Source organism: Capricornis sumatraensis, chromosome 13 (genome assembly GCF_032405125.1).
Source record: "Capricornis sumatraensis isolate serow.1 chromosome 13, serow.2, whole genome shotgun sequence".
Taxonomy (NCBI): domain Eukaryota; kingdom Metazoa; phylum Chordata; class Mammalia; order Artiodactyla; family Bovidae; genus Capricornis; species Capricornis sumatraensis.
This window is the reverse complement of record NC_091081.1, coordinates 73998679-74142857: the sequence shown is the minus strand read 5'-3', so window position 1 is coordinate 74142857 and position 144179 is coordinate 73998679. Positions and strand designations below refer to the sequence as shown.

General features: G+C 39.1%; 4 protein-coding genes across 7 annotated transcripts in view; 3 read left to right on the top strand and 1 right to left on the bottom strand.

Moving 5' to 3' along the window:
• The window catches only part of LATS1 (large tumor suppressor kinase 1), a 20565-nt gene extending 2866 nt beyond the window's left edge, over positions 1-17699 (top strand). The window contains exons 2-7 of one of the 2 annotated variants that reach the window (XM_068985314.1): positions 1707-1854; positions 7676-9174; positions 11604-12186; positions 14938-15120; positions 15315-15421; positions 16987-17699. In XM_068985314.1, coding sequence (XP_068841415.1) covers positions 1707-1854; positions 7676-9174; positions 11604-12186; positions 14938-15120; positions 15315-15421; positions 16987-17496 — 3030 coding nt within the window. In that variant the 3' untranslated portion in view covers positions 17497-17699. Of the gene's footprint in view, positions 1-1706; positions 1855-7675; positions 9176-9641; positions 9704-11603; positions 12187-14937; positions 15121-15314; positions 15422-16986 lie in introns of those variants that run through there. The other variant, XM_068985315.1, reaches the window with a different exon arrangement.
• Positions 17700-27878: 10179 nt separating this feature from the next.
• On the top strand, positions 27879-60368 carry KATNA1 (katanin catalytic subunit A1). Of its 2 annotated transcripts, XM_068985157.1 has the most exons (12): positions 27879-28070; positions 35613-35712; positions 35962-36136; positions 38369-38526; positions 44773-44953; positions 47951-48072; positions 49370-49475; positions 50698-50856; positions 56843-56969; positions 57480-57614; positions 58158-58284; positions 60040-60368. In XM_068985157.1, exons 3-12 carry the CDS (start codon positions 35975-35977, stop codon positions 60236-60238), a joined length of 1476 nt encoding a protein of 491 aa, XP_068841258.1. In that variant the 5' UTR covers positions 27879-28070; positions 35613-35712; positions 35962-35974; the 3' UTR covers positions 60239-60368. The 2 variants fall into 2 exon arrangements, with proteins under 2 accessions (XP_068841258.1, XP_068841257.1); XM_068985156.1 differs by lacking the exon at positions 35613-35712.
• A 1419-nt stretch (positions 60369-61787) lies between these two features.
• Positions 61788-85366, bottom strand: GINM1 (glycosylated integral membrane protein 1). 2 transcript variants are annotated; one of them, XM_068985270.1, is made up of 8 exons: positions 85208-85366; positions 80512-80568; positions 80251-80347; positions 70683-70834; positions 68926-69082; positions 68289-68419; positions 63749-63912; positions 61788-62739 (listed from the first exon to the last, which is right to left on the bottom strand). In XM_068985270.1, the coding sequence occupies exons 1-8, from the start codon at positions 85325-85327 to the stop codon at positions 62628-62630; spliced, it is 990 nt and encodes a 329-aa protein (XP_068841371.1). In that variant the 5' UTR covers positions 85328-85366; the 3' UTR covers positions 61788-62627. The 2 variants fall into 2 exon arrangements, with proteins under 2 accessions (XP_068841371.1, XP_068841372.1); XM_068985271.1 differs by having other exon boundaries at positions 68289-68416.
• An 18890-nt stretch (positions 85367-104256) lies between these two features.
• PPIL4 (peptidylprolyl isomerase like 4) lies at positions 104257-139036 on the top strand. Its single transcript, XM_068985299.1, has 13 exons — positions 104257-104326; positions 109648-109715; positions 109801-109865; positions 110152-110269; positions 110925-111067; positions 111580-111676; positions 112436-112552; positions 117837-117961; positions 119424-119490; positions 120964-121075; positions 127213-127309; positions 132851-132998; positions 138401-139036. Exons 1-13 carry the CDS (start codon positions 104257-104259, stop codon positions 138650-138652), a joined length of 1479 nt encoding a protein of 492 aa, XP_068841400.1. The 3' UTR covers positions 138653-139036.
• The last annotated feature ends 5143 nt before the right edge of the window (positions 139037-144179 follow it).

The window sequence follows — 144179 nt, the reverse complement described above, 5'->3', positions numbered from 1 at the left end:
CATATAGAGATAAAATTCAAAAATAAAAGCATAATAATTAATCATCAAAATCACAAGCTGAAATTCTAATGTGCTTAAGGATATGGTTTTCACAGTGTTGAACAAGAATGGTGGATATCAGTTTTCTTACCAACTGAGATGGCACTGCCATGTGATAATAGCATAAATACTGTTTGCAGTTCACTTGGTTTAACAGTTTTAAAGTTAAGCACTCCCTGATGAATTTTAATTTGGGTGATTTGTATTATTTTAAATTTGCACATAAAGTGAGACTTACTAATCCTTTGTGTCTCACTACAAATTTGCAAAGTCTGATCACATAAAATGTGACCACAGTGTACCTTTTTATCTGTTGTCTAAGAAACAGGACACAAGAAGGACCAATACCTAAATCAGTGATAGCAGCGTTCCTCCAGAAATCCTTGTGTTTTTGTCTCATTGGTCAGAATTGTCATGTGGCCACTGTAGGTATAAGGAAAACTTCAATCAAAATCCTAGTAACTTTTTAAAGAAAGAATAGATCTTGAGTAAGCAGCAAGTCTCTGCCACAGCCTTTTTTCACTAGGCCTCACAGTCACCTCCAGTCATTTTGTGTAAGACCATTGTCTAACAGTGTCTGTTCCGCCCATTAGTCTTCCTAAGCCGTTTTTCATTTAAAAGTAGTTTTTGAAATAGTAAATCCTATAGGACAAGTAAGTAGCTGCCTCCCTCTTGAAAAATGCGTATCAGTATACTTTCTGCATGTTGGTGTATAATCTATGTTTACATAACATAAAGGATAAGGAACAGAGCAGGAGAACAAGCCATATCTGAGGTCCAGGCACTGTGCTGCTGTGCTTTCACATATTTTCTTGTGTAATCCTTATGTCAATTCTGAGTGAATTACAGATGAAGAAATTGAGCTCTGAGATGTTAAATTAAGGTGCCAAAGTCCACTCAGTTCTAAAGTGAGGCTGGAGTGTATTTTTGCTTCTAAGCATGAGAAAATAATACAGGGCTGCTGGAACTCAGACTCTTTGGTTCCAGTTGATCTCAAACTCCTTTTTTTTTTTTCTGTCATACCACATAGTCTCCTAAAGTCTTTGTAACATAATCATATAAAGTCTGAGTGTTTTCCCTCTACCATTTGTCCTATGTTTATGTCCTTAAACTCTTAAGAAGGTAGGAACCAGAATAACATAGGTCTTTTACTAATAAACACACAGAGAAGTTTAATAAACTACTTTCCATGATGCAAAAGAGTGGTTTCCAGTATGTTGATTGATACTGTTTTTAACAATCTGATAGTCTCTGTTTATGTAAGAATGAAATTAAGAATGAGAAAATTCAGAAGCATGTTATGACTATATCTGGGAAAAAACCCTAGAAGAAAACAGGAATACTTTACATAAAGGTGAAAATATTAAAGAAACATTTGAAGGATTTGAGGGTTTGTTTTGTTTTCTTTAGTAATTTGAGATTGTATGGATTTTTATACTTTTACTGCGCTATACCTTGTAGCTTATTTATTTTAGCTATAGTAGTTTGTACCTCTTAATACCCTACCCTTATCTTGTCCCTCCCCCTCATAGTAGTTTTACAAACAGGACATTAGATTATGGCTTGAGGCCTTGTTCCTCAAAATTATGAACTTCTCTAGTGGAAGTTACAGTGTTCTTTCCTTCTTATTAATTATATGATTTAAATTTTATTAAACTTCATGTCAGGATATGGTTATACAAGCTCTTCAGAAAACTAATAACAGAAGTATAGAAGCTGCAATTGAATTCATCAGTAAAATGAGTTATCAAGATCCTCGACGGGAACAGATGGCCGCAGCAGCTGCCAGACCTGTTAATGCCAACTTGAAGCCAGGTGATTAATCATGTTTTTTTTTTCTAATCTCTTATTTTATAATATTTAAAAATATTTAAGTATATAAAATGTTTTATCCTAGGAACTGTTAAAAGCATCACAGTGAGAGTCTCAAGCCAGAATAATAACATTATAGTTGTTAAACCAAAATGAATTTGCAGATGGGGACCTAAAGTTCCGTAGTTAATTCTGATAAGCAGCAGTCTAGGTTGAGAACTGCTTGATTGGTTATAATGCAACTGAAATATTTTTCTTTTTAACCATAAATATTATCATTAAAACTATTCATTTTTCATGTATATAATCTTTTCTTATTGTGAAACATGTTCGTCATAGATTTAGAAACTAAACGAAATAAAGCACCACTATAAATACCCACCAGACTTTGGTATGTTTTATTTCTTAGTCTTTTTTTCCTGTGAAAAACAAGTGGATTTATATGTGTGTATTTTGTTTATTGTTTAAGTGAAAGCAGCTGCTGCTGCTGCTAAGTCACTTCAGTTGTGTCTGACTCTGTGCGACCCCATAGATGGCAGCCCACCAGGCTCCCCCGTCCCTGGGATTCTCCAGGCAGGAACACTGGAGTGGGTTGCCATTTCCTTCTCCAGTGCGTGAAAGTGAAAAGTGAAAGGGAGGTTGCTCAGTCATGTCTGACTCTTATCGACCCCATGGTCTGCAGCCTACCAGGCTCCTCCATCCATGGGATTTTCCAGGCAAGAGTACTGGAGTGGGGTGCCATCGCCTTCTCTGAGTGAAAGCAGAGGGCATATTAAAACCTGCTTTATTCACTTACTTCACCGTGTATAACTTTCATTGTTATTAAGTGGCCTACAAAACACTTGGCTACAGTGAGATAGATCTGTCACATATGTTATTTAGCCAGCCTTTCATTTTTTGACATTTGCCTGGCTCCTTTTTTTTTTTTGGCTTTTGGCCATTACAGACATACTGAAGTAAATGCCCTTTTACCTAAATCTTTGTACATTTCTGATGATTAGGTAAAAGTAAATTTTCAAGGATTTACAGAAAGGTTTTCTTATGGGCATACTTCATATTGTTGTGCTTCGCTTCATTGCACTTTGCAGATACTGCAGTTTTTACAAACTGAAGGTTTGTGGCAACCCTGCACCAGGCAAGTCTGTTGGTGCCATTTTGCAAGCAGCGTTTGCTCGGTTCATGTCTCTGTGTCATATTTTGGTAATCCTCGAAATATTTCAAACCTTCCACCAATAAAGAGTATGACTCACTGAAGGCTCAGATGATGGTTAGCCTCTTTTTCTTTAGCAATAAAATATTTTTAATAAGATATGTACATTGTTTTTTAGATGTAATGCTATTACCCACTTACTATGATATGTGCATATATATATATTCATATATTCACGTGTGTGTGTGTATAAGGTAAACATAACCTTTCTATGCACAGAGAAACCAAAGTCTGTATGACTCACTTTATTGCATTATTCACCTTACTGACCTGTCCTAAAACTGAACTCACAACCATCTCCCTCCAAGATATGCCTGTATTGCTGTCCAGAAAGGTGTTACCAACTTAGACTGTCCCAATCAGTTTAATATGAGAAGGCCTGTATTTGTAAATCCTAGGTATTATCCTTTTCATATGTTTAATGGTTATGAAAGTACTATCAGTTTACATCCACATTTCTTTGATCACTGGTGAGCTTGAATATTTGTTTATTGATTGTTTTTAAACTGACATTTTAATTCTTTCTTAATCTTGTGTTTATCTTTTTAAATTGATTTGTAAGAGGCCTAATATTTTCATTCTTTCATTCAGCAAATTTTTATTGGTCAATTCCTTGTTTCAGGCCCTTTGCTTGGCATTGGGTATAAAGTTCTTGCCCTTTTTTGGAGTTGAGATTCTAGTAAGGGAGATCAAATACAGAAATACATGTAGAATTACAAGTGTGAATGAAGAGAGGAGAGTTATGTGATTCTGTGGACTTACATGATAGAGAGGTTTTTGACCTGATCAAGGACATCAGAGAAAACCTTCCTGTTAAACTGGTAATAGAGCTGATATCTGAAGAAAGAAAGTGTTAGTGGGGATGGGTTTAGTGAGGAAGTTTGTTCCTATGCATGGCTTGTCTGGCAACACGGGAGACCTGGCTTCAATCCCTGGGTTGGGAAGATCTCCTGGAGAAGAGAAAGGCTACCCACTCCAGTATTCTGGCCTAGAGAATTCCATGGACTGTATAGTCCATGGGGTCACAAAGAGTCGGACACAACTGAGCGACTTTTGCTTTGACTTTTCTTTCAGTAAGGTATGTACATTCGAAGAAATGAATGTGGCTCAAATGCTGAAAACAAGAGTATAAGATATGAGTGGAGAAGTGCATAGGGGCCTGACTGTGCAGGACTGTCTACTGATTTTATCCTAAGAGCAGTAGGAGGTAACAGAAACATTTCAAGCAGGGTAATGACGTGATTCACTTTGTGTTTCAGAAAGATAGCTGCAATGGATGAGAACGAATTAGAGCAAAGGAGGGTGTAGACTTGATAAGAAATACAGTACACAGGAGATGAAGGTAATTTGGACTAGGGAGATGGTGGTGGAGAAAACTGAATGAATTAAGAAAGAGATAGGAATAAAATTGATAACATAGGTACAGATTGCATGTGGTGGGTGATAACAGAGTGGGGTGACTCTTAGGCTTTTGTGTATAAAAATGGATGGTGAGGCCTCACGTTATAAAAGGGAATGCTCAGAGGACAGAGTTTGGTGGAGAAAGTTCATAAGTCTGGGTTTTGACGTAAGGTTTAGTTAGGTTCGTTGAGTTATCCAAGTGAAAGTGTCCCATTATATTGCAGAATTTGTTGAAGATCCTAGCTTGATACTTCAGAATTCTTATCCAGTTTTCACCTCTTTTGTGTGGGGGTGGGGGAGAAGGGTGCAGTGTCGCACCACTTTCAGGGTCTTAGTTCCTTGACCAGGGATTGAACCTGGAACCAGGGTGATTCATGGCTTGTCCATGTGGATGTTGAAGTTATAGAATGCTGTCAGGGCTTAGCGGAGAGCATCAAAGTTAGAATTTATGGGTGAATGAAGGTGAGCAAGTAGGTGTTCATTAAGTGAACATTAAAAGAATGAATGAGACCTCCCACAGATAGCATGAGCTTCTAAAGAACTGGCTTTTTAAAAGAGAATGCAGAAATAACCATGATCTAGAAACATAATTGGAGAGCAAAGAAGTGGAGCTCTACCTTTTAACCCAGTTTATTTTTTAAAGAAAACCTTAATTGCAAAGGGCTGAAAGGAAAGTAATGTCAGCAGATGATAATCTGCTTTAAGAAGGTAGGGGAAAGCTTGGAGCAGAGGTCAGTAATGGAGGAGCATTTGCTCGTAATAGAATAAAAGTGTGTCTAGAGGGCAGTAGTCGGGGGTTTAGGAAGTAGAAGAACAGAGATCTTCATGGGAGGTTCATAGCAATAAGGGTGGCAGTATACTTGGGGCTTCCCTGTATCTCAGACGGTAAAGAATCCTACTGCAGTGTGGAAGATCTGGGTTCTATGGCTGGATTGGGAAGATCCCCTTGAAGGAGGGCGTGGCAACCCACTCCAGTATTCTTGCCTAGAGAATCCCCATGTACAGAGGAACCTGGCAGGCTGCAGTCCATGGGGTCGTGAGGAGTTGAACACGACTGAGAAGCTGAGCACGACTAAGCACAGTCGCAAGTACTTGAGGGTTGCAGGGATTTCGTCTTAACTGGTAAAAGTGGGAGAGTGATTTGGTGCATTTGGCCTCAGCTGACTCTCCGAGGAAGGTAAGACTGAATTTGTGGTCAGAGGACTTGTGTAACTTACCCAGAGTGATGACTGTCCCGGAAATTATAGCCCCAGGATGCTGACAGACTTATGTAAAATAGAGTGTTAAACTGTCCATTCTGAATATTTACCAGTTTCTTTTTCATGTGTTCTTAAATACATTTTCTCCCAGGGTAATGTGGTGTTAACCTTTCAAATTTATGAGTGTTTCTTGTTTGTTTTGTTTTGAATGGTGCTAAGTGTTTTATGTACTTAAATCTATCAGTCTTTTACTGTATTGTTCTCTATATTTGTCATACTTCGGAAGACCTTCCCAGGAGGTACAAAGAAGTACCCCAGTATTAACAAATGTCCACTGCTTTTTTCCTAGTATACTTGTATGGTATCATCTTTAACATTTAAATGTTTAATCCTTCTGGAATATATTATTTATGTGTATTGTATTTTATACAAATGTATTTTACATATATTTTAAATACATCATATCAGCCCTTTTCTAAGCGACAAAACTATTTTGAACACATTTTTTTTTTCCTTCAGTATTGTATGTTTTCTTGCCTGTTTATTTGGAAATTCCATTAAATAGAGACTGTAAAATCTCTACCTTATTTAGTGTCTAGTTATCCCTTTTTTGTTTTAAAAGTGATACTGAAATATATTTAAAATTAGTGTTCTATTTATCAAAACTACAAATGGACGCATCCTTTGGCTCAATAATGCCATTTCTAATAATTTATCTACCTAACATATCTATGAAATGGTATCTGTACATATCTGCAAAATTCTTCATTGCTTCGGAGGGGAGGGGTAAACCAAAAGATTGGAAACCACTTTAATAGCCATCAGAGAAACTGATTAAATAAATCTGGGTACAACCATGTAGTGAAAAACTGTAATAACTTTTTTTTTTAAGTAAAAAACTGTTTTATATACTAATATAGAATCTTCGGTTTTTATAAATGAAAAGACCCAGGCACAATAGTATATATAGGAGGTATATTGTTTTTTTTAATTAAAGTATAGTTGATTTATATTGTTTCTGATGTACAGCAAAATGGTTCAGTTTTATATATATATATATTCGTTTTCATATTTTTTCCATTATGGTTTATTACCATAATGGACATTAAATATAGTTCCCTTTGCTATACAATAGGACCTTGTTGTTTATTCACTCTAAATATAATAGTTTACATCTGCTAGCCCCAAACTCCCAATCCAACCTCCCCCACCTCTACCCTCACCCCCTTGACAACCAGAAATCTATTCTCTATGTCTGTGAGTCTGTTTCTCAGATAAGTTCATTTGTGTCACATTTTAGATTCCACCTATAAGTGATATATGTTGTTTGTCTTTCTCTTTCTGACTTATTTTGCTTAGTATGATAATCTCTAGTTGCATCCATGTAGCTGCAAATAGGATTATTTCATTATTTTTTTTATGACTAATATTCCTGTGGGGGTATGTGTGTGTGTGTACACTACATCTTTATTCATTCATTTGTTAATGGACACTTAGGTTTCTTTCATGTCTTTGCTATTGTAAATAGTGCTGCTGTGAACACTGGGGTACATGTATCTTTTCAGATTATAGTTTTGTCCAAATACATGCCCAGAAGTGGTATTGCTGGATCATATGGCAACTTTTAGTTTTAGCTTTTTGATGAATCTCCATAGTGGCTGTACCAATTTACATTCCCACCAACAGTGTAGGAGGGTTTCCTTTCCCCTTTCTAGTACTATTTACTTGTGTATTCCTAAAATATCTTACTGATGATGTTGGTTACCTTCAATGACATTGGTTGGCTAAGGGACAGGGATCCGTGTCCTTTTGTACTGCCTGAATTTTAAGCTATGAGAAGGTATTACCTAGTCAAAAATGGATAAAATTCTAAAATATAAAACCACATGCTGAAATTTTATTTTTGTAATTCTTGAAAGAGTATTATCTTTTAGTAGCCTTAGAATTCCAAGCTAAATTTTTCAAAAGTAGGAGGTTAAAAAGCATGTTGTTGTTTTCTGTTTTATTCCCATAGGGAGTGTGCAACAATCAATTAACCGCAAACAAAGCTGGAAGGGTTCTAAAGAATCCTTAGTTCCTCAGAGACATGGTCCACCACTAGGAGAAAGTGTAGCATACCGTTCTGAAAGTCCCAACTCACAGACAGATGTAGGAAGACCTTTGTCAGGATCTGGTATAACAGCGTTTACTCAAGCTCATCCTAGCAATGGACAGAGAGTGAACCCCCCACCACCTCCACAAGTAAGGAGTGTCACTCCTCCGCCACCTCCAAGAGGCCAGACTCCCCCTCCAAGAGGTACAACTCCGCCTCCCCCATCATGGGAACCAAACTCTCAAACAAAGCGCTATTCTGGGAACATGGACTACGTCATCTCCCGAATCTCCCCAGTTCCACCTGGAGCCTGGCAGGAGGGCTATCCTCCACCACCTCTTAACACATCCCCAATGAATCCTCCTAATCAGGGACAGAGAGGCATTAATTCTGTTCCTGTTGGCAGACAGCCAATCATCATGCAGAGTTCTAACAAATTTAATTTTCCACCCGGGAGACCTGGAATTCAGAATGGTAGTGGTCAGACTGAGTTTATGATGCACCAGAATGTTGTCTCTGCTGGCACTGTCAGTCGGCAGCCACCCCCTCCATATCCTCTGACCCCAACTAATGGACAAAGCCCCTCTGCTTTACAAACAGGGGGTTCTGCTGCTCCGTCATCATACACAAATGGGAACATTCCTCAAGCTATGATGGTGCCAAACAGAAATAGTCATAACATGGAACTTTATAACATTAATGTACCTGGACTGCAAACAACTTGGCCTCAGTCATCATCTGCTCCTGCCCAGTCATCCCCAAGCAGCGGACATGAAATCCCTACGTGGCAACCTAACATACCAGTGAGGTCAAATTCTTTTAATAACCCATTAGGAAACAGAACAAGTCATTCTGCTAATTCTCAACCTTCAGCTACAACAGTCACTGCTATTACACCAGCTCCCATTCAACAGCCTGTGAAAAGTATACGTGTATTGAAACCAGAGCTGCAGACTGCTTTAGCACCTACACACCCTTCTTGGATACCGCAGCCCGTTCAGAGTGTTCAGCCTAGTCCTTTTTCTGAGGGTACCGTTATGCCACCTGTTGCTGAAGCTCCAAACTATCAAGGTCCGCCACCACCTTATCCCAAGCATCTGCTACACCAAAACCCATCTGTTCCTCCATATGAATTGGTCAGTAAGTCTAGCAAAGAGGAGCAGCCAAGCTTGCCTAAGGAAGATGAGAGTGAAAAAAGTTATGACAATGTTGATACTGGAGATAAAGAAAAGAAACAGATTACCACTTCACCTATCACTGTTAGGAAAAACAAGAAAGATGAAGAACGAAGGGAATCTCGTATTCAAAGTTACTCTCCTCAGGCATTTAAATTCTTCATGGAGCAACATGTAGAAAATGTGCTCAAATCTCATCAGCAACGTCTACATCGTAAAAAACAATTAGAGAACGAAATGATGCGGGTAAATTTTTTTTATATTATTATTTTTTATTTTTATTGGAATGTAGTTGGTTTGCAATGTTGTGTTTCAGTTGTACAGCAGAGTGAATCAGTTATTCATATACACATACCCACTCTTTTTTATATTATTTTCCCATACAAGCCATTACAGAATATTGAGTAGAGTTCCATGTGCTATACAGTAGGCCTTTTTTAGTTATCTATGTAATATATAGTAGTGTGTATATGTCAGTTCCAATCTCCCAGTTTATTCCTTATTCCGCTGGTAACTGTAAGTTTGTGTTCTACATCTGTAACTCTAGATCTGTTTTGTAAATAAGCCCATTTGTACCTTTTTTTTTTCCGATTCCACATAAAAGCGATATTGTATTTGTCTCTTTTTCTGACTTACTTCACTCTGTATGACAGTCTCTAGGTCCATCCATGTTGCTGCAAATGGCATTATTTCATTCCTTTTATGGCTGAGTATAAAACCTTTAAAATTTTCTATTTTTTTACTTGATCATGCATTTGCTTGGTGTTTATTTTAAAATACTATGGTCTAGTATTTTTATGCTAAATGTATTATCAGTTATTTAAAAGTCAGTAAACATTAAAGTACTTTAGATTATACCATTTTATTTTAGCATTTCAGGATTTACCCAGAATTTTCTGTAATAAAATTGTAATAAATTAAGAAAAGTATAATTTGCAGTATGCAATTTAGGTATACATAATCCCTTTAATGGAAACTGAAGCAAGAGTTATTTTCTAGAGTTTACATATTATCTTACATTTTAAAATAAACTAGAAATATCTTAGTCCTATCTCTTGATAAACTTATGAAACATATTTTTACTTATAGTTGTTTTGGGGCTTAGGGGTTTATTCATCAGGTTGGTCTTATTAGAAGTGTCAGAGACATCTCCTTTCAGTTATTTCCCTTCTAATTTTATTTTTATAATGTACTAGAAAAATGTCCTGAAATTATTAAAATCTACTAAAAAGGAGATCAGAATAATTAAACCCTTTAGATTAATTTCTGTTGTGATTCCATGTAACTCTCTTCTTTAGATACTATGGTGGTACTGTTATTTTTATAACATGTTTATAGTTCAGAGCTTTGACTCCCAGTCTTACATCTACTGCCCCAAATCTTAAGAGGCTTGTTTGTGTTAAAGTTTCTCATGACATTTGAGAGAGCTGTTCTTTTAAAATGATTTTTCTGGATCTGACTTCACAGTATAGTTACTCTTGCTATAAACTGAATTTTATTGTGAGAAATACCATAATAACCTATATGGCTTATCCATATTTAGCTCTTAGGATTTCTTACTAAAGTCTGTCTGTATGTATTTTCTTAGTTTATTTTTCCTTTTTCCTCTTCACTTTCACTAATAGCTGATTTAAACTTTTATGGTGTTGGAAGCTTTGCTGACTTCTGTAGCCTCCATTACTGTGTAGGCAAGTAAGATTTTAAGAGAAACAGTTCTTTACTAAGTCTGGCATGCCACCCTTCTTAAAAGATTTTGCATGCAAATGCCTATTCTAACAGAAGCATGAGGTTGCTGTATTTTAATTAGCCTTGCGTTTCTAGAGTTATCTACTTTTCAAAACAAATTCCTTTTCTATTTAGATTCCTAAATTAATCCTTTATTAACTAGTCATAAATAGACTGTTTTTCCTTCTAAATCCAGGTATTCCATGTCTACTTAGACACTGGTTTTTGGTTTTTGTTTTTATCTGGGTTTTTTTCGTATCTTCACAAGTCACACTGACTCTTCTTTGAAATGTTCCAAAATATCTAAAAGATACCTTATAATCAAACAAGTAGTCCCTTTGAAATAAGGTAGGACATACTCTGTGCATTTTGTGTTAGTGATGGCTGTGAGTCCTACCTTTACTCTAATGCCCTGAAAAAGATAAAAGGAAAGACTGACTGACTAGTGAGTGGGTTGACTAGAGAAGATATTCTTTTGTTTTTAATACATCAGTTTTTTAGAAAAAATGAACCTGGAGTGGAAGAATTTCTTTTCATCAAGACCAAAATGAGAATATTTGAGACATAAGCATTCTACAAGCGGATGCATATAATGAAAGCAGTCTATTATGTAGTTTGGGATGAATGTGCAGGGAGAGATAGATGAGTGTGCATGTTAACATGTTTGGCGATTGCACACTGGGAACTCTTTTTTAGTGCATTAGAGAGGAGTAGAAAGCTGACCATTGATAGCATCTTCTCCTTGCTCTCCACAGCAGACTCTGTATTCACCTTGTGTATCCTGTTAACTATCCCTTATGCTGCACTTTTGATAAGATTTCTAACATGCTTTATTAAAAATTATTATGCATTTAACCTTTAAATATATATGCCTGAACTTTTTCCAAGCGATTTCTTAATATTTAGTATAGAAGATAATTCCTCGTTTAATATTAAGTTTATTTGCCTAGGTTGGATTATCTCAAGATGCCCAAGATCAAATGAGAAAGATGCTTTGCCAAAAAGAGTCTAATTACATCCGTCTTAAGAGGGCTAAAATGGACAAGTCTATGTTTGTGAAGATAAAGACATTAGGAATAGGAGCATTTGGTGAAGTCTGTCTAGCAAGAAAAGTAGATACCAAGGCTTTGTATGCAACAAAAACTCTTCGAAAGAAAGATGTTCTGCTTCGAAATCAAGTTGCTCATGTCAAAGCTGAGAGAGATATCCTGGCCGAAGCTGACAACGAATGGGTAGTTCGTCTTTATTATTCATTCCAAGACAAAGACAATTTATACTTTGTAATGGACTATATTCCTGGGGGTGATATGATGAGCCTATTAATTAGAATGGGCATCTTTCCAGAAAATCTGGCACGATTCTACATAGCAGAACTTACCTGTGCAGTCGAAAGTGTTCATAAAATGGGTTTTATTCATAGAGATATTAAACCTGATAACATTTTGATCGATCGTGATGGTCATATTAAATTGACTGACTTCGGCCTCTGCACTGGCTTCAGATGGACACATGACTCTAAGTACTACCAGAGTGGTGAGTAAAATCATAAAATTTGTATGTATTCATATGATTTATTAGTGTAATAAAATATAAGATGATATTATCCCTGGATGGGAGCCAGAAGTCCTGGGTCAGGTCTTAACTCCATTGGATAAATGTGAGTGATCCTTTAGATACTTAGATTTATAAAATGAAAGTGTGTGTTAGAATTAATTATTTCTAAATGTCATTAACATTTTTGGATTAATCTCTTTACATTTTGTTAATGTGAAATGTGTCAGACAAATAACAATTTGAAAATATTTTTTTTTTTAATTTTTTAATTGAAGGATAATTGCTTTATAGAATTTTGTGGTTTTCTGTCATATGACAGTTTGGAAATAATTTTTAAATGAAGCCCCCTACACACCACTCAACTTAAGAACTAGGTTATTAGTATTTTTGAAGTCCCTAAACAATCACTTCGCTTTCTTTCCTCCATAGAGGTAACCTTTATTTCAAAACTCCATAATCAGTTCTTTACTTTTCTGTATAGTTTTATGCATATCCCTGAACAACATATTACTTCATTTTGCCTACCCTTGAACCTTTATTTAAATGTGATCATTCTACATGTATTCTTCTCTGTTGACTTCCTATATTTGTTTGAGGTTCATCTGTGTTCCTGCATATAAATAAATAACATTTATTTTCACAGCTCTTTAGGATTCCATTGTATGACTGTTACACAGCTTGTTTAAACACTTTATGTACATGATTCTCTTTAATCCTCACAATGTCATTGTGAGGCAGAGTGAAGAACCTGAGGCTAAGTAAGAAATTTGCCCATGGTCGGACAGAAAATAAGTGTAAGGGCTAGGCTTTGAACCCAGGTTTGTCTGCTTACAGGGCCCATGTTATTTCTGCTATACCACACTGCCTCACCAAGATCCCTCCAAGCACTAATGGAAGTGTAAGTCAATCTAACATTTGTTGAATACTTACCATGACTAGGTGCTTTATATATATTCTAATTTAATGTTCACAGCAATCCTCTGAGGTAAGTATTATTGCCTCCAATGCTTCTTGTGAACACAAGCAGATTTACATTAAATAGATAGAACTTAAGATATCTGAACCTACTTTAAAGTTCAGGTTGCTGCTGCTGCTAAGTCACTTCAGTCGTGTCTGACTCCGTGCGACCCCATAGACGGCAGCCCACCAGGCTCCCCTGACCCTGGGATTCTCCAGGCAAGAACACCAGAGTGGGCTGCCGTTTCCTTCTCCAGTGCATAAAAGTGGAAAGTGAAAGTGAAGTTGCTCAGTCGTGTCCGACTCTTAGCGACCCCATGGACTGCAGCCCACCAGGCTCCTCCATGGGATTTTCTAGGCAAGAGTACTGGAGTAGGGTGCCATTGCCTTCTCCATAATTTAATATCTCCCCAGATTTACCTGAATCTTATCTGGGGCTTATCTTAAAAATATGATTCTTAGACTCTCTTCCAGTCTTCTGACTGAAAATCTCCACTGGAGGGTAGAAATTATTTTTTAATCCAACATCCCAGTTGTTTATTACAGATAGGTTAATTTCAGATTTTTTTTTCCCTAGGTGATTTCATCCAGTCATAGCTTTAATAACTACCTCTGCGTCAATGACTTCGAAATCTCTCTTCAGAAATGTCCTCTCCCTTTCCCACAGATTCCTAATAGGCCTTTCAAACTTAAGACTGCTAATCAATGATTCTTAACTTCTCCCCCTCCCTATTTGTTCCCCCTCCCTTTTGGTAAATTGTACTACCACCACCCATCCTTGATTCTAAATGTGTTCACTTTTCTCCATCTGTACTGCTATCATCATAGTCCAAACTTCACTGTAATAGCCTCTTACCTGGTCTCTTTTTCACCCTTGTGCTCCCTATACTCTATTCTCTATGCAGCAGTTAAAAGTTTTCTGTTTTAAACATATATCAGACCTTTTCATCACTTCAAGAGAATGAAAAGGTCTGATACGTGTTTTAAAAGAAATGCCTTCATTTAATACTTCGGTATATATGTAAGTATATTCATATGTATAAATACACACACACACACATATATATATATTCCAGTATCTTCACTGTACTTGAAGTAAAAGGCAAACCGTTTCTTTTGCTTGTAAAACCCATGTGTGCTGTCTCCTGCTCCATTTCGTTCCATTCTCCCCTTTACTAACCACACTGGTCCTCTCGAGTACTATTGTGGGTAGAATGCCTTGTCTGGTTTTCATACTGTTGAGTTGCCCTTTTTTTTTTCGTTAAACAAATGTCACCTCAGCACATTTGCCCTATCACCGCATGTTGATTCTCTGTGCGGGATGCATCACTGGCTCTTACTTATGTATTTGTTATATTTTTCCCCTACAGATTACCTGCCTGAGAGAAGAATATTGTCTTTAATTGTTAATGTTGTCATTTGCTGAATAAATGAAACACAAATCTAATTTGTTTGAAACTTTGTCCAGAATAATTGGAGAGCAGCCTGAATAACAAATTATCGGTCCTACCTACTCAAGAACTTTTATTGTCATCATTTGTTGTTGAGTAAATTACTGCATCTTAGGCTAATTTTTCTTAGTGTAAGATTTATCCTTTGGTATTTCAAGAGTACAGTCTCTAGTTATTAACAAGCACAGCATCAGTGATTTGGCATACATTGTGTCTTAGCTTGTCAACATGGGGAAGTGTTAACTTTAGGATGTCTAAAGATTAAACAGATAGGTCTACTCTTGTTGTTTTTATTTATGTATTTATTTATTTTACTATACAGGTGACCATCCACGGCAAGATAGCATGGATTTCAGTAATGAATGGGGTGACCCCTCTAACTGTCGATGTGGTGATAGACTGAAACCACTGGAGCGGAGAGCTGCACGCCAGCACCAGCGGTGTCTCGCACATTCTTTGGTTGGGACCCCTAATTATATTGCGCCTGAAGTCTTGTTACGAACAGGTAGACGTTTGTCCTATAAAGAATCTAAGTATGCCTGTAGACCAGGAGAATATGGCTAATGGTTCAGGTTTACAATAAAAGTATTAATTCTATAGTATAAATTGGCAATTTAATATTAATTTTGATTGTATTCATTCTGAGCAGTTTTTTCAAAAGTGCTTATGAATAACCATAAATTTGGTGTCTAATTTTAGGCTATACACAGTTGTGTGATTGGTGGAGTGTTGGTGTCATTCTTTTTGAAATGTTGGTGGGACAGCCGCCTTTCTTGGCACAGACACCATTTGAAACACAAGTGAAGGTAAGGTGTAGGATCTGTACCAAAATAATTCTTATGAAGCCCCAATACCATACACCTTTATCAGTCCTTTATTTAGAGCGTCTTAATTTACAATTAAAGAATGAGCTTGTAAGGATATAGGAACCCACTGAAATTCCATGTGTGCTCTCCCCCGTGGGACTTTACCACCCCCATATCCTTCCTCATGCATATACTACATTCATGGTTCTTCCTCTTACAAGTTTTTAGTACCTTTTGAAGATGTATTCCAATTTATTCTTTCCACTGACTGCTGGCTTTGTTTCCTTTCACATACATTCTGGCCCCAAACTACTAACAAATGTCTGTATCTCCCTAGCACTTAAATGAAAAGCTGCTCACAATGTTGATCATAAATTATCCCATTTAAGAAACCTTTTAGTGGCTTTGTCTATAAAGTCCCAGTCTTTCCTCTGTTCCTTTGTTCATACCATTCCCTCTGTACGGAATACCCTTCTTTCTCTCCCATGTTTCACAACTTTCCCTCCTTTCTGTTTCACTCCTGGGCATTTTTAATCATTCTTTGAGTGTGTCTTGACATACTGTCTTTTCTGTGACACTCTACCCAAGTTATGTTCTGTCTGTCACTTCATTTAATACACTATATTTAAAACTTCTTCAGAATTTCTTTTGTTACAGGTTTACTGGTAATACATTCTCTCAGGTTTGTGTCAGATTTGTCTGAAAGTATCTTTATTTTGCCTTCATTTTAATGCATATGTATATATGAAATAAATGCATAGGTAGAAATACAAATATGTTTGTGTAGGTGCTGTGTGTGAAAAATTGGATGCTTTCTCCCTAAAGATGAAGAACAAGGCAAGGATGTCTGGTCTGAGTCTTATTCAGCATAGTTCTGGATGTCTTAGCCAGTGTAATACAGCAATGAAAGAAAAAACATAAAGGTTAGAAAAAAAAAAAACACTTGCTTTATTCACAGGTGGCATAGTTTTCTATATTGAAAATCTCAGGCAATCTGTGAAAACCTCCATAGAACTGATAAGTGAGTTTAATACAGTTGTACGGTATGAGAGTAATATGTAATAATCAATCGAATAGGTGAGCCAGTTCTAAAATTCATTTGGGTGGACAAAGAAACTGATAACAAAAACAAGTTTTTAAAAGGATAGAGTTTGAGGAATCAGCTACTTGATTTTAAGACTTAAGAGGAAGTTACACTAATCCAGATAGTATGATATCGGCAAGAGGAAAGAATCAGTAAACTTAAAGAAAAATCTATAGAAATTATGCAGTCTCAACAGCAGAGCGAAAAATGAGTTTGAAAGTATAGTAACTTCAGGGACTTCCCAGCAGTCCAGTGGTTAAGACTCTGCACTCTCAATGCAGGAGGCGTGGTTTGATCCCTGGTCAGGGACCTAAGATCCCACAAGCTGTGTGGCGTGGCCAAAAAAACAAACCAAAAAAATAAAGTGAAGGAATGTGAAATACCATGCAATTTATTTAAAAACACACAAATAGTCCAGTAAGACTTCTTCATATAAAACTTGTACTTCTTTCCTTCTAATTTTTAAAAATCTTCTTTAAAGGTTATCAACTGGCAAACATCTCTTCACATCCCACCGCAAGCTAAACTGAGTCCTGAAGCCTCTGATCTTATTATTAAACTCTGCCGAGGACCAGAAGATCGCTTAGGCAAGAATGGTGCTGATGAAATAAAAGCTCATCCATTTTTTAAAACAATTGATTTTTCCAGTGACCTGAGACAGCAGTCTGCTTCATACATTCCTAAAATCACACACCCAACAGATACATCAAATTTTGATCCTGTTGATCCTGACAAGTTACGGAGTGATGATAATGAGGAAGAAAATGTAAACGACACTCTCAACGGATGGTATAAAAATGGAAAGCACCCTGAACATGCTTTCTATGAATTTACCTTTCGGAGGTTTTTTGATGACAATGGCTACCCTTACAATTATCCAAAACCTATTGAATATGAATATATTAATTCACAAGGCTCAGAGCAGCAGTCAGATGAAGATGATCAGCACACAGGCTCAGAGATGAAAAATCGTGATCTAGTGTATGTTTGACACACTAGGAAATAATTATAATGAGGATTGGCAAAAAGGCCTGAAACGCAGGGTTTTTTGAAGCTCTGAGAGTAAAATTATGCAAATATGACAGAGCTATGTATGTGTGCTCTGTGTACAATATTTTATGTTCCTAAATTATGGGAAATCCTTTTAAATATTAATTTATTCCAGCCTTTTGAGTCAGTAATTTAGAAAAAAATTTGTTATAAAGAAAGTAAATTATGAGCTGAATATTATAGTCAGTTCTTGGTACTTAAAGTACTTAAAATAAAAAATAGTGCTTTGTTTAAAAGGAGAAGCCTGTTTTCTATGTGTACATAATGCTAAATAATTTTAAAAAACAAGAATTTTTGAAATTTTTTTGAAAGACAGTTTTAGTTTTATCTTGCTTTAACCAAATATGAAATATACCCCACATTTACAGAGCTGGTTTTTTTTCCTTTCCCCATAACTTTATTCTTAGAAAAAATAAGCTATAGAAATGAAGGCATCATGGTGGTGAGTGTTCCTAGGCTAATGATAATCTGTATAATTCACATTTGATAAATAAGAAATTCAAAGTTGAATATGAATATAAAATATGAAATACAAAAATGAAATATAGTATGCTCATCCAAATGAAAAATAGTGCAGCTTATCTTTTTTCCCCCCGTGTAGAATATTTAATTTTTTAACATATCTCAAAAATTAATGACTTTGAAAGAAGCAAATCACTACATTTTTCTTTCCATACTGGTATTTTTAATGCTGCTTTAAGTTTTTAAAGGGAATAAAGCTGCCATAAATTAAAAGTCTTAGTACTAAAAGCTAAGATCTTTCCTATTTTGACTCTGAAATTTAAAAATAATAATAATTCCACATTTTAAGCAGAGATTATTTTCAACTTCATATAAAACTTTGATTAGAACTTACTTGTGAGTACCTTTTCTATATAGTGATAGTTTGGATTATGTCATCAATAATGTTATAGATTTGTTCCTTTAAAACAGTGCTGCATACATGGACTGTTACTGGCAAAGGAAAGTCTGGCTGTTTGGCAGCATTTTACCTATGTCAGATTAATTGGTGAAAAAAATTATTATTATGTAACTCCTAATTAAGGTGGCCATTAGTAATTAGGAAAAAATACATAGTGGTCTTTTAGAAAATTCAAAACCTCATAACTTATTTAAAGTTAAATAATATGTCTTTCAGCATTACTATTATATATAATACTTAGGTTTTAAGGACAACTTGTTGTTTCATACCAAAATACATTTAGCTTATCTTTTAGGAAGGGGGAAAGGGCTCTATTCTAACATTAGTAAAATTTGTATTTTATTTGCTTAAGCTCCACTGGTAGGGAATTGTTTTATCAAAACTTAGTATCTGTGGATAAGAGGCATAATTTTAGTGATTTTCAAACTTATTCATATAAAAGCTAATGGAATCATATATGTAAGTAAAATTAAAGGCAAAAAAAAAGCCAAAGCCTGTTCCAGTTGAATTGGGGAGGACAAAGGTTAATTAGCTCACACTTACGTTTTCATAGATGGCCTTCTCAGAACACTACATAACCCACTATGTAATGGTGGGTCTTTGGCAGTTATTGGTCATTTTGAGAATCTGATGAAAATTGTGGGCTCTGTTCCCAGAAAAATGCATATCAACAGATAATGTCTAAGATGTTGCATTGCAGTTGGATGTGTTGAAACCTGTCACATACTCTTGGTTATGGACCTCTGTCCTATAAGAACACTAATATATTAAATTAAGAACTTTGCTTTAAATTTACTGATTAGTGCTCAGATTAGCACATCTTGTATAAACACTGATAATTTATGATGAGAAAGGTCTGTACCATGTGATAAGATATCCTTCTTATCTGGCCTCTTTCTGGTACAGCGCTCCACTTTAAACACACCCTTTCAAGGGCACTAACATACATGTTTGACTTGTTTCAGGCTTAATGTAGAAATATTTGAAGGACCTCTACTCAGAATTGTGAGAAAATGCACTGTATAAGACGGCAGTCTTCACTTCATGGAGCATTTGATTAGTCCTGTAAAATTCTATGCAAAACAAATTAGTTCAAGAACTTTTGTTGTTACCCTCCTTGCTCTTCAGGCTTTCTCAGATTTATTGAAATTTCCACTTAGTTTTTATTTCTGGACTATGGTGCAATACAGTACAGAACCAACTTTGTTACAGTTACATTATAGAAAAACTATGGTGCTGTCTTCCCCCTCTCCCCACAAAATCTGTGTTGCCCTTATTCCTCAAATGTAACAGACACTATAAATATTGTATCCTTTTAAATTTCCTCTGACAGTATAAACTTTTTGTATTTAAACGAAGCAGTGTACAAGCCTTTAGTATCTGCATTTTTTAACAGTTTGGATATACTGTCATATTCCCAAACTATTAAACTACATTCAGCTGACTTATTCCCAAACTATATCCAGTCTTCCAGTAGGAATCTGGTATTTCCTGCCAAAAAGATTAGACCAATGTCAAAAATCTATATGCTGTCAGTTGAAATAGAGTGAAAACACTGATCAATCATGTTTTCTTTTTAAAATAATTTTGCCAGTCATTAAAAAAAAACTTGCTGTCTTTCTTATACTTCCCCCTTTTATGCATATCAATGGTATTTATGAAATGTGTTCTGTAATTATGTAATTGTAGATAGTTATATATTGTCCAGTGATGTCCTAAGGCAGGCCCTGTTGCTATATCTTTTCTACCTTATTTGTAATAGAAACTATAGAATGTATGACTAAGAAGTCACTTTGAAATTGACTTTTTAAAAAAGTTATTACCTTCTGCTGTTGCAAAGTGCAAAACTGTGAGTGGAAATGATTTATTCTGACTTAATAATATGTTGAAATTAGAGAATACAGTGGGAGGATTTTTAGATATTGCTGCTGCTGTTACCTAAGGTACTTTAGACATTTTTTCTTTAATAAACAAAAATAAACAAAAATCCCTTTGGTATTTAAAGTAAAACATTTAGCCTGTTTGTTTTAATCTAAAACAAAAAGTAATTTTGGTCAATATAATGGTATATTTGTAAAGCGCCTTAATAGATCCCTTGTGAAGGCATTATATACCACAGTTTACTTTTATATTGTATTATGTATATAAGTATTTTGTATTAAAATTGAATCAGTACAACACTACAGTTTTATAAAGTAATGCTTTGTTAGGAAAAGGAATTACAGCTTTGCAATATAACTGAATTGTTTTGCATACTTATGTAGTAGAAATGAATAATCAGCCTGTGTTTTTAATGAATCTATTTGTATTTTCCCAATCATTTTCTCTAGTGTAACATTTGCTGGGATCATAATAAAAAAAAAAAGCAAAATTCAAATCTTTAAATTATGTGTGGAAAGCTTTTAGGGTAAGTTGATTTTATTAATTCAAAATTTTAATCTTTTTATTCTCAGAAAATTTATGGTAAAAAAATATAATACTTTGGAATTAAAATATATATATATAGCTAATGATCATTCCTACTTAGATTAAGGCAAACTGAATGGAGTTAGTGTAAACCAGTAAAATGTTTTCATTTTGTCCAATAGAAGTACAATAAATAGTTCATGTTAAAGGCTTCCTTTAGGTCAATACAGGTTTAAAAAATTAATAATTTTCAATTATTAAACTCTGCATCTAGTATCATTTGAGTCCAGTTTATGATTTTTAAAATGTGAAGTTATTGGCTAATCCCTTTTCCTTTATTTACAGTCTTTTACTTTATCACATGAACTGCCTACCAAGTATATATGTTACTGTTATACCTTAAATCCGTTTTACATGGATGAACAAATATTTGGGTTTTCCCCCCCCCTTTTTCAAGTATTACCATCTTTCTTAGGTCTCCTTTTATCCTCTTGTCTGCACGTGCTTTATATTTGGTCTATATGAGACTGTTGTGTAACTGATACAAACTGCATTATGCTTATGACTCATTTTACTACTATTTTTTAAAATTTCCTATTAATTATTTGTCCTTTTAGTTACCTAGCATATTTTTGGTGGGTGAGAGGTGATAAGGACTCTATGCAACCAACCCATTTTCCCTTTTAATTGTGTTAATTCTTATATACAGTGTGTTTGCCTTCATATGTCATCACCATCGTCATCCAAGAGCTCTCCGCCAGGCTGGCTGTGGTTTCAGCAGACCTGCATCACAGTTGAATTTCTCTTTGTCCAAGCTTATTTCCCCTGACTCCCACACCATCTTCTTGCTGACAGCTGAATGGGAGACATGACTGCTGCTCTTGGAGCATCTCCCATTGAGGTGGGGGGCAGCTTCAACCACAGACACTGGTGGCAGCCCTTCTTGGAAGCTCTTCTGCCACGTGAACCATGGAGCTGGCCGGTGCCATTGTGGAACCCTCCTGGCTAGTTCATTAGCTTTGTCATTTTAATACATTTTGGATCCGTGTTTGGCGTGCTTAAATTGTGACCATTGTTATGCCAAATGCAAATACACAGACAGTATATCCACTTACGTGTATGAAGGCTAAAGGGAGGATATCAAGTTTATGTTTGAAACACAGGCAGTTATTGTTCTCCCAAGTAGCCAGCCTTCTCCCTTCTGTAAAGTCACCCAGAGATCCTGGAATCTTGGTGGATTCAGAATCTGGGTGGGGCTTTGAGTTGCATTCCCTGGAGAAGGGTTAAATTTATTCTGTTGAGGAGAGGGGGATTCTTGAGGGTACCTAGCTTCCAGAGGGGCTGACACAGGCTGCTCTTGTTCTCCAGCTTCCATTCTGTTTTCCTTTTAGTAACACAGCCCCCGCCCCTCCCCAGCCCCAGCCCCGACCCCTGTTCATGTTTCAACTGTGCCACTAGCGCACGTATTTCTCATGTTCCCTTGTAACTGTGCCACGTGACTAAGGTTTTGACCAATGGGATATATGCAGTTCTACTTCATACCCTTGAAATTAATATTGCTAGCCTGCTGCTCACTCCTTCCTGTTGCTGAACTCATACCCTAACTAAATTTAATGTACACTTAATGTTAGTGTATAATCTGATTTCCAAAATAATTTAAGCAGGCCATTTTATACTTTGACTATTTCCCATGTAATGACTCATGAAATTCAGTTATTTAACTAGTACATTTTCTGATTCATCATCTTCACCCCTTGTTTGGTTAAACTAATTTGGTTGAGACCCGCATCAACTCGCCTGAATTATTGTAAGAACTTTCTAATGAGTCTTTTAACTTCATTCAGGTCCTTTAAGTTTATTATCCAACTGTCAACCAAATGACATACTTGAAAGATAGTTCTAGATTCTAGTAGTATGACCAAGTAAGCTCCTGATGCATTGACTATCACACAACTACAAACTAGGGGGCGAAATAAAAATCTACGTAAGGATACTGAAGTGGAACAAAGAACAGGCAGATTCTGGGTGGAAGGCATCCTATCTAAAAACTAAACTAATTTGAGATGCTGCCCAACAGAATCAAACCAAGTTAACTGCCTGGCTCTTGTTCAGTCGCTAAGTCATGTCCAACTCCTTGCAACCCCAGGCAGCATGCCAGGTTTCCCTGTCTTTCACTTTCTCACGAAGTTTGCTCAGATTCATGTCCATTGAGCTGGTGATGCTATCCAACCATCTCATCCTCTGCTGCCCTCTTTTGCCTTCAGTCTTTCCCAGCATCAAGGTCTTTTCCAGTGAGTCGGCTCTTCACGTCAGGTGGCTTCCCACTATATAAGCTTTTATATTATTTGAATTTGAACTATGTGAATGCATTGCCTATCCAAATATAAATACATAAAATGGAAATTAAAAATATAATCTTGGGGATTTCCTGGTGACTCAGTGGTAAAGAATCTGCTTGCCAGTGCAGGAGACGTGGGTTCAATCCCTGATCCAGGAAGATCCCACATGACAGGGACAGCGCAACTATTGAGCCTGTGCTCTAGAGTCTTCAAGCTGCAACTGCTGAAGGCCACATACCCTAGAGCCCATGCTCTGCTCTAAGAGAAGCCACCACAATGAGAAACCTGCACACTACAACTAGAGAGTAGCCCTCGCTTGCTGCAGCTAGAGAAAAGCCTGCACAGCAACGAAGACCGCACAGTCAAAAATAATTAATATTAAAAAAATAAAATCTTTAAGTCCAAGTGATGGAACTGGGCTTAGACTAAGCAAGATACACTTTTAATGAGACAGGTGAAACGAAAGAGCTGTGAAAGTGAGTAGAGACGTTTGCATGGTCAAAGTATTAGGATTAGGTTATGTGGCATAAGAAACCCAAAACAAAGACTGTTTAGACACATGATATCTGGTTCGATTCCAGGAAGATCCCCTGGAGTAGGAAATGACAACCCACTCCAGTATTCTTGCCTTCTAAATTCCATGGACAGAGGGGCCTGGCAGGCTACAGTCCAGGGGGTCACAAAGACTCAAACACAACTGAGCGTGCACACATGCATAAAATCCAAAAAACAACTGCTTAGACTGACTAGAGTTGGCAGTCAACACCTGGTATAGCAGCTCCACAGCGTCAGTCCATACTTCATCTGTACAATCCTGCTATCTTCACACGGCTCATATCCTAAAGGTCATTTATGGTCAGAGATGATGTTCTAACCTGAAAAGAGGGGATGGTGTGACTGGAAGGGGGATTTTCAGGGCCTCTCCCTGTAAGGTACCTTCCTAAAAGTTCTATATGACACTTCTGGCCAGAAGTTAGATCCATGGCCCACCTAGCTGCATGAGAGTCTTGGAAAATGCAGCCCTTATTCCAAGACGCCCAACTTAATCAAGCAAGACTTTGATATTAGTAAAATGAGGACTTGGTGGGCAGATGGTAGTCTCTGTCTCAGTGAGCAAGTTGAGGGAATTTCAACCCGATAGCTCCTATTTTCTCTAACAAATGCGGACATCACTTTGCCAACAAAAGTCCATATAGTCAAAGCTATGATTTTTTCAGTAGTCATATACAGATGAAGGCTGAGCGCCGAAGAATTGACGTTTTCAAATTGTGTGCTGGAGAAGACTCTTGAGAGTCCCTTGAACTCCTAGGAGACCAAGCCAGTCAATCCTAAGGGAAATCAATCCTGAATATTCATTAGAAGGACTGTTACTGAAGTTGAAGCTCCAATACTTTGGCCATGTGATGCCAAAAGCCAACTCACTAGAAAAGACCCTGATGCTGGTAAAGATTGAGGGCAACAGCAGAAGGGGACAACAGAGGATGAGATGGTAGAATAGCATCACTGACTCAATGGATATGAGTTTGAACAAACTCTGGGAGATAGTGAAGGACGGAGTTGACTGGTGTGCTGCACGCAGTCCATGGGGTCACAAAGAGTCAGACAGGACTTAGCAACTGAACACAAGTTTCTCTGAAGGTGGAGATAAAGTGATTGGCTGAAAGGTCAGAAAGGGGTATGTGGCTAGCTTGAGGACAGTGGTGCAAGTCTGAAATAACTAACGTGAAGAGTAAGAGAACTGAAGTGGGACATGCAGGAAAATATGTGTCAGGTGGGGAGATACGCAATTGTGCATCAGTCTTCAAGGTGGTGTGATTTTTTTTTCCCCCTATGGCATTCAGCAATCTGGGAGCAGCCAGTCTGTGATAGAAGCTATTATTTAGGAAGGAAGAAGCTATTATTTAGGAAGAATACTACTTAGGAAGAATGGAAGCTATTATTTAGGAAGAACATTCTTATCACTATTCTCAGTGAGATAGCACTGAGGATCTATCTCGGTTTGTTCCTGCAAATACTGTGACATAATCTGTTAATAAAAATTCAGCAGGTGTGTGTGTGTCTGCACTGTGTGGCTTGTGGGATCTCAGGTCCCCTACCAGGGACTGAATCCAGAATCCTAACCACTAGGCTACCAAGGAACTCTTTTTTTTTTTTTTCTGAAGATTCTTAATCATCTACTATAAGCCAGACATTGCCCTAGCCAAATGGAGGAAGTATGTAACTTTATATTATTTACCTACTGGGCAAAGTGAAAGTCGCTCAGTAGCGTCCGACTCTTTACGACCCCATGGACTATACAGTTCATGGAATTCCCTAGGCCAGAATGCTGGAGTGAGTGCCCTATCCCTTCTCCAGGGGATCTTCCCAACCCATTAATTGAACCAGGATCTCCTGTATTGCAGGCAGATTCTTAACGGGCTGAGCTATCAGGGAAGCCCAAAAGAGGGCAAAGAGACAGCAAATACATAATGTCGAGAAGTAGTCTTCATGTTGTTCCCTTCTGTGTAATTCTCTCTCCCCTCCAAACCTTTCAACTCACAGTTATCAAATTAATCTTTCCATTTCTTTATATATTATGCATTCATTTGAACTTTGAATGGTTCCTTGACACCTACTGAATAAAATTTGAACTCTACTGTAAGTGCTTACCTTTTTAACCTAATTTTTGTTAACTTTCCTGTATGTATCTTATGATCCTACTGAATCAATGTCACCATACACCAGGAAAAACTCATCTCAAGTTGCTCTGAGTCCCAGTTTGGATACGATCATTTTAGAGGGGTGGAGGTTGTAGAAACCACACTGTAAAAGAAGAAATGACTAGTGTAGTAGTCATGAAGGCGGAACACAAATATGTTTCTCAATGTCCCATCACTTTGAAGTCAGCCTTGGCCACATGACTTGCTCTGGCCAGTGAAATGTGGGCAGAGGTGGCACATCTCATACCCAGGCAGAAGTTAGACAAATTATCTCGTTTTCTGTTTTCAACTGTTCAATGTCCCCAGTGCCTGCCTCCACTCTACATGAACATACAGAGGAAATGAGAAGAAAATATTTCCTGGTGTTTGAAACCTCTTCAATGTAGAGGTTACTACAGAATACTCTTAATGACTAAAACAACAACAGAATACTCTAGTCTCCCCAGATTAGTACAAACAGTAAGAAACAGTAGTGTAAGCCACTAGTTGGATGGGATTTTTAAATTAACTTCATTGAGGTATAAATTATGTACAGTAAAATGTACCCATTTTATGTGTACTGTTCAATGAGTTTTAATGAACATACACACCACCTTAGCCACTGTACTAATTGAGATATAGAACATTTCCATCACCTGAAAAACACTTCCTCATGCCTTCTGGTAGTCTAATCTTTCCCCTCATTTCTCCCAGCCCCCAATCCAGCCTCTTTCTGTTAATATAGGCTAGTTTTGCCTGTTCTTGAATTTTATATAAATGATATCATGTAATATGTATTCATTTCGTGCCCTCTGAGAAGTTTTAAAACTAAACTATAAATTGCCTGTATAATTCAACATACCTTTTCACTCAGAAAAAAATGAAGTTTAATTCAGTCCAAGGCAATTAATCTGTACCTCATTGAATTATTGCTTCATTTCAAAAAGATACACTGTATCTTCTTATACTAATTATACTTTAACATTACAATACAGTTTACATGCATCATAGCAAAACTTTTTTTCTACTTGAGAATTTTACAAGACTAAGCTTCATGAAACATCCTATTTTGTTGACCATGTATAAACTCAATGCCTACAGTGCCGCCTGGCACATAAGTACTCGATTAATAAACATCTGTGGACTGAATGGATGTATTTCCTTTGAATTGCCTTTATATAAGTCTGTGTTAAATTAGGGGATGTAAAATCAGTATGTTAAATATTTTTAAAAGCAGGGATGCTTTAAAATCAGAATTTTAATTACCAAGCTCTTCTAGAGGAAACCGCGTCTTAAGTGCGTCTATTTCACCTTAGGTGAAGGAAAAGCCTGGAGATTAAGGCTGGAGGAAGCCTGTCCACAAGTACTAACTGTCCATTACGTGTATTTCTGTTCATCGTGGAACATCATAACTGTGTTTGTAGTTTGGTTGCATTAAAACATTGACCAAAAAAAGAAAATAAAATTTCACTAGCATTGTGTCCGAATATCTTTGGTCACTCATTCTCTATTTTACAGTATTCATGTCATATCGCTAGAAGCGCCGCAGCCAAATTCTGAGTGTTTGGTTCTAAAACCGGATTTGTCATAAACGAACTGTATGACCCTTGACATTCACCAGTAAAATGGAAACTCTAATCTCCTAACCTCTGAGCAGCGTGATGAAAATCAAGTGGGAGGAAAAGTGAGCAAAGCATTTCAGAAAACATCGGGGAACTGGAAGCGGTAGTACTTATTTGACTTACTACCACCCATCGGCGTGACCTGTCCGCAGGGGACGCGGTGCCCGGGACTGCGCAGGCGCACCCGTCGGCCCCGCCCACACAGTCGGTCCCGCCCACCTCCGTCCGCCCCGCCTAGCCGGCGCCCGGCGCGCGCACGCCGCCTGGCGTCCTCGCTCCCGGGGCGTTGCCCCGCGTGTGCTGGAGTCACCGAGGCCAGCCTTGGCACCGGAAGTGACCCTGGCGGGTCTGCCTTCAAAGTCTGGGCTACTTGAAGCAGCATCTGGGGCTCGTGACGGTTGGACCAGACAGTGCTAGGTCCGTGAGCAGACAGCAGGGTGGCTGGGGCAGAACAGGGCAGGGCCCTCCTTCCTCGCTGCCCGGAACCCCGCTCGGCTCTCCCCCTACGCCCGGCAGTGGGCGGTTTCCCGAGAGCCTCTGCGCCGCAGGTGAGTGTCGCGGGGATCCCAGACCCCCGTGATCAGGGCTCGGAGGGACTCGGGAGCCTGTGATGCGATCCCGCTGCGCATTCTGCTTGTGAGCCTGCCGGTGCCTGTGCCGAGGTTCTAGGTCCTCGCTGTTGTCGCTGACACCTGTGGCTCTGGTGGCGGTCCTCCTACCTGAGGAATCCTGTCTGGCCGGAGACTTTTGGGGGCCCCTGACGATCCCATTCTAGGCCTGTGTTGTTAGAGACGTCTCCGGTCGACGAACCTGTTTTTATTCGTTTTTTTGACACGTTCCCCGCCCGAAACCCTCTCCCTTGGGGGGGGGCGCAGGGAAGCAAAAACCTTGACTTTGGGGATTGCATTTTGTTAGGTAGCTGTGATATTGTTAAGGATGTTATTTCGTACTTATTTTGGAGCTGGGCATCCTACAGGAGGCTAACGACTCTTTTTGTTTGTTTCAAGTTGGTACCTTTTAGAAAAAGTATCGCTCGAAACTTTGTTTCATATTGTGTATTACGTGCTGATAAAGTTAGAGATGGACGTGGATCCTTAATGCCTTGTGGGGGATAGACTCAAGCCCTCATTTACTCAAAAATAATTTTCTCTTTTAAGTGCCAAGTGCCATTTTTATATCAGCTACTAACTTCTGATAACACTGCTGCACCTCTCTCTTTTGAAAGCACTCATGTATGTCTTCCTCTTTGAAATCAGATCCTTAGGTACTGCTGAGTACATTCTTAATATTTTAGAATGTGTGCGATATATCTTTGCCACATAGTCACAATGCTAGAACACCAAGGTATCAAGAAAGATTCTTGTGATGTTCATGCAGGCCAAAATATCTCAGTGTGCAGTCCTGTTTTCTTTTCCAAAGGAGATGGTTTTTGTAATCAGTGAGTTCTCACACAAAGAAACAGTGGCAAAACTCTTTGTCTTGCATTATTAATACAAGTATTAACTTGTGACTTGTTTCATGCCTTAAAAAAAAAAGAGGTAGTGCCAATCAACGTGTTTTTTTTATTCATGTTTTCCTTTACTTTTCTTTCAATGCCAGTCAACTTTCCAACATTCTTAGACTATGAAAAGCTATATAAAGATCCTTTATGGCATTAGTTATTCAAGTAGCTTTTACATTTTAAAGATTCAGTGCTAGGTCCATAGTCTACAATGGATTCTGTGTCTTATTTTGAAACTGGTATCACAGTTCTGACAAATACTAAGGATTAGAGAATCTGCTAGAATTTACTGTGTTAACAACAATGTTGAATTTTGGTTTACAACAATGGTTTGGGCTTCTTTGCTTTTTAGCTCCTTGACTGGTTTAAAAGATAGTGTGTCAAATCAGTATGGTCAATATTGATAACATGCTAAATAGGTTCTGCCTTTGGTGTTAATTGATATGGCTTGAATATGGCTTTTAAGTTACATTTTAATTGTTATATTCACTGATTTGTTTTGTTCGAGGTAAACTGAAAGTTTACCAAATACATATATATGTTTTTGTTTTCTTGACCAGGTCTCTCTTGGTGCTTTTTCTGCAATGATAACTTTTTTGTGCTTCTTGAGTATTTATCATATGATGATTATAAAGGTATGAATGTATGCCATGCTATAATTGGTCATTGGTCACTATTTATTGTGCTTATTTGTAATCATCAGTGACTGATTGTAAATTAGCATTATGGTTGCTTTCATATTCCAGTGATGAACATTCTGAAAATTGCTTCACAGTGTATTGTCACTGCTGAAGTTACACACACTCAGCTTACTGAAATGCGTGCAGGAAAATGCATAATTGAGCCTCATCTGTTTTTAATTTAGGACATTAGTTTTGCAGGTAAATATTTTTTAACATCGATACTGATTTTTTAGCCTGTGCTTAATAATGTTCAGCTCTTGTTTCCTCCTACTTAGCAAAGAAAAAAACACTGAGGCTAAATAAAATGATATCCCACTAAACTTCACGTATTTCAAGGTCTGTCTTATTTTTGTATTCAGTGCAATTCCTTGTACCTCAGTGTCTGTTCTGTAATATTTCTTGAGTGAATGACCTTTGCACATTACAGTAAAAACTGTAGTGAGAGTGGAACCCTGTCTAAGATTCCTTTAAAAATTAAGTGGGCATGGTATCTTGTTTAGGTGTGAAATTGGGAAGGTCCGGTATTTGTTCTGGAAAGAGAACAGAAATCTTAGAGCTCAGATATTTGGATCTGTAACCTTTTTCAGTCTCTTTGAATGCTTCTTTCCCTGTCTCTTTGAATGCTTCTTTCCCTAATCCTGGAGAAGTAAAGATACTTTGTCTTTTTATAGAGATACTATGGAGAAGGAAATGGCAACCCACTCCAGTATTCTTTCCTGGAGAATCCCATGGACAGAGGAGCCTGGTGGGCTGCTGTCCATGGGATCGCACAGAATCTGACATGACTGAAGCAGCTTAGCAGCAGCAGAAATACTACACAGCATCACATCAAGTTTGCTAGAAATTTTGTTGTAATACTGAGTTTTTAGTGTTTAAAATAATTTGACTCTGTTGTTCAGTTGCTAAGTTGTGTCTGACTCTTTGTGACCCCATGTACTACAGCACGTCAGGCTTCCCGTTCCTTAACTATCTCCCGGAGTTTGCTCAGACTCATGTCTGTTAAGTCGATGATGCCGTCCAATCATCTAATCCTCTGTCGACCCTTCTCCTCAGATCAATTCACTTCAGTCACTCAGTCGTATCTGACTCTTTGCAACCTTGTGGACTGCAGCATGCCAGGCCTCCCTGTCCATCACCAACCCCAGGATCCTACCCAAACTCATGTCCATTGCATCAGTGATGCCATCCAGCCATCTCATCCTCTGTCGTCCCCTTCTCCCACCTTCAGTCTTTCCCAGCATCAGGGTCTTTTCCAGGGAGTCGGTTCTTTGCACGAGGTGGCCAAAGTATTGGAGTTTCAGCTTCAGCATCTCTCCTTCCAAGTGATTTCCTTTAGGATTAACTGGTTTGATCTCCGTGCTATCTAGGGACTCTCAAGAGTCTTCTCCAACACCGCAGTTCAAAAGCCTCAATTCTTCAGGACTTAGCCTTCTTTATGATCCACCTCTCACAGCCATACAGGGAAGACTGGAAAAACCATAGCTTTGACTATGCAGACTACGGCAAACTAATGACTTTGCTTTTTAATATGCTGTCTAGGTTTGTCATGGCTTTTCTTTCAAGGAGTTTTTTCTTTCAAGTGTTTTTAATTTTGTGGCTTCAGTCACAGTCTGCAGTGATACTGGAGCCCAAGAAAATAAAATCTGTCACTGTTTCTACTTTTCCCATCTATTTGCCATGAAGTGAATGGGACCAGATGTCATGATCTTAGTTTTTTGAATGTTGAATTAAAGCCAGCTTTTTCACTCTCCTCTTTCACCCTCATCAGGAGGCTCTGTTACTTGAATTAAAATTTCATGTTGCATCTTACTTAGGTTAAATGAATGAATTGCGTCATAAACTAAAATACTCAGGACATTTAAGCAAAAGGGTGGTTCTGACAGAAAGGATCATATAAAGGAAAAACATATTTTTTATCCAGGTAAAGTACGCATAACCTATACTTACGGTTATTTTTCTTTTTAATAATCACTCTTTAAAAACCAGCAGTGTGTTTTTGGACAATCTCATTTTTATGATTTTACAATCTCATTTTCTATTAATTGAATCAATAGGTAGTGTTTTCAGTTCATTGTGGTTAAAATTTGGTCTAAGGGCTTTTTCTTCATATATGTTCATTTCTTCAAGTATTGCCAGATACTGTCAGGTAGACCCAGATTCTGTCCTCCTGAAGTGTAATTTTGGCAGTGATAAGGATATATTGTTGTTTATTGGCTAAGTCATATTCGACTCTTTGTGACCCCGTGGACTATAGCCCGCCAGGCTCCTCTGTCCATGGGATTTTCCAGGCAAGAATGCTGGTGTGGGTTGTCATTTCCTCCTCCAGGGGATCTTTTTGACCCAGGGATGGAACTTGCATCTCCAGCATTGACAGGTGGATAGGATTCTTTACCACTGAGCCACCAGGGCTTCCCAGGTGGCTCAGTGGTAAAGAATTGGCCTGCCACTGTGGGGTCGGACATGACTGAGAATGCAGGCACTAACTAAGGATATATATTTGGAAATTTAAGATTCCTGTAAACTTACAGTGTTGACATTCATTTGAGAAGAGTGTCTGAGACTTAGAGATGCTAAAAGAATTGGAAAATTTATTCTTTGTTTGACATTTAAATTTTCAGTGGTATTTTGATACATTTTCAGTAAGCCCATCGTTTCTTTGATAACCAAGAATTTTTAGGTCATTTTTAATGTGGCCTTGGGTTGACTTGACATTTATTTGTTAGGAAATTCCCATTCATTAACTCCTTAGGAATTTTATCTGAGTAGATAGAAGTATCCATAACACAGAACCTTCAAAGAAGGCCTGGAGTGACTTCTCTGAGTTTTGGGACAGTGAACCCTGGCCCTCAGAAAAACAAAAGGGCAATAATTAAGACTTTTTTTTTTAAGTCGGGGGGTGGAGTGGGATGGGGAGGATGAAAGAGCCAGAGTCAGTTTGCTGTCCATGCCCACAGGATGTTTTCTAACAGCTTCTAACAGGCCCCCCTGCTGTGCTGTGCTGGGTGTCACTCTGGGGCATATGTAGCTTCAGGGCCAAGCAGTCCCACAGTTGTGGTGGGGATGGGTTGGGGATCAGGGAGTGTGAGCGTGCTGAGGCTATGAAACTGGACAAAGGTGAGACATCTTAGTAGTGAGACAGAACCTGGCAGCACTCATTCATTCCAAGACTTCCCAATGTCTGCTGTGTGAGAGGCCGCGTGGTGCTGGGGATATATGCATAAAATAACAGCCATGTCCCTGACCTGGAGCTTTTATTCAGGTGGAATATTATCTGTGGTCATGACTCCAGAAAGTCATGGGATTTTTTTTTCTTCCTTTTCTTTTGTACCGCAGATGATCAGTCTTGAATTACTTATAGAGTCAGTTCATAGCTGTATTGCTTCATAACAAATTACCCCAAAACTAAATGGTTTAAAGCAGCAAGCATTTATCATCTCAGTTTGTTTAGGCTCTGGGTATAACTTAGCTGGGTGCTTCTGATTCAGCGTCTTTCACAGGCTGTAGTCAAGGTACCAGTCAAGGCTGCAGTTATCTCAAGGGTCGGCTGAGGAAAGATCCACTTCCCCGCTCCCTCACGGCGTCGTTGGCAGGATTCAGTGTCTCTGGACCATTGGACTGAGGGCCTCAGTTCCTCTGTTGCCCTTGGGCTTCCGTCAGATCTTTGCCTCATGAGGCTATGTATGGTCAGCTCACAGCATGGTAGCTGGGCTTCCTTTGGAGTGGTCCAGCCAGAGAGCAGAAGACGGTGAGCAAGGCAGAAGTCACAGTGTAATCTCAGAAATGACACTTCGTTATTTTTGTGTATTCTGTTTGTTACAGGCTCACGTTCAGGGGGAGATGATTACACAGGGGTATGGGCACCTGGAGGCAGAGGTCATTGAGAGCCATCTTACAGGCTATCTGTGATTACTGATGGGCACAAGGCACTTCTTTTGTTGTAGTTATTTAACCCTAACTCTACCCTTCACGCTCTTTATCCACTCATATTTCCCTATCTTACCCTCCATAGGCACTGTAATATATTTATTTTCTTGGATGTGTATGTATCCTTTGAAAAAGTGTTTTATATACCACATATAAACATAGCATACTTTTAAGTTTATAAAATGATATTGGGGATTTAGACCTTGTTCTGTGTCTGAGTTGTTGTTTTTTTTTTCTTCACCCAATCCTGTATTTTTTGTTTGTTTTTTGGCCGAGCAGCTTGTGGGATCCTAGTGCCCTGACTAGGGACTGAATCCCTAGGCCCTCGGCAGTAAGTGTCAAGTCCTAACCACTGGACTGCCAGGAAATTCCCTTAACCCTGTATTTTGATGATATATCCATGTTGCTGTTTGTACATTTTCTTCATTGCTTCCCATCTGCTACATAGTATTTGTTAGTGCATGCAACATACTTCCTTATCTTTTCCCTAGCAGGAAATAGATTACCTCCAACTACTGGATATCTCAAAGTTTTGTCATTAACATCCGAAAACAAGTTCGTTGGTGGGTCTGTGTGAAACTTCGCCTGGAGTATTTATAGAAAAGTAGGGTGGCAGCATCATAGGATAGCTGCGTACATAATTTCTCTTAAGTACTACCAGATCGCTCTCCAAAATGACTGTAGGAGTTTTTGCCCACAAATTGTATGTGAGGGGATGTCTTTTTCCCCAAATTCTTGCCAGTACTAATTTTTTTTTAATCTAGTAAATGTAAAAGAGATCTCTCACACTTTATTTGCATTCTTCTATTACTAGTATCTGTACTTGTTAACCATTTGGGTTTCCCCTTCATAAATGGCAGTTTATGTGCTGTTCGTTTTTTGTATGAAATTCTTTTGTCCGTTAGTGTGAGGCGTTATAAGGTGGATTTGCTGATCTTAGATTATCCTCGCATTCCTGGGATAATCCTTCTTGATCGTGGAGTATATGTGTGTGTGTTGTGCACGTGCATGCGTGTCCTTGTTGATACATTGTTAATTAGCTAATGTTTTATTTAAGATTACCACATCATGGTCTTAAGTGAAATAGGCTTTGTATTGTTCTTAATTAGTTTTCAAAATTGAGGTGGTGGCTTCCTGGCGACTTTGCTGGTAAAGAAACCACCTTCAGTGTGGGAGGCGCAGGAGATGTGGGTTCAATCCCTAGATCAAAAATATCCTCTGGAGAAGTGAATGGCAACCCACTCCAGTATTCTTGCCTGGAGAATTCCATGAACGGAGGAGCCTGGCTGGCGTCAGTCCATGGGGTCACAAAGAGAGACTAACACTTTCACTTTCTACCTCATAAAAAGTTGATCAGTTTCCCCTTATTTTCTGGACCAATTTTTATGTCATTGAAATTATCTGCTGTCTGGAGGGTAAGTAAAAACCCACCTATGAAAACCCCGTATCCATATATCCACATGTTACTAAGTACAAAGACTATGCTTGGTTTTTGCATCTGGAAAGTTTCAGGGAAGGTACAGTTAGCATTTATTGAAGACCTACTCTTTGCCAAGTAGTGTGCTGGCTACTTTAAATAGTCATGTATTCCTCATAGTGCAACTCTTGGAAGTATGGTTACTCAGGAAGTCCCTGGTAGTCCAGTGGTTAAGACCACATTTCCACTGCTGAGAGCCTAGGTTCAATCCCTGTTGGATTGAACCGCACGCAAGTTGTGTGGTGTGGTTAAGAACAAAAAAGAAGTAGTAACAATCCCAATTTACAGATTTAAAAACTAAGGCTCAGAAAAGATAAAGGACTTGACAAAGGTGGCAGGATTACAGTTCTACCAAGATTCTCCTAACATCAAAACATGTGTTTTCTCTGTTTCACACTGCCTTCCAAGAAAAGCATCTAACATTCTACATTTGTTCTGCAGATATTCCATAAGACTTGTATTTCATGCACTGAAGTTACCAACTTTGATCTTTTCCTGCTCTCAGAGATTCAAGGTGGACAAGTGCCTTGAGATGAAGGCCCCCAGTCAAGTACCGGGAGACTTTAGAAGAGGGAGGGCTTATTCTGAACTGACAAATTTGGAAGGTAGACATACTGGGAAAATTGCTACTGATCTGAGTGGGACTTTGACACATAGGTAGGGTTTGACTGTGGGAACTAAAAGAAATTTCTCTGAAGGAGTGGAAATTATCATAAGCAAATGTACAGAGATAGAAAATGTAATGTGTGTGAAAGCAAGCTTCTTCAGGGATCCTTGGAAAGTATGTTTTTAAAAAACTCTCTGTAGTACTTATTTTTAAAAGACTTAATATGAAATGTTTCTTTCTTTTTTAGCTTGTAATTGAGCATGAGTCTTCTTATGATTAGTGAGAATGTAAAGTTGGCCCGTGAATATGCATTGCTGGGAAATTACGACTCTGCAATGGTCTATTATCAGGGAGTTCTTGACCAAATGAACAAGTATCTGTACTCAGTCAAAGATACATACCTCCAGCAGAAATGGCAACAGGTAAGATTCATGACTGCTGTTTGTTTCAGTGGTTTAGAATACTCAGATTTAAACAGATAGTGCTTTTGCAGCTATGCATTAAGACTGTATAATTTATTATATGGATTTGTATATAATGTTACTTAAAACAATGTGTCATATTCACCATTATCAGTATGATGAGTTCTACTTAGTTATTCTAATTTTTGGAATCTAATAGGAATGGTTTTGAAATTTTTTTCTAGATCACATTTTGACCTGGTAAAATTAGAATTGACTTTATTAAGCCATTGTTGAAACTGCAAATGACACCTGAATCTCACATGTACCGTATTCCCTATAGAACATCATGAATCAGACCATACTTGAATCCCATGTGAGGAATTTTAGCCGCTGAGGAGCAGTAGAAATTTATGGGCTTGCTAAGTTGCTTCAGTCATGTCTGACTCTTTGCGACCCCATGAACTATAGCTCACCAGGCTTCTCAGTCCATGGAATTCTCCAGGCAGGAATACTGGAGGGGGTTGCCATGCCCTCCTCCAGGGGATCTTCCCGACCTAGGGATGGAACCCAAGTCTCCTGCGGCTCCTGCATTGCAGGTGGATTCTTTATCACTGAACCATGAGGGAAGAAATTTATAGGTAGAAACTATAGAACTTACATGTCCAATTGGATGTGTCATTTATAATAAGATTCAGCAATGTCCCAGGAGAGAAATGTTATAGAAATTAATAGTCTTTTTGAGCTGATCTTCTACATAGAATATTACCCTCAAGTTCTACTAAACTGCCTTTTAAATAATATTCCATATGTGTCCTTAATTTCTTTAACAGAAAAATAGTCTACCTCTTTGAACTTAACCTCTTTCCTTAAATCTGCCTCTTCATATTTTACATAAGAAGGGGAAAATATTTTGTAAATTTGCCACTGAAAGACTTTTAAGACCTTTTGTTCTTAGGCCAGCAACTTTTACTTAAGAAGTCTAAAGTTTTTTATAAGAATATTTAAATTGGAAATTCCCTAGCTATCCAGTAGTTAATATTCCACATTTCCACTGTAGGGGACACAAGTTCAATCCCTGCTGTGGGAACCTGCAAGGTATGTGCTATGGCCAAAAATAAATAGAAATAAAAGATTGAGTGTATTTTTTAAAATCTTCATTGAATTTGTTACAACACTGCTTCTGTTTTATGTTTTGATTTTTTGGCCCCAAAGCATGTAGGATCTTAACTCCCCAGCCAGGGACTGAACCTGCACTCCTGTACCCCCTGCGTTGGAAAGGGAAGTCTTAACCACTGGACCACCAGGGAAATGCCAAGATTAAATGTGTTTAAAAAACAAAGCAGAGAAAAAGAAAGGATATTTAAATCATTTAGTTTTAAAACCAAAGATTGCTAGCTTCATTTCTTTCATATATGTATGTGTGTATATATATATGAAATAGATATCATTTTAAAGTTGTCAAGGCAGCTTTAAAAATATATATATATAGGTTGTATGTAAATTGAGCCATTTATTTTCTGAAGCTTTTTTTTTCAACCTGTGGGATGCATTCCATTAGTGAATTGTGAAATTAGTCAATTCGGATGAGCGTTTTTAAAGTCAGTTAAGTAGCATAAGAACCATCAAAGCACAACTTGCAGAAGTAATATTTTTACCAAACTTTGAAGGTACAGCTAACTTTTAAATTTGTTATGCACTTTGATTTATAATGCACATCGTTATAAGTCAGTAACAATGGCCTAATTAGCCAGAACACTTAATTCATTTTATCGGAATTAATTTTGTAATTAAAAATAAAGAATTTATGAACCATTATTAAAATTTCAACAAAACATTTTGGTATGGTTTCCTGGATATCTGATGTCAAAATGGAGGCTTCTAGCATTCTTAATCGGAGAAAACAATGGCAACCCACTCCAGTACCCACTGGAAAATCCCATGGACAGAGGAGCCTGGTAGGCTTCAGTCCATGGGGTCACTGAGTCGGACACAACTAAGGGACTTCACTTTCACTTTTCACTTTCATGCATTGGAGAAGGAAGTGGCAACCCACTCCAGTGTTCTTGCCTGGAAAATCCCAGGGATGGGGGAGCCTGGTGGGCTGCCGTGTGTGGGGTTGCACAGAGTCGAACACAACTGATGTGACTTAGCAGCAGCAACAGCAGCATTCTTAATAAATGGCCCAACTTAATTTGGCAGTGATTTATTAGTTATAGAAATTTAAAGAACCATATTCTCCTTTGAAATTAGGTTTGGCAGGAAATAAATGTGGAAGCGAAACATGTTAAGGATATCATGAAAACACTAGAGAGCTTTAAACTAGACAGCACTCCATTAAAAGCCGCACAACACGAGCTTCCAGCGTCTGAGGGAGAAGTCTGGTCCTTGCCCATACCTGCCGAACGAAGGTAAGTGGAGGCTCTTTAAGAAGCAAACCGACACAGAGAACTGACTACATTGGTCATGTCTAGGAGGAGAACTGAGGGGCTGAGAGACAGGAATGGGAGAGGGTTTGTTTTTTTAAATACCGTTTATAACTTAAATTGTGTATTTTGTGATTCTGTGACCCATTTCAGTAAATGAAATTTAGGTAGACATATTCTTTTGTGAATGAGCTCAAAGTAGTAGAGATATACCTTTTGGAAGGAACATGGGGATGGAGATTGAAATATCTGGACTGTAACTCTATCTTTGCCACTATCTGTAGCTTTGGGAAAAGCATATAACCATTCTATACCTCAGATTTTGTTACGTAAACTGAGGAAATTAGACTGAAACAGTAGTTCTCAAAAAGCTATCACAGAACACTGCTGTTTATCAGGCTACACTGCTGCTAAAATTGAAAAGTGGGCTTTTTAGTTAACAGGAAAAAAAGATAAAATATTCTCAATTGTAGGTTTTATTCTGACATTTTTATTTCCAGATTCCTATTACCTGGTGCCAGCAAGTGAATGATTAGTGAAAGTTTATATTTACTGAAATGCTCAAAAGAGCAATTATGCTTAGATCCACTGCATATTTTTTTAACTGACAGGAGTGCAAGTGGATGTCATTTATCTGTTTTACTCACACAATAGATTTCCTAGTTTGTATAGTGTGTTTAAATATATTAGTGTATAATAGTGGAGAAGGCAATGGCAACCCTCTCCAGTACTCTTGCCTGGAAAATCCCAGGGATGGAGGAGCCTGGTGGGCTGCAGCCCGTGGGGTCACACAGAGTCGGACACGACTGAAGCGACTTAGCAGCAGCAGCAGCAGTGTATAAATAGCATTCTGCAAAGAACAGTGACTTTCAGTTTCTTTGCCCCTTAACCAGTTTGAGAGCCTTGCATTAAAACATTGCTCAGGTGCTTTTTAGACGTTTAAGATTCTATCATTGCAACTGTTACTCTCATAACTGTTATTTTATGACTGTTTATTTATGACTCATGTGGTTCTGAGCACTAATATAGAATACACGTTATTTTATTTATTTTTCACAATAAGCCTTCCAAATAATTAATTATATTTTCTCTGTGTTTCAGCTAAGATAGTTGAGATACAGTGAAGTTAGGTAACTTTTCCCCATTATCAAAAAACTAGTACCTGGCCGAGTTAAGATTTGAACCCGATGTGTGTGGTTACAAAGCTAGCACTCGCTGCCATATTGGTCATTCTCACACTCTAGCATACATAAAGATCTCTTGGGGAGCTCATTCGGAATGTGGATTCTGGGATTTCACTCCCAGAGAGTCTGGTATAATAGCAGGGGAGCCCAGGAATCTGCAGGCAATTCTAATCCAAGTGGTTGGTGGATCACACTTTAAGAAGTACCGTACCGAAGTGTTTCTCCTCCAGTTTAGTTAGGGTTGACTAATTGGTCATTGATTGTTTTTAGCCACTTTCATTTTCTTCAGCTCCAGATAAAAGTACTAATATTCTGTTATTGACGGTGATACCTTCTGAATATTTACTACATTTTACCCTTACTCTTAAGTACTTTTATATATGTGTGTGTGTATTCTGTTTTATTTTAGAATTCACTAAAAAAAAAAAAAAACCCTCAAAACTACAACAGTAGGCTCATTAAAGAAAAACAGGAAAATTCATAAAAGTAGAGGTGAAATCATACAGTCATCCTAGTGCAACTTCTAGCCCTTTATACACTGTTTATTCTCATAGTTGTAGTTGTGTTATACCCATAATATATAACTTTGTTTCATTTTTTTTTTAATCCTAATAGTAGACGATTGCAGAGAAGGCAATGGCACCCCTCTCCGGTACTCTTGGATGGAGGAGCCTGGTAGGCTGCAGTCCATGGGGTCGCTAAGAGTCAGACACAACTGATGTGACTTAGCAGCAGCAGTAAACAATTGCTGTACATTTACTGTGTTGCTGAGTACCATGGCAGTTGCTTTACATATATTATTTAATCCTCAAAACAGACTTAGAAGCTAGGTACTAAACTGTTAGCCCCAATTTCTGATGAGGAAACTGAAGCTTAGATAGGTAAAGTAACTTGCTCTTTATAGTTACCTAAACATAGGTAATTTATAAGCCATCTTAGACCCTATTCTTTGCTGTTTTTAAAGGGTTGTGTGCTGTACTTTTAAGGGATATAACCTACAATAGTTAACCCCTTTTTTCTTATTATAAATAAATTGAAAATTTTTCCACATCTATGTTTACTTTTTCTTAATTTCCAAAGTAGAACTAATAAAAGATGAGTGAAGTTGTGTTTTTATTTAATCTTGCCTATAAATATGTTTTACTCCTGCTTAACTTTCTTTTTATCCCTCCTTCTGGAGAATCATCATTTGGCCCTTGTATTAGTCACTCTGGCTGCCGTAAAAAAATGCCACAGACTGGGTGACTTAAACAACAGAAACTTATTTCTCAGTTCTAAAGCTATAGAAAGTCCAAGCTTAAGGTGCGAGCCAGTTTGGTTTCTGGTGAAGAGTCTTCCTGAGCAGCTGACCTCCTCTCTGCATTCTCACATGGCAGAGGGAGCAGCAAGCTCTCTGGTGTCTCTTAATAAGGACACTAATTCTTAGATCAGGACCTCACCCTTATGACCTTATTTAACTTGAGTTACTTCCTTACTCTAAATGATCACACTGGGGTTTAGGAATTCAGCATGAGTTTTGGAGGAATACAAAAATTCAGTCTGTAACAGCACCATAACTCCTTTCTCAGTTAAGAACTTTCCAGTGAATAGATGTGCCCAGTGATTATTCAGGTGATTTCAGATTTAGTGAACTGTTTGATTGCCACAGTCTTAACAAGAGGAGGCAGAAGGTTTCTCTCTTTGGGGTAGTAGAAAGTTGTTAAATGAGCTTTTCATCTTGAAAAGTCTATAATGATGAGCTGTAGGGTCCCTTTTTATTGCTTCTGGCTTTCTTCCATATTTTGTTTGGTCTCTGATTTTAAATGCCCTGGATAGCTATTAGCTACAAAGTCCTCCTCTTTGACTTTATTTGCTACATCTGTTTCTTCCTGTAATTTATTTAACTTGACTTCCTCAGCTGAATATCCCTCAAAACTCTCTATTTTTCTGTTAGTCTTAATCTGTACTCATGCTTAAGAGAGCTTATTCTTTCAGCTCTGTTGGGGATTGTAACCGTGACATCACCTAAATTTTAATCCCATTTTAGGAACAGAGTCAGTCGATCCTGCATTCTCTTCTAGTGCTGTGCACAAACATGTTTGTACAAGGAGGTTCATTGAAGGCTTTCAGAGGAACGATTAAAAATAGCGTAAAGCCATTAGGTATAATTCTTTTAAAAGTCAGCTGAAGTCCCTCAAACATCTTCTCATCTCACTGAATAAAACCCAGGGTTTTCAGCATGTCCCTCAGTGCCACCCAGGGAGACCCTGCTCCCACCACCTCTGTGGCCTCAGTGCTTGCAGCTCTGCCTTCTTGAGCAAGTCAGATGCAAGCACTTCAGTTCTCTGCACTCAGCTTTCCTTCAGCTCAGATGTGTGATGGCTTGTTCTCGCATTTCTTTTAAGTCTCAACTTAAATGTTGCCTCAGAAAGGCCTTCTCTGACCAGCCTGCCTGTATCATTCCATATCCTCTACCCTTCTTTATTATATTTTCTTAGATGGCGCTTAGCATCATCTGATGGACTATTTATTTCTTCATTGAAACCCCATCTGCCCCCCCATACACACTGATGTGTAAACTTGTGAGAGTAAAGGCTTTTATTAAAGTTTTTTTTTTTAATTTTTATCTTGAATTCAAAGTAGTGCCTGTCAGTAGTAATAGTTCAGTAAATTATTTCTCAAATGAATGAATCGCAGTAAGAAGTGGATAAAGGGACTTTGCTGGTGTGCCAGTGATTTGGACTCTGCTTCCACTCTAGGTGGCACAGGTTTTATCCCTGGTCAGGGAATTAAGATTCTGCAAGCCACGAGGTTTGGCCCCCCCCCCAAAAATAGATTAAGTGTGGTACATTTTATGTGACTGACTGCCATCTAGCCATTAAAAGTCATGTATGAGGTAATGATACAGGAAAGGATACTAAAAATGCTTCATGATATAATGAGTAGAGAAAAATATGAGCATACGTATGTATGTGTGTGTTAGCCACTTAGTCGTGTCCGACTCTTTGTGGCCCCATGGGCTGTAGCCCTCCAGGCTCCTCTGTCCATGGGATTCTCAGGCAAGAATACTGGAGTGGGTTGCCATTTCCTCCTCCAGGGAATATTTATGTATTACGGTTCCAGTTTTATTTAAATGAAAGGCAACCATAAGAAAATAAACTGTTAAGTGGTTAACTCTGGATAGTGGGGATACAGGTGACTTTTACCATTTGAGCCACTCAAACGGTAAAGAATCTGCCTGCAATGCAGGAGACCAGGGTTCTAACCCTGGGTTGGGAAGTTCCTCTGGAGAAGAGAATGGCTATCCACTCCAGTATTCTCGCCTGGAGAATCCCTGTGGACAGAGGATCCTGGCGGGCTCTAGTCCACGGGATCACAAAGAGCTGGACACAACTAAGTGACTAACACACACACACACACACACAGGTGACTTTTTCAAATTCTTTATTACTGAAATATATTTCAGTGTCTATTTTTTTTAAAGGGGAAAAATATATATTTTAAAACAGTATCCCTACTTGGCTACCCAGGTTTCTGAATTCAAAATTAAATCCCCATCATTCCTTTCACAAAAATCAGTACATTGGTTTGGCTTTATCATCCTCCCAAATTCTCATTTCTCAGTATGAAAGATACCTAGGGGTATCTTTTTTCACAGTGTGTCTTTTATACTTTTATCATCACTTTGAAAGCTAGGCTCTCATCTTATGCCTTGATAACTCCTCCCTGCTTTTTGTGATTCTTTCATCAGTATTATCTTATTCATTATGAGACTGGTCTTTCTAAAACCTTAATCAGTGACAGTCAGCTAACAGCCAAGCCTCTTGAACTGGTGATATTTAGATCTATTTACTGAACCAGCTTATCTGTTCAGTATCATCTTTTTTAGTTAGTTTTTAGTTCATTTTTCACTTTTCAAAAAAGATGCATTTTTTTGGCTGCGCCGAGTCTTCGCTGCTGTGCGCGGGCTTCTCTAGCTGTGGCAGGTGGGGGCTGCTCCTCACTGGGGTGTGCGGGCTTCTCTTTGCAGTGGCTTCTCTTGTCGCAGGGCACAGGCTTAGTTGCTCCGTGTCATGTGGAATCTTCTTGGACCGGGGATGCTCCAGTATCATCCTTTAGTGTTTATCATTGTATCTTTACAGTTTGTGTCTTTATGACCTTTATGTAGATTAAGCTCATCTTGCTTTCTTGCTTTTCCTCATGCATTTTCTTATCTGCAGTTGTACCATCTTATTTATTTAGGTCAACTCCTAAATGGGAAGGATGTTTCCAGATCCCGTTTGCTTTCTGTCTTCAAGAGGCCATTCCCATTGCCACAGCACTAGGTCTCTTTCACATTTTCTGGTATATTTGCTTAGTCTTGTGTATCTTCTTTCTTAACTCTACTCGAGGTATTTGAGCACAGGACTCCCCTACCGTTTTTATTGCTTGTCTTACCCCAGCCAAGTCTAGAAGCATAATAGTAGGAGCCTAATAAATATTTAAGAGATCTCAGTTCTGCCACAAAAATAAAGGTGAAGTGATCTACATAAAGGCAAAGCACCATACATGACTTCTTGTAGCGCTTCATAGCCAGTGCTTGTATCAGTTCTTTTTAATGGAAAAATGATTAAATTTTATTAATTAAAACATGAGAACTATGATATATTCTAAATAAAATGGTACCAAGCTGTGTGTATGTTAGTACATAAATGTGATTTCTACACCTTGCTTTGTTCTTTCTCTTTTGATAAAACTCCCTTCTTTGATTATTTTGCTCTCTTTTCAGTTTTCAAGAATCAGGCTATTTTTTCATTTATCCTTGATATAGAACAGGTGTTTCATTTCAAAAGAGAGGTGATGATCACTTGCCTTCTGTTATTTCTGCTGTATGACCATACTGCACCACAGACAGTTATGTCCGGTTTCAGAGCTAGATCTTAGATTCCAGTGACCTGCAGTTCTGTCCTGTGTTCAGTTATTGCCATTGCTTCAAGTCATAGATTGAGTTACACACTGTGTGTGTTCATCTATATTTGTACCAACTCCAAGAGTTGATTATGACTTTCATGATCTCGGCTTTGATTAGACCATCACCAGGACCTAGAAAACGCCAGTCTTCTCAGTACAGCGACCCTAAACCACAGGGTAACCGTCCAAGTACAGCTGTCAGAGTTCACCGTCCATCCACACACAATCTTCACAATGACAGAGGGAAAGCTGTTCGTAGTCGGGAAAAGAAAGAACAGAATAAAGGAAGAGAAGAAAAGGTAAATGTTACTGATTTTTATAAGTTAAAAAGTTATTTATTTACCTTAAAAATGAAGACTACAAATTTTAATAATTTTTAGGAATTAAATCTGCTACTATAATAAAACCATGGTCACACTGCACCTGGGATAGGATTTTTCCTACTCAGTATTCAACAAATATTTTTGGTTGCTTTTTGTAACTTTCTATCTTGGTGGTAAAGAAACATATTCTTTACCCATTTTTACCAGTTACTAATATTTTACCCTTTTTGCTTTATCATTTACTCTCTGTATACTTGATTTTTCCTGAAGCATTGAGCGTAGGTAAGTTGTAGAAATCATGCCCTTTTACCCTGAAATATTTTAGTGTCAGTTTTTTAAATACTGGGACATTTTTTTCACACAAACACAAAGCAGTGACCAAAAATCATTAATTTTGCATTGATACAGTACTGTTATCTAATCCACAGACTTTTATAAAATTTTGCCAGTTACTCTAATAATGTCATTTATATCTTTTCCCCCCACCTGCCCTGTGCCAGGACCCAGTATGGAAGCATATGTTGCATTTGGTTGTCACGTTTCTCCAGCCTCTTTTAATGTGAACATTTCCTCAGCCTTTATCTTTTTTGGCCTTTTTAAAGAGTTATTTTGTAGAATGTTCCTCGGTTTGGGTTCACCTCATGTTTCCTTGTGATTAGATTAAGGCTGTGCATTCTTGGCAGGGGTGCCACTGAAGTGAAGTTTTGTTCTCCTCAGCGTATCATATAAGGAGGCACACAGGATGTTTATTACTCTGTTACTTGTGATAAAGTGGATCACTTGGTTAGGGTGGCGTCTGCCAAGTCTCTCCACTATAAAGTTACTCTTTTTCCCTTTATAGTCATCTGTGGGGAGATACTTTTGAGATTATATAAATATCCTGTTTCTCATCAAAATTTTATTTGTTTCGGCATCCAGGAGTTCTTGCCTGAATCAGTTATTCCTCTGACAATTGAAAAATCATTTTCTAATGCTATTTTCTCTTCTTCACTTAATTGACTTTGAATTGTAAGAAAAAGCTCTATCTCTTCCCCTTTATTTAATTTTATCTGTATGGACTCATGGATTCTTATTTTATTCAGGGAATTAAAATTTGTTACTATCTTTCTGATGCTTAAATTGTCCAAGATTTGAGGAGCAGGAGACCCTTGAAGCTGGATCTTAAGTCTTTTTAACATGTACTCACCATTCTCTTACAAAATAGAGTGTTCCAGGCTCCTCCTGTATTTACCCTTGTTTCTCCAGGAAACAAGGTTCCTGTTAGTTCCCTGGTTCTTGTCAGTGAGGAATGAGCTTTATAAACCGAGATTTCAGTGCTAGTTAATATTATTTGAGTGCTTACGCGCCCTTGCAGTAAGAAGCAGATAGGACTCTAAGAATTCAGTTTCGGTCCTCTCTCTTCCACCTCCCCACTCCCTTGACCGAGGCACATACCTAGTCTATGAAATGGTAAAGCACCGATCATTTGTTTGGCTCGTTGTACCAAAAGGCCCCTGCACACCACCTGGGCAAAGTAAAAACTGGGTTATAGCAAATGTGCAGTCCCCAGGGCTGTCCTCCTCAGCAGTCCAACAGTCTGTGCTGAGGTAGTCTGCTCTTCTAAACAGTCGCTGTGCAAGCTGACTTAGGAAAAGGAAGTAAGAGCACAGAACCAAGTCTCTTCAGAGAAATGTCTCTTCTATAATGGGCAGGTCTGTTGCCCATTATACAAATGACTTTTTTGGTTACTGTTGAGTTTTAAGAGTTCTTTATATATTCTAGAGATTAGTTCTTTGTCAGATTTGCATTTTGCAGATTTTTTTTTAAGTGTGTAGTTTGTCTTTTCGTTGTTTTAGCAGGATCTTTCACAAGACAAATGATTTTAATTTTGGTAAAGTCCAGTATTTCCTTTTATAGACTGTATTCTTGCTGTCAAGTTCTTAACTCTTTGCCTATCCCTAGATCCCAATTTTTAAAAATTTTTTTCTTAAATTTTTATAATTTTATGTTTTACATGTAATTCCATGATCTGTTTTGAGTTGATTTTTATGTAAAGTGTGAGGCTTAGGTCAAGGTTCATTTTTTGCCCATACATATTCAGTTGCTCCAACACCATTTGTTGAAAAGGATTTATTATAGCTCAGGGAACTATATTCAGTATCCTGTGATAAATTATAATGGAAAAGAATATGAAAAAGAATATACATATATGTATAACTGAGTCACTACTCTGTGCAGCAGAAGTTAATACATTATAAATAATATATATGTCAATAAAATTTTTATACCATTCTCAAAAATTTGGGGGGAATATTTGTGTGGGTCTGTTTATGGGCTCTCTATTAGGTTTCATTGAGCTGGCAGTCCACCCAGTGTTCAAATAGATGTTTTTGTGTTTCTCTCAAAAGTTTGAGATATCCTGCAGTGTCCTGTGAGTTTGCCATTGTGCCTTGGAGTGCTTTAGCATGCAGCCTTGTGGCCCTAATGACTGACATCACAGAGGATGGGAGGAAATCTCTTCTAAGGGCTGAGGTGTCTCTTGGGGGAATATGGGAATAATCAAAAGGTGTTTTTGGAGCATCAGTAGGAACTGAGTAGGTGTTAAAGATTGACCTATTATCTTACCTAAAGAAACCATCTGTCTTTAACCTTATCTCTTCTAAAGCTTTGAGATAAATATACATATCTAATATTCACTAGTGACCACAATTTATCTCAATATTAATTTTTTCTGTTGTCAGTTTATATGCATAATATTTTTGTTTAACACCATTGTCATACTTTTTACAGAAAAATAAAAATTCAGTATGAAACTCTGATGTTGATGTAGAATGATGAGTTAACAGTCTTTGACTCTGTCCTTATTACTTGTACTGTTACATTAAGTTTTATAAAAATGTCACTTGAGTCCAATCTTTGTTTCTGATTCATAGAAATGAAATACAGTGTTTGAGGTCATCATAAGCTCATGTGTTTTTTCCTCTATTTGTGTAGAACAAATCACCTGCTGCAGCTGCAGAACCAGAGACAAATAAATTTGATAGTACTGGGTATGATAAGGACTTAGTAGAAGCTTTGGAAAGGGATATAATTTCTCAGAATCCCAATGTTCGATGGTAAGTTATAGCACAGCAAAACGATTGGATGTTGCTTTTTTGGAACAGAAATGGGCATGCGCTGAAGATTTTGAGGATAGAACCGGAAGACACATAATGAAAGACTTCACTTTGATTCAGGCTGTACCAGTTTTTGTTTAAAAATTTTAAATTTAATGAAATAAATAATAATAAAAATTTTATTAAATTTAAAAATCCTGTGTACAGAATGTGAACAAGATCACAAAATTTTCTTCTTCTTTTTGGGACAGTCTTTAAAGGTAAAATGGCAGTCATTCTTATGTATATGTATTGCTGGTTATCTTTAGGTTTATAAAATACGTATTGCTCCTATATCTTATTACTTAGAGCAGTGGTTCTCAACTTTACTAATATTATAAAATTAGAAGTTTGGGATTAACATATTATGCACTGATATATATAAAATACATAACCAACAAGGACCTACTATATAGCACAGGGAACCATACTTAATATTTTGTACTTATCTATAAGGGGAAAGAATCTTTAAAAAAAAAAAGAAGAAGATACTCTATGTATGTTTAACTGGATCACCCTTCTGCATACCTGAAACTAATATAACATTGTAAATCAGCTATACTTCAATGAATTATTAAAAAATAAATATTATATCTTATCAAAGAACTATAATTTATCACAAGTTCTAAAGTTCCATTTCCCACAAAGTTAGGCACATTCAGTTATATATTTTTTGTTAAAACTTATAGTTTGGGGGATATTTTAAAATATATTATCATGTCATATATCATAATATATTATCATGCCATGTGTACTGGTAGTTGTAGTAGTGGTGGTGATCTCGTTGTTGGTGATGATTTCGTGGCAATCTCTATTAACCTTGCTGTCCACCTCTTGATAGAGTAGGGAGCGAAGCAGCTGAATTACATAGCTTTGTGCTATGTTTACTCTTATGTTTGTTTGTGTTTTTTAGTGGGCTTATTATTTCTAAACTACGGAATTTATGGCATGAGCATTTTAAGAACAGAAATTTAAAATAAGATGGCATAATAATAAAGAGTAGGCCTATAGACCTGTGTTCTCATTCACCAAGCTGAAAATCATTACTGCCAAGACTTGAAGATTCAGATTGTGCCCTTTCTATATACTGGCTGGTGTGGCAGAAACCTTGTCACAATGTGTTAGTTCACACGTGCCTAGGAAGAAACTTCACATTCTGTCAGCAACATAAAATCATGTGCTTTCAGTGACTCTTTAGAATGACTACACTGAATCAAATATGTGAGCTAAGGTTTTAATCAAATATCTTCTCTTTCAGGGATGATATTGCTGATTTAGTAGAAGCTAAAAAGTTGCTTAAGGAAGCTGTGGTGTTACCAATGTGGATGCCAGAATTCTTTAAAGGCATTAGGAGACCATGGAAAGTAAGTTTCTTACTGTAACAGCATTGTCAAAGCAAACGGCAAATGTGTTGTGTAGAGAGCCAGTATTTACCTGTGTTGAGGGAAGGGGGAGTAGAACATAGAGCAGGTACAGAAAAATTTAAGTATGTTGTGTTATTCAGACGAAAAACTGTTGCAAGGTTTCCAGAATAGGAAACAGATGCAGTGTGATCTTGGAAAAGATATACACATAGCAGATTTATAATGAACTTATATTTGCAAATATGAACAAGTTGCCTAAATACAAAAATACTCCATTTTACATGTTGTGTTGCAGAACTTGTATCTGTATTTCTTGGAATTGTTCCTAAGAAATTAATAAGACATATCTGCATCTAATGAGTACTCCTTTTTAAAAACGTTTATTTATATATGGCTTCACTGGGTCTTCATTTCTACACGTGGGCTTTCTCTAGATGAAGCAAGTAGGGGGTTGCTCTCTAGTTGTGGTGCACGGGCTTCTCATTGCAGTGATTTCTCTTGTTATAGAGCACGGGCTCTAGGAAGGTGCTTAGGCTTCAGTAGCTGCAGCCCTCAGGCTCAGTTGTTGGAACTCCCAGGCTCTGGGGCACAGGCTTGGCAGTTGTGGTGCATGGGCTTAGCTGTCCTGCAGCATGTGGGATCTTTCCAGAGCAGGGATTGAACCCGTGGCCCCTGCATTGGGAGGTGGATTCTTTACAACTGAACCACCAGGGAATCCCTAATGAGTGCTTTGTAAAAGTCACGTGCTGATCAGAAAAGTGTCCAAAAAACTCTTGGATTTGGGAAATGTGCTAATGGCTCACTCTGTACTTGTCTTTTGGAATTCTTGAAGTGTTAAGTGATAAGCAAGATACAAAATTCTAGACTTACCTTGAGTACAACCATGTTAAAAAAAAAATCAACTAATTTGTTTGAGCAAAAGGACTAGCAGGAAATATATCTAGATCCTACAGTACCTGTGTTAGGGTATGATATCAGTACTATAATATGGATTATATTTTTTCTCATCTCTTAGTTCCAAATTTTTAATAATGTGTAATTACCTTACTTTTGTAATGCAAAAAGTAAATTTGTGATAAAATATCCTTCTGTTTATCTTTGCCTTTTACTTATCTCAGTATTATGTGTAAGTTAGTTGAAGACTGATTCTTAGTAATGGAATTCTTGTGAATTAGAACAACAGCAGATAAACCCTTTGCTGACACTGTTATATTCCCAACAGGGAGTGTTAATGGTGGGCCCACCTGGCACAGGAAAGACCCTCCTTGCTAAGGCAGTAGCAACGGAATGTAAGACAACATTCTTCAATGTCTCTTCATCAACTCTGACTTCCAAATACAGAGGAGAGTCTGAGAAGCTTGTTCGTCTTCTGTTCGAAATGGTGAATGCTTGAGACAACTCTAATGATTCTTTACTTCTAGAAGGGAAGAAAATGAATTGTAACTAACTCCATGGTGTAGAATCGCCAGGCAGGATACACTTGTGCCCAGGATATGGTTCCTGTGCCCTTGAAAGAAAGTGAAAAAGAAAAAGTGAAGTTGCTCAGTCGTGTCCAACTCTTTGTGACCCCATGGACTGTAGCCTGCCAGGCTCTTCCATCCTTAGAAACTTTTTACTAACATGAATTACTTGTATTTCTCTTTGACTCCTTTTCTCTGGAGGAATGACTGTCTATTAGCTTATGGACATGCTTATGCTATGGGATCCGTGTGACTGATCTGCTGCTATGTGAATTTAGGAATGTGAAATTATTATGTTTTTTAAGCCAGGCTTTGTTATAATATAGTAAATTCAGTATTGGTAAATAATGGGGAAAGGTGAAAATCACAAGTAAATATGGAACTGAGATTACCTCAGATCTATTCACTTATCAAATACCTGGAGTTTAATGACATAATCTTTGAATTCAGTTCTTTGCTTCTTACTTTGAGTTTCTTTTTCTTTCTTCCACTGCCACTCATCTGAGTATCAGTAGACGAAATATAATTCAACAAGTTTTGATTGAGTGGGTTGAATTCAATAACTTTTAGACTTTGGACTTTAAGTTTCACTTAACTGTTTCCGTCTTACCTCATTTAAGAAATTGTTTAGTTATATGCATGAGCACAGAGTTGTATTTATCATATAAATAGTGACAAAGATTTATATTCTTAGTCATGGTGGCCAAAATCTTAGATGATCGTGCTAACATTATACCACATCTACCTTCTTAGTCTCAGAGTAAGACAAAACAAAAACCCTTACAATTTAATGGTATCCATTTTCTGTAAAGGCTTCTTCCTGTTTCAGTTCCCATTTTTCTCTCCTTCAACTGCGATAATTCATAAGGCAGGATGTAAATTCTGACAGGTTCATATGGATTATTAATAGTCCATCCCACAGTAGGTGTCTGATAGAGAACCTCTTAAATCATTTTGAAAAATTCTCTTCAGGGGAAAAAATTACCAGTATTCCAGAATAACTTGGTGTTTTACAAATGTAAGCTCAGTAGAATGAATGGCTAAGTATGGGATCATTAGAGTCAGATGGCCTGGTTTAGATCCCACTTCCGTCACTTTCCCAGCTAGCTACCTGTGGGAGAATTCCTGTCCTGTTGCTCAGTTGCTTTATCTATAAGAAGGGGACAGTAATTTAGGACCTACCTCTAATGTTTATGCTCAAGCTGGAATAAAGATTGCAGGGAGAAATAACAATAACCTCAGATAGGCACATAACACCACCCTTATGGCAGAAAGCAAAGAGGAACTAAAGAGCCTCTTGATGAAAGTGAAAGAGGAGAGTGAAAAAGCTGGCTTAAAGCTCAACATTAAAAAAATAAGGTCATGGCATCTGGTCCCATCATTTTGTGGCAAATAGATGGGGAAACAATGGGAACAGTGACAGACTTGATTTTCTTGGGCTCCAAACTCACTGCAGATGGTGACTGCAGCCATGAAATTAAAAGACGCTTACTCCTTGGAAGAAAAGCTGTGACCAACCTAGACAGCATATTAAAAAGCAGAGACATGACTTGGCCAACAGAGGTCCGTCTTGTCAAAGTTACGGTTTTTCTAGTAGTCATCTATGGATGTGAGAGTTGGACTATAAAGAAAGCTGAGTGCCGAAGAATTGATGCTGTGATGCTGTGATTTTAAACTGTGATGTTGGAGAAGACTCTTGAGAGTCCCTTGGACAGCAAGGAGATCAAACCAATCAGTCCTAAAGGAAATTAACCCTGAATATTCATTGGAAGGACTGATGCTAAAGCTGAAACTCCAATACTTTGGCCACCTGATGTGAAGAAATGACTTACTGGAAAAGTCCCTTATGCTGGGAAAGATTGAAGGCAGGAGGAGAAGGGGACGACAGAGGATGAGATGGTTGGATGGCATCACCGACTCGACAGACATGAGTTTGAGCATGCTCTGGGAGTTCAAGATGGACAGGGAAGCCTGGTGTGCTGCAGTCCATGGAGTCGCAAAGAGTCAGACACAACTGAGCGACTAAACTGAACTGACCTCTAATGTTTTGAGGGTGAAATCAGCCAGTGCACTTCAGCTGCTTAATATAGAGCTTGGCTCATAACTCATAAATATTTACTATTACTGTTTTAAGAATTATTTGATTATTTTTTAAATTTAGGGAGTTTTTTTTTTTACTGTATTTTTTTAATTTATTTTTTTAAATTGGAGGATAATTACTTTATAATACTATGTTGACCTCTGCCATATATCAGCATGAATCAGCCATAGGTATATAAGGTAGGGTTTTGTATTGAGGAAAAAGGACTGTTTTCTTCTATGAGGGAAAGCCTCTTACAAAGTGCTAATTTGTAGTATTTTTTTTTTATAGTGTAGTCAAACAACTTATTTTTTACTGGCTTCCCTGGTATTGTCTAGGAAAATCTTAACCGTCTTTTAAATCTTATCTGGAGAGTGCTACCTTGAGCTGCTCACTTGATCAGAGGTTCAATCACAAACCAGTGCCTGCAGTTTGGAGCTCCTGCCTCTCTGAATTTTGTTTATGGCTCCCTTGAAACCAGCTTGATTTTCTCCTTTTCATCAGGTGGACTCTCTCGAGGAGTAAAATTGTACTGCCTCTTATGTCTTGGTTTTGACTGCTCTGCAGATGACTGCCTCTCTCTTATGTGCCCTGCCCCACCAGAATGTCTCAAAGTGAGCATGGCTTAAGGCCTGTATTTTGAATAAGCCCACTTAAATATTATCATTACTATTTTTAATTATTTTTAACTGAAGGATGATTGCGTTACGGTATTGTGTTGATTTCTGCCATACATGGACAAATACTGTTTTTTAAATTATTTATTTTCAGTTGCACTGGGTCCTTTTTGCTGTTTCAGGCTTTCTCTGGGTGCTATGAGAGGGCTACTCTCTAGTTACGTTGTGCAGGCTTCTGGTTTCAGTGGCTTCGCTGCGGAGCACAGACTCTGAGGCTCAGTAGCTGTGACTCAACGGGCTTAGTTGCTCCATAACCATATGGAATCTTCCCAGACCAGGGATCGAACCACTGTCCCCTATAGATTCTCGCAGGCAGATTCTTATCCACTGTAGCACTAGGGTAGTCCACTTAAATATTATTAAAATCTGTCCAGGGTTTTTCATATGAGTTGGTACAGACATTTAAAAACTTAACTGTATATTTTTTTGTTATATTTTCAAGAACTTTCATTTTCAAGTGTCGGAAATCTAATCCCGGGTGATCCAGTGGTTAAGATTCTGCACTTCCAATGCAGGGGTCGTGGGTTCCATCTCTGGTCGGGGAACTGTGAGCCCACATGCTGCAGGTGCAGCTGATAAAGGGGGAAAAAAGTAATCAAATCAGTTTAAACAATAAGAATAGTATGTTGGGTGACATGACTGGGAATTACCAGGTTACGTTTTAGATTTTTAGGTCTAACAGTGTCTAGCAATTCAGATGTCCTTGGGAATTATTTTTGTCTAAACATTTGGCTCTTTTTACCTCTGGGTTGACTTTGACATTGACAGATCCATATGGTGACTAAGATCGCCATTAGAGGTTTAAATCTTATTTTTGTTTTCCTAATGGTAATCCCTGAGAACTAGTCCTCATTTCTCGGTTGTTCCAGCAAAACTCCGGAGATTAATGTTTGGCCTTGCTTGAGTCATACGCTTGTGCCTAGACTCTCCTAGGACTCCAGCAGAGGTTGGCCTCACTTGAAGTAGTGGAGTAAGAATGAGAAAGAGATGATTTATGTACAAATGAAAAGGAGAGCTTCTCTTATCAGAAGAAGGGGTGCTGTGCAGGCAGAAACAGTTGGTGTCCTCTTCCACATCTCTCTATGATACTTTCCCAGGTCATCCAAACCCAGTTTTAAATGTGCCACGTAGCCTCTGATTTAATTTAGACCTTTCTATGTACCCTTAGTATGGAGAAAAACTCAAAGCTAGTAGGTTTTGCTTGAAATTTGATTTTTGTCCTTGGTTCTGATGGTTGCTAGCTAGAATTTCAATTACAAATTTTCTTGCATGTTTGCTTTGTTCTTTCCCTCCATCCAGCTTATCTTCCCCCTCTGTTTCTTGAAAAGAAAGTACCGAAGTGTTTGTACATAGTGCCTAAAATCCAAGTAAAAAGATACCTTAATTTAAAATGGTATTATCCTTTGGGGGCAAACAGATTACTTAAAATTCAAGTTTTTAACTAGAAAAGAAACTGAGATTTTAATATTAGGATTTTCCAAGTGAACAGACTAAAAGTGAATCTGTACTTTGGAGGCAGAGTCTTTCAGCACAGTACCTTTTAGAGGGTCCTGGATTGTAACCTCATGGTCAGAAGAATTGATGGACCCAGTACAATTGCATGTTCCAGTCTGTTGTGTTCATTTGCCATTGTGGACTTCTGTTTTTAAAATGCTGTTGGTTCACTTAAGCTCTGTTTTGAGAAATCCTTGCCATCATTTAATTTCAAGCTTTCTTGTGTGGTGATTCGGTAAGTGTGGATATTTCATTTTAAAAATGATTAACAGTAAGTATTAATTACTGTAATAATATGCTTATCAACTATACTCCAATAAAAAAATAAAGTCTACTAAAAACCAAAAAAACCCACAAAAATAGATAAAATGCTGCTTCTGTCTCCTTAAGAAAAGGGTGATACTCCTGAATCTTACACAGCTGTTTATTAGGTTAATACCTGACCAGTGGATCAGTCTTCCCTGTCCTTTGATTTGAGGAAGAAGAAATGCATTTAAGGTACAAAAATAAACTTGGGGAATATTATTCAGCCATTAAAGAGAATGAAGTACTGTACATGCTATAATGTAAATAAACGTTGAAAACATGCTGAGTAGAAGAAAGCAGACACAAAGGCCACATATTGTATGATCCCATTAATTTAAAATGTTCAGAACAGGCAGATGCATAGGGACAGAAAATAGATCAGTGATCACCAGGGGCTGGGGGAAGAGAAGTGGGGGTTATTGGGCAGGGGAGGCACTGAAATGTTCTGGAATTTACAGTGATGATGGTTGCATAATAGTATTAATATGCTGATTCCTGAATTGTATACTTTAAAATGGTTTAAATGGTGAATTTTTTGTTATATGAATTTTATCTTAGGAAAAAAAAGGCCATTTTAATTGACTCTTCTAATTGACCGTTGAACAATGTGAAGATTAATCTGCATGTAACTTACAGTTAGCCCTCTGTATCCACAATTCCTCTACACCCTCAGATTCAACCAACCTAGGTAGTAGTATAGTATTTATTACTGAAAAATATCTACATGTAAGTAGACCCATGCAGTTCATACCTGAATTTTTCAGGGGTCAGCTGTACTTGTATTAGTCAAATGAAAAATGGCAATTTAATTAGAATTCCTTAGAGAGAATTTATATTTATAAAAATTTAAATTTAAATATATTTATATATTATATATATAATATTGTATATATTTACATTAAAATAAATTTACATATAAATAAAATATTAAAATTTAAATATATTTTTAAATATTTATAAAAATCTGTGTGATATTATTAATACAGAGGGTAATGGTTCTTTTTAACAAAATTTTTTATGCAATTTTAGAATGCTTATCAGTATCTATAAATGTCTTCCCACTATCGTTATCCATATCATTGTAATGTACAGGATAATCCTGTATTTTATATGACATCTAGCCAATCAGAGTATTGGAACAGTATAGAAATTGCCATATAATATTTAAGTATACAATAAGTCTGTATTAGAAGCTGTATTTTAGCTCTTCCAATTTTCTCCTCTCTCCTCAGTATTAGGACAAGAGGGAGAGCTGCAGTGTGGGAGGCTCTTCCACTCTTCTAATTGCTTAACTGTAGATTACTTTTAAATGGAATTAAAAACCTGGTGTTGCCTGGTTTCTTCCTGCAGGCTCGATTTTACTCTCCAGCTACTATATTTATTGATGAGATAGACTCCATTTGCAGCCGCAGAGGGACTTCTGAAGAGCATGAGGCAAGCAGAAGGGTGAAGGCCGAGCTGCTGGTTCAGATGGATGGTATGCGTGTGTATAAGCATGAGCTAAGCTCCACTCACAGTGCTAACCCCCAGCTCCAGTGCCCAGGGGCTGGCCAGGAGGTCCTGGAGATCGACAGCAGTGAACTGGGGATGCTGACAGTGGGGACACACCAGAAATAACGGCTGTTCCTTCACTGAACACCTTTTGTCATACACACTGATCTCATTCTTAGCCATGAACTGAAACAAATGCAGATAAATTGGCCTTAGAGGGGGATATGTATGGTTTTGAAGAATTTTTTAAATTGTTACATAGTTTTGCTGAACTAGTCTTTTTATTAAATCTGTTTTTGAGTCATATTTTCTGCATATTACAAAAACTCATTTTTCTTGAACTGCAAACTCACACATGTAACCAGTTTGTTTTGTAAGTCTTAAAGAGGATGATTACATTGCTTTTAACGTTGTGCTAAATATTTGAGGATCTTAAATATTTGAGCTTTTCTTCTCTTTTTTTTTTTTTTTTACTATGTTCTTACCCTTCCTCAAGGTGTTGGAGGTGCTTCTGAAAATGATGACCCTTCCAAAATGGTTATGGTTCTGGCAGCTACTAATTTTCCCTGGGATATTGATGAGGCTTTAAGACGACGTCTTGAGAAAAGAATCTATATTCCATTACCATCAGGTATCTTCATTTGAATTGAACTTCTATATATATATATTTTTTTATTTATTTACTTGGCTGAACCAGGTCTTAGTTGCAGCATGTGAACTATTAGTTGTAGTCATGTGGGATCTAGTTTCCTGACCAAGGATTGAACCCAGGCTGCTTGAATTGGGAGCCAGAGTCTTAGCCACTGGACCACCAGGAAAGTCCCTCATGTTGACTCTTCAGTAGTTTTGCTAAATTTTGAAGTTTAGTATTAATTAATTAACTTTACTTTGAAAGACAAACCAGTTCAATTAAAAACTAAAAACTTTTCAATTAAAAAAAATTTTTTCAATTAAAAAGTTAAATTTAAAAATAAACTAAATTCAATGAGGAATAGCTCTTAAATTTTTTAAGCAAGTGAGCTCTAAGAATTGAAAAACAACTTCTTAAAGTAGACTGGAGAAAAATAAAACATTGTTTATGTTGATGTTTATGTTCGTTTATATTTCTATATATGTTTATATATTTTTATATATGCTATGTTTATATATATTTATATTTTGTTTCTCCCAATAGCAAAAGGCAGGGAGGAGCTATTACGAATAAGTCTCCGTGAGCTGGAATTGGCTGATGATGTTGACCTTGCGAGTATAGCAGAAAACATGGAGGGCTATTCAGGTGCAGACATTACCAACGTGTGCAGGTATGAATTACTTTGGAAGTACAGGTTTTTGTTTCTGGTTCTGGTTTTGTTTTTAGGAAGCATAGATTTTTGTCAGTGTAAACTTCTGTTATGAAGTTTTAAGGCTAAATTAAGATAGATGAAGAATAAAGACCCACATTATATAACCTAGTCAGAGACACACGTTTTGGTATTAAGCTAGTGTTAGCTGGTGCTAGTAAGTCATGTGGCTGTCTTGTATGTCACTGAAGACTGGTTCATTTAAAAGCTACACGTTCAAGAAGGTAGTGTTAAAACAACTGATATAAGATAGAAAACCAGTCATTGTCTTGGATTAGAAGAAAAAGTTTTAGGTTTTAAAACTTTTTATTTGCATACTTTAAAAAGTGTGCATTCTAGTAATTAAAACCATTTGAACAAAAGAAAATGTCACTCTGATCACACTGCACTTTAACAGCCCCTGGGACACCTTGGACCCGTTTGCTTTTTACTCTGGATTTCATTGCCACCCCTCCCAGCTTCCTCCTTCAACATGTAAACTGGTTTTCTTCCCCAGCAGCCAGACAGGCAGATGGGAGAGGCAGGAATGGCCTTCAGCCCTCCTGTCAGTAGTTCTCCTTTCTTTGATGTGAAAAGGGTAGCACAGTCATTTAAATTTGATCCACATTCTACATCTTACAAGGTTAAAACAGCTAAAAGAAGTAAAAGAAGGCGGCAGAGCTTGTGGAATGTACGATGCTTATTGGCGGCACACGCCCTATTAAAACTTGCCTGCTTACTTCTGTTCAGTCATTTCTTTCAAAAGCAGTGGATTTTCCTCTTCCATTTGTTTCCGTCTTCAATTTTGACTTAGCAAATTTTATAATCTCCGCCATATCGGTGTGTCAGACATGGTTGCAGAGGAAGCAGAGCGAGGCATGGCTGAGCAGAGTCCAGTCTGCACGATGACTGCTGCCAGGTGCCTGGGTTAGAAAAATTAAAGTTGGCGCATTCATTCAGCATATTGTTCCATAGGAGACGTCATCCAATGTAGATTGATTTGGCACATCAGAGGGGGGTACAGTCCCATTTTCAGTGAAGTGTCATAAATGTGATAGGAATAGCAGTAACAAGAAAAGATGGTCTCTACTTCAAAACGTGATTGAAGTAGCTTTGGTCCTAATCTTGGTATTAGCTTGGACATTTATTAGGAAGGTACTTGACTGCACTGGTTTACTCACCTCCAAAGGAAGCATTCCATGCAGGGCTGATGTGAGGATTAGCAATAATGCGTGTATGAAACCCTTTGTAGCTGTCGCTTTGCACACATGGTGGCTGCTGTTAAGGATCAAACTGGGTGAAAGCAAGGAGGTAGTTGAATCTGAAGTTTCTCCTTAAAAAAAAAATAGCACTAATACAGAGGAGGGGAAAGGAGAGACCACTTGATTGTTTAGCTTTTCGTACACATGCAGTAGAAAACATTTAATTTTCTAGCCAACAACTTCTCTCCTGTCCCTGTGATGCTTATTCTTTATGGTACACTTTTAATAAAATTCAGTTGCCCTCATTTATATCCTTCTACTACTTCTTGGGCTTTTTGCTCAGATTTAACTGCTAACAAAACAGCTCAAAAACAGGCCTTGTTGTCCAATACTAGATTCTGTGCAGTACTACTTATGTATAGACAATAAAGTAATAACAGAATAACACATGCACTGAAAAAAATCTTCTGTTCACAGTTTTTTATTTGACTAACACATCACTTTATGGATTTTGTCTTTTTAATTTAAAACCTAGGGATGCATCCTTGATGGCGATGAGAAGGCGTATTGAAGGTTTGACCCCAGAAGAAATCAGAAATCTTTCAAGAGAAGAAATGCATATGCCTACAACTATGGAGGATTTTGAAATGGCTTTAAAAAAGGTTTCAAAGTCAGTATCTGCTGCAGACATTGAAAGATATGAGAAATGGATATTTGAGTTTGGATCATGCTAAATTCTCACATGTAAACTGTGAGCAACCTTGCATTAAGTGTTTGAATAATTAAATGTAGTATTTCATTGCACCAGGCGATATATTTTTTTAAACTTTCGTTATGGTAAGAGTGAAAAAAAAAAGTATGACTCTGAATAAAGGCAATTTTTTCAAGTTACAAGCAAACTTGTTTTACTTTAGCATTACTCTTTCTCTTTCACTGACAAGTGTAGCACAAGTGCTGTCACTTAGCTTGCAAAACTGTCTTTATGCGCACTTGCGAGTGTCCTCTTCCACTGCCTGTGGTTGCTGTTGCTTCTGAAGAATAAGACCGGCTCTAGCTCTGTAGGTGGCAGACAATAACTGAAAATCCCTGAACATTTTTACACAAGTAGCCAACTGAGTGATGCCCGGACCACACCCAGTGTACTTTCCTTCCTGCCTGGTGTTATGGTCAGTTTCCCTCCTCATTCTGAGAGAGCTTTAAAGGCCCCTTCATTTTGCTGTGCAATTTAAAAGAAAAAAAAAAAAATATATATATATACACACACACACATCTGTATAGTCTTGCCTGCCTGCCTTTTATTCTGCCCACATGTAAAAGGCTGCACTGCTACCTTGATGTTTGTGCTGCTCACTGTACTCTTAAAGTCACTAACCCGTTACTCATGGATGCAAAGTGTAATTAAAATAATAATAAAACAAGTATAAACTAATAAATGAAATAGAGTAATGGTATAAAACTTTAGGTAAGATTTCTATTTATAATTCCTTGTAAAGTAATACTTTCTGTATCACCCCAACCGTAGAAAACAGAGCCTCAGGAAGCCCACGTGGTCCGCCATGGTCTCAGGTGTCACGGGTAAGGAGAGAAGGCAGGCTGGGAACTGCTGACTGCAGCGCCGGCGCCCTCCAGTGAAAGCCGCCTCCGTTCTCACAGGAGGCTACCAGCTTATGCTTAAAGGATGAACTAAGACCTTGTCATTGTTGAAAGTTAGAACTGGTGATTTCTAGCAACTTAGAGAGTGAAGAAGGACATAAAAAAATAAACTGTTAATTGCTGGGTGACTTTAGGATCAAACTGTAAACTATATTATTTGTCCAGAAGATGGACATAGTACATTACACAGGGCTGTTATTCCTTATTAAAAACAGCTAGGCAGAATAAATGACTCCTTTACTACCTATCATCCTTCCACTACACATACCTATTTATAGCCAAAATTGAAGGTGGTTTTAAAATCAAGTCATTTCCTTCTAAAGTGTTTTAAATGATGCCTGCTTCAGTCGTGTCCAACTCTTTGCAACCCTATGGACTGTAGCCTGCCAGGCCCCTCTGTCCATGGAATTCTCCAAGCAGGAATACTGCAGTGGGTTGCCATTCCCTTCTCCATGGGATCTTTCCAACCCAGGGATCGAACCCATGTTTCCTGTGACTCCTGCATTGCAGGTGGATCCTATACCACTGAGCCACCAAAGAAGCCATTTAAATAATGGGTTACAATTTTAAAAAAAACTTTAAAAAAAAGAATTTTAATAGAACAGAAAATATCACATGGAGTAAAGGTAAGAATTATATGTTCTAGATCATATTGTAAAATATACGTCAATATGGGTGATGGTTAAAAAAAAACCAAACATTATTGTAGGGTAAACAGGATTATACTTAGAACCACAAAAGCAAAGGCACATTCTAATTTGACATTGATAGACTTATTCACTGATGTGACCCTTGGTTTCAGCCAGTGTTACGTGAAAGGAGCTATTATAAAGTAACTCACATGGGCAAAGATTTTATTCCAAAAATATTGTACTTTTATCTTCAAAAAAAAATGTTTATTTTTAGAGTGAGAACATGTCACTATTTTAAAATCCTGGTTCATTCAAGCTAAGTAGTCTTGGTACAGGATACAATCAAATCATGATACACACTTCAGTGATTTTTATACTGAGTCACATACTTAATATTAAGGCACATTTACTGAATAAAAAAATAAGTGTTAAGTTCTTGAGCTTTTAAATTAGAATTTCATAAAGTGCTTTTCAAAAGTCTTATATATTATAGTAATTAAGTGTATATAATTTCCTTAACAAAGGCACTTTGAAAAGGATTGGCACATGGCATTTTGTCTTGCCCCTTTTTTTCTTGGTAGTTTCAAACTTTCTTCACACATCTTCTCTTCCATTGCATTTAAATTTTCTTTAATAATTCACCACTGGAACAGGCAGCCCTATTATAGAATAAGATGAACTTTAACTGTCACTTTAAAGATCAAGTTTTAGACAGCTTTAGGAGTTTAGCAATTTCTCTAGTGTACAAACCAATTCTTAATGGCTTAAAGAAAATTATATTTGAGTGGCAAATTTGAATCATTAGGCTAATTCAGAGTCCAAGATTTGAGATGGTGTTCTAAACACACATTTTATCTCCAGGGTTTTCTGCTGTTTTCTCAGGTCCATCTGGATATAAGTTGACGGCTGTCAGAGGTATAACATTCACTTTATCCAACTGAAGAATTCCTCTGAAATATAAAAATTAAAACTAAAGTAAGACAGGGCTACTTTGAGATGATAATTAAATCTATACCTGGGATTAGGTATTTTTGCTTCATTTTATTTATGATGGTAGTTCACTTTAACCAAACTAATTGGTTTGGAGGAGTAAGAGGAAGATCCTTAGCTGGTACTGTAGGAGATGACAAGGTAAATTATAGATCTCCATGGCATACACAGTCCTAGATTTGCACAAAGTGGACAAGAGGACTAGGCCCAAGCAGCTTTCTAATCCGTACTCCACTGGCATGCAACCATAGATCTTTAGACAGCATTTCTCCTGTTACTCATAGCTCAGCTGGTAAAGAATCCACCTAAAAGATTCGCTGGAGAAGGGATATGCTACCCACTCCAGTATTCTTGGGCTTCCCTTGTGGCTCAGCTGGTAAAGAATTCACCTGCAATGCAGGAGACCTGGGTTTGATCCCTGGGTTGGGAAGATCCCCTAGCGAAGGGAAAGGCTACCCACTGCAGTATTCTGGCCTGGAGAATTCTATACAGTCCATGGGATCCCAAAGAATTGGACACGACTGAGTGACCTTCACTTTTACATTCTTTCACTTTCTCCTGTTATTAAAATACCTTGCTAGTCTTCAAAATTTTACTGCATTTTAAATTGATACTTTGTGGTTGAAAATACATAGTGAAGCCCTCTTGTTTCATTTCTTTCTTATACACAATGCATTTTCCGTTATAGACACTTGTTCCCTTTCTCTCCAGTACACTAAGTTCTTAAACAGCAGTCTGTCCTAGCCACATGTGAATTCCCAAGACAGGTGTCTTGACTATATACATATCCAATAAAAGTCTGTTAATTTTGCTAAAGCTGAAAGATGGGCTAGAAAAAAAGAGATATATTATCTTTTTCCCCCACTTGTCTTACTCTTCCTAATTTTTCTATTTTCTACTCTGTAGTAAATACAACTACTTTTTAATCATTAAGAATACTAAAGTTGATCAAAAATGAGAAATACTTACTTGTATTCACAAACTGGGAAAAGCACCTTTAAGATGGTTATTACTATAACTGCTCCTATAATTCCAACCACCATGACATTCAAAAACATAAAGAATATTGGGAAAATACTGCTCCAAAACCTGCACAGATCTTTTCTGAACTTTTCCATCCACTGACACATCACCTAAAAAAAAAAAGTTTTTATTAGATGTGCAAGTTTCATCTGAGCTCTAAGAAACTTTAAAACTTATGTTCTAGTTTTAGGTGATGGTAACATTTATACTAACCCAAGATGGGCGGGTGATGGTGGAGAGTCTGACAGAATGTGGTCCACTGGAGAAGGGAATGGCAAACCACCTCAGTATTCTTGCTTTGAGAATCCCATGAACAGTATAAAGAGGCAAAATGATAGGATACTGAAAGAGGAACTCCCGAAGTCAGTAGGTGCCCGATATGCTACTGGAGATCAGTGGAGAAATAACTCCAGAAAGAATGAAGGGATGGAGCCCAAGCAAAAACAACACCCAGCTGTGGATGTGACTGATGATAGAAACAAGGTCCGATGGTATAAAGAGCAATATTGCATAGGAACCTGGAATATCAGGTCCATGAATCAACGCAAATTGGAAGTGGTCAAACAGAAGATGGCAAGAGTGAACATCAACATTCTAGGAATCAGCAAACTAAAATGGACTTGAATGGGTGAATTTGACTCAGATGACCATTATATCTACTACTGCAGGCAGGAATCCCTTAGAAGAAACGGAGTAGCCATCATGGTCAACAGAGTCCGAAATGCAGTACTTGGATGCAATCTCAAAAACGACAGATGATCTCTGTTCGTCTCCAAGGCAAACCATTCAATATCACAGTAATCCAAGTCTATGCCCCAACCAGTAACACTGAAGAAGCTGAAGCTGAATGGTTCTATGAAGACTTACAAGACCTTTTAGAACTAACACCCCCACCGAAAATGTCCTTTTCATTATAGGGGACTGGAATGCAAAAGTAGGAAGTCAAGAAACACCTGGAGTAACAGGCAAATTTGGCCTTGGAATACAGAATGAAGCAGGGTAAAGATTAAGAGAGTTTTCCCAAGAGAACGCACTGGTCATAGCAAACACCCTCTTCCAACAACACAAGGGAAGACTCTACACATGGACATCACCAGATGGTCAACACTGAAATCAGATTGATTATATTCTTTGCAGCCAAAGATGGAGAAGCTCTATACAATCAAAAAAACAAGACCAGGAGCTGACTGGGGCTCAGATCATGAACTCCTTATTGCCAAATTCAGACTTGAAGAAAGTAGGAAAAACCGCTAGACCATTCACGTATAACCTAAATGAAATCCCTTATGATTATACAGTAGAAGTGAGAAATAGATTTAAGGACCTAGATCTGATAGAGTGCCTGATGAACTATGGAATGAGGTTCGTGACACTGTACAGGAGACAGGGATCAAGACCATCCCCATGGAAAAGAAATGCAAAAAAGCAAAACGGCTGTCTGGGGAGGCCTTACAAATAGCTGTGAAAAGAAAAGTGAAAAGCAAAGGAGAAAAGGAAAGATATAAGCATCTGAATGCAGAGTTCCAAAGAATAGCAAGAAGAGGTAAGAAAGCCACCTTCAGCGATCAATGCAAATAAACAGAGGAAAAGAACAGAATGGGAAAGACTAGAGATCTCTTAAAAGAAAATTAGAGATACCATGAGAACATTTCATGCAAAGATGGGCTCGATAAAGGACAGAAATGGTATGGACCTAACAGAAGCAGAAGATATTAAGAAGAGGTGGCAAGAATACACGGAAGAACTGTACAAAAAAGATCTTCACCACCCAGATAATCACGATGGTGTGATCACTCATCTAGAGCCAGACATCCTGGAATGTGAAGTCAAGTGGGCCTTAGAAAGCATCACTACGAACAAAGCTAGTGGAGGTGATGGAATTCCAGTTGAGCTATTTCAAATCCCGAAAGATGATGCTGTGAAAGTGCTGCACTCAATATGCCAGCAAATTTGAAAAACTCAGCAGTGGCCACAGGACTGCAAAAGGTCAGTTTTCACACCAATCACAAGGAAAGGCAATGCCAAAGAATGCTCAAACTACCACACAATTGTACTCATCTCACATGCTAGTAAAGTAATGCTCAAAATTCTCCAAGCCAGGCTTCAGCAAAACGTGAACCGTGAACTTCCAGATGTTCAAGCTGGTTTTAGAAAAGGCAGAGGAACCAGAGATCAAATTGCCAACATCCGCTGGATCATGGAAAAAGCAAGAGAGTTCCAGAAAAGCATCTATTTCTGCTTTATTGACTATGCCAAAGCCTTTGACTGTGTGGATCCCAATAAACTGTGGAAAATTCTGAAAGAGATGGGAATACCAGACCACCTGACCTGAATCTTGAGAAACATATATGCAGGTCAGGAAGCAACAGTTAGAACTGGACATGGAACAAGAGACTGGTTCCAAATAGGAAAAGGAGTCCGTCAAGGCTGTATCGTGTCACGCTGCTTATTTAACTTCTATGCAGAGTACATCATGAGAAACGCTGGACTGGAAGAAGCACAAGCTGGAATTAAGATTGCTGGGAGAAATATTAATAACCTCAGATATGCAGATGACACCACCCTTATGGCAGAAAGTGAAGAGGAACTAAAAAGCCTCTTGATGAAAGTGAAAGAGGAGAGTGAAAAAGTTGGCTTAATGCTCAACATTCAGAAAACGAAGATCATGGCATCTCGTCCCATCACTCCACGGGAAATAGATGGGGAAACAGTGGAAACAGTGTCAGACTTTATTTTGGGGGGCTCCAAAATCACTGCAGATGGTGACTGCAGCCATGAAATTAAAAGACTCTTACTCCTTGGAAGGAAAATTATGACCAACCTAGATAACATATTAAAAAGCAGAGACATTACTTTGCCAACAAAGGTCCAGCTAGTCAAGGCTATGGTTTTTCCAGTAGTCATGTATGGATGTGAGAGTTGGACTGTGAAGAAAGCTGAGCACCGAAGAATTGATGCGTTTGAACTATGGTGTTGGAGAAGACTCTTGAGAGTCCCATGGACTGCAAGGAGATCCAACCAGTCTATTCTGAAGGAGATCAGCCCTGGGATTTCTTTGGAAGGAATGATGCTAAAGCTGAAACTCCAGTACTTTGGCCACCTCATGCAAAGAGCTGACTCACTGAAAAGACTTTATTGCTGGAAAGGGAGTCTGAGTGAACTCCGGGAGCTGGTGATGGACAGGGAGGCCTGGCGTTCTGCGATTCATGGGGTTGCAAAGAGTCAGACACGACTGAGTGACTAAACTGAAATAAACATTTATACATCTTGACTGTAATGGTGGTAACATGGGTGTCTACACTTGTCAAAACTTAACTGAACTGTACATTTTAAATGGGTCCATCTTATTTTTTTAATGTACCTCAAAGTTATTTACAATTTAAAAAACTATTTTCTAGCAAAAGAGGCATAAATGTTTGTTACATGTTGCTCTCCTTTACAATTATTTACACATGTTGTCTAACTATAAAGGGCTTCCCAGGTGGCACTAGTGGTAAAGGATCCACGTGCCAGTGCAGGAGATTGAAGAGACATGGGTTTGATCCCTAGGTCAGGAAGATCCCCTGTAGAGGAAATGGCAACCCACTCCACTATTCTTGCTGGACTGGCGGGCTACAGTCCCTGGGGTCCCAAAGAGTCAGACATGACTAAGTATCTGAGCATGACAAGAAGGCTAGTCCACTTATATAGAATGGACCTGTCAGCTACGTTGTTTCCAGTGTTTGGAAGACAACAGAAGGAAAGAGTGACAGACATTTGTAGCTTTTGGAACCCTACGGGGAGTTCAGTTCAGTTGCTCAGTCATGTCCGACTCTTTACGACCCCATGGACTGCAGCAAGCCAGGCTTCCCTGTGCATCAGCAACTCGTGGAGCTTGCTCAAACTCATGTCCATCAAGTCGGTGATGCCCATTGGTGATGGGGAGTTCACTGCGTACTTCAACAGTGATAGAGGAAACTTGGGCATGCTTTGATGGCAAGGACTGAAGAGTCTGTTCTTCCTTGCTCTGAGAGAGATGGAGTAGGATTAGTAAGGGCACCAGAGTTCAGGCATTCAAAAAGTGACCCAGGTTTCTCCAGTAACCCAAAGCAAGCAATCCTAACCTAACCTTCAGCGAGAACCTCTTCAAAGAATCATCAACCAAGTGTGCTAACTCACCGTACAAAGTCTTGAGGGGACTGTGCGCGTGTGTACATGTGTGCACACATGAAGTCACAGAATAAACAGACCGATGGGGATATGAGAAAGACCCCCAAACAAACTGAAATCTAATGCCTTAACCATCATCATCTGAATACATTACTAAGAAGGAAAACAGGAATACCTAAAAATGTCCCATTAAAACAGTGATGAGTTCATTATTGACAATGTCCCATGGATCCAATTCTCATGGTTTCTACCTCATTTTAAACGCTAGCACTTATTTGCTTTACCATAACCATAAATGCTTGTAACACATAAAGATAATCCCAAATACCTGATTTACCTTATATGAAGATGGAGGCTCAGCCCTGAGAGGAGTTTCAGGTAATTTGCCAGGTAGAGCTTCATTTACAGTGGTTTCCACATTTCTGATAAGATACTGGCTGGTGGTCTGCAATGAACTAACACCTTCTCCTGAGAAGAAAGAGCCAAGTTACCAAAATGCTGAGAACGTGCTGGTGACTCTCCCACTAGTTCTAGGATTCTACACCAGTAACATTTAAGATGGTGGGAACATTTGCTTTTTTCGTAGGAGAAAAAGAAACATTTGATGGTTTAGATTTAAATGCCAGAAAGGAACCTCAAATTAAGACAGTAAGAAGGGAGCTACAGCAGTTACGATTCTGTCACATAGAAAGTCAAATTTTTTAAGTTCTGTGTGTCAGTGGAAGAAATGATATTTCCTCTTCTAAATGAACTTAAGTGAATGAAATTCTTATTATGTATTTTTAGATGATTTCAGCAAAATGTCCCTCTGTCATCAGCACGGACCACATTTTACAAAATGCATACATAAAGCAATACATGTTATAAAGCATTTTTAAAAGAAGCTTACTTCCAAACATATTAACTATGATGAAAAAGTTACCAATTAAAGAAATCATTTCCTTAATACTTTAAATAATGGTCTTTGAAAGTACCTTTTTTGGAGAGGTTGGGAAGGGTGAATAGAATGTCACTGTCTCGGGAAATCGAGTAGAGCATGCTTTCTTCTAAAGGCAGGGTGTAGTTTGAACGTCTGACTATTCCCTGATTCTTAACTAAAATATCAATTTCAGTAATGTCCTTTTGTTGAGCCTATGAAAAAATAGAAGCAATTACTCTTTATACTGTGTGGATCACAATAAACTGGAAAATTGTGAAAGAAGTGGGAATACCAGACCACCTGACCTGCCTCTTGAGAAACCTATATGCAGGTCAGGAAGCAACAGTTAGAACTGGACATGGAACAACAGACTGGTTCCAAATAGGAAAAGGAGTACATCAAGGCTATATATTGTCACCCTGCTTATTTAACTTCTATGCAGAGTACATCATGAGAAACGCTGGACTGGAAGAAGCACAAGCTGGAATCAAGATTGCCGGGAGAAATATCAATCACCTCAGATATGCAGGTAACACCACCCTTATGGCAGAAAGTGAAGAGGAACTAAAAAGCCTCTTGATGAAAGTGAAAGAGGAGAGTGAAAAAGTTGGCTTAAAGCTCAACATTCAGAAAACGAAGATCATGGCATCTGATCCCATCACTTCATGGGAAATAGATGGGGAGACAGTGGAAACAGTGTCAGACTTTATTTTTTGGGGGCTGCAGAATCACTGCAGATGGTGGCTGCAGCCATGAAATTAAAAGACGCTTACTCCTTGGAAGGAAAGTTATGACCAACCTAGATAGCATATTGAAAAGCAGAGAAGCAGAGACATTACTTTGCCAACAAAGGTCCAGCTAGTCAAGGCTATGGGTTTTCCAGTAGTCATGTATGGATGTGAGAGTTGGACTGTGAAGAAAGCTGAGCGCCGAAGAATTGATGCATTTGAACTGTGGTGTTGGAGAAGACTCTTGAGAGTCCCTTGGACTGCAAGGAGATCCAACCAGTCTATTCTGAAGGAGATCAGCCCTGGGATTTCTTTGGAAGGAATGATGCTAAAGCTGAAACTCCAGTACTTTGGCCACCTCATGTGAAGAGCTGACTCTCTGGAAAAGACTCTGATGCTGGGAGGGATTGGGGATAGGAGGAGAAGGGGACGACAGAGGATGAGATGGCTGGATGGCATCACAGACTCGATGGACGTGAGTCTGAGTGAACTCCGGGAGTTGGTGATGGACAGGGAGGCCTGGCGTGCTGCAATTCATGGGGTCGCAAAGAGTCGGACATGACTGAGCGACTAAACTGAACTATTTATTTTGAATAGTGACACAACCTGGTAAGAGTCTAAAACTGAATTTTCTTCCCTGATTTCTGAAACTAACAAACTTGTCCTATTTACAGCATTCCTCTTTAAGATAGTTAATTTGCATCTCTAATCACACACAGTGCGCTTTAGTACGCACTATTAGAGGTTTGCTCTGTTTCGTTCCATTGCCTTAAGAGAGACCTGGCCAGAAGATGGCAGCAGAGCTACGAACCAAATTCAGTCTCTTCACTTACTTGCTCTACTTAATAATGATCACAATTTTAAGGGATATAAACATGTATGAATATGATCTTTTTCAAATTAAGGCTTCAAATTCTAAGCAGGTAAATGCTAAAACAAGTAAGACAATTCTAAATGATTGGATACAGGCAACATTAGTGTAGCTTCTTTCCTTATCAAGTCAGAAATAAATAACTGAACGTGTGCGTAACACTGAACACAAACCTTTACAATTAACCCCCAGACGGCAAGCGCACTATCTTACCTGTTTTCCATCTATCTCTACTACCTCTTCTTGAATGACAATCAGCTGCAAACTGGAACCAGATGTCATAGGCCACTCATGAACTAAAATCCTTACACTGACAATTCCAAAATATTCTTTTTCCTCCAAGTTTTCCAGATTTTCATTCTTCACTGTTAAAAAAAAAAAAAAAAGTGATAGCTTTGAACAAAAAATGCCACCAAATCAGTTACTGAATTTGATCATTTTGTTGACATTTACATGGAACAAGACAGTTGTACACCATTATCTTTGCCTTTCTTTATTTCTGACCTCATTGATGTTTCAGATCTATGAAACCAAAGACAACTTGACAAACCTCTACAATTCTTGTACTCATTTAAAGGGATAAATGCCTGATGACTTCCAGATTTTGTATGGAACTTCAAACTTGCCACACCTTTCCTATTCTTTTACATAGATTGGCTACGAGGAACCAGGAAGGTGTAACTGTTTACACAACAGGGTAGAAGACACAGACGATCTCAAGTGTTAGAGAGGTGACCACATTCATTCATCCATCTATTCATTCATTCACAAAATCCAGTGATAGAAAGGACTCTAGCAGTAAGGACAATTGAGGGTTTTTGTCAATCCTTTTCCCAGTTAGCAACTTGTTAATCACTGGGGATGTTAATCGCTGGGAAGGGCGGGAATGAGGATGAGGGAGGGAAAGCCCCGTAATTACTCCCCACTAACTGTGGTGTTGGAGAAGACTCTTGAGAGTCCCTTGGACTGCAAGGAGATCCAATCAGTCCATTCATGAAGGAGATCAACCCTGGGATTTCCTTGGAAGGAATGATGCTAAAGCTGAAACTCCAGTACTTTGGCCACCTCATGCAAAGAGTTGACTCATTGGAAAAGACTTTGATGCTGGGAGGGATTGGGGGCAGGAGGAGAAGGGGACGACAGAGGATGAGATGGCTGGATGGCATCACTGACTCGATGGACGTGAGTCTGAGTGAACTCCGGGCGTTGGTGATGGACAGGAGGCCTGACGTGCTGCGATTCATGGGGTCACAAAGAGTCGGACACGACTGAGCCACTGAACTGAACTGAAGTGGACAAACGATGGAGTGGGATCTGCTATTGGCCCTGTTCCTTCTGGCTGAGAAACCCCACCCCCACCCCAGCAGCAATGGAGGGTGGCAGTTGCAACTGGTTTATAAAGCTAAGGAGTGCTATAGAAAAAGATACTAGAAACCAATAAAACTGAGGCAAAAGCAGCATTTTGTTTCTGTTTCTCCAATGTTATTGGCTGAGAATAATCCGCCAAAAAGGAACCCAGATGGATATCGTGCATGCAGGCTCAGCTGTTTAAGCCGATGCTGTGCCTTTACAGAGCTGTTCCCTTGATCCAGCATGCTCTCCGTTACTCACTCTCCTCCCTTAGGTTTTTAAATTTTATTATTTTTTGATATGGACCATTTTCAAAGTCTTTATTGAATTTGTTACACTATTGCCTCTGTTTTGTGTTTTGGTTTTCAGCCGTGAGGCATGGGGTGTCTCAGCCCCCCACTAGACTGAACCTGTACCCCCTCTATTGGAAGGCAAAGTCTTAACAACTGGATCTCCAGAGAAGTCCCCTCCCATACATCTTTAATAAACTCCTACTTAATAGTTCTAGATACCATATCCTTACAATGCTGAGTTCATGCCTTTTTATAAAAAAAATTTAAAGCACTAATAGTGTAGTTCTTAGTTTATAAACCTGTCTCAACTGGGCCGAGTTCCTTGAGAGGACGCATTACATTCTTATTCTATCAGTTCAGTTCAGTTCAGTCGCTTAGTCGTGTCCAATTCTTTGCGACCCCATGAATCGCAGCACGCCAGGCCTCCCTGTCCATCACCATCTCCCGGAGTTCACTCAGACTCATGTCCATCGAGTCCGTGATGCCATCCAGCCATCTCATCCTGGGTCATCCCCTTCTCCTCCTGCCCCCAATCCCTCCCAGCATCAGAGTCTTTTCCAATGAGTCAACTCTTTGCATGAGGTGGCCAAAGTACTGGAGCTTCAGCTTTAGCATCATTCCTTCCAAGGAAATCCCAGGGTTGATCTCCTTCAGAATGGACTGGTTGGATCTCCTTGCAGTCCAAAGGACTCTCAAGAGTCTTCTCCAACACCACAGTTCAAAAGCATCAATTCTTCAGCGCTCAGCCTTCTTCACAGTCCAACTCTCTTATTCTACAGCCTATGAGAAGTAGTGATTCCACTCAGAATTATAAATGCATAATTTAAAACAAATACCTGGTCTAGTGGTTCTGTACCCTAACTATGTATCAGAATCAACTGGGAACAGTATAGATGCGAAAGCCTCACTCTAGTCTTAAAATCTCAGGGGGTACAGACTAGCATTTGTAATTTTTAAACAGGTACATACATTTTTATAAAGAAACAAGTAGCCTAACCCCTGGTCTCAATCTAAGTTCACAAACTTGTTCCTCCTTGACTTCTGTGTTTCTGTTAATAAATCCCTGCCCCTTTGCCAAACTACCAAGGGCGAGAATGACTAGGCTGCCTTTGCCTTCTTCACTCTCATCCTCTAGCCAGTCAGTTGCTCCCTTTGGACCATTCCAGATCCAAAGTACCTCTCCTACGTGTCCTTTCCAGCTCCACTACCTCCCCACCCAACACCTAGTTCATTAGCTACTTACTCTTGATGTGTTTACCTAACTATTCTCCCCTTAAGCAGAGAAGCGCGCTGGCTGCCACGGACCGCGCAGAAGCGTGGTGGAGAGGAGCTACCCCACGCCGAAGGTTAGGGGCGGCAGCTGAGAGGAGCAACCCCACGTCCAAGGAGTAGTGGCTACAGGGGGACGGCCGAGAGGAGCTACTCTACATTCAAGGTCAAGAGGGGCGGCCGTGAGGAGATACCCCTCCTCCAAAGTAAGGAGCAGTGGCTGCGCTTTGCTAGAGCAGCCGTGAAGAGATACCCCATGTCCAAGGTAAGAGAAACCCAAGTAAGACGGTAGGTGTTGCCAGAGGGAATCAGAGGGCATCAGAGGGCAGACACACTGAAACCATAATCACATGGACAGAAAACTAATCACACGGATCCCAGCCTTGTCTAACTCAATGAAACTAAGCCATGCCACGTGGGGCCACCCAAGATGGGCGGGTCATGGTGGAGAGCTCTGACAGAACATGGTCCACTGGAGAAGGGAATGGCAAACCACTTGAGAACCTCATGAACAGTGTGAAAAGGCAAAATGATAGGATACTGAAAGAGGAACTCCCCAGGTCAGTAGGTACCCAATATGCTACTGGAGATCAGTGGAGAAATAACTCCAGAAAGAATGAAGGGATGGAGCCAAAGCAAAAACAACACCCAGTTGTGGATGGGACTGGTGATAGAAGCAAGGTCCGATGCTGTAAAGAGCAATATTGCATAGGAACCTGGAATGTCAGGTCCATGAATCAAGGCAAATTGGAAGTGGTCAAACAAGAGATGGCAAGGGTGAACGTCGACATTCTAGGAATCAGCAAACTAAAATGGACTTGAATGGGTGAATTTAACTCAGATAACCATTATATCTACTACTGTGGGCAGGAATCCCTCAGAAGAAATGGAGTAGCCATCATGGTCAACAAAAGAGTCCAAAATACAGTACTTGGATGCAATCTCAAAAACCACAGAATGATCTCTGTTCATTTCCAAGGCAAACCATTCAATATCACAGTAATCCAAGCCTATGCCCGAACCAGTAATGCTGAAGAAGCTGAAGTTGAACGGTTCTATGAAGACCTACAAGACCTTTTAGAATGAACACCTAAAAAAGATGTCTTTTTCTTTATATGGAACTGGAATGCAAAAGTAGGAAGTCAAGAAACACCTGGAGTAACAGGCAAATTTGGCCTTGGAATGCGGAATGAAGCAAGGCAAAGACTGATAGAGTTTTGCCAAAAGAACGCACTGGTCATAGTAAACACCCTCTTCCAACAACACAAGAAAAGACTCTACACATGGACATCACCAGATGGTCAACACTGAAATCAGATTGATTATATTCTATGCAGCCAAAGATGGAGAAGCTCTATACAGTCAACAAAAACAAGACCAGGAGCTGACTGTGGCTCAGATCATGAACTCCTTATTGCCAAATTCAGACTTAAATTGAAGAAAGTAGGGAAAACCACTAGACCATTCAGGTATCACCTAAATCAAATCCCTTGTGATTATACAGTGGAAGTGAGAAATAAATTTAAGGGCCTAGATCTGATAGATAGAGTGCCTGATGAACTATGGAATGAGGTTCGTGACATTGTACAGGAGACAGGGATCAAGACCATCCCCATGGAAAAGAAATGCAAAAAAGCAAAACGGCTGTCTGGGGAGGCCTTACAAATAGCTGTGAAAAGAAGAAAAGTGAAAAGCAAAGGAGAAAAGGAAAGATATAAGCATCTGAATGCAGAGTTCCAAAGAATAGCAAGGAGAGATAAGAAAGCCTTCCTCAGCGATCAATGCAAAGAAACAGAGGAAAAGAACAGAATGGGAAAGACTAGAGATCTCTTCAAGAAAATGAGAGATACCAAGGGAACATTTCATGCAAAGATGGGCTCGATAAAGGACAGAAATGGTATGGACCTAACAGAAGCAGAAGATATTAAGAAGAGGTGGCAAGAATACACAGAACTGTACAAAAAAGATCTTCATGACCAAGATAATCACAATGGTGTGTGATCACTCACCTAGAGCCAGACATCCTGGAATGTGAAGTCAAGTGGGCCTTAGAAAGTATTCACTACAAACAAAGCTAGTGGAGGTGATGGAATTCCAGTTGAGCTATTTCAAACCCTGAAAGATGATGCTATGAAAGTGCTGTACTCAATATGCCAGCAAATTTGAAAAACTCAGCAGTGGCCACAGGACTGGAAAAGGGCAGTTTTCATGACAATACCAAAGAAAGGCAATGCCAAGGAATGTTCAAACTACCGCACAATGGCACTCATCTCACACCCTAGTAAAGTAATGCTCAAAATTCTCCAGGCCAGGCTTCAGCAAAACGTGAGCCGTGAACTTCCAGATGTTCAAGTTGGTTTTAGAAAAGGCAGAGGAACCAGAGATCAAATTGCCAACATCCGCTGGATCATGGAAAAAGCAAGAGAGTTCCAGAAAAACATCTATTTCTGCTTTATTGACTATGCCAAAGCCTTTGACTGTGTGGATCCCAATAAACTGTGGAAAATTCTGAAAGAGATGGGAATACCAGACCACCTGACCTGCCTCTTGAGAAATCTGTATGCAGGTCAGGAAGCAACAGTTAGAACTGGACATGGAACAACAGACTGGTTCCAAATAGGAAAAAGAGTCCATCAAGGCTATATATTGTCACCCTGCTGATTTAACTTCTGTGCAGAGTACATTATGAGAAACCCTGGGATGGAGGAAGCACAAGCTGGAATTAAGATTGCCAGGAGAAATATCAATAACCTCAGATATGCAGATGATACCACCCTTATGGCAGAAAGTGAAGAGGAACTAAAAAGCCTCTTGATGAAAGTGAAAGTAGAGAGTGAAAAAGTTGGCTTAAAGCTCAACATTCAGAAAACAAAGATCACGGCATCTTATCCCATCACTTCATGGGAAATAGATGGGGAAACAGTGGAAACAGTGTCAGACTTCATTTTTTTAGGCTCCAAAATCACTGCAGATGGTGACTGCATCCATGAAATTAAAAGACTCTTACTCCTTGGAAGGAAAATTATGACCAACCTAGATAACACATTAAAAAGCAGAGACATTACTTTGCCAACAAAGGTCCATCTAGTCAAGGCTATGGTTTTTCCAGTAGTCATGTATGGATGTGAGAGTTGGACTGTGAAGAAAGCTGAGAGCTGAAGAACTGATGCATTTGAACTGTGGTGTTGGAGAAGACTCTTGAGAGTCCCTTGGACTGCAAGGAGATCCAACCAGTCCATTCTGAAGGAGATCAACCCTAGGATTTCTTTGGAGGGAATGATACTAAAGCTGAAACTCCAGTACTTTGGCCAACTCATGCGAAGAGTTGACTCATTGGAAAAGACTCTGATGCTGGGAGGGATTGGGGACAGGAGGAGAAGGGGACGACAGAGGATGAGATGGCTGGATGGTGTCACCAATTCAATGGACATGAGTCTGAGTGAACTCCAGGAGTTGGTGATGAACAGGGAGGCCTGGCGTGCTGCAATTCATGGGGTCGCAAAGAGTCAAACACGACTGAGCGACTGAACTGAACTGAACTGATTCTCCCCTTCTGTAATCCCTCCCTCTTCAACCATTCACAGGATGGTTCCAGATTAATCTCACCATCACATGGTTTTGATTACACAGTGTCATTGCTAGACGCCTTCAGGGGCACCCCATGACCTTGCTGGTGGTTCTCTGCCTGGTCCTTCTTCTTCAGGCTCATTACAGTGCCCTCTCTCTCATCTGCTTAACCTCCCTCGCATCCTCTGAGCTTCCATCTGGAAAGCTTCCCCTCTCTTGTGGTCCATTTCAGTGCTTTCCCTGTTTACCCAGTGGTCTCCCTCATGGAAAGGTAGGCTGCTCATCAGCCTACTCTTATGCCCAACGGCCAGTCACTAGAACAGAGACTCAATAGATGAGAAAAGGCAGTCATGTCAATACATCAGAGAGTACTGATGCATATGACTCTTCCTCCAAATCTGTAATGGCTGCTACAGAATAAAACTAGTAACAACAAGAGCCCTCTATATGCTGACTTTCTCTACTGAGGGAGACCGCTTTCCAAAATGGCTCTCAAGGACTCTTGCCCCTCCAGCCTTTCTGCCCCTTTGTAACTGCCTTCCACGGAGTGCGAGCTGGACCTAGACACTTGTTTCGAACAAAGAGAATACAGCGAACGTGCTGGAATGTCACTTGTGTGATTAGATTACAAAGAACGTGACTGGTGTCTTGCTAGTGTGCTCTCTCCCTGACAGTCTCTCTTGTTCTCTGATAAAGCCAGCTGCCGTGTTGTGAAATGCTCTACAGAGAGGCCCATGTGGCAAGAACATGAAGGATGGACTCCAGCTAACATCCTGTGAGGAACAATTCACAAGGAAATGAATCCTGTCAAGAACCGCAGGTGCTAGGAAGCAGACCTTTCCCAGCTGAGCCAGAGTCAGAGGACCCAGCTAAGCCAAGCTCAAATTTATGACCTACAGGAACTAGGAGAGAGTAGTGTCACAGGCTATGACATTTGGATTAAACTGTTAACCAGCAATATAACTAATACATCTACAAAGAAGAATTTCTTTTTAAGAATTAAGGATAGAAGACTCTTGCTGTAGTTGCATTCAATGTTTTAAAGATTCCTATAAAATGATAAGACAGGCTTTTACTTCAGCTTTCAAGGAAATAAACTCAATGCAACTGGGATGATTAGAAAGATGACTATAAGAAATAAAGCAGGCAGCCTGAGCCCCACATCAAATTCCTAATACATACAACATCAGTGGAATGTTCTTCAAGCCAGTAATGGCACTTCTTTTCCTCGCTATGATGGATTAACTTGCAGTACACCAACTCTCTCACTGAGAACTACAGCAAACATGTAAAAACGTGAACGCACACATTGACACTGAAATCTGCACTGAAAAAATACTAAGCAGAATTCTTCAGGTAGAGGGAAAAGAACTCCAGAGCGGAACACAGATATTCAGGAAAGAATGAAAAGCAATAGAAACAGTAACTGTGAGGGTTAGCACAAAAGAACACTGGCCTCCAGGAGAACACTAGGCACAACTTACGGTGCTCAGGGTTTAGGAACCCAAAGAGCTAAAATTCATGAAAATAGCAACACAAAAGCAGCAGGGGGAGGAATTCCCTGGTGGTCTGGTGGTTAGGACCCTGGGCTTTCACTGCCATGGCCCAGATTCAACCCCTGGTCAGGGAACTAAGGTCTCTCAAGGCACAAGCCTAAAAAAATAAAACTTAAATTGATTAAAAAATTTTTAAAGCAGAAAGAGAATAAATGGAGTTTAAGTGTTCTAAGATTCCTGCAGTGGTTGGGAAATGATAAAAGTATAAGTTTACTCATCTCAAGGGTAACCATTAAAACAGTAACATAATATAAAAACCAACAAGATAGAGGGGGACAATGAAACAAAAAGTAAATAACCCAGAAGAGGAGAAAAAAAGAAAAAAAAGAAACAGAACAGATAAGACACAGATAGAAAACAATTAATATAGACTATCTAAATCTAAATATATCCCTTATTACATTAATGTAAGTAAATTAAAATCCCAATTAAAGACAGAATGATAGCCTGAATTAAAAAAAAGAAAGAAACCACAAGTACATGCTGCTTGTAGGACATTCACCTTAATTATAAGGACCCAGGAAGACTGAAAAAAAATGGAAACACACCACTAAACAATCCACCACCCTCCTCCATGCCCAGCCAAAAAGCAGTTACTGGTAAAATAATATATTTAGATAAAGCTGATTTTAAGGCAAGAATATCACTAAAGATAAATAAGGGCATATTATAATGACAAAAGAGTGGATTCACCAGAAGACATAACAGCTCTAAATCTGCATGGATTTAGTAATACTGTATGTCAAAACACACAAAGCAAAAACTGACAAAAATGAAAGAACAGACAAATGTTCATAGTGCAGATTTTAACATACCATTCTCAGTAATTCATAGGGCAAGCAAACAAACAAACAAAAATCAGTAAATCCATGAAAGACTGAGAGATATAGAACATCATATCCAACTAATTACATGATTAACTTTCTTTTCAAATACAAATAGGAAGCAACATTTATTAAAACTGGCCATATGTTAAGCTATACAGCAAGTCTCTAAATTCAAAGGGTTAAAATTATACAGCTACATCTCTGATGATAGAGATGGAATCAGTAAAAAAGAAAAAAAAATCCCTCAGTGTTTGGAAATTAAGCAATATACTTCAAAATGACTCCCAGGACAAGAAAATATCACAATAAATAACTGGAAAACATGAATGGAATGATAATAAAGACACACAATGAATTAAGTATAGGACACAAGTGCTCAGAGAAATATTTACTGCCTTAAATCTGTATATTAAAATAGGTAACAGGAATACTATACAAATTTCTCATATTCTTTATCTCATTCAAACAATGGGTATATTCCAATGTAACATGTTTGCTTGTCTTTAAACAACTCAAGATTTTAAAAGGTTAAAGAGGAAAATGTAAAACAGACATAAAGGTAGAAGAATCAGGAAGACAATTCACTTTTCTCTTCGCTTTTTACAAATGTGAAGAGATTTTGCCTTGCTTGTAAATCCCTATTTACTACCTCTAGGTACATTCTTACATTGTTATTAACCTACCAGACATGCAGTTCCGAGCAATATCAATGCCATGATAGAGAATATGTGAAAATGCCAGAAATAACCAATATTAAGTAGGAAAAGAGTTTTAAATCCATTAGTGTTATCATATACTCTAGTAATGATGTATATTATTAATTTAAAATGGAAATAAATAACATCAAAGAATTGTGTTTCACTTATTTGGTGTTATTAAAAACACAGAACAATTATGGAAATAATTTAGCAGTACTTACCTATCAAAGTCTGACAGCTTATTCGGGTTACACCACTATTTACAGGGAAGTCATTTACATATACCTGTCCACTCTCATAGGTTATGTTAAGAACAACCTTAAAATAAAGCAGCATATACATTAATTCCAATGGTTTACAAATGATGACAAACTTCATGTCAAAAATACTTTATCTAACTAAATGAGGTATATAGATAAAAAATAAAACAGTCTGCATGATACTTAGCTAAATGATATAATGAAAGCATAACAAAGACACACCTGTTCTTTAGACACCTCCCCATCCTCCAGGGTGGTTACATTAATTCTGAGGCTGTCCTGCAAAATAAATACATAGATCAGGTAGGTATGCATCTGCTGAACCGAGAGTAACTCAGTTCATTCTCTTCTCCCTCAGTTATACTTACTGTATGATCGCATATGACTACATTTAAAGAACCCTGTTAAAAAACTCATCAGGAAAAAAAAAAAAACACAATTCATCAGTTTCATTTTTACAGCTCTTTTGTGTGTGTGTAGGGGGTGGCTTTCAGGATCTTAGTTCCCAAACCAGGGATGGAACCCAGGACCCCAGCAGTGAAAACATTGAATCTTAACTGCTAGAACACCAGGGAATTCCCTCTACAGCCTTTTAAATGCCATTATTCACAATTTCAGTTTTTCATAATCTATACACTTATCCATTAATATGAAATATATCATGTATCTGAGCATGTAATATGCAAATATAAAGTTTAAAAGAAAAGATAAACACTCATGTATCTCCTGCTGCTGCTAAGTTGCTTCAGTCATGTCCGACTCTGTGCGACCCCATAGACGGCAGCCCACCAGGTTCCCCCGTCCCTGGGATTCTCCAGGCAAGAACACTGGAGTGGGTTGCCATTTCCTTCTCCAATGCATGAAAGTGAAAAGTGAAAATCATGTTGCTCAGTCATGTCCAACTCTTAGCGACCCCATGGACTGCAGCCTACCAGGCTCCTCCACCCATGGGATTTTCCAGGCAAGAGTACTGGAGTGGGGTGCCATTGCCTTCTCCATGTATCTCATACCCAGGGGCAAAGCTAAAATGTCATTCATATCTTCTAAGTCCCCTGCATGACCCTCTCTGTCACATTTCCCACTGCCCCTCAGAAGGAATCCCTATACTGTCTTCCATGTTAACACTCCTTGCTTTCCTTTACAGTTGAACTCCCTATGTTCTCTTTCTCTAAACAACCTATTGTTTAGTTTCATCTGTTCCTGAACTTTATAAGGGAATGATATTGCACGTATTCTTTTGGAACTTCTTTCATTTAAAACAGTTATGTGGGCAGACATAGACACTTTTTTTTTTTTAACAGCATTGTGTAATATACCATCAATTTATTTATTTGTTCCATGAGAGCGGACATCAAATGTTTCCAACTTTATTGTTTTCACATACAAACTTGCTCTTATCCTTCTTAAAGGTGTCTTCTAATACCCATGGACAAGGACTTGGGGTGCACAGTTTCAGTGCCTCTCATGGTATGCTCAAAGACAGTCTACTCAAATATTTAAGTTTATTCATGAGATGCTTACTACACAGAAGAAAGCACTATTTTAAGTATTCAGAGTCACAGGAACTATAATTTGTTATCTGTAAATGAAATTCTCTCCTAAGTGTATTCACAGACGTTGTTATCCTAGAATAAAAAGAAGACTCCTCTTGAATACCTTGGGGGGGTATTCTTAATTTTCAAAGAGAAAAATTATTCATAAACATCAAACTAACATACCAGTGTATTTCTTGGCACCATGAGCAACCCCAATACTGTATATATTTCTAACAAATGAGAGACTAAGACAATGATTTTATGGGCTGAGTTTATTGATTCCTGGGACAATTTGATAAAGAGGATACTAACATGTAAGTCCATACCATTTATTCAGGATGACTTTGGTCTACTTCCCAACTCCCAGAGGAGCCCAGGAAGCTTTAGGACTAGTGATTCCTCAGCTCCAGCCCAGTTTCCTCCTGGCCCATCCTTATCTAGAATTAAGTGTGGGTTAGAACAAGTGAACTCATCTCTTAGAACAAACTAACATTCAATAAACCATCAAGTTGCTGGCTGCATTGTTTTATGCCCAAATTTCAGTCAAGAATTCATTCTTTCCAAACTAGACAATCTATTTGAAAACTAGTAGAGTACTGTTCTTCTAACAGTCTGGAGATAAGCCTCCAGTGATGCTCTTCTGAGAAACCTTTTTAAAGCTTCTGCCTTTCAGTAGAGAGCATACCCTATACTGTGAGCCATTTACTGCACGTACATACATCATTTGCTCAGTAGAACTGGGCTCGTTGTCTTTGGGAAAGACAATGAGCAGGCACAAGCAGACTGCATTTTCCAGAGGGCCACCTCCAATTACATGCTTCTGGATCCTCTTGAATGATTTCACATCAGGAGAGACTCTCATCCCTTCCTGCCTCCTAACCCAAAGTTCAGAGCCAGGTCATATTTCTTGTTCTTTCCAAGAGCCTCTGATGAAACTGGAAGTACAGGCTCGTCAGCCAGGGCAGTGTACACTTAGAAAAGGGTGGCAGAACTGAAGTCTCTCCCCACTCATTTTCAATTCTCCTCTGATTCCGTCACTCACAATCGCCCACCTGGGACAAAATGGCTTTCTAAGAACAAAAGTAATAGATACCTGGTTTAAAGTAAGTCTGAGGGAAATAAATGAAATAAATATTTACACATATAAGAAAAGAAGCATCCTCTGGCTGCCTCCCTCTCTTTGGTGACCAAGTCATTTCATTATCAGAAGAACGAACTATAAAAAAATTTTTATTAATTCACAATCTGTGTAACCTCAACATCTGACAACTTACATATGTAAACAAAACAAAAATGCTTATAATCCAATAAATCTGAGTGACTGAAGACATACACAGAGAATTTTCCTGATTTCAACCAATTTTCTTACATTTAGGTCAGGCAGGATACAAAGATAAACAAATGAAAATGTGTGTGATAAAGCAAGTATGAGTGAGTGAAGTCGCTCAGTCGTGTCCGACTCTTTGCAACCCCATGGACTGTAGCCTACCAGGCTCCTCTGTCCATGGGATTTTCCAGGCAATAGTACTGGAGTAGATTGCCATTTCCTTCTCCAGGGGAGCTTCCTGACCCAGGGATCGAACCCCGGTCTCCCGCATTGTAGACAGACACTTAATACAAATGGTCGGCTGAGTTGGCATTATTCAATATGGTATCCACTAACCACAATGTGACTATTTACATTTAATCAAAACTAAACAACATGTTAAAAACTCAGTTCCTCAATCACACTGGCGACATTTCAAATACTCAATAACCACAGTAGTCCAGTGGTTACCGTGCAAACACACCACTGCTGCACAAAAGTCAACAGAAAAACTCCTATCAAATATGCACGACCACTCTAAAACTCTTTCAAATATTCTGTACCTTTGAAAATTTTCACAATACAACTTTGAAAAATGTTTAGATTCAGAGCCTCAGCTTCCCACATACACCTTCCAAGGAGATTCTCCCAGTTGCAGAGCATTCATTTCACCAACGAAATGAGTGTAGATCTGGACTTTCCAAAAGCAGACAGAAGTCACAAGGAGAACTGAAATGAACAACTCACTAAGAACCCACAGTATGGTGTACTAAAGGCAAGCATATAACAGGAATAGACTCAAAGGTCTTTGGGATTCATAAATAACTATGATAAATCTCTAAAGTCTGGAAAAGGGGTAACCAATGACTCTATCTCCAGGACTCTAGGAATTACTTCATTTTAACTTGGTCTCGATCTCATATTCATATTTTTGAACAGCTGCAACTGTGGTCCACTTCGGATATAAGTGGTTCTTATAGCTTGGGATGGTGTGGCTTCTTGGAATGTCCGAAGAGAACTGAAACCGAGGTACGCTATTATTTTCGTAGCCAGGAAGGTAACGCTGAAACTCCTAAAACAGTGAAAGTACAACAGTGGCATTTATGGTGTCAGTCACCCCTGAGTGCTGGGTGTCCAGGTCTTGATTAGTAAGAAAAGGTGCACCTACGTCGTTTATCTTCATTCTGGGAAAATCGCATTGTGAAGTCTTCAGACTTTCCCCCTATCACACATTCAACGGCTGAGTGGCAAATACTGGTTAAGGACAGTGAGAGTCCCGCCTACCCGGGCAAAAGCAGTAAGAACCAGTCAGTCATCCTTCAGTACAAGCACGCGGTGATGCGCAAACTTCAGCCCACCTCGAGGTCACCTGGATAGAGAGCTTGCTGGAACGCTCTGCTGGGTCCTCACGCTGGTGCTTTTGATTGGAGCGTTTCTTCCAGGTTCCCAGCGGATGCTGGCGCGCCTGGCCCCAGCGCGCTTAGAGACCGGCTCCTCTAACACCGCCCGCTAAAGGCAGGCCGGCAGGGTCAGCGCTGGGTCTTCCGTCCTCTGCCTCTGAGGCCCCCAGGCACCCGGCTTGCGCGCACCTGGAGCCCCGCGCGCCGGGGGCAGGCATTCCTTCCCGCCGCCCGCCCGGAGCAGACAGGTGGCCTGGAAACGCCCTCGCTCTCTCGTTGAGCAACTTCCACGTTTCCCTAGCACATAAACACTGCCTCGCCCCAGAGCCCGGCTCTACCCCAAGAAGGCGCCATGACAAAAGGCTGTGATCGGCGACTTTCGACGGCAAACGCCCGTCAGGACGGCAACAGCCGAGACTACGGCAACAAGCAGTTTTGCTGCGCCGGGCTTAACCACACGTTAAAGATTCCCTTTCACTCTCTCGCCTCCCTCGTCCCCTGCCCCCGTTTCCTTGGGTGCTTCTCCCCACCACTCCCAGCCCTTTGGGAGCCCGAGCCCCAGTCCACGGCCTGCCCGCAGGGAGGTGGAAGGCGTCGATGCAGACGCTGCCGTCCCAAGTCTCCGGCCCGGGCTTCTCCCCCAGGATCCCGGCCGAGTCGCGCCCGCCTAGCCCTACCTTCGGGGCTGGCGGCAGGAGCGGCGGCTCAAGGGTGCCGGTCGTCAGCCACCCGGTGGCTGGCAGGGCCGCGAAGAAGAGCAGCCGGAGAGCGAGGGGCGCCCGCGGAGCGCCCTCCATCTTGGACAGGCCGGGGGCGGGCGGCGGACCTGGGCCTGCGGGCTGGAGGCCGGGGCCTAGCGGGCCTGAGGGGCGGGGCCTTTCGTGGGGCGGGGGCCTTTGTCGGGGCCGGGCGGGGCGGGGCGAGGGCGGGGCGAGACCCGGAAGTCTCCGAGAGCAGCGGGGGTCTACGGCTCCAGGCCGCCACACAACATTCGGGGGCGGGGTCAAGTCACAGAAGGTCCGATTTCGTCATTAGACCGGCTCTCTGATTTGAGGAGAATTTCCTCACCTGAATGAGTGTAAACATTCTCATTGCCTTTGTTTTTGATTTAGTATATACTGTTTGTGTACGTCAGTATGTCTCTATGTGTATATATTTACATATATCTACAAAGTGAAAAGGGTAATGTATCAGAACACTGTTGAACGTATCACATTTGGATAATCACTCCTAAAGGAAATCAATCCTGAATATTCATTGGAAGGACTGATGTTGAAGCTGAAACTCCAATACTTTGACCACCTGATGCGAAGAGCTGGCTCATTGGAAAAGACCCTGATGCTGGGAAAGATTGAAGGCGGGAGGAGAAGGGGACGACAGAGGCTGAGATGATTGGATGGCATCACCGAATGGATGGACATGAGTTTGAGTAAGCTCTGGGAGTTGGTGATGGACAGGGAGGCCTGGCGTGCTGCAATCCATGGGGTCGCAAAGAGTCGGACACGACTGAGCGACTGAACTGAATATCACTTAGCGTGCCCTGCTAGGTCGCTTCACTCCTGTCTGACTCTCTGCGACCCTATGGCCTGTATGTAGCCCGCCAGGATCCTTCCTCCATGGGGGTTCTCCAGGCAAGAATACTGGAGTGGGTTGCCATGCCCTCCTCCATGGGATCTTCTCAACTGAGGGATCCAACCCCTGTCTCTTCTGTCTCCGGCACTGGCAGGCGAGTTCTTTACCACGTGCGCCACCTGGGGAAGCCCTCGCGTTTGGAGAAGGGGTTGATTAAATCGGTACTTCTCACCTTGGTTTGCACTTGGGAATTGTCTGAGCACTTTTACAAACTGCTGTTTCTGGGGTCTTCCGGGTAACCTGAGTTTCTGATTTAATAAGTCTAGGCAGCAGCTTGGGTATTGATAGTTTTTAAAGTTCCCCAGGGCTTTATTGGAGAAGGCAATGGCAACCCACTCCATTACTCTTGCCTGGAAAATCCATGGACAGAGGAACCTGGTAGGCTGCAGTCCATGGGGTCGCTAAGAGTCAGACTTGACTGAGCGACTTCACTTTTCCTTTCATGCATTGGAGAAGGAAATGGCAACCCACTCCAGCGTTCTTGCCTGGAGAATCCCAAGGACGGGGGAGCCTGGTGGGCTGCCTCCTATGGGGTCGCACAGAGTCGGACACGACTGAAGCGACTTAGCAGCAAGGATTTATTGTGCCAAGGTCAAGGAACAACCGCGCATTAAGTTCAACATTCATCGGATCACTGAAGAGGCAGAGAGCAGCACTCTGCTGGAAGCCAGGTCACCTGGGTTCTCAGGGCTTTTCTAGTCAGTTTCTTAACCTATAAATTGACAATGACAGATTTTTCTTCCCCACTTAAGGTTAAAAAAACTTTTGGTGAAACCCTCTAAAGCAAATGTGAAAATAAATTAAAGAAACCCCATTTAAAATAAAGTCCGGGAGGCAGTGGCATGGGGGAAGTGGATGAAGGCAGTTGAAAGGTACAAACATCCAGTTATAAGATAAATACTAGGATGTAACGTAAAACACGATAAATATAACCAACACTGATGTATATTATGTAATATATGAAAGTTGGTAAGATAGTAAATCCTAAAAGTTCTCATCACAAGAAAATTTTTCTTCTATTTTGTTAATTTCGTATACATATGAGATGATGGATATTCACTAAACTTATTGTGATAATAACTTCATTATGTTATATACCTTAAAGTGAACTGAAGTAAAAGTTGCTCAGTCATGTCCAACTCTTTGCGACCCCATGTGCTATACAGTCCATGGAACTCTTCAGGCCAGAATACTGGAGTGGGTAGCCTGTCCCTTCTCCAGAGGATCTTCTCAACCCAGGGATCAAATCCAGGTCTTCAGCATTGCGGGTGGATTCTTCACCAGCTGAGCCACAAGGGAAGTTCTGTATACATTAAACATATACATAAACATATATCAATTATATCTCAATAAAACTGGAAGAAAAAATGATAAAATAAAAGCTTTTAAAAAGCAAATAAGTTAAAAAATAGGGACTTCTCCAGCAGCCCAGTAGTTAAGACTCCAAGCTTCCATTGCAGGGGGCTCGGAGTTCATCATGGTCGGGAACTATGATCCCGCATGCCACCCAGAACAACCAAAAACATAACAACAAAAAAAAAAAAACTTAAAAAAATAAAATAAAATGATGGATGTCCGGAAGCCCAGTGACGAACACTTTCACACTTCTCTTCCAATGGATTTCTACTCAAAACCAACACTCCCAATAATCCCCTTTTCTCTATAAAAGTATGTCCTTCTCCTTTGGTCTCCAGCTTAACCTAGTTTCAGTTCAGTTCAGTTCAGTGGCTCAGTGGTGTCCAACTCTTTGCGACCCCCTGGACTGCAGCACACCAGGCTTCCCTGTCCATCATCAACTCCTAGAGCTTACTCAAACTCATGTCCATCAAATCAGTCATGCCATCCAGCCATCTCATCCTCTGTCATCCCCCTCTCCTCCCCGCTTCAATCTTTCCCAGCATCAAGGTCTTTTCCAAGGAAAAGAATATCTCTTCTTAATATCTTTTCTTCACATCAGGTGGCCAAACTATTGCAGCTTCAGCATCAGTCCTTCCAGTGAATATTCAGGACTGATTTCCTTTAGGATTGACCGGTTTGATCTCCTTACTGTCCGAGGGGCTCTCAGGTCTTCTCCAACACCACAATTTAAAACCATCAGTTCTTCAGCACTCAGCTTTCTTTTTGGTCCTACTCTCACGTTCATACATGACTGCTGGAAAAATCACAGTTTTGACTAGACAGACTTTTGCCAGCAAAGTAATATCTCTGCTTTAAATATGCTATCTAGGTTTGTCATAGCTTTTCTTCCAAGGAGTAAGTGTCTTTTAATTTCATGGCTGCAGTCACCATCTGCAGTGACCTTTGGAGCCCCAAACAATAGTCTGTCACTGTTTCTATTGTTTCCCCATCTATTAGCCATGAAGTGATGGGACCAGATGCCATGATCTTTGTTTTCTGAATGTTGAGTTTTAAGCCAACTTTTTCACTCTCCTCTTTAACTTTCATCAAGAGTCTCTTCAGTTCTTTGCTTTCTGCCATAAGGGTGGTGTCATGTGCATAGCTGAGGTTATTGATATTTCTTCTGGCAATCTTGATTCCAGCCTGTGCTTCACTGAGCCCAGCATTTCTCATGATGTACTCTGCATATAAGTTAAATAAGCAGGGTGACAATATACAGCTTTGATGTACTCCTTTCCTGATTTGGAACCAGTCTATTGTTCCATGTCCAGTTCTAACTGTTGCTTCCTGACCTGCATACAGATTTCTCAGAAGGCAGGTCAGATGGTCTGGTATTCCCATCTCTTGAAGGATTTTCCACAGTTTGTTGTGATCCACACAGTCAAAGGCTTTGGCCTAGTCAATAAAGCAAAAGTAGATGTTTTTCTGGAACTCTCTTGCTCTTTTGATGATCCAACAGATGTTGACAATTTGATCTCTGGTTCCTCTAAAGCATTTTCTAAATCCAGCGTGAACATCTGGAAGTTCACAGTTCACATACTGCTGAAGCCTGGCTTGGAGAATTTTGAGCATTACTTTACTAGGGTGTAAGATGAGTGCAATTGTGCGGTAGTTTGAGCATTCTTTGGCATTGCCTTTCTTTGGGATTGGCATGAAAACTGACCTTTTCCAGTCCTGTGGCCCCTGCTGAGTTTTCCAGATTTGCTGGCATATTGAGTGCAGCACTTTCACAACATCATCTTTTAGGATTTGAAATAGCTCAACTGGAATTCTATCACCTCCTCTAGCTTTGTTTGTAGTGAATGCTTTCTAAGGCCCACTTGACTTCACATTCCAGTATGTCTGGCTCTAGGTGAGTGATCACACAACCGTGGTTATCTGGGTCATGAAGATCTTTCTTGTATCGTTCTTCTGTGTATTCTTGCCACCTCTTCTTAATATCTTCTGCTTCTGTTAGGACCATTTCTGTTCTTTATTGTGCTCACCTTTGCATGAAATGTTCCCTTGGTTTCTCTGATTTTCTTGAGGTCTCTAGTCTTTCCCATTCTATTGTTTTCTTCTATTTCTTTGCACTGATCACTGAGGAAGGCTTTCTTATCTCTTCTTGCTATTCTTTGGAACTCTGCATTCAAATAGATATATCTTTCCTTTTCTCCTTTGCCTTTCGCCTCTCTTCTTTTCACAGCTATTTGTAAGGCCTTCTCAGACAACCATTTTGCCTTTTTGCATTTCTTTTTCTTGGGGATGTTCCTGATCCCAGCCTCCTGTACAGTGTCACGAATCTCCATCCATAGTTCTTCAGGCACTCTGTCTATCAGATCTAATTCCTTGAATCTATTTGTCACTTCCACTGTATAATCATAAGGGATTTGATTTAGGTGATACCTGAATGGTCTAGTAGTTTTCCCTACTTTCTTCAACTTAAGTCTGAATTTAGCAATAAAGAGTTCATGATCTGAGCCACAGTCAGCTCCCAGTCTTTTTTTTGCTGACTGTATAGAGCTTCTCCATCTTTGGCTGCAAAAAATATAATCAATCTGATTTTGTTGTTGACCATCTGGTGATGTCCATGTGTAGAGTCTTCTCTTGTGTTGTTGGAAGAAGGTGTTTGCTATGACTAGAACGTTCTCTTGGCAAAACTCTGTTTGCAGGTCCCTTATGGGAGTTCCTCTGTTATTCCTAAAGAAACTCATTCTGCTGGTAAAATAACTGGCTGTTTTGTTTTTTAAGGTTGACAAAGAAATGCTAAGAAATTCAGGTCTTTCAGGTTAACAGGATTGCATATTGATTAAGAAGAACTTGGAGATGTTGCCATTCAGGCAGAGTAAAAAAGTCTTTTTTTAAAATAAAACTTTTGACACAAAAAAGAACTAAGTTTCTCTCTTAGCTCCTCTTCCCCTTTTATCAACCCTTCCCCGCATGCCTGGGTTTTTAGCTTAGAGTAAACTACAAAATCTTTGGCCAAAATTGTTGTATAGTAAACTAGTCATTCAACTATTTCCTTCCCTACTATGAGATGCCCAACAACAATATTAACTGGCACGTGGTTTCTGCAGTGATATCTCACCCACTGGAAGGATCCAATGGCAACCATTCACCTTTTCACTCTGTTTCAGACCACTGAGATTAAAAACAAATCAAATCTAATGATCAGAACATAGGATATATGTTCAGTCATTTCAGTTCAGTTCAGTCGCTCAGTCATGTCCGACTCTTTGCAACCCCATGAATCGCAGCACGCCAGGCCTCCCTGATCATCACCATCTCCCGGAGTTCACTCAGACTCACGTCCATCGAGTCAGTGATGCCATCCAGCCATCTCATCCTCAGTCGTCCCCTTCTCCTGCCCCCAATCCCTCCCAGCATCAGAGTCTTTTCCAGTGAGTCAACTCTTCACATGAGGTGGCCAAAGTACTGCAGTTTCAGCTTTAGCATCATTACTTCCAAAGAAATCCCAGGGTTGATCTCCTTCAGAATGGACTGGTTGGATCTCCTTGCAGTCCAAGGGACTCTCAAGAGACTTCTCCAACACCACAGTTCAAACGCATCAATTCTTCGGCTCTCAGCTTTCTTCATAGTCCAACTCTCACATCCATACGTGACTACTGGAAAAACCATAGCCTTGACTAGACGGACCTTAGTTGGCAAAGTACTGTCTCTGCTTTTGAATATGCTATCTAGGTTGGTCATAACTCTCCTTCCAAGGAGTAAGTGTCTTTTAATTTCATGGCTGCAATCACCATCTGCAGTGATTTTGGAGCCCCCCAAAATAAAGTCTGACACTGTTTCCACTGTTTCCCCATCTATTTCCCATGAAGTGATGGGACCGGAGGCCATGATCTTTGTTTTCTGAATGTTGATCATTAAGCCAACTTTTTTGCTCTCCACTTTCACTTTCATCAAGAGGCTATTTAGCTCCTCTTCACTTTCTGACATAAGGGTGGCATCATCTGCATATCTGAGGTTATTGATATTTCTCTTGGCAATCTTGATTACAGCTTGTGTTTCTTCCAGTCCAGTGTTTCTCATGATGTACTCTGCATATAAGTTAAATAGGCAGGGTGACGATATACAGCCTTAACACCCTCCTTTTCCTATTTGGAAACAGTCTGTTGTTCCATGTCCAGTTCTAACTGTTGCTTCCTGACCTGCATACAGATTTCTCAAGAGGTTAGGTGGTCTGGTATTCCCATCTCTTTCAGAATTTTCCACAGTTGATTGTGATCCACACAGTCAAAGGCTTTGGCATAGTCAATAAAGCAGAAATAGATGTTTTTCTGGAACTCTCTTGCTTTTTCCATGATCCAGCGGATGTTGGCAATTTGATCTCTGGTTCCTCTAAAGCATTTTCTAAAACCAGCTTGAACATCAGGGAGTTCACGGTTCACGTTTTGCTGAAGCCTGGCTAGGAGAATTTTGAGCATTACTTTACTAGCATGTGAGACGAGTGCAACTGTGTGGTAGTTTGAGCATTCTTTGGCATTGCCTTTCCTTGGGATTGGTGTGAAAACTGACCTTTTCCAGTCCTGTGGCCACTGCTGAGTTTTCCAAATTTGCTGGCATATTGAGTGCAGCACTTTCACAGCATCATCTTTCGGGATTTGAAATAGCTCAACTGGAATTCCATCACCTCCACTAGCTTTGTTCGTAGTGATGCTTTCCAAGGCCCACCTGACTTCACTTTCCAAGATGTCTGGCTCTAGATTAGTGATCACATCATCATGATTATCTGGGTCGTGAAGATCTTTTTTGTATAGTTTTTCCTTGTATTCTTGCCACTTCTTCTTAATATCTTCTGCTTCTGTTAGGTCCATACCATTTCTGTCCTTTATCGAGCCCATCTTTGCATGAAATGTTCCCTTGGTATCTCTCATTTTCTTGAAGAGATCTCTAGTCTTTCCCATTCTGTTGTTTTCCTCTGTTTCTTTGCATTGATCGCTGAAGAAGGCTTTCTTATCTCTCCTTGCTATTCTTTGGAACTCTGCATTCAGATGCTTATATCTTTCCTTTTCTCCTTTGTTTTTCACCTCTCTTCTTTTCACAGCTATTTGTAAGGCCTCCCCAGACAGCCATTTTGCTTTTTTTGCATTTCTTTTCCATGGGGATGGTCTTGATCCCTGTCTCCTGTACAATGTCATGAACCTCATTCCATAGTTCATCAGGCACTCTATCTATCAGATCTAGGCCCTTAAATCTATTTCTCACTTCCACTGTATAATCACAAGGGATTTGATTTAGGTGATACCTGAATGGTCTAGTGGTTTTCCCTACTTTCTTCAATTTAAGTCTGAATTTGGCAATAAGGAGTTCATGATCTGAGCCACAGTCAGCTCCTGGTCTTGTTTTTGCTGACTGTATAGAGCTTCTCCATCTTTGGCTGCATAGAATATAATCAATCTGATTTCAGTGTTGACCATCTGGTGATGTGCATGTGTAGAGTCTTTTCTTGTGTTGTTGGAAGAGAGTGTTTACTATGACCAGTGCATTTTCTTGGCAAAAGTCTATTGGTCTTTGCCCTGCTTCATTCCGTATTCCAAGGCCAAATTTGCCTGTTACTCCAGGTGTTTCTTGACTTCCTACTTTTGCATTCCAGTCCCCTATAATGAAAAGGACATCTTTTTTGGGTGTTCGTTCTAAAAATTCTTGTAGGTCTTCATAAAACCGTTCAACTTCAGCTTCTTCAGCGTTGCTGGTTGGGGCATAGACTTGGATAACTGTGATACTGAATGGTTTGCCTTGGAGACGAACAGAGATCATCTGTCATTTTTGAGATTGCATCCGAGTACTGCGTTTTGGACTCTTTTGTTGACCATGATGGCTACTCCATTTCTTCTGAGGGATTCTTCCCCACAGTTATAGATATAATGGTCATCTGAGTTAAATTCACCCATTCCAGTCCATTTTAGTTCGCTGATTCCTAGAATGTCGACGTTCACCCTTGCCATCTCTTGTTTGACCACTTCCAATTTGCCTTGATTCATGGACCTGACATTCCAGGTTCCTATGCAATATTGCTCTTTACAGCATCGGATCTTGCTTCTATCACCAGTCACATGCACAACTGGGTATTGTTTTTGCTTTGGCTACATCCCTTCATTCTTTTTGGAGTTATTTCTCCACCGATCTCCAGTAAGATATTGGGCACCTACCGACCTGGGGAGTTTCTCTTTTGGTATCCTATCATTTTGCCTTTTCATACTGTTCATGGGGTTCTCCAGGCAAGGATACTGAAGTGGCTTACCATTCCCTTCTCCAGTGGACCACACTCTGTCAGACCTCTCCACCATGACCCGCCCATCTTGGGTTGCCCCGCAGGTATGGCTTGGTTTCATTGAGTTAGAGAAGGCTGTGGTCCTAGTGTCATTAGAATGACTAGTTTTCTGTGAGTATGGTTTCAGTGTGTCTGCCCTCTGATGCCCTCTGGCAACACCTACCATCTTACTTGGGTTTCTCTTACCTTGGACATGGGGTATCTCTTCACGACTGCTCCAGCAAAGCACAGCCACTGCTCCTTACCTTGGATGAGGGGTATCTCCTTACTGCCGCTGTTCCTCGTTGAAGGTCAGGTTATATGTAGATTTGTGTAATTTGAATTAGTCATATGAGTTTCCAAAATACACTTGAAAGAAAAAGTAGTTGGGGAAGGTGAGCAACATAGTCTGTATTTCCCAATAGAGCCCACCCCATTTCCTAACCAGACATTATTCTTTCACTTGTTTGTCTCCAAAGGAGTTAAATTTTCCTATAGAAAACCATTGTATTTCTGTGCACATTAGACACTTTATGTTCCTTGGAGACAATCTTTTATACAGCAGAAGATAGTCTTGAAAAAATTTAATACAGGGACCTCCCTGGTGACCCAGTGGCTGCGAATCTGCCCTCCCAATATAGGGGGAGAGGGTTCAATCTCTGGTCAGGGAACTAGACCCCACATGTTGCAACTAACAAGAGTTCGCATATGGCAAATAAGAGTTTCCATGTCTCAACTCAACTAAGACTTCACATGTTGCACCTAAAGATCCCGCATGTCACAACTAAAGATCCCACACGCCACCACTAAGACCCAAGCAGCCAAGTAAATAAAAAACCTAATACATAGAAAACAAAGTATATATGAGGTATTAAAAAATACATCTTTATTCTCATGCAAGATAGTACTCTTTGACTCCAAACTTTAATAAGTTTTCTTTTCCAGTGACTGATCCCATTATTTTTATTTTTCTCCCAACCAGAACTTGAATTCCACTTTTTCTGTAATCCAAAAGCAGTCTTGGCACCAAAGGGAAGTCTGGGACATAATCTATGTGTGTTTCCAATTTCTGGGAGAGAGTGAGTCACTACATTTCTGCTGCAACACAGTTCCACTGCATTATTTTCCAGAGTTACACAACTACACATTTTGGAACTTCCTGAAGACTCCCAGGAGATGATAAAAAAGAAAGAAAGAAAGAAAGATATTCCTTTTACATCTCCAAAACCATTCACATATTTTACCTTATTTTTCCCCTAAGGTGTTTTAAAACTGCGTTTACAGTATCATCCTTTTCTGTGTATAGAGGTGAAGCTTTTTGCCATGAGTTACAGGATAATAAGGGCTTCCCAGGTGGCATAGTGGTAAAGAATCTGCCTGCTAATGCAGAAAATGCAGGCAACCTAGGTTTGATCCCTGGATCGGGAAGATCCTTTGATGTAGGGCATGGCAACCCACTCCAGTATTCTTGCCTGAATAACCCCATGGACAGAGGAGCCTGGTAGGCTACACAGTCCATAGGGTTGCAAAGAGTCAGACTGAAGTGACTTAGCATGAATGCACAGGATAGTAAGTGGTGGAGCTGTGGTTTTTAACCTTGATGTACTGAATTAATACATTCTGAAGTGAAGTGAAGTTAAAGTAGCTCAGTCATGTCTGACTCTGCTACCCCATGGACTATACAGTCCATGGAATTCTCCAGGCCAGAATATTGAAGTGAGTTGCCATTTCCTTCTGCAGGGGAAATAGAGTAAAATACATTCTATTGGGTCATAAAATATTTTAAACAAAGTCATAGTTTAACTTGTTTTTGTATGTTTATAGAGATGATTACAAAATGTTCTGTTCAACCGACTTTCTAAGAACATGAGCTCGGTTAAGAGAAATGAAAAAACAGGAAAGTGTGGAAGATCTTTGCCTCCTTCTCCACCACAACTATAGTCAGAGGGGCCCCAGAATCAAGAGACTGGCTCTGCTGTCTGCTCCCCAAGCTAACTGATTCCAGCAACCTGAACACATGCAGAGACATCTGTGTCCAAGGATGTTAAATGAAATGTAAATGAGTGTTTGACTGGTACTCTGACAAAAAGTTTGGAAATAAAAGATTAAAAAGACATCCAAAACATTTAAAAATACTATCCGATTTTGAAACTAGGACATCTGTGACAAATATTGCAAGAAAAATTCAACGGTGGAGGTAGAAATCTTTTTGAGTATATTTAGGGATGATTTCACATTTTGTAACACAGATAAGTGGGTACTGTTTTGCTGTAAGGCCCCATTTTTATTTGTCTTATTCACCTTTTAAAACTATTTTTTAGGAAACGAAGGGGCCTCCATGTGGAAGCAGAAGCCAGATTGTAGAATTTCTTTGCTCTGCCTTCATTGGGCTTCCAGTATTTGGGAGTGGGTTTTCTTCTTTTGAGTCAAGCTTTACTTTATTTGATTCACTAGAACACAGCCTCACTTTCTCATCCTCTACCTCATTTGATGCCAAAATGATGGGCAACTTCATAATCTCTATGTATTAACTGTATTTTCTCATTTTCTATATGTTCTGTTGTCTGGGGCCTGGCTGACCCTAGAGAGACTCCCAGGGCTGAGCTAATTTGTGTTGCTGTTATTATTTAGTTCCCAAGTCTGACTCTTTACCATTGAGCCACCAGGGAAGCTTTGAGCTAATTTCTAGAGTTAGTAAACTTCTCCTCTGTGAGCCTGCCTTTCATGTGTAAACCAACCAATCCAGAGTCTGTACAAATCACCTCTTCAGTTCAGTTCAGTTCAGTCGCTCAGTCATGCCTGACTCTTTGCGACCCCATGAACTGCAGCACGCCAAGCCTCCCTGTCCATCACCAACTCCTGGAGTTTACTCAAACTCATGTCCATTAAGTTGGTGATGCCATCCAGCCATCTCATCCTCTGTCATCCCCTTCTCCTCCTGCCCTTAATCTTTCCCAGCATCAGGGTCTTTTCAAATGAGTCAGCTCCTCACATCAGGTGGCCAAAGTATTGGAGTTTCAGCCTCAACATCAGTCCTTCCAATGAACACCCAGGACTGATCTTCCTTAGGATGGACTGGTTGGATCTCCTTGCAGTTCATGGGACTCTCAAGAGTCTTCTCCAACACCACAGTTCAAAAGCATCAATTCTTTGGCACTCAGCTTTGTTTATAGTCCAACTCTCACATCCATACATAACTACTGGAAAAACCATAGCCTTGACTAGATGGCCCTTTATTGACAAAGTAATGTCTCTACTTTTTAATATGCTGTCTAGGTTGCTCACTACCAGGCTTTTAGGGCTTCCCTGATGGCTCAGTGGTAACAAATCCACCTGCAATGCAAGGGACATGGGTTTGATCACTGGGTCGGGAAGATCCTCTGGAAGAGGAAATGGCAACCCACTCCAGTATTCTTGCTCGGGGAAGTCCCATAGACAGAGAAGCCTGGCGGGCAACAGTCCATGGTGTTACAAAATGGTTGGACATGACTTAGTGACTAAACAACAATATCAGGCTTTTACTAAACTCCAACAGGCAGTATTTCTCTACCCTAATCATCCTAGGGCAGGCACCAGACAACTAGAGATAGCCTCTGTACTGCAGAGCCCACTGAAATTATTCAAAGCAGCCAATGCTAGACCTACTTGTGTCTTGCCCATCTCCATAGAAACCACAGTAAATACTTCTGCCTGAGGACTTCCCTAGGGGTCCCGTGATTAAGAATCCATCTTGCAATGAAGGGGGCTTGGGTTTGATTCTTGGTGGGGGGACTAAGATCCCGCATGCAGCGGAGCCACTAACATAAGACTGTGCCACATTTAGAGTCTCTGCACAGCAAAGAAAGATCCCATATGACCCTGTGTGCCACAATTAAGACGGGATGCAACCAAATAATAGATATGATGCTTTTGAACTGTGGTGTTGGAGAACACTCTTGAGAGTCCCTTGGACTGCAAGAGATCCAACCAGTCCATTCTGAAGATCAGTCCTGGGATTTCTTTGGAAGGAATGATGCTAAAGCTGAAACTCCAGTACTTTGGCCACCTCATGAGAAGAGTTGACTCATTGGAAAAGACTCTGATGCTGGGAGGGATTGGGGGCAGGAGGAGAAGGGGACGACAGAGGATGAGATGGCTGGATGGCATCATGGACTCGATCTACGTGAGTCTGAGAGAACTCCAGGAGTTGGTGATGGACAGGGAGGCCTGGCAAGCTGCGATTCATGGGGTCGCAATGAGTCGGACACGACTGAGCGGCTGAACTGAACTGAATAGGTACAGATGGGCTTCCCAGGTAGTGCTAGTGGTAAAGAACCTGCCTGTCAATGCAGGAGATGTAAGAGATACAGGTTCAATCCCTGGGTTGGGAAGATCCCTTGGAGGAGGGCATGGCAACCCACTCCAGTATTCTTGCCTGGAGAGTCCATGGACAGAGGAGCCTGGTGGGCTATAGTCCATAGCATTCAAAGAGCTGGACATGACTGAAGTGACTTAGCATGCATGCATAGGTATAGATATTATAGGAGTTGTCTCGTGTGGTTATAGAAGCTAAGAAGTCTTGTGATCTTCTGTCTGTGGGAACCAAGAAAGCCTCTGGAATAATTTAATCCAAATCTGAAGCCCTGAGAACCAGAAGGCCAATGATGTCTTAAGTCTTGGTCTGAGTCTGAAAGCCAAAGAAACAGCTGTGCTGTTGGTCCATGGGCAGAAGATGAATATCCTAGGTCAAGCAGAGAGATCGAATGTGCCCCTTTTCTGCCTGTTCTAGTCTAGTCCTTAAGGAATTCAATGATGCCCAAATAAAATGGTGATTGTAATCTTCTTTACTCAGTATGCTGGTTAAAATGCCAGTCTCTTCCAAAAATAGCTTCACAGACACATCAAAAACAATGCCTTACTAACTATCTGGGTATCCTTTAGCCCAGTCAAGTGGACATAAAATTAACCATCGCAGATATTCTTGGCAAAACATCATTCAGTATAATGTAGCAAAGCACTAGATTTTTGGAAAGAAAAAAATAAATGAAATCTCTTTTATTTTAAAGATTCTGCTACACTAAGGTTAAGATTTTTATGTGAGTGAGGTTGGAGAGGAGTGGAAGGTTACTAACTCAGGGGACTCCATATTTAGAGATAATTATGGAAAATATAACCATAAAGCCATAGACTATGTTAAGTGCTATATATGTAAAATTTCATATTTAGGACTGTTTATCTTCTGAATCACTTAAGGTAAAAGATGAAAAACTGTAAATCTTGTTTCTGTATACTGTTGTTTTAGAGCAATTTAAGGTTTAAAGTTAAGTTGAATGGAAAGTACAAGGAGTTACTATGTACCAGGGGTCCCCAACCTTTTTGGCACTAGGGACAGGTTTTGTGGAAGAAAATTTTTCCATGGACCCAAGGGGTGTGGGATGGTTTCGGGATGATTCAAACGCATTACCTTTTCTGTGCATTTTATTTCTATTATTATTATCATATCAGCTGCACCTCAGAGCACCAGACATGAGATCCCAGAGGTTGGGATCTCTCCAGTCTCTCCCAGTTTCCCCTATTATTAACATGTTGAATTAGTCTGGTGCATTTATTACAAGTGATGAACCAATATTGGTACACTACTATTAACTAAAGTTCATAGTTTATGTCAGGGTTCACTTTTTGTGTCCTAGTTTTTCAGAGTTCTGCAAATATTGATACATAATATCATGTATCCACTAATATGCTGTTAAGTTGATTCAGTCGTTCCGAGTCTTTGGGACCCTAGGGACCACAGCCCACCAGGCTCCTCCGGGCAAGAATACTGGAGTGGGTTGCAAAGTCTTCCTTCAGGGGATCTTCCTGATTCAGGAATCAAACCTGCATCTCTTAAGTCTCTTGTATTGGCAGGCGGGTTCTTTACCGCTACTGTCACCTGGGAACCCACCAATACAGATAGCATCATACTATGATGAGGCATAAGAGACATGGGTTTGATTCCTGGGTCGGGACCTGGATAGGGGCATGGCAATCCACTCCCAGTGTTCTCTAGGGACTTCCCTGGTGGCTCAGATGGTAAAGAATCTGCCTGCAATGCAGGAGACCCAGGGTTCAATCCCTGGGTCAGGAAGATCCCCTGGAGAAGGGAATGCAACCCACCCCAGTATCCTTGCCTGGAGAATTCCATGGACAGGGGAACCTCGTGGGCTACAGTCCATGGGTTAACAAAGAATTGGATATGGCTGAGCGACTAACAAATTTACTTTCACAAGATGTGACACAGGGCAATTTTAGGAGGCTTCGCTTGTGGCTCACCTGGTAAAGAATCTGTCTGCAATGCGGGAGACCTGGGTTCGATCCCTGAGTTGTAAAGATCCCCGGAGAAGGGAAAGGGTACCCACTTCAGTATTCTGGCCTGGAGAATTCCATGGACTGTATAGTCCATAGGGCCGCAAAGAGTCGGACATGACTGAGTGACTTTTATTTTCACTTGCCCCACCAGCTGTAATGCAGTGGGTAATTGTATGAGCTCCATGGTCAGCTCTCACAGGTTCAAATGTCAGCCATGCTCCTACTGGTACTTGTATTGTGGATGGTGGTTGTTTAGAGCAGACACAGTGAGAACAGAAGCCCCATACGTGGTAGTAAACATAACCATAGGGGCTTCCCTGATAGTTCAGTTAGTAAAGAATTTGCCTGCAATGCAGGAGATCCTGGTTCGATTCCTGGATTGGGAAGATCCGCTGGAGAAGGGAATGGCTACTCACTCCAATATTCAGGCTGGAGAATTCCATGGACTGTATAGTCCATGCGGTCACAAAGAGTCAGACACGACTGAGTTACTTTCACTTTCACTCATATAAAGTAGTTTCTCTGCCCTAAAAATCCCTGTGCTTCAACTATTCATTTCTCCCTCAATGTGCCAGAAAACTGGCAACTACCGATCTTTCTACTATCTACATAATTTCCCTATGTGTAGCCTTTTCAGTCTGGCTTCTTTCACTTACCTATATGTGTTTAAGGTCTGTCATATCTTTTCATGGCCGGCTAGCTCATTTCTCTTGATCTTTAAATAATATTTCATTATATGGATGTTTATCCCAGTTTGTTAAACCAGTTTGTATATTCATTCACCTATTTAAAACATCTCAGTTCAGTTCAGTTCAGTCGCTCAGTCGTGTCCGACTCTTTGTGACCCCATGAATCGCAGCACGCCGGGCCTCCCTGTCCATCACCAACTCCCGGAGTTCACTCAGACTTACGTCCATTGAGTCCGTGATGCCATCCAGCCATCTCATCCTCTGTCATCCCCTTCTCCTCCTGCCCCCAGTCCCTCCCAGCATCAAAGTCTTTTCCAGTGAGTCAACTCTTCTATGAGGTAGCCAAAGTACTGCAATTTCAGCTTTAGCATCATTCCTCCAAAAAATCCCAGGGCTGATCTCCTTCAGAATGGACTGGTTGGATCTCCTTGCAGTCCAAGGGACTCTCAAGAGTCTTCTCCAACACCACAGTTCAAAAGCATCAATTCTTCGGCGCTCAGCTTTCTTCACAGTCCAACTCTCACATCCATACATGACTACTGGAAAAACCATAGCCTTGACTAGACGGACCTTAGTCGGCAAAGTAATGTCTCTGCTTTTGAATATGCTGTCTAGGTTGGTCATAACTTTTCTTCCAAGGAGTAAGCGTCTTTTAATTTCATGGCTGCAGTCACCATCTGCAGTGATTTTGGAGCCCCCCAAAATAAAGTCTGACACTGTTTCCACTGTTTCCCCATCTATTTCCCATGAAGTGATGGGACGAGATGCCATGATCTTCGTTTTCTGAATGTTGAGCTTTAAGCCAACTTTTTCACTCTCCTCTTTCACTTTCATCAAGAGGCTTTTTAGTTCCTCTTCACTTTCTGCCATAAGGGTGGTGTCATCCGCATATCTGAGGTTATTGGTATTTCTCCCGGCAATCTTGATTCCAGCCTTTGTTTCTTCCAGTCCAGCCTTTCTCATGATGTACTCTGCATATAAGTTAAATAAGCAGGGTGACAGTTGCTTCTAAATTTTGGCAAATATGAATTAAGCTGCTATAAACATTTGTGCACAGGTTTTTATTTTAAAAGATTTATTTATTTATTGGATGTGCCAGGTCTTAGTTGCACAGGGATCCTTAGTTTCCTGACCAGGGATCAAACCCAGGCCTCCTGCATTGGGAATGCTGTCTTAGCCACCAGACCACCAGGGAAGTCCCTTGTATGCTGGTTTTTATGTGGATCGGTCTCAGCTTTTTTAGGTAAATACCTAACTGTGTGATTTCTTGATATCAAGGTAAGATTATATTTAGCTTTGTACAAGTAAGAAACTGCCAATCTGTCTTCCAAAGTGACTGTATTATTTTACTTTCCCATTAACAATTTCATTGTCATTTAAATTTGCATTTCTCTAATTAATTGCCAATATTCATTCATTCAACAAATAAGTATTCACTTATTATGCGGCAGGCTGTCGGGCACTAGGGATACAGCAGTAAACACAACAGACAAAACTGGCTTTCCCTCTGGAACTGACATTCTGGAAACAACATACAAATTTCCTAAATAGCATGTTAGATTGTAGAAAGTACTACGAAGAAAAATAGAAGTGTATGCATGTGGGGTTAACTTTAACTGTAGTGGTCAGGGAGGGTCTCACTGAGAGGTGACTATGAGGAAGAGACCTAAAGGAGATGAAAGAGAATCATGTGATAACTGGAAAAGAAGAGTTCTGACAACATAGGATGGCCCTGGGGCAGAACCCTTCCTCCACAAGTAGTGTTTAAAGAACAGCAAAAGTCTAGCGTGACTTTTGGTCTAGTAGCCCAAATCTCTAGACTGCCTAGTCTTACTAGTCTGTTATGGTTCAGGAAATGGTTCCCTCTTGTTGCTGCTTCTCATAGCTAGAGTTACTCCATTATAATCATTGATCTTATAGCACTATATATTTGGTCAATCACTTCAAGTTGACTAGTTATCATCATTTTTATTGATGGCGCAATAATCTTGTAAAATAAGCAGAATACAAGTAATACAGCTAGTCACATTAATATAGTCTTAAAAGTGGAAAGTGGAGTCGCTCAGTCATGTCCGACTCTTTGTGACCCCATGGACTGTAGCCTACCAGGCTCCTCTGTCCATGGGATTTTCCAGGCAATAGTACTGGAGTGGGCTGCCATTTCCTTCCCTAGGGGATCTTCCTGACCCAGGGATCGAACCAGGGTCCCCAGCATTGTAGACAGAAGCTTTACCGTCTGAGCCCCGAGGGAAATCTGGTCTGAGGTAAGCACTTAAGCTAAGAGCTTCCTTTGGATGCCACCCAGTATCTCCCCAGGTCATCTTACCAGTCTGTTCTGTACCAAAAATTAACTCTGATGGAAATGATACACTTGCATTGTTCATAAAAGTTCACCAAAGATGTTTGCACACCTTAAGGGGACCTCTTACAGGACTGAGAAAGCAATGTTATCTTCTAAGGAGTTACATGGCTGTCACCAGAAAGAGAAAAACTGATCTTTAGGATTTGAGCAGGTATTTCTGCCAGTGGGGAGGAGGTCTGGGTAATGCACAATGCACATTAGAGGGAAGGGAGGAGGCCGAAGAGCAGAGAAAACTTTTTAAGCTTAAATTGTCCTCTTAAGTATTGATAAAACCAGTAGAGATAAGAGCTGAAACCTACGATATTTAGCTACTTGCACTAAGGACGCACCCACCATCAGCTGCTGAAAAAGGTACAGCCCTTGACACAACTGGCCTTCCCTTGTGGCTCAGCTGGTAAGGAATCCGCCCGCTAGGTTCGATCCTTGGGTTGGGAAGATGCCCTGGAGAAGGGAAAGGCTACCCACTCCAGTATTCTGGCCTGGAGAATTCCATGAACTGTATAGTCCATGGGGTGGCAAAAAAGTCGGACACGCCTGAGTGACTTTTACTTCGTTTCACTTGACACAATTAGCCAGGAAAGAACTCCCTGTTAACCATCTTTCTGAGTAGCAAATCCTGCCTTTAAGGGCTAAAATTTCTGATTCGGGGCGATAAGAAGTGACCGACTAGGAAACTCGGCGTAGTTGTCCCAACAGGGCCGGGGAAGGTGGCGCCCCACACTCGCCTTCAAGCGACGAAACAGAGGGCCTACGGAGCATTAAAGAAAGGTCCGCGTCATTTTTGAGATGGACACAAAATGGAGCATAAACCCTTCACAGAAGCCACTTTGAGTGACAGCCTTCCGCGCCAGCCCCCAGGGCCTTTGGAAGATTTTTTCAAAAGGGCCGGGAACCCACAGACGGTTTGCCTTGCCACGGACCAGACCCGCCCAAGGCACCTCCCAGAGGGGGGTGGTGTCGCCGGAGGGATGACGTAAAAAGGCGTCGCGTTGAGGGTGACGCGTGGCGTAGATGACGTAGGGCTGCGCCTGTCACCCCCGGGGCTTGTTGCGAGGAGGAGCGGGCGCCATGGCGGTTCTGCTGGAGACCACTTTAGGCGACGTCGTCATCGACCTGTACACAGAAGAGCGGCCGCGCGGTGAGGCCCCGGCCTTGCTCACCTCTCGGCGGGCCGCGCTCTTTTCCCCCCCGGCGCTTTGCCTTTTCTGCCCAGTCCCCGGCGTGGACTGGCTGGAGCTTCTGGGCTGATGGTGCCGCGACCGCGCAGTTTATCAGCCGGCCCTGGTTGAAAAGTTTGTTTCTGAGGAGCAACCTTTCTCCGCCTCTGGTGCTGGCCAGTCGGGTGGCAGGTGCTTGTGGTTGTTAAATCCCTGTGTGTGTGTGTAGTGCAGGCTGCATATTCAGTGCCCATAGCTCTTGTGGCTTTACTGCTTTTTACTAGTCAAGAACATACCGAGTATTCCTTGGTGTGTAATCAGTAAATCTTGATGAAAGCAGGGACGAAGGGCTTGGAGCAGTGAGTGTGGGCATCCCTCTTGGGTAGAGGGAGGGTTGTCCGGAGGTGTGCACCCAGTCTTAGCTAACACTCGTTGATCGCCCACTACGCGAGACTTTGTGCCAAGCCGTGGGATGGCCGTCTTGCCCTCGAAGGTTTAATTTTCCACTGGGGGAAATAGGCGCCGCAACCCATTTAATTTATTAAGCGATGTAGTGGAAGAATGTGTAAGTTGCCATGGGAACCAGAGGAGGGAGTAATTCTTCCTGGCTGGGGGTGGGGAGAAGCCGAGCTAAGGAAGAATGCAGAGCACTTGAACTCGCCCTTTTAAAAATGAGTGGGAGTGAGAGTGTTCTTGTTTGGTTGGAATTTTCTGGAAACGGCAAGTAGATCGGCGTGGCTTGACAGTGAAATGGCAGACCGTGAGTCTGGTCATATACGTTTTTTAGGTTAGGTTTGGCCCTGAATAGCCTTGTGTGCCCTACTGAAAACCACAATCTCTGAAGGGTTTGAAAGCAGGATTGAGAGAGGCGTTAACAAACTTGTTTTAGAACGATAATAAGCAGCAATATGGAGAATGTTTCAGAGTGGGGAGAAACTGGAGAAACTGTAACTAAACAGGAGAGTTTAGTTACAATCAGGGTCCTGCACCCAAGGAATGCAGTTTGTCAAAGAAGACGAAACAAGCTATACGATATGGTACCATGAGTGCCTGCTGAGGTGCTGCGCTTTATCCCACACTGAGTTATCACCCCCTCCCCAGCAACTCTCAGCATACATCTATTCCTTTCTTATACTGATGCCTGTGCCCCACATTTCTCCCCTTTGTTGTCCTTTTGGCAGACTTCCTGTTTATTAATCAGTTCTCAGGTCAAGCATGGTCTCTTCTGTGAAGCTCCCTGTGTCCCTGAGCAGAGTTAGATTGGTTTCTGTTGCTCTGCCTCAGGTCTTCTTTAAATCACATAGTACGTATTATACATTTTCCTGTTGGCCTGGAATTATTTTCAAGTCTTGGTCTCCTCTCAAGATGTAAACTTTAAGAGAGCAGGGACTATTCCTTGATTATCTCTGTATCTTGAGCACCTAGTGCAGTTCCTGACACTTTGAAGGTGCACACCGAAGTAATGGATAATATGTGTTGTATTCAGACTCTTTGTTCAAGTGATAGAAACTCAACTGAAACTGCCTTAAAGAAAATAATGGATTCCCTTATGTTACTGCTGTAAGCTTTGGGCTTCCCTGGTAGTTCAGTTGGTAAAGAATCCACCTGCAGTGCAGGAGACCCTGGTTCAATTCCTGGGTCGGAAAGATTCACTGGAGAAGGGATAGGCTACCCACTCCAGTATTCTTGGGCTTCTCTTGTGGCTCAGCTGGTAAAGAATCTGCCCGCAATGCGGGAGACCTGGGTTCGATCCCTGGGTTGGGAAGATCCCCTGGAGAAAGGAAAGGCAACCCACTCCAGTATTTTGGGCTGGAGAATTCCATGGACATGTATAGTCCATGGGGGTCCTAGAGTCGGACAGGACTGAGTGACTTTCACTTTCACTTTCACTGGGGTAAACTTTAAGGATGACAGGATCCAGGGGTTCACAGAGTCTTATAGGGAATTGTATTTTTCATCTTTCAGTTTTGTTTGAGTTTGACACGTTCCATGTGGAGCAGCATTTGGCAAGGAGTGGGCCTTTTTCCCTAGAATTATGAGAAGCTGAAAGGGAGGTAGGATTATCCCACCTAATTAACACAATGTTTTTTTGTGTGATTTTGCAGTGTTTCTGCAATGATAGCTTGGAACACTTAAAACATAAATCCACATTCTTTGTATATATTTGTAATGTGTAAGTAGTTGTGATTGGATATCTACTTATATGTGTAACTACTTATCAATCTACAATAAATATATCCAGACTTATTTTTCTTTTTTCCTCACTCCCTTTCTCCCTTTTCCTTTTTATAAAAACTTTATTATAGAAAACTTTAACCATGTACAAAAGTAGAATCATGTAAATGAACTCTCCGGTGTTGATGATCAGCTTCATTTAACAGTTGTTAATATATGTTTCATTTATATTGCCACGTCTGCTGAATTTTTTGTTTGTTTTTGGCTGTGCTGTGCAGCCTGTGGGATCTTAGTTCTCTGACTGAGGATTGAACCCCAGGCCGTGGCAGTGAAAGTGCTGAGTCCTAACCACTGACAGGAATTCCTTTACATGACATTAAAGGGCTTCGCTGGTGGCTCAGATGGTAAAGAATCCACCTTCAATGCTGGAGACCTGGGTTCAATCCCTGGGTTAGGAAGAGCCCTTGAAAAAGGAAATGGCAACCCACTCCAATATTCTTGCCTGGAGAAATTCCATGGACAGAGGAACCTGGCAGGCTACAGTCCACAGGGTGGCAAAGAGTCGGACATGACTGAGTGACTAACACATGACATTTATTTAATCTGTAATTAATTAAAAGATGCTTGCTCCTTGGAAGAAAAGCTATGACAAATCTAGGCAGTGTATTGAAAAGCAGAGACATTACTTTGCTGACAAAGGTCTGTATAGTCAAAACTATGGTTTTTCCAGTAGTCACGTGTTGCTGTGAGAGTTGGACCATAAAGAAGGCTGAACCATGAAGAATTGATGCTTTTGAACTGTAGTGTTGGAGAAGACTCTTGAAAGTCCCTTGGACTACAAGGAGATCCAACCAGTCCATCCCTAAAGGAAATCAACTCTGTATACTCATTGGAAGGACTGATGCTGAAGCTGAAGCTCCAATACTTTGGCCACCTGATGCAAAGAGCCGACCCTGATGCTGGGAAAGGTTGAAGGCAGGAGGAGAAAGGAACGACAGAGGATGAGATGGTTGGATGGCATCACTGACTCAGTAGACATGAGTTTGAGCAAGTTCTGGGAGATGGTGAAGGACAGGGAAGCCTGGCCTGCTGCAGTCCATGGGGTCACAAAGTCGAACACGACGACTGAACAACAAAAGATATTTTTTTAAAGAGATAACATAACCACAAGCCATGGTCACATCTAGAGAAATAAGCGATAATTTCTCTTGGTTGTTTAGTTGCTCAGTCCTGTCTGACTCTTTTGCGACCCAATGCGCTGTAAGCCTGCCAAGCTCCTCTGTCCATGGGATTTACCAGGCATGGAGTGGGTTGCCATTTCCTTCTCCAGGGGATCCTCCCAATCCAGAGAATGAACCTGTGTCTCCTACATTTGCAGGCAGATTCTTTACCACTGAGCCACCAGGGGAGCCCCAATAATTCCATAGTAACATTCATGTTTATCTGTTGTCTCATAAACATTTAAAAGAATATTTCATCATTTGAAATGGGATCCAAACAAAGACCATGTATTGTATTGGTTGATTCAGCTCTTACATGGGGCTTCCCAGGTGGCATAGTGGTAAAGAATCTGCCTGCAATGCATGGGACTCAAGAGACACAGGTTCAATTTCTGGGTCTGGAAGGTCCTCTGGCTGTTTCACAATGTCTTCCCACCTTGAAATGGCCCCTCTCTACTCTCTGCCAGTCCAGTTCTTTTAATGTTCATTTTCAGCCTTCAGGAGGTCTTCTCTTTTCCCCAGCCAGAAACAATCTCTCATTTCAACTCTTGTGGCATATTTATTAATAAAACCATACAATTTAAGTGCACCAATGGTATTATCAGGTATGCCCAGTATTATAACTGAGTTCAGGTGTAAGGACCCTCATTTAGTGTAAGCTCCTTGAGGGATAGGGGATCCCTCATGTATCTTTCTGTCTGTTTTCTAGCTTAGTGCCTTGAGAACTTGCTAGAATGTTTCTCTACACCTAGACTGTGAACTTGTTAACAGCAGAGGTTTACTGGCATTTGACCTAGCAGTGCCAAGTGCCTAGAGGATACTCAGTGTTTATTGGATGAATGAGTGAATTTATTTTAAAAAGGTGGTACATGTTTAGCGCATGGATATTTGTGAAGGGAATCGTTATCCCCTCCAGTATTCTTGGGGCTTCCCTGGTGGCTCCGATGGTAAAGAATGTGCCTGCAGTACAGGAGACCTGGATTCAATCCAGGGTTGCGAAGATCCCCTGGTGTAGGGTAACAAGTCCCTTCTCCAGAGGTACATGGTGAGTGTATGGATTTTCCTGAAGGGCTGTTTAATCATTGTAAAAACAACTGATCCTGGATACTTTGTTTTCTCTAATGTAAATAAGCTGCACCCATTTTTAGATGCTCTGCTAGATCCTTTCCCATTACAATGTCCTCTTTAGTTTTTCTTTTTTCTCTTAACAAAATCGGTTCATCAATAGATGATTGCTGACTCAGGGAGCTCAAACTGGTACTCTGTGACAACCTAGAGGGGTAGGTTGGGATGGGAGGTGGGAGGGAGTTTCAAGAGGGAGGGGATATATATGTACACCTATGGCTGATTCATGCTGATATATGGCAGAAATCAACATAATGTTGTAAAGCAATTTTTTTTTAATAAATTACAAAATAGAAAAAAAAATTGATGATTGCTTATCCCAGATAAGTTTTAGTTTCCTGTATAGCTCAGATGCCCAGAAAATCCAAAGAAAAAGAAAATAAAAGATAACTTAAAATATATTGCATTTTTCTAGGCTTGGTGGTGGTTTAGTTGCTAAGTCGTGTCTGACTCTTGCGACCTCATGGACTGTAGTCTGCCAGCCTCTTCTGTCCATGGGATACTCCAGGCAAGAATATGGGAATGGGTTGCCATTTCCTTTCCCAGGGAATCTTCCTGACCCAGGAGTCAAACCCCAGTCTCCTGCATTGCAGGCAGATTCTTTACTGACTAAGCTATGAGGGAAGCTTACTTAATACTTTTAAAATGGCTTTGGACATTTGACCATTTGGGCAGATTTTTATATGGTAGCTTAGAAATCAAATTATACTAACTGTGCCTTTACATGATTGAAAATATATTTGTGAATTGCTGTGGTAAATTTAGTATTTACTTTTTTTCAGCTTGCTTGAATTTCCTGAAGTTGTGCAAAATAAAATATTATAATTATTGCCTTATTCACAATGTCCAGGTGAGTTGGTAGATATTAGTCATGTTCTTTGCTATTGGAACCGTCTAACAAACTCTGAATTAACAAAGTCTCCTATATATTACAGAGGGATTTTATCATACAGACTGGTGATCCTACAGGGACTGGACGTGGAGGAGAATCAGTTTTTGGGTAAGTTTCTTTATTTTCAAATAGATAAAAAATAGAAATTCTTCTTAAAAATGTTAAGTAGTTTATTTTAATCTGCATTTAAAAATATCATTCAAATATAGATTTTTTTCCAAGTTGCATAAATGTCTATAGCAAAAAAAGAAATATTTTTAATAATGGTGCCGTTTCTATAAAGAAATGGTAACCTTATATGCTAACTCTAGTGCCCTATATATATAATCCTGGTATGTCTGTATTTCATGTTGAGTGTACTTATATTTTATAACCTTATTATATGTATTTTTAGTCAACTGTATGGTGATCAAGCAAGCTTTTTCGAGGCTGAAAAAGTGCCAAGAATTAAGCACAAGAAGAAAGGCACTGTGTCCATGGTGAACAATGGCAGTGATCAGCATGGATCTCAGGTTAGGAAATGTGTGAGGAGATGAGTTTTGCTGGAGGGCACCCATGAGATTATCTTTTTGAACTATCTAGTAAGGAGAGAATTTCAACCAAAGATGTTTGTTAGAATTAAAAAATTCTGAATTCTAAAAATTAAAAAATTCTCCTATGTTAAAAAAATCCTTATTATTTTGTTTTTTTGAATGTAAGGCATATCCTTTGGGAGGAGTTTAGAAAATATGGGAAAGTACAAAGAAGAAAATAACATTACCTATAATCTCACAGTTCACAGATCATCACTGTTCAGAGACAGAAAGGCCTGTCCTTGCAGTATTTATTACTTCTTTCAAAACAGGTCATGTTGAGCACATACCATTCACTGTCACAACATTCCCATTGGAGTAGATGCTTTTTTTCCTCAGAATTTACATGTGAAAAAAATTGAGATTTGGTTTGTTCAAGTATTTTAAACAATTAAGCATCTGTGTATTTATTGATATTTCATGTTTAAACTTGGTGCCTTTCACTTAGTACTAGTAACAGGTGGGTGAGAAACACCTGTAACAAGTACTGAATGCAGTTAATGTAGAGTCTCTTGTAACTAACAGCAGTTTGAATTATATATATATATATATACACACGTATATATTTGCATTTATTAAATGTCTTTTTATATAGTTTCTTATTACAACAGGAGAGAATCTGGATTACCTTGATGGCGTTCATACAGTGTTTGGTGAGGTGACAGAAGGCATGGACATAATTAAGAAAATTAATGAGACTTTTGTTGATAAGGACTTTGTACCATATCAAGATATCAGGTATGGTTACTATTTATTATTAGAATGTACTACAGTGTTTTAATATGTGATGTTTGCCAGATAATGGGGATGGCATACATAGGACTGGATTTTGGATAATTCTAAAATGTGAATTAATTGGAGACAATAATAATCTTTATAATAGAAAAGACCATTACTGTACTAATTATAATTGCTTATGTTAGGAGGAAGTACTAATTCTTTAGGTTTTTAAAAAAAATTCAGATTTATTGAGAGAGATGACAAGATTACTAAGATAAAGCTATTCATATTACATGTTAGCATAATGCAGAGAATTAATATATAATATCAAGCAATCAAAAGCAATAACACTAACTGTCAAAGTATATCCTAGCAATACCCTTGTGCAATAAAATTAAAGAGCTTATGGATTTTTTGGGTTTTTTTGGCATTAGGGATACTTAAGATATTTGTTATAATTTTTATAAAAAGTGAAGCATGGATTCTGAAATAATATGAATGTAACATTTGACTTGGATTTATTTTGTAAGGATAAATCATACAGTGATTTTAGATGATCCATTTGATGATCCTCCTGATTTATTAATTCCTGATCGATCACCAGAACCTACAAGGGAACAACTAGATGTGAGTCAAGTCTTCTTATGATTGCATGTACATGCGTATTAATGTTTTACATAGATTTTGGTTTTTACCTTTTTAAAACTTATTTCTCCAGAATGATTGTCTTGCTTGATCAGTAATACTAAGCAAAGTTGGCAGTTCTTTTTCTCTTCCATGTAGACACTCATTTTTCTACCTATCTTTTCCCTAATGTTCTTTCTTTAGTTTCTGTTCCACCAGAACAGTCTTGGCTCTGGATACAAATACCTTGGGAAAATGTTTCTCTTACCTCTTAACTCTAGATAGGAGTATAGCTTTAAGACTAAATTACATTGTCAGCTTGTGAGGGAACTTTTCAACTGGGGACACTTTTGAGCCAGGCTGGAATGCAGAAATTTCTGTGGCATAGTGGAGACTTCCCCTCAGATCTTTTAAGGTGTAAATTTCTGCTTAATGAGACTTTCTCAAAGCTGAATTTATCTCTATAGTTAGGATTTAATCCTTAATTTCTAAGATCATTTATCTTCTGTGTTCAGCACTTACTTGGATACCAGATAGTTCTTATATAAATGTCTAGTTTAATTTTAAAATAAATTAGAAGCCTAGTTTAGCCCGTATTAACAAATTAGCTTAAATCAGTTTTCAGAGGTTTATAAGTTTGTTTCACATTTGTGAAACAAATGTTTTAACAAAGTTGATGGAACTAAGAATAAAACATAATGTCTTATATTTCTTAGATTTTTCTATTTGTGTATATATATATGAGTAACTTCTGCCTTACAGAGTGGTCGAATTGGAGCAGATGAAGAAATTGATGATTTCAAAGGGAGATCAGCTGAAGAAGTAGAAGAAATAAAGGCTGAAAAAGAGGCCAAAACTCAAGCTATTCTACTAGAAATGGTAAAGTGATTTCTTTGTTCAAATAGTTGTTCAGCAGTGTGTTCAATACATACTTATTGTGAGTTTATTCCTGACTTTTTGATAGTATTAAAATATTAAAAATTTAGCTCAGAGTTCTTTTCTGGGTGAAATTTTATATGACATCATAACACATATGAAAGTAAACAGTTTGGTTCTACTGTCAGTGTAGTGTCAAATGCATTTTAAACAAATGGGAGATGGGCATCTAGTTTATAAATATTAATTGGATTTCAGTTGCTTATACTTATCTCAGTTTTAAAGAGTTTCTTGGACTGAATTTTAAGTATAATAGAGAATAATGCTTTGTATATCTCTAGTATTGAGATTAAATAATAGAATAGTAATTATAGGATAAAATAAACCTGGGCAGAAATTGAACACTCGAAAATGTACTCCTTTTCTCTTTTACTAGCAATATGAAATCATTTGGGAAACAGTTATTCAGTACATGATTATTTCACCTACTAGGCTTTTATTCCCATTTCTTATTTTTGTGGAATAGGTATACCTTTCATGTAGTAGATCATCAATTTTGGAATGGATCAGTTCAGTTCAGTTCAGTCACTCAGTCGTGTCCAACTCTTTGTGACCCCATGAATCACAGCACGCCAGGCCTCCCTGTCCATCACCAACTCCCGGAGTTCACTCAGACTCAGTCCATCGAGTCAGTGATGCCATCCAACCGTCTCATTCTCTGTCGTCCCCTTCTCCTCCTGCCCCCAATCCCTCCCAGCATCAAAGTCTTTTCCAGTCAACTCTTCGCATGAGGTGGCCAAAATACTGGAGTTTCAGCTTTAGCATCCTTCCTTCCAAAGAAATCCCAGGGCTGATCTCCTTCAGAATGGAATGGATGGCTAATAATTAAGTTTTTATCACTAACATCATTTTATGTAGTAGAGCTTTTCAGTTTCATTATCTGTTTTAAAATCTGTGTTAGCATCACTAGTCTGAAGGAACAAATATTAAAGACTATAATTCAAGAAAACTTTACTAAATAAAAAAAGTTAAAAATACAGTTTAATGAACTGTTAATGATCTGTGTTACCTAAGAATTCTGACCCAGAACAGTCAACACCAAGACAAACTCTAAGAAAATTATGGACTTAAAAGAAAAATCTTTTGAACACCTGGCAGCAAGAGTAAGTGACTTACAAGGGAAAGAACATTAGATTATCATTAGAGTTTTCAACAACAAAAAATGGAAAGTTTATGCCAGAATAAAAGGGTTTAACATATTCCGTAAACTTTTTATTTTCACAGAATTTCAAATTTACAGAAAAAAAAAATGCAGAGAACTTCTATGTACCTTTTACCCAGGTTCATCCTTTTTTTCTTTTTTTTTGGCCACACCACACAGCAAGTGAAACTATGAGCCATGCCATGTAGGGCCAGCCAAAATGGACAGGTCATGGTGGAGAGTTCTGACAAAACATGATCCAGTGGAGAAGGGAATGGCAAACCACTTAAGTATTCTTACCTTGAGAACCCCATGAACAGTATGAAAAGGAAAAAAGATATAACACTGAAAGATGAACTCCTCAGGTCAGTAGGTACCCAGTATGCTTCTGGAGAAGAGCATAAAGATAGCTCCAGAATGAAGAGGCTGAGCCAAAGCAAAAACAGTGCCAAGTTGTGGATGTGACTGGTGATAGGAAGTCAAGTCAAATGCTGTAAAGAACAATATTGCTTAGGAATTTGGAATGTTAGGTCTATGAATCAAGGTAAATTGAAAGTGGTCAAACAGGATGGCAAGAATGAACACTGATATTTTAGAAATTAGTGAACTAAAATGGACAGGAATGGGTGAATTCAATTCAGGTGACTATTGTATCTACTACTGTGAGCAAGAATCCTTTAGAAGAAATAGAGTAGCTGTCATATTCAACAAAAAAGTGCAAAATGCAGTACTTGGGTGCAGTCTCAAAAATGACAGAATGATCTCTTGTTTGTTTCCAAGGCAAACCATTTTCACAGTAATCCAAGTCTATGCCCCAACCACTAATGCTGAAGAAGCTGAAGTTGAACGGTTCTATGAAGACCTACAAGACTTTCTACAACTAACATCAAAAAAAGATGTCCTTGTCATCATAGGGGACTGGAATGCAAAAGTAGAAAATCAAGAGATACCTGGAAAACAGGCAAGTTTGACCTTGGAGTAAAACATGAAGCAGATCAAAGGCCAGCAGAGTTTTGCCAAGAGAACGCACTGGTCATAGCAAACACCCTCTTCCAACAACACAGGAGACAGCTCTGCACATGGACATCACTAGATGGTCAATACTGAAATCAGTTTGATTGTTTCTTTGCAGCCAAAGATGGAGAAACTCTATACAGTCAGCAAAAACAAGACTGGGAACTGACTGTGGCTCAGATCATAAACTCCTTATTGCCAAATTCAGACTTAAATTGTCTGGGGAGGCCTTACAAATAACTGAGAAAAGAGAAGTGAAAGGCAAAGTGAAAAGGAAAGATATATCTATTTGAAGGCAGAATTCCAAAGAATACCAAGGAGAAATAAGAAAGCTTTCCTCAGTGATCCATGCAAAGAGATAGAAGAAAACAATAGAATGGGAAAGACTAGAGATCTCTTCAAGAAAATAGAGATACCAAGAAAACATTTCATGCAAAGATGGGCTCAATATAAGACAGAAATAGTATGGACCTGACAGAAGCAGAAGATATTAAGAGGTAGCAAGAATATACAGAAGAACTATACAGAAAAGATCTTTATGACCCAGATAATCATGATGGTGTGATCACTCACCTAGAGCCAGACATCCTGGAATGCAAAGTCAAGTGGGCCTTAGGAAGCATCACTATGAACAAAGCTAGTGGAGATGATGGAATTCCAGTTGAGCTATTTCAAATCCTGAAAGATGATGTTGTGAAAGTGTTACACTCAATATGCCAGCAAATTTGGAAAACTCAGCAGTGGCCCCTGGACTGGAAAAGATCTGTTTTCATTCCAGTCCCAAAGAAAAGCAATGCCAAGAATGTTCAAACTACCACACAGTTGCACTCATCTCACACGCTAGCAGAGTAATGCTCAAAATTCTCCAAGCTAGGCTTCAACAGCATGTGAACTGAGAACTTCTAGATGTTCACGCTGAATTAGAAAAGGCAGAGTAACCAGAGATCAAATTGCCAACATCTGTTGGATCATCGAGAAGCAAGAGAGTTCCAGAAAAACATCTGCTTCATTGATTATGCTAAAGCCTTTGACTATGTGGATCACAATAAACTGTGGAAAATTCTTCAAGAGATAGAAATACGAGACCACCTGACCTGCCTCCTGAGAAATCTGTATGTAGGTCAAGAAGCAACAGTTAGTACTGGACATGGAACAATGGACTGGTTCCAAATGGGGAAAGGAGTTCGTCAAGGATGTCTATTGTCACCTTGCTTATTTAACTTACATTTAGATATGTCATGTGAAATGCCAGACTGGATGAAGCACAAGCTGCAATCAAGATTGCTGGGAGAAATATCAATAACCTCAGATATGCAGATGATACCACCCTTATGGGAGTGAAAGAAGAGAGTGAAAAAGCTGGCTTAAAACTCAACATTCAAAAAACTAAGATTATGGCATCTAGTCCCATCACTTCATGGCAAATAGATGGAGAAACAATGAAAACAGTGAGAGACTTTATTTTCTTGGGCTCCAAAATCACTGTAGTTGGTGACTGTAGCCATGAAATTAAAAGATGCTTGCTCCTTGGAAGAAAATCTATGACAAACCTAGATAGTGTATTAAAAAAGCAGACATTACTTTGCCAACAGAGGTCCATCTAGTCAAAGCTATGGTTTTTCCAGTAGTCATGTATGGATGTGAGAGCTGGACCATAAAGAAAGCTGAGTGCTGAAGAATTGATGCTTTTGAACTGTGGTGTTGGAGAAGACTCTTGAGAGTCCCTTGGGTTGCAAGGAGATCAAACCAGTCAATCCTAAAGGAAATCAGTCCTGAATTGGAAGGACTAATACTGAAGCTACAATAGTTTGGCCACCCAAATTGAAGAACTGACTCATTGGAAAAGACCCTGATGCTGGGAAAGATTGAAGGCAAGATGAGAAGGGGATGACAGAGGATGAGTTGGTTGGCTGGCATCACCAGCTCAATGGACTTGAGTTTGAGCAAGCTCCAGGAGTTGGTGAAGGACAGGGAAGCCTCTCATGCTGTAGTCCATGGGGTCATTAAGAGTCAGGCACGACTGAGTGATTGAACTGAGCTGAACATGGCAAGTGTTCTCTTTGACCAGGGTCAAGTGTTTACCCACTGTGTTGGGAGCACAGAGTCTTAGCTACTGGACGACGAGGGAAGTCCTCCCCCCCACCTTTTTAAAAATGTGTTTATCCAAGAGGAGACATTTCACATCATAATCTTGCCTGAAATCATCTCTGAGAATTTTTTAATATATGTATGAAGGAATATTGTTTCCCCATCTAAAGGCTCACGGTAAATATACTTTTCTCACAATGAAAATAACAACATCATTAAATCATGGTTTTATCTCACTGTCACCCTCTCGAGTTCTTCAGTAGAAGGTGGTTTGCTTGGTTCATTGTGGTAGTTGACTATGAAGTTGACTTTGGTTTGCCTGAAGTAGAAGATGATATATGAGATCAAAAAGCTCAAAACTGTATCCAGGAATTGGTGTTCCATACTGCACACTAATATGGAAAATAATTTAGCATTACTTACATAAAAGGCTAGATTCAATGTAATAGTATTTCAAGAATTTAAAAACAAGCAAAATTAAACACTATGTTAGGGATATATACCCATGTGGTAAAACTAAATCTGTAAGGGAATGGCCAAGAAGGAAAACCGAAGACTCATTTGTGGTGAGAGAAGAAGAAGGATAATGGAATCAGGGAACATTTTACTGGTAGTTCTTAGGCTGGTTGGCACCATGGGGTCTTTTTATTTTCATGCTACTTAATTTAGATATACTTTTTGTAAATGCTTTAAAAAATAGATCAAGTACTTGAAAAAAGAAAAAAAAGAGATAAAACTGGGACTCTAAAGCCAGTAGACTTGGTAAATGTTCACTTTGTGTGAATACTATGCTTGTTACTGTTACTGCCAGGAAGAATGGAGTTTTGAATTTTGAAATCTGTTTAGATCTCTTTCCCAGAGCCCACAGTTAATAATGTAAATTTAGATATTTTAGGGAATCAGCAATGTGGGCTAACTTCATGGTATTTATGATGGAAATTAAATAAAGGAGTTGATTTATATTCTTGTTTATTTATCATTTAGGTGGGAGACCTACCTGATGCAGATATTAAACCTCCAGAAAATGTGCTGTTTGTTTGTAAATTGAATCCAGTGACCACAGATGAAGATCTGGAGATAATATTCTCAAGGTTTGGGCCAATAAGAAGGTAATCTCTAGAATTAGTGAAAGATTTAGAGAAACTAGGTATTGGTGGTTTTCTAATGACATTTTTGAGGAGTCTGTGAACTATAGAGGAAATTTATACTATGAGTATGTTGGATAGTAGGGAAGAAAAACATATGTATGCGTATGTGTAGATATGTGTGTGTGAATGTGTTATAAATTGATTGATTTTCTTACAACACATACATTTCAACTCTAAATGTGAATGAAACAGTTTAAGTGTAGTTCTATAGTATTTTCAAAAACCTTCTTTAATATTTTAAATGTTTATCTCATTTAAATTCTCCCTAGAATTTCCAGCAACTTATTCCAAAATTAATTTTAATCTAAGTTTTCTAAAATTTTCCTTTTGGTTAATTTTGCCTGTGTTATTAATGTAAAAGTTTTGAAGCTAGTATTTCTTTGAGAAAGGGAAGTATTTTATAATTGATTAAAAGTATTATGTTTAGAATTTCCTTTTATTTCATGTTTTTTCTTCTGTGAAGCCATTCTTTATTATTCCTATTGAAAGAAAAATTTTTTTCTAAAAGACTACTTGACTTTATTCTTCCACTCACTGATAGTATATCATCTTTATAAAAAATTCTTATGCTGTTACATCTTATTTTTAAATTTGACATTATATACTGATTTCCTGCTAAGGAAGATGAGAACTAACCTCTGTTTCTATCCTACCCTGTTCATTCTCCCTGCCTGCTACTTTGGTTATGTCATAACTTTCGTTAAGTCTTTGTTCAATATTTACATTTTAATGTGTACTTATATATTGCAACAGCTGAACCATGTGCTATAATGTGATTGCTTTTCCTTTCACAATTTTTTTTTCCTCTCACAATGTTTTATATCCCTGTTTCATATCATGTTTTTAAAACGAGGCTTAAGATATATGAGCAAAAAGGGTTAAACCAATTGCGTTAAATTCCACCTTACTGGCTGTTTCACTTGGTTATTAAGACAGATTGGTTCTATGTACTAGCTGTACTTATGGGATTAAATTTGAGCCTTGTTTATATTAAAATTAAACCCAAATCATAAGTTTACTAATGAGCATGCATATATATATGAATGTGTGTGCATTATTCTGTAGTGGCATTAGATAGTCTATAATTCATTTGTATTTGACTAAAAGTAAATTATGATTTAAAAGAATTTTTAGCAGTAATTTCCCTTTGCTAAAGAAAAATTAAATATTTTTATCTTGTTCTCCAGTGTTTTAGGAATTCAGGATTATAGGCCTGTATAGGGCATTCATAGTAGAATCTAGAAAACTTGGTTACTAGACAGGTCAATTATTTTAGAAAATAATTATTATTTAAGATATTTGAAAGAATATAATTCTGTGAATTTAACTTTGCCTTTTAATAATTGGCTTATTTTGGTTTTTACTTTTGAGAAGTAAGAGTGAATGCTCTCTCTTTCTTTCTTTTTCCACACTTAATTTCAAGTTGTGAAGTTATCCGAGATTGGAAGACTGGAGAATCCCTTTGTTATGCTTTTATTGAATTTGAAAAAGTAAGTCATAGCACAGCTATCTTAAATTTGTATTTTTTGTTGTTGTTGTTCTATGATGTTAAAAAGTGCAAAAATGTAGAGAACTTTTTCTAGTCTGTAAGATTAGGAAATTAGTTTGCCTTTTCTTTAGCACCTAAGAAAAATAACTTTAATTATATTTGAATAGAGAATAAGTTTAATATCTGTTAATGTTAGTATATGTACTTTTACTTACTTTGGGTTCAAGATCAACCTGTGTGAATGTATCTAAAACTCTTTTAAAGTTTTAGGTAAAGTCCTTCACATTCTATAAATAAGCTTTCAGTGCTGTTTAGGTAGGTATAATAATTGAGTAGTAGAAAGAAAACTAGTTTGAGTGTTACTATGATCTAGATACTAATTTGAACTCTGTCACTGACCAACTATTCTTTGATATTTGGCAGTTTATTTAGAATTCTTTTTTCTAGGCATTATTTTCCTTATAAGTAAAATTTGAGGTTTGAATTAGATAGTACTTTCTAGATCTATAATAGGAACGATAGCTTTTATTACTCAAGTAATTTTCTTTAAGCAAGTTTTATGCTCACATTTAGGTCTCATAACTCTGAGATAGGTACTATCCTCCTTTTCTAAATAAGTAAACTGGTACACACAGTGGTAGCATGACTTTTTTAAAATCGTGCACCTAGTTAATGTCATAGCCTTCTGTACTGCTGTTTTATTTTCAAAGAAATAGTTAATAACTCAGTTAACACTCTTTGTTACAAGTATTAACTACCCATATTTGTAAAATTGTTCAGATTGAAAGCATTGTACTTATATGTTTAGTGTAATTGTTAAAAAATCATCAAATTTAAATGTGACTTATACAGTGGCTAGAAATATTTGTATTCTAGTTCTTCTCTGTACTTTTCTTCATCTGATAAATAAATGCCAAAGCTGTTACTTACTCTTACTCTGTTACTTACTCTTTGAACTTAGATATGTCTGGTGCTGTTCCTACTACTTTGGGCCATTATGCTAGGCTATGTTATTTCTTTTTGTAACTTTGGACTGATGTATGTCCAATAGTAGCTCATCCTGAATTATAATTGTTCCAAAGTATTTGTCACATGCCTTCTGTATTTCAGGCAGTAGATACTGCAATAGGCCCTAGGGGTTCAAAATGTATACGGGAGGGTTGAGGAACATAGACACGTAAAAAATTATACCTAGACACTGTGTCAAGTGTACCAGAAATAATATTTACAAGGTACATTGCTGTCAGAAGAAAGGAGATCTCTCTACCTTTAGTTTGCTAGTTTGTTATGAATGTTTTTTTCTCATAGGGTTGTTATCAGAGTTAATTGAGGTAATAGATGCAAAGCATTTGGTGCATAAGTATTCAAATTTTAGTTTTAGTAACAAGGAACTTTTTGTATTTTCAGTGTTTATTCTAGCCGCAAAAATCTTTTCCATAAAGATTTATGCTTAAGTTTTTATAATTACTCTCAGGAAGAAGATTGTGAGAAAGCATTCTTCAAAATGGACAATGTGCTTATAGATGACAGAAGAATACATGTGGACTTTAGCCAGTCTGTTGCTAAGGTTAAATGGAAAGGAAAAGGTTTGTTGTTCATCTTCATTTGTTTCTGTTCTGCTTTGCATTCTTGTGTGTGTGTTTATCTCCTTTGACAGTGCTGTTAATTAGAAATGGTCAGAGATGTAACTCCTCCTGTTTGATTTTATGTACCTGCTTTCTAGTGTCTAAGGTGGCTAGGGTGGGTGTGGGGATGTGTGTGGGTGTTTTTATTTTAAACTAATGAGGAATATATTTTCTACACTGTATTATAAATTACTTATAATTACCCATTGCAGACATGACATGTTTCCAAAGTAATTATTCTGACATCAGTGGCTTGGTTCTTCTAGATGCAAAACTTTCTTTTGGCCACACCATGCAGTGTGCAGGATCTTAGTTCCCTGACCAGGGATCAATCCTGTGCCATCTGCAGTGGAAGCAGAGTCTTAGTCACTGTACTGCCAGGGAAGTCCATGATGCAAAGGCTTAATTCTTCCTTCTAAAGTTTGTTTGTTTTAGTTGTTATATGTGTATAGCTCAGATGGTAAAGAATCTGCCTGCAGGATATAAAATCAACATACAGAAATCCCTTGCATTCCTATACACTAATAATGAGAAAATAGAAAGAGAAATTAAGGAAACAATTCCATTCATCATTGCAATGAAAAGAATAAAATACTTAGGAATGTATCTACCTAAAGAAACTAAAGACCTATATATAGAAAACTATAAAACACTGGTGAAAGAAATCAAAGAGGACACAAATAGATGGAGAAATATACCATGTTCATGGATCAGAAAAATCAATGTAGTGAAAATGAGTATACTACCCAAAGCAATCTATAGATTCAATGCAATCCCTATCAAACTACCAACAGTATTTTTCACAGAGCTAGAACAAATAATTTCACAATTTGTATGGAAATACAAAAATCCTCGAATAGCCAAAGCAATCTTGAGAAAGAAGAATGGAACTGGAGGAATCAACCTGCCTGACTTCAGGCTCTACTAAGCCATGGTCATCAAGATAGTATGCTACTGGCACAAAGACAGAAATAAAGATGAATGGAACAAAATAGAAAGCCCAGAGATGAATCCACACACATATGGACACCTTATCTTCGACCAAGGAGGCAAGAATATACAATGGAGAAAAGACAATCTCTTTAACAAGTGGTGCTGGGAAAACTGGTCAATCACTTGTAAAAGAATGAAACTAGAACACTTTCTAACACCATACACAAAAATAAACTCAAAATGGATTAAAGATCTAAACATAAGACCAGAAACTATAAAACTCTTAGAGGAGAACATAGGCAAAACACTCTCTGACATAAATCACAGCAGGATCCTCTATGACCCATCTCCCAGAATATTGGAAATAAAAGCAAAAATAAACAAATGGGACCTAACTAAAATTAAAAGCTTCTGCACAACAAAGGAAACTATAAGCAAGGTGAAAAGACAGGCTTCAGAATGGGAGAAAATAATAGCAAATGAAGCAACTGACAAAGAACTAATCTCAAAAATATATAAGCAACTCCTGCAGCTCAATTCCAGAAAAATAAACGACCCAATCAAAAAATGGGCCAAAAAACTAAACAGACATTTCTCCAAAGAAGACATACAGATGGCTAACAAACATGAAAAGATGCTCAACATCACTCATTGTCAGAGAAATGTAAATCAAAACCACAATGAGGTACCATTTCACACCAGTCAGAATGGCTGCGATCCAAAAGTCTACAAGCAATAAATGCTGGAGAGGGTGTGGAGAAAAGGCAACCCTCTTACACTGTTGGTGGGAATGAAAACTAGTACAGCCACTATGGAGAACAGTATGGAGATTCCTTAAAAAACTGGAAATAGAACTGCCATATGACCCAGCAGTCCCACTGCTGGGCATACACACCGAGCAAACCAGAATTGAAAGAGACACGTGTACCCCAATGTTCATCACAGCACTGTTTATAATAGCCAAGACATGGAAGCAACCTAAATGTCCATCAGCAGAAGAATGGATAAGAAAGCTGTGGTACATATACACAATGGAGTATTACTTAGCCATTAAAAAGAACACATTTGAATCAGTTCTAACGAGGTGTATGAAGCTGGAGCCTATTATACAGAGTGAAGTAAGCCAGAAAGAAAAACACCAATACAGTATACTAACATATATATGTAATTTAGAAAGATGGTAACAATAATCCTGTATGCGAGAGAGCAAAAGAGACACAGATGTATAGAACAGTCTTTTGGACTCTGTGAGAGAGGGAGAGGGTGGGATGATTTGGGAGAATGGCATTGAAACATGTACAATATCATATGTGAAACGAATTGCCAGTCCAGGTTCAATGCATGAGACAGGATGCTTGGGGCTGGTGCACTGGGATGACCCAGAGGGATGAGATGGGGAGGGAGGTGGGAGGGGGGTTCAGGATGGGGAACACATGTACACCCGTGGCAAATTCATGTTGATGTATGGTGAAACCGATACAATATTGTAAAGTAATTAGCCTCCAATTAAATAAATTTATATTAAAAAAAAAATCTGCCTGCAATGCAGGAGACCTGGGTTTGGTCCCTGGGTCAGGAAGATCCCCTGGAGAAGGAAATGGCAATCCATTCCAGTATTCGTGCCTGTAGAATCCCATGGACAGAGGAGCCTCGTGGGCTACCGTCCATGGTGTCACAGAGAGTTGGACACAACTAAGTGACTAACACTCACACACGGTACAAAATTGAAAAGATCAGTGAAAAGGAGATAGAACAAAGTCTCTTCCACTCCTGCCTTCATCCACCCAATTTCCCTTACCAGAGGTAACCACAGCCACCTGTTTCTTTTGTAACCTTCCACATATATTCTTTGAATATATCTAATTATACATATATATATATATATACATGTGAAAAAAAAGAAAGCACAACTGTTAGTCACTCAGTTGTGTCTGACTCTTTGCTACCCTGTGAACCATAGCCTGCCAGGCTCCTCTGTCCATGGAATTCTCCAGGCGGGAATACTGGATGGGTAGCCATTCTTGCCTGGAGAATCCTAGGGACAGAGGAGCCTGTGGGCTGCCGTCTATGGGGTCGCACAGTCGGACACGACTGATGCGACTTAGCAGCAGCAGCAGCAGCCATTCCCTTCTGCAGGGGATCTTCCCGACCCAGGGACTGAATCTGGGTCTCCTGCATTGCAGGCAGATTCTTTACCGTCTGAGCCACTTATTTGATGTTTAGGATTTCATTTCATGTTTTCCCATATATATAACATATATTATATATGTGTGTATATGTGTGTATATGTATATATAATTTTCTCCTTTAAAAAACACACACATATTTATGTTTTCTCCTTTAGAAAAGGAAAGCAAATGGCTGCAGGATATACATAGTGTTTCTATACCTTGCATTTTTCATTTAACAGTATATCTAAGATATAGTTTGTATCAGTATATAAAGTAACAGTTTATTCTTTTCAGTGGCTGTGTCGTGTTTGATTGAATTATGTATCATAATTTATTGAACCAGTCCTGTTAAAGCACAGTCAAGTTTCTAATCTTATTCTTCTGTGTACTATGTGCTCTTCCTATACGTATTGACATTCCCCACAAATGCATATATATATCATACAAATTCCTCCTAGTAGTAGCATACAAAACTTAGGTAGAATCTGTGTATACTGAAATAATATGGGTTTTTGATCACTGATGCAGTGTTTTTAAAAGATTACACTTTGTCAGTTATTCACTATGTAATGCTAAATTTTACTAGGAATTCTAGGATTATTTTCTTTTTCTATATAACACTCCATTTCTCATGGTTCTTATGAATGTTTTCTCCCCCCACACACATGTGATAATTGCAGCTTTGTGGTCAAAAGAATCAAATAAGTTCATTCAGGAAATATAGACAAACACTGACCTAATGCATTATGGTTCTGGTCCCTTAGTACTGCCAAGTACCTCTTCTGTGGAGCGCTTTTCCTAGAAAGCTAATTTAATTTTGTCATTTGGGATACATATGAAACAAATATAATTATTCATTACAGAGAGGGAACTTGAAACAGAATCTTGTGAAGTGATTTACCCACGGTCAGGTTTACCCAGATTTAAACCAGCCCTGAATCTAAATAGTTTTTTTTTTCTCTCTCTCAATTTTCTTTTCTTCCTAACCCATCTACCCGCTTTAGAAATAATACTGCCTTCCTTAGTAGTTTCAGTGTAGTTTATTTACAGTAAAGTGTCATAGGAGACATGCTTCAGTTTCTTGTGTGCTATCATAAACATGTAATTTGTTGTTAATCTCAGTTCATGTTGAGATAATTTTATGTATTATGTTTTCACAATTAAAAAAATGAGTGGTATCCTATGCCCTGGGCTTCCCATGTGGCTTAGTGGTAAAGAATATGCCTACCATTGCAGGAGCTGCAGGAGACTTGGGTTTGATCCCTGCGTCGGGAAGATCCCCTGGAGGAGGAAATGGCAACCCACTCCAGTATTCTTGTCTGGAGAATCCCATGGACAGAGGAGCCTGGCAGGGTACAGTCCATGGGGTCACAAAGAGTTGGATATGACTGAGCAACTGAGCACACATCCTCTGTACCATTCACGGTGCTAAATACTTTTCCTTGTGTGGTGATTCCAACAGCTCTGTGAAATGTTGATATTATTTTCAGTACCTAAATGAAGAGCGTTTCAGAGAATTGAAGTTTCTTACTTACGACTTCTCACTAGAGTCAGAATTTGAATCCAGAACTTCTAACTGTAATCTGTTGCTCCTTCTATACTTCATCCATAGTGAGACTTCTAATGGCAAGCACATGGCAGACACCTTTTCAGGGTGAAACCATGCCTATTTGTTACAACTACCAGTGTTTTAACTCTTTATGGTTGTTTGTTACACATTTATCTGAAACATTGTCTGCTGGCTATTTCTGTTTCCAGAGCCTCTGAAATTGCCAAATAGATTAATCTTGTCTTTGATGCTTACCCCCCTTTTTACTGTTTTTCTCTTTTGTTTAAATACCTCATGACAGTCAAGGTGTATATAGGTTTCTCAATCAAAACACCTGCATACCTCAAGTCGGCTTTATTTGCACATGCAATCTTGGACCCTTCTGTAGCAGGCCTTCCCCTCTGGAAACATTTCCTCACAGTGGTTGAGGGGATGGGTCAGGCAGGTTAGTCAGCAGGTCTAGGACATAGACAGGAGCTGGATCCTCATCTGATAGAGACTAAGTTTGAGAGTTGAGAGGCTACATGGAATGCTCTCTCCTTTCATGCCGTGCTACGGTAGGCCAGTTAACAGTCTTCTTTTTCTGAAGGAATTGTTGATTTCATTTTTGGTCCTTGAAAACAGTAACGGTGCTCTTAAAAATTTCAAGGCAGAGACAGTTTATCTTTGGTGCTCTCTTCAATCCTTCCCTCTCACGTCTCTTTAGTGAAAATCTACATTTCCTGCTATCCTCTATTTGCTTGGTGCTCTGTTGAGATTTTGAGCAGTGTCTCTTGACAAATCAGAGATCTTTAAACTCTCACTTCTAAACGTATAAGCCTCTTGGATCTCAAGTACAAGTCCTAAGCCCTCAATTTCCTGTGGGCCTAATATTCTCAGACTTAATGGCTCTACTTAAACCCTGCATTATTTTCCAGTGGTTGTATTCTTTGTATAATTTGGGATTTGAAAATTTGGTGTTGTAATATTCATATATATCATTAGGGGGCAGCATATCACTACCTAACTAAATGGATTTCTGATTTCTGTTAAAATAATGGTGAAGAATGAATTACCATGATTCTTTTGTTTTCTTCTCAGCCTTTTATATACTCTGATATATGTGCTTCGTTGCTCAGTTGTGTCCGACTCTCTGTGACCCCATGGACTGTAGCCCACCAGGCTCCTCTGTCCATGGGATTCTCTAGGCAAGAATACTGGAGTGGGAAGCCATTCCTTTCTCCAGAGGATATTCCCAACCCAGGGGTCGAACCCTGGGTCTCCTGCATTGCAGGCGGATACTTTACCATCTGACTACCAGGGAAGCCCCCCCCCCCACTCCCCCGCTGCCCCCACCTCGATATATATGCCACTTATAAATTAGTTCTTATGTATTATACCTCTTACAGTTGTTACTCTTGATTAATCAGGTGATTTTTCTAAGCTCTTTTTTCTTTTTTAAATAGGTGGGAAATACACCAAGAGTGATTTCAAGGAGTATGAAAAAGAACAGGATAAACCATCTAATTTGGTTCTGAAAGATAAAGTAAAGCCCAAACAGGAGTATCCTTCACAAGAACTAGTTGGTCCATATGTGTTGACCTTCTACTCTGGAGAGTACAATGTGATATTTTATGAAAAGACTATAGAAAACAAGGTACCTGAATCCAGATGCTCTGTGACGAAATCAGTTTATCTCTTTTCACCATTTTATATATGTATACTTTGTTTTTTCAATATATTCTTTGTGGTGGGGAAAAAGTTAGGGTTGAGAAATTTTAAGCCTAATTCTTTTACCTCCCTATACTTAGGTTAAGGTTAATACTTATTTTCAGAAGATCTGCAGGTAAGAGTTGTATTTTATATATATAATCTTAATGTTTCAAATTCCTCACAGTCAGAAATTTCTTTATGATAGCTAAGCTAAACCTTTGTGGTGGTGGTGTTTAGTCACTAAGTCATGTCCGCCTCTCTGTGACCCCGTGGACTCCAGTGTGCCAGGCTGCCCTGTCCCTCTTTCTGCAGGATACACTCTCGGTCTAGCAGCACATGTTTATTGCACTCCTGCTGTGTGCAACAGTTGACTTCTATAGGATTAAAAGAAATCCAGAGACTTGACCCTTTATAGATTTGTCCAAGTTTTAGGTTGAGAAAAGTAAGAAGCAATGAAACATACTTTTCATATGATGTCATTTTAATTTGTTCATTGATACTCCCCTTATAAACCTATCACTCCACACCGTGGTTCTTTCTTTTGCAGTTCTTTCTGGTGAATGGTTTCATTGTTTCCTAGTTTCTATTGGTGTTTTAGGGATACTCTTTCCCCATACTGTGTAAACATTTTTTTCTCCAGGAATTCATCAAGGAAAGATGAATATCAGATTGACCTGTTGTGTATTTATTTTTTATCGTATTGGCTGTCTGCAGTGCCGGCCAGAGTCGGACACTACTGAAGCGACTTAGCAGCAGCAGCAGCAGTACACAAAGCGTTGTAAGGTGTTAGAGCTGGATAATGCCTGGAGTGTACTGACATAATCAGCACAAAGGAAGCTTTCACGTGTAGACAAACCAGACAGTAAACTAAGAGTGGTCTGAAAAGATGAACATTTGAGGGCGTGTGATTGAAATCTTAGACTCATAAAAGGTATGGATAGATACACTTGAGGTTTATTCACCAAATCTTCGAAATTAAATTGAGGCAAATCACTAGAAACTGCAGATGAAAGAGGGGTGTGTGTAGGACAAATGAAAAGAAGGTCACCGTGGAGTGTAAAGTAGAAGGAGCATCTTCTGCCCATGGGTGTTCAGGCTGAAAAGCAAGGCTACCTAGTCTAAGAGTGTTTTACATTCAAGGTGATTGCGAAGAGTCAAGAAAGAAACTAGGCATGCTTAAGAATCAGTACCCAGCCCAGTGCTGTCTAACGAGACTTCCTGCAGTGATGGAGACATGCTGTATCTCCCCTCTCGAGTGCGGCTGCTAACCACATGTGGCTAGCGAGCGTCTGAAGTGGAATGAGGAACAGGATTTTATAGCTTGTTTGATTTTCATTCATCTAAATCTAAGCCACTGCCCATAGCTAGTATCAAACAGTGTTGCTTTAACCCTTTGATGTTGATACAGAAGACAGGCATGTCCTGGTGCAAACCACGTGTTCAGAGAAAGAATATTGAACAAGAAAAAGGAATTCATGAACTTGGCCTAGTGGAATGATCTTTATGTTCTTGGTAATTGATAGGTTTCATTTTAGCAAGACATTTACTGTCTCAGGTACAGTAATAGAGGGACAAAACATATGTTTTCATATATATTTTCACATATATTACTTTATTATTATGGTGAACAAGGGGGATTCTGAAGATTATCTAAGTACTGATAGTCAGAAAGACATGGGATGTACTTTATAGATCATGAGAGAGAAATTGCTATAAAACTATTAATAAGATTCAAAAATAGAAGTAGAAGAGGGAAGTTTAACTTTGCTAGACTAGACCTTGGGAAGTAGTTGGAGAAAAGAGATCAGGGGGATCACAAAATAGGATTTTGGAGAGATCTGACATCTTCTAAAAGTCTTGATGGTGGTAATGAGTAGAAGATAGTGGATGAGCTAGGAAAGAAGAGATATACTGAGTGTCTTAATATTACAAGTAATTAGCCAATACTTATTTGGTTGTTACATGCCCAGAGAAGTTTAGCTATGAAACATGCCCCCTGCCCATGGGGACCTTGTGTTGTATTTTGGAGTTGGGGGGAAGAACAGACATTAAATAATCACCATTAATTAATTATGTCTAGAATGTTGCAAAGAAGTGCATCTGTGGGATAGTTCAGTTAGTTCAGTTCAATTGCTCAGTCTTGTCTGACTCTTTGCGACCCCATGAACCGCAGCACGCCAGGCCTCCCTATCCATCACCATCTCCTGGAGTCCACCCAAACTCCAGTCCATTGAGTCAGTGATGCCATCCAACGATCTCATCCTCTGTCATCCCTTTCTCCTCCTGGCCTCAATCTTTCCCAGCATCAGGGTCTTTTCCAGTGGGTCAGCTCTTCACATCAGGTGGCCAAGTATTGAAGTTTCAGCTTCAACATCAGTCCTTCCAATGAACACCCAGGACTGATCTCCCTTAGGATGGACTGGTTGGATCTCCTTGCAGTCCAAGGGACTCTCAAGAGTCTTCTCCAGCACCACAGTTCAAAAGCATCAATCCTTTGGCGCTCAGCTTTCTTTATAGTCCAACTCTCACATCCATACATGACTACTGGAAAAACCATAGCCTTGACTAGATGGACCTTTGTTGACAAAGTAATGTCTCTGCTTTTTAATATTCTGTCTAGGTTGGTCATAGCTTTCCTTCCAAGGAGTAAGCGTCTTTTAACTTCATGGCTGCAGTCACCATCTGCAGTGATTTTGGAGCCCCCCAAAATAAAGTCAACCAGTCCATCCTAAAGGAGATCAGTCCTGGGCGTTCACTGGAAAGACTGATGTTGAAGCTGAAACTCCAGTACTTTGGCCACTTGATACGAAGAGCTGACTCATTGGAAAAGACCCTGATGCTGGGAAAAATTGAGGGCAGGAGAAGAAGGGAACGACAGAGGATGACATGGTTGGATAGCATCACCAACTCAATGGACATGGGTTTGGGTGGACTCTGGGAGTTGGTGATGGACAAGGAGGCCTGGCATACTGCGGTTCATGGGGTCGCAAAGAGTTGGACATGACAGAGTGACTGAACTGAACTGAACTGAAAAATAAAGTCAGCCACTGTTTCCTCATCTATTTGTCATGAAGTGATGGGACCAGATGCCATGATCTTAGTTTTCTAAATGTTGAGCTTTAAGCCAACTTTTTCACGCTCCTCTTTCATCAAGAGGCTCTTTAGTTCTTGTTCACGTTCTGCCATATGGGTGGTGTCATTTGCATATCTGAGGCTATTTATATTTCTCCCAGCAATCTTGATTCCAGCTTGTGCTTCTTCTAGCCTGGCGTTTCTCATGGGATATGGGACTTATAATAGAGGTGAGGGGTCAGAGGATCCTCAAATGATACTGTAAGTAGTGACATTAAAGCTACAATGAATATGGGTAGATGAGGGCTGAGGAGGGGTACTGTTTTCTTTAACTCTGGTCCATTATTTAAGGAATACAGTTTATATCTTAGCCCAGGACAGTCCAAGTATAACCATACACATACACGCAGAATTGAAAGACAAGTTTATAAAATACTATTTTTTATTAGATTCCATGTACTCTGTTTTCTGGTATATGTTATTTTAAAATGCTGGCTTTCAGTGACCCACTAAATGGATTTTATACCCTGTTGAGTAGCAATTAGAAATACTCAGGAGCTCTGATGCACTTTGAACAGAGCAGCATGTGTAGAGCAAACACTGAGGTGAAATCATCGGCAAGGGCTATTGGATTTGTATCTGGAAAAGGAGACTATCTGGAAGGTACCATGGAAACACTTATGTGGACTAAAGGGAGAAAGAAGTTGGAGATGGTGGGGGTAATGATAGGACGGTACAGGCTGGTTAGCTGTTGCCAGCTGCCTTCTGAGAAGCCAGAGGGTGCAGTGTTTCCTACTGCACAGGACATCCCTGCGGGGGCATAGAGCCGTGGCCTGGTGAAGAGAGACGCGAAACTCCAGGCCTGAGGGAAGTGTGTTTGCTGTTACTCTAGTCCCACACGCCACTAAAATAGTTCTGTGTTTTGGGCTTCCCCCTAATCTTTTTTTTGAAAACCACTATTCTAGTCTTGCTGGTTGTAGGGTTTAAGATTATTGTTAGAGAAGTCCTAATAGTTGAACATTTTTTCTCATTCTCAGATATTATACTTTATTAAACACTCATTTCTAAATTAAAGTGTACATTATTATAATTTTTATAATATATTTATGTGAAATTTAAAAAGATTCACTCATAGTTCTACCATTTAGGCAAATGATACATTTTATTTTTCCTTGTTCCTTTCAAATCTTGATCTTTTATGAAGTTTTATAAAGTTATATACAAGTTTTGCTTCAAGCTATTTTAACTTATAGTTTTTATAGACACCATGCCAGGTTATTTAACAGCATTCATTTGTCATTGTTAATAACTTCCTTTATAATTCCATGTTGCAGTACTGTGATGTATATCTTTATTACTAGGCTTCTTATTCTCAGTTTCTGTTATTTAAGATAAATCCTATTATGTATGCAGTCGGCCCTCTGCATCTGCAGGTTCTGCATCCGTGGATCTCCAACTGCAGATGGAAAATATTCAGCAAAAATATACCAGAAAGTCCCCAAAAGCAAAACTTCCATTTTCTGTGGAGGCAGCTAGGTATTTATGTAGCATTTACATTGTATTTACATCTATTTACATCAGATTTACATTGCGGTAGGTTTTATAAGTAATCTAGAGATGATTTGAAGTGTAAGGGAGCATGTGTGTAGGTTATAGGCAGACACTATGCTGTTTTATATAAGGGACGTGAACATCTGTGGCGTTTGGTCTCCTTAGGAGGTCCTGGAACCAACCCCTGTGGATAGTGAGGGACAGCTGTGCCGTTATTCACTTAACTTAGTGTCACTTCAGTTTTTTATGAATTCTTATTTGAATTTCAACATGATAACTGTTGATATGCCTTGCTAAATTTTCTCCTAGAGGACTGAAATTACACTTAAAAGAAGAATCACATGAGTGTATTTTCATCTTACATAGCTTCTCTGGCATTGGGGTTTATAATGTCTTAATATTTTCAAGTTAAATATGTGCCTCATTTTCTAAGTTTAAATGTTTTCATTATTGACAAATAGGTTTCCTTGTTTTTTTAATGCTACTTATATTTTTCATTTATGAAATCAATTTTTTCCCCTGTATTTTTTGCCCACTTACCCATTATAAACTGTTTATTTGAAACAAGAGTTCTTTCCATTTTTCCTGCCTGTATAATGAAGTAAAATATGAATTAGTTTTGTTTTAGAAATATATTCTATGCTCTGAGATGCTTTTTGCTTTAAAAAGTTGTCTGTAGCCTCATGGCCTCCTTTGTTGACCAGATTCTCATGTTTTGATGTATTATCTGTGTCGGTTCTCACACTTGTCCTTAACTAGCTGCTCCAGTGCCAAATACGAACTTGTACTAGATGAGCAGGCAGAAGACTCAAAGGCAAGTCACTCACACACAAGTAAAAAACACAAGAAGAAGACCCGCCACTGCTCTGAAGAAAAAGAAGATGAGGACTACATGCCAATCAAAAATACCAATCAGGTACGTACTGTTATTCAGACTCAGCTGTAGAGAAAGACGTTTCATCCATCTGTCAATTACATCTTAATGATGTAATTTAGGAATAAAGGTATGCTTCTGAACAGAAATGGATGCGTTCTTAAGATGTAGAATGGTTTTACTCGGGTAATGAAACTTTAATTTTCAAGAATATATATAACAGATTATAAAAGATTATTTTCAGAATAACTTAACATGTCATATAGTTCCACATTGTGAGGCAGGAGTGATTTTCATCCCTATGAACACTTACTCATTCCCATCAAAAACAAGTGTGGTTATTGTAAAAAAAAAAAAATCCTTCTAATTTATCATGTTAATTTATTACCAGGTGTTATGTACAGCACTTATAGCTCTTGAGGTTTTAGAACCTGAAAAAAACATTTATGCCCTCCCAGAAGGAAATGGCAACCCACTCCAGTATTCTTGCCTGGAAAATCCCATGGACGGAGGAACTTGGTAGGCTATGGCCCATGGGGTCGCAAAGAGTCGGACACGACTGAGCGACTTCACTTTCACTTTCATATGGTGTATATGAAATAAAAGCCACATTAAATAAATAGTTAGCTTGATCATCCCCAAAGCTTTCCTAAACAGTAAATTTTCCAAGACAATGATAATAAAAATTCCCCAAAGAAAGTAAATTATAAAGAAAAGAAATCATTTCCAACCTGCAGTTTGGCTCTGAGTTAATAGAAAAGCAGATTACATTACAGCCCCTTGCTCTGGTTTTTACCACTCAAGGACCTTTAAACTGGGCCTGGTAGATGCAGAGGCATTCAGTTGGCGGGGAGGTTGGGGGGTCTCACGGCAGTGGGCATGTCAAGCAGAGACACAGAGATGGAAAGATGCAGTGTGACTGGCAGAGTAAAGGATTTGTCTGTCAGAAGAGCCAGGTTTGGGTTCTTTACCAGCTGAGCCACAAGGGAAGCCCAGATTCCTACATTGCTGATCATTAATGTGACCTCATCATGTGATTTAACTTTCTTGAGCCATGGTTTCCTCCTCTGTGAAACTGAGATAATATTTGTCTCCCAGGCATGTTGTTAAGAATAAGTGGAAACAAAAAGTGTGTGTGCAAACATTTTCTACATTGGGTGTAACTATTATTTTTACAGTCAATATTTTTTAAATCACTTGGAATCATTTCTCTCTGTGGTAAGGCCATTAACTGGATTCACATTTCAGCTGTTTCCTTTTGATGTTTACAGATCGCTTAAAATATTTTCTATTGTAGTTTGAAAAATTGTGTGGTTCCAAAGTGAAGTCTACAAAGTGGCACACATATGGTACCTAGCTACTATCCCTGTCCTCTCCCCCTTTTCTTTTTTCCCCAAAAGTAACCATTTTATGTGTTTTATGCTTTTTGCTTTGTTTTAAAAAATGACAGCAAATATGTGTTTTTTATGTATTAGCACCCTGTTCTCTACACAGCGTATCCTCCTACTCTTTGCTGTCATCCAGCAAGGATCTGATCTCTCTTCTTTCAGTTGCCCTTTTGCTATTTAAAGATTCCCATCATTCATGCCTTGCTCTCTGCTTTTAAGTTACACCCTTGTCAGTCCCTCCAGTAATCCTCACATGAATCAGTGATAGTAACGTCTCTTGCGTCCTTGTAATGCGGGGTGGATGCTATTGTCTCTATTCACAAGAAAGTAAAAGATAAAAAGGTTAAGCTACTTGCCAGTGGTCTTAATGCAGCTAGTGAGTGGTGTAAATCTGGACCTGGACCCCTACTGCTGCTCCGTTTACCTGGAATGTATTCCTGTCAAAATTCTTTCCTAAATCTCCTTCCCTCAAATAGATTCCTGCCAGCAGTGTTCTTTCCTAAATCCAATTGTGAATTCTAATGTAGCTTGTCCCGTCGTAAAATATTCCATTGTCATCCAATAGGAACATCTCCCTATTAATTTTTATACTCATTAATTTAGCCACCGATCACCTCAACATCTTTTTTAATGGTAGCTATATCACATTTCTATGAATATTTAGCATGTTTTCCACTAAAACTCTATAATCATGCCACAGCTCCTCATCTTACACTTGTACATGGAATCCGTGATGAATTTAGGCCTGAAATACACATTGATGTGTTTGAGATAATCAGCAGTCTTAAAAAAATCCGAAGATGGGCTGCATTTCAAGTCTGTGGTTCCCATGTTTGCACCCCTGCCTTTCTGTGAATCTTTCTTTATCTTGGTGTTTGATTACTTAAGACTTTACAGTAACAGCAGCAAATGTCCTTCCCTTTTGGCAATAATATTCCAACTTTATCTCTCCCCTCAAAGTGTATTAAAGCAGTTGTTTTTGGTTTTATACTTTGATTTAATAATATAGCTGCACTGATTTTCTTTTCCTTCTAATAAAATAGCATCTATATTTAAGATTTCAGTGGGCCCAATTTTTTTCTGTTATTCTGCTTTTTATCCTTTCAAGTTTAATCTCAAAAGTATTACATAATCATTAAAGGAAATTTTCAGTGCTAGGTAATTTTCAGGTACAGCTCAAATTTTCCTATTTCTTGTTCTTTTTGCTTGGTGAGCTTAGTTTCCTAAGAATGCTCTATTTCTTCAAGTGCTTTGTTTTTTATTGACTGACAGCCTTACTGTTCAGTTTGAAATGTTTATAATTTTTCCACCTCGTGTCTTAAATCCAGAGATGGTTATTGTGTTCTTGATGTTTGAGTTTTACTGGGGTTACAGGAAATGAGTACTCAGCCGTGGTTGCCTGGCTGAGAAACATCAGATTAGCTTGCCTGTCCTCCTCTGTGGCTTTCATAGGTTTTCAGTATTCTTACAATCAGGAACTCTGTTTTTGTCATTTTAATCATTTAATATTATTTTAGTGATTTAGATCTGACTAAATCTCCAGTTTACTGCCAGAGACCTCAACAAAGGTTGATTTTTTAATTTTTTGACTACTCTATATGAAGTCATTGGCTCAGTTAATTGCGTTAAACTGGCCATTTTATGGTATTCTTTCTTCTTTTTTAGCTGCATGCTTGTTTAATCATGTCTTATTTCTTAAATCTATAAAATGAGTAGAATTTCTAAAAATCCATACTGCAAATAACTTAGAGCTCATCTCAGTTGTTTCCCTTACCTTAGATATGAAGATCCTGACCCCACAAGCCCATGGACTTACAGTTTAGTAGGAGGACTGAAACTTTAACATTTTTTAAAAATTCAGTCAGATATGGTATTTTTTTTTCATTACTGCCCCCTTTTCAGTTTTATATGTAAAGTTACTGATCAGTTAAATAACTTTCCCCAACGTATGTGCATCTCTAGAGTCTCAGTTTCCTTATATTTAGAATGAAGATAACATTGTACTCCATGAGCACCAAGCTTCACCTAAACTTTTTCCTTCATGCATACAGCGCTCAGTCTTCCTTGCTTTCAGTTTTCACATACACTTCTTGCATTAGCCTTCTTGCAGCCAACCCAAGCCCTAACTCACTCATCCTTTGAAGCTCATCTCAAGTCCTTTTTAGCTTCTCTGTGAACCTTCACTGATAAATCTAACCTCAGGAGGATTTATTTGACACCTTTCCTAAATGGCAAAGACCAGTTGAACCTAGAACTGCCTGACTTCAAAGCTTGTGTAGCTTTGAAAATTAAGCCAAGTAGGAGAGGCTTTAAGATTTCAGTCCATTTCAGATTTTCAGCTTCCTCAATTTTTTTCAAAGAATAAAGTACTGATTAATCTTTCTTATTTTAAACACTCCAACCATTTAAGTGCCTCTTGTTATAATACTGTGCTGAAGACTTTATAGGATTATCCATCAATTAAAACAGTCTCTCCATTTAAGTTTATTGCCTCAACCAGCACTTGCTGTACAGTCAGAATAGTACACACATATTCACATTTTGTGTGTGTTACAGGAAGAACAAAAAAAGTCTTTTTCCTGGGGATGTCACGTTTTGCTCAAAAATAATTGGTAAACGTTTAAGCTGAAACACCTACTCACTTTCTACCTCTGGGACTCATACAGAATGATAGGAACTATTAGCATTGTGGGAAATCATGCACCAGTTTATAGGAGGTCTTCCACAAATGCTTTGGCATGTAACAGTCTTGTTAGGTCTGTTTTCCCATACTGCAGTCCCTGTAATAAGCATAATGTATAGTATCTAGACATTATATGGAAGAATTGTGAATCATTTCCTTAAAATCCAGTCCATAAGCATGGTATTCATCACTTGGATTTTAAACCTTGACATTTGCATCTACTGTAATAATGTCTAAGGTAATAGAGCTGGGCACCTGGGAGTGCAGTCCTCAGAACTTCCCCTTTCTTTTGGGAAATCTTTTAAGAAAGTTGAATTTTATCAATTATTCTTGGAAGAGCATTGGCTCTGATATCTTTAGATTTCAGCCACTTACTGAGAGACTCGTTTAGATCGAGGATAAGACATGAGCAGAGACAGAGTTGTTGTGCTGTAACTAGCCCTTTTCTGTATGGAAAAGTTACTTCCGCTACTTGAGGGGCTTCTCTGGTGGCTCAGGTGGTAAAGACAGTAAAGAATGCACCTGCAATCCTGGAGACCTGGGTTCAGACCCTGGGTCAGGAAGATCTGCTGGAGAAGGGGATGGCCACCCACTCCAGCATTCTTGCCTGGAGAATTCCGTGGACTACTGCTATTTAGTTATTGAGAATAGAAGTAAATGTACCCACTTTGTCATATTTGGGGCAATGAATTCTTTTTTAAAGAACTGTGTCAATAATGATTTTAATAAAATATTTATCATCTATGTTAATAATGATTTTAATAAACATTTAGTCTAAACAGGAAACTTTATTTAAAGATTTAGAGAGGAGCTGTTATAAAAAAAAAATACTTTAAAAACAATTGCTCAGTCCCAAGTATTCAGAATCTATTTTGTGTCCTCTTTAGACTGATTGACCTGTCTGAAATCTCTTTTGGATATGTTATTTAAATGATGTCTTCTTTATAGCATTCTTAATGGGGATTTTAGTAGTTTCATTGTAGATGAGTGATGGAACCACATTTTGGGGGAGTGGGGAAGGGGGGAGTGGAACGATGGCTGTGCATAACCAAAATTCTTGGTATTGCAATTTTGCCCAAAGACTTATTTCAACTGGGTTGTTTCAGTTCCTTGTTTTTAGATGTGATCTTTCAGTTCAGCTGAAATAGTAGATACAAAGCAGTGAGATCAATGAGAAAATGGTTAAGTCTTTTTCTGAATTATTTTTGCTTTTTTGATTTACAAGATTCTTGGCAAGAGTGGTAGTGTTCAAATTTGACCTGTTAAAACTGCTTGCTAATGGGGGACATGTCTTAAGTTTTGTGAATTGATAGTACCTACAAAATGATTATTTTACCGTTTCACTTATACCTCTCTCTCTATTTCTTTGATAGGATATCTACAGGGAAATGGGCTTTGGTCACTATGAAGAAGAAGAAAGTTGTTGGGAGAAGCAAAAGAGTGAAAAGAGGGACCGACCTCAGAACCGAAGTCGTAGCCGATCTCGAGAAAGGGATGGCCACTATAGTAACAGTCACAAATCCAAATACCAGGCAGATCCCTATGAAAGAGAAAGGAGTAAAAAGAGAGACCGAAGCAGGAGTCCCAGGAAATCCAAAGATAAAGAAAAATCCAAGTACAGATGAAAGTCGAAGAATCAGACATGAGTGCTAACGTATTTGCTCTTGTATAACTTGGAGTACCAGATGTTCAGATTTTGTGTCAGAGCAGTTAAAGACTCTGCTGGTTATTTTTTTTCATAGTAGGATTATGGCCCTCTTAGATTAATATTGATGGTGTAGGGCGCTGAAAGACAATAAAGAGCATTTTCTTTGTATACTTTTTTACACTAATTTTATTGTTATACATAAATTAGTAGTTTTCATTTTTAAAGTCTTTCATATTTTCAGTCTTTATCTTTAATGAAGTATTTCATACCTGTAAAAATACACAATCATGTATATATAAGGTATAAAGAATAATAAATGTCCATATACCAATCAGCCAACTTAGGAAATAAATATTGCTGGCATTTTAAAAGTGCCCTCTCCTCAAATAATTATTATTTTGAATGTTGTGTTTGTCGTTCTCTTGCTTATTACAGTTTTACAACATATTGTAAGTATCCCTAAATGAAGTACTAAATTTTGTATTTTTTTTGAATTTTATATAAATCATATAATGTGTGTTTACTTTTGTGACTGGCTTTTTTCAACTTAGTGTCTTCTAAAAGTCATTCATTTTTATTGCTATAAGTCCGTAATTTATCCATTCTTCTGTTGATGGATGTTTGGAGTTCTGGTGGGTTTTGTTTTTGTTTTGTTTTTTTTTGCTGTTGTACACAGTGCTGCTATAAACATTCTTTATCTAGGAGTAATTTGCTTGGTCATGTGATATGGATGTTTTCATATTTATAAGATAATGCCAAATTATATTCTGCAGTGTCTGTACCAGTTCATACCCCGATGCACTATTTGAATTACCTTTGTTTCACATGATAATATTTCATATCATATCACATCTAGTACTTGCTAATTTCAGACTTTTTACTTTTGCCAATCCAGTGGCTGTTACGTGGTATATTATTGTAGTTTCCAGCAAGGACACTACTATTATTCTTAGATTTCTATATAAGAAATAAGATTTCTATATTCTTATTCTTCTATATAAAACGTTTTTTTAATTCTTTTTCTCTGGTTGCTTTAAAGGTTTCTCTTGATCACTGCTGTTAAGCACTTTGATTATGATGTGCTTGATACAGTTTTTGTTTCTTGGTTTTCCCCTTCATGTTTCTTCTGCTGGGACTGTTTATCTGTAGGTTTATGGTTTTCACCAAATTTGGAATTTGGGGGGCTTTTTCATTAATTTTTTTTTGTCTCTGTCCTTCATTTCTTTCCCTCTGGGACTGTGAATTGTGTGTTAGGCCACTTGCAACTGTCTCGCAGCAAGCACTCTTGTGCTCTGTTTTGCTTTTTGTCTTTTTTTTCCTCTGTCTTCCAGATTGGTTTCAGTCGCTATGTCCCCAAGTTCATTAGCCTTTTCACCTGAAGTATCTAATTTCTTATTAATCCCATCCAGTGTATTTTTCACCTCACACAGTATATTTTTAATCTTCAGAAGTTCCATTTGGGTCTTTCTTATATCTTCTGTGTCTCTCCTTCCAGACTCCTGCTTTCCTCTATTTTTGTTTGTTTTCTGTTTTGGACATCTGACATGTATTTGTAATTACTTGTTTGACCATTCTATCATCTACCATTTCTTGAAAGTTTCTACGGATTTTTTTCCCTGTCATTATTAGGTTGTAATTTCCTTCTTTGCATGCCTGATAATTTTTGGATTTTACATTGTTGGGTGCTGGAGCTTATTCCTTTAAATATGTTGAGTTTTGTTCTGGGAGATAGTTACTCAGAAGCAGTTTGATCCTTTCATGGCTTGCTTTTACACTTAATGATCTAGGATCAGAACAACCTTTAATCTAGAGCTAGTTTGGCTCACTACTGAGGTAATAACCCTTCTGAATAATCCTCCTTCTGCCTGGTTTGTAATGAGTTTTCTCCACTCTGGCTGTGGAGAATGAGAACTATTCTGAGCCCTGTATGAGCTTGAATTTTACCACTTATTCCTTTCTGGTGGTTCTTCCCCACCTTTGGGTAGTTTTCTCAAGTGTATACACTGTTTAGCTGAAGCCTCAGGGGAACTCTCTGCAGATCTGGAATTCTCCCTCTGTAGCTCCCTCTCTCCAGTACTCAGTGTATGTATGAGTCGCTCAGTCGTGTCCAGCTCTGTGACCCCATGGACTGGGGCCTGCCAGGCTTCTCTGTCCATGGGATTTCCCAGGCAAGAATACTGGAGTGGGTTGCCATTTCCAGTACTCTGCCCTGCAGATTTTACCTTGGTGTCCTGAATGCTCCACTAGGGGAACGCCCGGGCTCTCCCTGCAGTTAGCTCAGGCAATGGTAGGACTTTCCCTGTTTGTTCTCTCAAGAGTCACTGTCCTGCACAGTTGTCCAGTGTCTGAAAAAGTCTGTTGTATATATTTTGTACAGGTGTTGCATTGGTTAATATGGAAAAGGGAAATCCTGCCCCTGTTACTCCATTTGGCCAGAGCGGAAGTCTCATTGTTTGAATATGCATTTCCTAAATGCTAAAAGGTTGAGCGAGCTTCTTTTCATGTATATTTCACGTATATTCATTTCCTGAATGCTGTCAGTGAAAAGCTTATTTCATGTCTTTTGTGCATTTTATATTATGTTATTGCCTTTTTATTTTATGTTTCCTTAAGGAGTTAGATTGTGGATACTAGTCCTTTTTTACTACTAAATGTTGTAAACATTTCTCCCCGTTCGTGGTTACATTTTTACCTGTTGATGCCTTTGGAAGAGCACAAGTTGTAAATTCTGCCTCCCCCCACCTTTCTCCCCTGAACTTTTTAATATGAAAGGTTTCATTCATGTGTAGAAACACATAAACATAACAAACCTCCATATATATTCCATCCAGATTAAACAGTAACATTTTGTGGTTGAATAATTTTGAAGTAAATTGAAAACATGATATTTCACCTTTCAGTATTTCACCATGCATTTTCTACAAAGTGTCCTCTATAACCACGGTAGTATTGTCACACTGAAAACAACAATCTCATATTACGTACCACATACTCAGATTTCTCCCATTGTCCCAGGGATGTCATTTTTTGATGTTGATTTGTTTTTAAACCCAGGCTCAACCATGCTTCATGTAGTGCTTGTTGTTGTCATTTTATTCTCTTGATCTTAGAGTTTTCCTGCCATCCTTCCACTCCAGCCACTTTTTTTTTTAATGACATTGAAGAGTTCAGGCCAGTTGCTTTGTAGAATATTCCACATTCTGAAATTATTTGATGATATCTTCATGGTGTCCTCCATCCTTTCTACTTTTTGTAAGCTGTGAGTTAAGTCTAGATATTTGATTAAAATTAGGTTATGCATTTTAGACAAATTTTTAAGTTTAATGTCAAATTTATTAACCTTTCCCTATATGTTTTGTGCTTTTTGTATTTTGTTGAAGAAATCCTTAATAAAGATATTCTGCTATATTCCAGAAGTATAAAGTTTTGTTTTTTACTTTCAGTCCATATTGAATTGTTTGTGTGTATGTGTATGGTGTGATAATAGGGATTTAAATTCACTTTTCACTCCAACATATGGCTCTAATCAGTTGTCCAAAATCTATTATGAAGTGAAAGTCGCTCAGTTGTGTCTGACTGTTTGCAACCCCATGGACTATACAGTCCATGGAATTCTCCAGGCCAGCATACTGGAGTGGGTAGCTGTTCCCTTTTCCAGGGGATCTTCCCAACCTAGGAATTGAACTGGGGTCTCCCACATTGCAGGTAGATTCTTTACCAGCTGAGTGAGCCACAAGGGAAATAATGCTTCTTAAAAACCTGTTTAAGAATAGTTCATCTATTTCCCATTGATCTGTCATAAGTTTCTATAGATTTGTGTGTGGGTTTTGTTTCATGGGCTCTCTGTTCCATTGGTTTATTGGTTATTCCAACACGAAAACCAAATATCTACACTTCTGTGGCTTTAAAGAAATCTTGATATTTAAGCAACACCCCTTCGCTCCCCGCCCACACCGGCTGCCCAACCCCCAGCCATCTGTTTCATTAGCAATGCTGTGGCAATTTTTCTGTATATTTGGAACCAACTTGTTAGATTTCCCAAAGGATTCTGTTGCTACTTCAACTGTATTTATATTCAAACAGTAAATCACTTTGTGGCAACAATATCTTCATATATCTTCCTAGTCAGACAGGCTGCGTGTGTGCGTGTGTGTGTGTGTGTGTGTGTGTGTGTGTGTGTGTATGCAAGCATGTGCTCAGTTGTGTCCAGCTCTTTGTGATCCCACCAGGCTCCTCTGTCCACTTCCCAGGCAAGAATACTGGAGTGAGTTGCTATTTCCTTTTCCAGGGATCTTCCCAACCCAGGGATCAAACCTGAGTCTCTGGCATCTCCTGCATTGGCAGGCAGATTCTTTACCACTGCACCACCTGAGAGGCCCAAACATAGCAAACCCCTCCATTTAATTCTTAGAATTTTCTTTAGAAAGCTTTTGAACATCTTTTGTTAGATTTACTGCTAGTTAATCATTTATGTTCTAATATAAATGGTATCTTACAAATGATTTTTTTGTTTCTTGACCAAAGAAGTTACATTTTTGATTAAATATCCCTGAAATATCCAGCCATTTTACTACAAGTCTTGTATTTAAAATTTGTATGGTTTTCTTGGGTCTTTTATATGGACAATAAATGACAGTGATATTCGTATAGTGCTTGCTGGCTAAAATCTCTAGTACTGTGATAAAACTTTCCTATAATCTTCCTTTTCTTTTTTATTCTTAACCGGATTTGATGTCCACATTATAGAGTAAGTTTGTGACTGTTCCCTTTTTTTCTATTAAATAGAAGAGAAAGATTGAAATAGCTCTTCCTTGAATGTGGGATAGAGGGTGCCTATAAAATTGACCTTAGCATTTCTTTAGTGAGAAAATTTAACTAATGATTAGATTTCAGTGATTATAGAATTCTTAGCTTTTCTGTTACTCTCAGAGTTTATTCATTTTTGTTAGTCTTTCTGTAAATGTTTTCATCGATGTTTTCAATTTATGTGAAGATACTTGCAGTACACCTAGCTGATTTTTTTTAATGCCTTTTTAATTTTGTCTTACTTGATCCTAATGTTTTAGTGTCTCAGAAACAGCACATAGCAAAATGGATTATGTTTAATCTGATTGTAACTGATGAGTTTAATCCTGATTATTTACTAATGTATTTGGATTTATTCCTACCACCTTATCTTGTGCTTTTTTGGGTTTTTGTTATCCCTTCATTTTCTTTTGGATTAATTTAAAACATTAAAAAATATTCTGCCCTCTTCCTCCTCATCTTCTTTGTCCTGGGGAATTGCCTTTGAATTTCCCATCCATACTTAAAATGTAAGGTGATATTTTGAAGATATTAGACATCTTTAAAGTTAAATCACCACTTTTCTAATTATGTCCTATAATCCTCCCGTGTTTGTGATTTAGTCTGTATTGTTATTACTGTTTTTATACAGGTAACTGTTAGATTTACCCATATGTTAATCATTTCTTTTACCCTCCATTCTTCTTGCATCTCAGATC

Coding starts and splice junctions, on each gene's coding strand:
- PPIL4 (XM_068985299.1), top strand. CDS start 104,257: ATGGCGGTTCTGCTGGAGACCACTTTAGGCGACGTCGTCATCGACCTG. Junction 109,866..110,151: donor GGAGGAGAATCAGTTTTTGG/GTAAGTTTCTTT, acceptor ATGTATTTTTAG/TCAACTGTATGGTGATCAAG. Junction 132,999..138,400: donor CAATCAAAAATACCAATCAG/GTACGTACTGTT, acceptor TTTCTTTGATAG/GATATCTACAGGGAAATGGG.
- KATNA1 (XM_068985156.1), top strand. CDS start 35,975: ATGAGTCTTCTTATGATTAGTGAGAATGTAAAGTTGGCCCGTGAATAT. Junction 49,476..50,697: donor GCATTAGGAGACCATGGAAA/GTAAGTTTCTTA, acceptor TATTCCCAACAG/GGAGTGTTAATGGTGGGCCC. Junction 56,970..57,479: donor GCTGCTGGTTCAGATGGATG/GTATGCGTGTGT, acceptor CCCTTCCTCAAG/GTGTTGGAGGTGCTTCTGAA.
- GINM1 (XM_068985270.1), bottom strand. CDS start 85,327: ATGGAGGGCGCTCCGCGGGCGCCCCTCGCTCTCCGGCTGCTCTTCTTC. Junction 80,569..85,207: donor TCCTGCCGCCAGCCCCGAAG/GTAGGGCTAGGC, acceptor TTTATTTTGCAG/GACAGCCTCAGAATTAATGT. Junction 62,740..63,748: donor TTCCCAGTTTGTGAATACAA/GTAAGTATTTCT, acceptor TTTATATTTCAG/AGGAATTCTTCAGTTGGATA.